At 39.9% G+C, this 144179-nt stretch overlaps 3 protein-coding genes across 6 annotated transcripts; 2 read left to right on the top strand and 1 right to left on the bottom strand.

The window, feature by feature from the left end:
- Window positions 1-48120: 48120 nt before the first annotated feature.
- On the top strand, window positions 48121-67001 carry PDIA6 (protein disulfide isomerase family A member 6). Its single transcript, XM_053937233.1, has 13 exons — window positions 48121-48190; window positions 51108-51249; window positions 52065-52122; window positions 52758-52884; window positions 53382-53488; window positions 54846-54979; window positions 55393-55507; window positions 56423-56563; window positions 57751-57835; window positions 57929-58001; window positions 59015-59173; window positions 64595-64691; window positions 65421-67001. Exons 1-13 carry the CDS (start codon window positions 48157-48159, stop codon window positions 65487-65489), a joined length of 1341 nt encoding a protein of 446 aa, XP_053793208.1. The 5' UTR covers window positions 48121-48156; the 3' UTR covers window positions 65490-67001.
- Window positions 66921-85623, bottom strand: ATP6V1C2 (ATPase H+ transporting V1 subunit C2). 3 transcript variants are annotated; one of them, XM_053937236.1, is made up of 13 exons: window positions 85554-85623; window positions 84534-84751; window positions 83358-83425; window positions 78012-78097; window positions 73833-73927; window positions 73041-73132; window positions 71305-71403; window positions 70234-70302; window positions 69564-69656; window positions 69055-69148; window positions 68648-68745; window positions 68105-68234; window positions 66921-67299 (listed from the first exon to the last, which is right to left on the bottom strand). In XM_053937236.1, the coding sequence occupies exons 2-13, from the start codon at window positions 84660-84662 to the stop codon at window positions 67204-67206; spliced, it is 1149 nt and encodes a 382-aa protein (XP_053793211.1). In that variant the 5' UTR covers window positions 84663-84751; window positions 85554-85623; the 3' UTR covers window positions 66921-67203. The 3 variants fall into 3 exon arrangements, with proteins under 3 accessions (XP_053793211.1, XP_053793209.1, XP_053793212.1); XM_053937234.1 differs by lacking the exon at window positions 85554-85623 and having other exon boundaries at window positions 84534-85497; XM_053937237.1 differs by lacking the exons at window positions 68648-68745; window positions 85554-85623 and having other exon boundaries at window positions 67211-67299; window positions 84534-85501.
- Window positions 85624-88869: 3246 nt separating this feature from the next.
- On the top strand, window positions 88870-139646 carry NOL10 (nucleolar protein 10). Of its 2 annotated transcripts, none has more exons than XM_053938787.1 (21): window positions 88870-89697; window positions 90131-90176; window positions 90933-91031; window positions 91808-91885; window positions 93758-93795; window positions 96611-96732; window positions 97472-97537; window positions 99211-99271; window positions 99775-99860; window positions 100231-100309; window positions 101485-101634; window positions 103999-104065; window positions 108804-108856; window positions 125034-125160; window positions 126133-126212; window positions 126391-126489; window positions 127075-127164; window positions 128844-129017; window positions 129392-129639; window positions 134835-134937; window positions 138425-139646. In XM_053938787.1, exons 1-21 carry the CDS (start codon window positions 89209-89211, stop codon window positions 138542-138544), a joined length of 2475 nt encoding a protein of 824 aa, XP_053794762.1. In that variant the 5' UTR covers window positions 88870-89208; the 3' UTR covers window positions 138545-139646. The 2 variants fall into 2 exon arrangements, with proteins under 2 accessions (XP_053794762.1, XP_053794761.1); XM_053938786.1 differs by having other exon boundaries at window positions 96596-96732.
- Window positions 139647-144179: the final 4533 nt, after the last annotated feature.

Raw genomic sequence — 144179 nt, 5'->3', positions numbered from 1 at the left:
GGTGCTAGGGAAGCCCTTGGCAGGAGAATTTCTGCTGCTCTTTGCAAGAGACATCTCCCCGCTGCCCCCATGCTTGCATGCTGTGAATGCCCCTTCTTGTCCCCAAGCCCCCCCACAAGATGTCACCACTGAAGTTTTTCAATGGGATCAAGCTGTAGCTTTCACTACAATTACCACAGAGAGGAAATGAACAGATTCCTAACCTGATTAAAAAGAAATCACCAGGAAAAAATAAGAAACTAATTGTTACTATAGCCTTGAGTCCGGCTGACTGCTTTGGGATGAGTAATTTTGATGTCTTAGCACAGATAAGGTGCTCCAGGGTGATCCAGGAAACAGGACCTTGGGGTCCCCCAATGAAGGAGCTCAGAAGGAGTCAAATAAACTGCTGCCAAGCTGACAGCAAAGAGGGAGCCAGGGGTGAGCAAACCAGGCCCAGGACGTGAATTCCTGACTGGTCCTAAAGATTCAGAGCTGGCCCTTTTATGTCTCCCCATGCCCATGTGTGAAGGCATTCAGCAATGACTGCCTCAGTGTAACCCCACAGACAGCACTCCCATGGGAAGTTAATAAGTTCAGCTGAATCTTCCCCTGAAGTCCCTGTTGCCTCCAGGAGGGTTAGACCCGAGGACCGAGACAATTCGCACTGGCAGAGGTGATGGGACAAGAAGCACAAAAGGCACCAAATAGGCAAAGCCCTGCTGAGCATTCTGCTGCTGCTGTGAATTACACCTGAAGTGCCCCGAGCTTTGGCAATTCGCCTCTTCACTCCTGCATAAAAAATGAAAGCAAAGACCCAGACACAGGCAGCCTTTGCTCCTCTTTTCTGGACTCTTCAGGATTTCTAGCAAACCAACATCAGCCCAGCGTGATTCTCCACTATCTGTCTGTCTTGGTCTTGGAGTAACAGTGCTTTGAGTTGAGAACTCAAACACCCAGTAAGTCCAAACTCCTATGAAGAAGAAATTAGTGCATGATATAGCAAATGCTCCTCAGATTGTCTCACCCATCTATTCAGATTATAAAAAATAGCGTTAATTTTAGCTCTACCATTATGCTGCATTTATTGAGGATCTGGGACTTGTGGAACACTTTTTGTTCCGTTTATTCCCATTTTCTCATTAAAAATTGAAACCAGGCAGCACACTAGAATTAAGTGTGTTGCTCTGAAAGGCCAAATACTGCTCTTTCTTCTGGCAGTGATAAAATTCCCATTACTTTTATTGGCATACCACTGAGCCCTAAAGCTAAAAGTAGCTCAGGGAGTGACAGAATCATTGCATTCAAAATGAAATGCTGTTCCTGATGCAGAGCTGAATTTCTTACTTTGCTGTCATTTCTGAAAATAATAATGATCTTTGCAGATGCCATCTGTGTAGGGTCTGCCTTCTTTCCAAAACCTTTTGTGACTTGGATTGCTTGGTCACCACCACATAAATGCCAGTAAGCCAAAAGTGCCACATTCAAGCCATAGGAGGGTTGGCACAAGGTCAGCTCCAAGTTTGGGTTCCAAGGGGATGAAATGTAAAGGACTCCTCTTACCAGCAGTCCTGGGATAGGAACTTCTTTCAAATTGCAAGATGGGAAGATGTTTTTTCTGGTTATTTCATGCTCCTTTTCCTAGGAAATCAGCTTCACCTGTGCAGCTAAATCTTGAGAGAAAAAAAAAAAAAAAAAAAACCATGATATTTTCTTTCCAGATAAGCTGTTAGGTCAGTTCAGAAATAAAAAAGTCATCATTCTGTGACAACTCTTATGAGTCTGTCATGTACCTGTAATTTAGTGTCTCTTTGGAAGGACCCAGATGATGAAATACAGAGATAACAGAAGAGTCTCTGCCTGCACTTCCACAGAAAAGTCTGGGAAAAAACCTTTAAAATACAAATAAAATCTAAATTTAAAAAGTAGCAACAAACTATCTGAAAATAATCTTAATGCCTTTTTAAAATAAAATCTCTGAAATTTGGAGGTGTAGGTGTGATTTTCGAAGTTTGTAAATCATTGTTATGTAAACATAATAGTCCTAGCATTCTTGTCAGTAACACCAGCTCTTTGTTAACCACTCCTATCTTCATGTGCCTCCCTAGAAAATGCGCTAAAAGTAGCAATCCAAAGGTTTCTGTCAAGTGCTGGACTTGGTTGTGACAGAACAGCTGACTGGACAGAAAGTCCTGGACAACAAAGCCTACTCCCTTTGAAACTGACACCTTGGTACAGCCATTTTTATCTCCTTCCTGCTAAGCTTTTCCATGCCATAGCTCTTCAACCAGATGAAGGAGTGAGTTGTCAAACCCTCTCCAGCACACCCCACGACACTGTGAAATTCCTCCAGAGTCCTCCTGCAAAGCTACACCCAGAGAAAAAACTCTGCCTTTCTTTCCTCACTGGGGGCATTGGTTGGGCCCCAGACTAACCTGCAGACTAACACCAGGCAGTCAAAACTTAGAGGCAGCACCTCAGCCCTGTTTGCAGGCTTGTTTATGCCACAAGCCTGTGCAAAGCACTGCTTGAAATCTACTGGTAAGGTGGAGCGCCAGAGAATGTTTTCAAATGTCTAATTATCTCATTTAAACCTCCCTCTGAAATACTTTATTTCTAAATTATGAAGAGGTTTAATAACAGGTTTCAGCTTCATTAACTCATATATATATACCTGGAGTTAGAAAACTCACAAAAATCTTAATTAATTGCCCAGCAATGTTGTCTGACATAGGGTAAGGTTTACACCGATGTTAAAACCTTTCTGAGAAAGTTAATTTTTACATGACATCAACATCTAGTTCGTGAAAATATAGAAAATTGCTCCCATGTCATATTCTTCTTTTTCTGAAAAATTTCACGGAGCAGCAATTTGGCTGAAGAGTGCAGCAATGCATTCAGCTAGAACAGAAACTTTGAAAACTGTGTGAAAATGGCACCTTGACAGTATTTCTCAAGTATCTATCCAAGGTCAGAATTTAGAATAATAGGCATATTTTGTTAACTGACATCTCTTTTCTCATGTGGAAACAGCATGAGTTTTAAAACACAGCAGCATAAGTGATGGCTGCTATGCACATGGCTTCTAAATATCTTTCTTGCTGCCCAACACCCCTGAATTTTGATATGTTCAGCACAATTTGGGTTCCTTCTTAAATGGTTTGTTTTACATGTAAAGCTCTGAACTTTTCATATTCAAAAGCCGTGCTTCAGTCAACATGCACTTGGGGTGTGTGAGGAATGGAAAATAAGCATATAATATACTGCCAGTTGTCCTTTAGTTAATCTGACCAATCCATTTAAGAACAGGGGTGACTTCCAAGGACACCCAGCACAGTGTTAATGTTGAAATTTTGAGACATTCACTTTGAAAAGAAAATTAAGATAAAAGTAACAAGATGTCAAAATGTGTGAATTGTGAATTACCCTTTAATATTCCAGTGAAGAGACATATTAATAAAGACAAGGGTGCCTCGCTGCTAAAAATAACTTCTTGTTTCTAATGCTGATCTGCAGCTGTAATGAGAGTGTTCAGCATTTTTCAAATTTATAAATTTTAAATCTAGCAGATTGTGTCAGTGTGAAAGAAGAAAAACTCACTCTGACTTTTAGACAAAATGTAATTATTTTTCTATTTCTGATTTTGGAAACAAAGTATATCCTCCAAACAAAGGCAAACCAAAGGCAAGCTATCACCTTGGTATTAAGCAAAGCATGAAATCACAGAGCAGTGAAGAGAAGCCCTGGGAGACAAGAAATACTAAGTGTCAGGACCACTTCAAAGAGTGTAGGATCATTATCCTGCTCTATTGTACAAGTGGCTTTTCACACACAAATCTGCCACGATTAAATTAATATTTGTGAGCTTAACTGTGATCCTTTCTCCTTTGCTTAATGAAGGATTCCAAAGCTGAAGGAATTACTCACATGTGACTGACCCCAGAATAAGGCTTCATACATGGTTTGGATGACTTTGATTTTTGGTGGGGGACGGGGGTCTGTCAAGCCTGCTCTCCCAAAGCTTTCTCTTCTTCCATGGAAGCCCCTGCAGCATTCGAAGGGGGCTTAAAGTAAATTTTTAAATGGATATCAACGGGAAAAATCATTTACACTTGGATTCTGTGGGAGAAATATCTTCACTCTGGAGCAAAGAATATAGCAATGTCATATTTCTAACAGGCCAGTACCATTTCAGCAATGTTTTCAGTGCAACTTGACACAGTTTCCAAATATATTTGTCACTGATAAGTAACCTGTTCCAAAAGTTTTGGGAAAAAAACATGTTAGACAATGGAAAACAAGAGAAGAATACAACAATATAAGGGAAAAGGGAACTGTGATACCTTGTTTGAGTGACAAGCAAACTTTCCACGTCTTCGCTGTAAGTGAAAAAAGGGTTTTGTGACTGAGAGGCATTTCAAAGGAGCTGCCACAGCTCAAAATCCTAGCAAAGGCAAGGCATAGGTCTCTGGTACAACAGTCAAAGCAACCTTTTTGTCTTTATCTCACTAGTTACAGTGAGATAAAAAAACCCACAGTGCCTTGTATCTGCAAATGTTGCATGTTAACATAACTATCTTAATGTCAAAGAACATCTTGGTTTTCCATAAGAATAACTGTGAGACTAAGCACTTTTCAGTATTCTATCAGATTATCCAGCAACATTATTTTTATAGGCTGAGAATATACCAAGCAGATACTTCAGAACATAAATTTTGGCTGCAGGTTAGGGATGAAGTGGGGGTTCTGTGGCAAGTTCATATTTGTACAGTTCTTGTCCTATCTTTTCCAGCAAGCAGCAACACTTAACAGCCCTAAAAAGATGCAAAAAATTACTGTCTTGCCAGATAACTCTCTTTTATTTTTTCTGTTCCTTTTTCTTCACAACCCACCACTTTTCCAGCACCCATGCTATAGTTCTGTAAATAAACACCATGGCAAAATGGCTTTTGTACACAGGCCTGAAGAATTTCTATTAATAAATATAATTATATACAAATATACATAATATTGACTAGATTTAATTCCAGAGCATAGTGATCTTAGAAAAATAAGTCCTCTTGTTATCCATATGACCAGTTCAAGATGAGCACAGTCCCACAGAATCACTGCATGGCTGAAGTTGGAAGGGATGTCTGGAGGTCACCATGTCCAACCCCTCTGCTCAAGCAGGACCACACAGAGGCAGTTGTCCAGGACCATGCCCAGATGGTTTTTGATTATCACCAAGGATGGAGACCCCAGGACTTTCTTGTGCAGCTTGTGGCAGGGCTGGGTCACCCTTGCAGTCGTGTTGGGTAGCTCATTCTGGAGAAGAAAATGTTGGCCCTGTGGTCAAAGGACAACTTCTGCTTCCAAAAGGATATTCAGACCCCCAGGAACCAAAAGAGTTGTAATGGATTTTTTATGATGAATAGGACATATTCCTAGTGTCCACTGGGAATTATGGATCTGCAGGGGACAAACTGATCATTAAGATACCTTTATCTATGGAAATGAGTGAAACTTTTATCCTATATTGTAAGTCCATGGCTGTTACAGTGTAGAACTCATTGTTGTCCTATGGAGTTTCAAATTCCCATAGGTTCAGACAACTGAACTCATTCTAGGACTATTTTGACTACAAAGGCTGCTTAGACACTTCAGACTCCTGTAGCTACCAATACACAGGCACATAAATGTGTTCACCTCAGTCTTGAACTGAATCCAATCCCATCTCTGTTTACTTCTAAGTAAATTATTATTATTATCATTATCATTACTATTGACTACTCTGCATCTGAGTGACTTACATTTCTAGCAGTGACATAAAAATAAAAAGCTACTGTTGACAGTTTTTAAAGGAAAGACAAATCTAGGATTTCAGCTCTTTTACCTTTGTTTATGATTGAACGAGGAACTTCAGTAAAGTTCAGAAACATACCATTTGTGATGGTATGTTTTCTATATGCAAGACTGGAGTAGACTGGTCTGTAAGCAAGGTAGTTGTTAGCTTAGGTCATCATGGCACATGTTACTAATTACAGTAGGTGAAACTGGCTGAAGTCCCCATTGCTACACAGACCCATTCTGGCTTCTATAGAGCATTCCCTGGGCCAGACAATTCAACATTAAATGCTCCTGCATCTAGTTTGTTATTGGATCTAGACAGTAATGGGAAAACCATTGTGGATGACTGTGTTATTCCCTGTCATGCCACATTACAGGGAATTACATGGACCTGTTGGAGCAATTCCAGAGGACAGTCACCAAGTTGATTAGGGAGATGGAGCACTTTCCCTACAAGAAAAGGCTGAGTGAATTGAGTTTGCTCAGCCTGGAAAAGAAAAGGCTTCAAGGTGACCTAATTGCAGTCTCCCAGTTCCTGAAGGGAGCCTACAAGAAAGATGGAGAGAGACTATATACAAGAGTTTGTAGTGACAGGACAAGGGAGGGAACAGCTTCAGACTGAAAGAGTGTAGTCTTAGATTGGATATTAGGAAAAGAAATCATTATTGGGAGGCACTGGAACAGATTGCCCAGGGAAATTGTGGATGCCCTATTCCTGGAAGTGTTCAAGGCTAGTTGGTATGGGGCTTTGAGCAACCTGGTCTAATGGAAGGTGTCCCTGTCTATGGCAGGGAAGTTGGAACTGAATAATCTTTTAAGGTTCATTCTAACACAGGTCATTCTATGATTTGATGATTACAGGATACTGAGCCTACTGTCTGCTGGAAAGTACATGGCATGGGCCACAGTTGATTGAAGAACTAAAGTGCTTCAAAGTAAAGTACGGGGTACAGTACTTTACACAAAGTAAAGTGACATGTCCTGCCTGAGAGACATAAGGAACTCTGCAGCCACTGCTATGGTGACAATTGCTGAGCAGAAATAGAGGTACTATTTGTGTGCATTTTTTTGAGAAATGCAAGTATGAGATCTCAGCTTTCATTGCAGAAGAGCTAAGAAGGAGAGCCTGGTAATAATGTTTTATAGGTAGCTTGGGTCTATGAAAACTTTGGTTCCCTGGGAATTCCTGATGCTGCTTAGCACATAATGCTGAGGCCAGCAGCCAGTTTGTCCCCCCAACACGTGACTTTGTCACACTAACAGTGTTAGGCAAGGTCAGGCATGTCCCCATAGCACAAATGAGCTACTGCTCAAATCTAGTCTACCCCACTTCTCCTCAATCCAATGGATGTGTGCATGCACAGGAAAAGCCAGGCCTTGGCACAGGCTCTGCCTGGTACACAGGGGCAGAGGAGGTTCACTCTGGACTGATACTTCACCCCTCATCTCTCCCCCTCAAAAATTTTTGAACAAAGTTTTGTCTTACTATAATGTGATGTCTTCAGTGTTTACTTCTTGTCACTGCCAAATGTTTTTAATACCATATTTTTGTTACTTAAGTAAGTTAAAGAGCTTAGTTAGCCCTAATCAAATAACTGCAGATTTTCCAGGCAAAGAAAACTAAAATTCAGTGATTTCAGACCATCTATGAAAACATCCGTAAAATCTGAGTTTCTTATTATTTAAATTATTAATTTTATCTGAATATCACTTCCATTTATGTTAATTTTGGGATGTAGTTGGGAAAGTGATGTAGTTGGGAAAGTGAGCAGCTAGTGAGGCTATTAATCAAACTTTCCCTGAATCAAAACAATTGGCCAATTACTTCTAGATGCATATGGGTTTTATTATGCATTAATTAGTTACTAATTCACCCATCTTATATTTTAATATTCAGCTAGTAAGCTCAGATTAGTTTTACAGGAACTTTTGTGTTTTCCCAGATTGAGACCTTTGTTACTTACTGAAGATCTCCAAACAGTAAATAAATATTTCACAGGATCTTGGGAAAAACATCCTCTTTTAACTTGTTTAAAGAAAATAGTTTATTGAAGAGCAGAATAAAATCAAGAGCTGAGATATATTCTCCTCAAACTCAGCCTGGAGCCTAGGGAAAAAAAAAGATGTTGCTAATAGTTTTAATATGTATATAATAATAAAATAATAATTTGCTGGTGTCAGAAATGGAAGGGCTGCCAGAGCCTCAAGCCAGCTAACTCCAATTGCTTCCCGCTGCGAAGAGCATCTGATCATTGGTGACTCAGAGGGTGCATGCAAAAGAAATGAGCCATGCCATGCCTTAACCCCAGCCAGCAGCCACTCACTAACTCACTCCCCCAGCAGCAGGGTCAGGGACAGAATCAGAAGGGTAAAAGCTGGAGAACTCATGGGCTGAGATAAGGGCATTTTAATAAGGAAGGCAAAAGCCACACATACAAGCAAAGGAAAAACAAAGAATTGAAACACTGTTTCCCAAGCTCTGGCAGGTGTTCAGCTGTCTCTTGGAGAGCAGGGTCCCATCACACATAACAGTGACTTGGGAAGACAAACTCCATCACTCCAAACATCCCCCCCTCATCCTTCTTCCCCCTTCTTTATATACTGAGCATGATGTTACATGGTATGGACTCTCCCTTCAGTCAGTTTGGGTCACCTGTCCTGGCTGTATCTCCTCCCAACCACCCATGCATCTCCAACTTCCTCACCAGTGTGCCAGTAAGAAAAGCAGAAAAGGCCTTGGCTCTGTGCAAGCCCTGCTCAGCAAAACCAAAAACATCTCTATAGTATCAATCCTGTGTTCAGCACAATCCAAAACACAGCTCCATACCAGCCACTGCAAAGAAAATTAATTCTATCCCAGCAGAAACCAGCATAGCCATGCCTGTAACCAGGAGGAAGAGTAGGAGGACAGAGACAGCAGATCCTGTCTCTCTACATCTAGGAGAGGAAACCAGAGGTAGGGGCTACAAAAATCAAGGGAGAAGCTAGGTCTGGTGCAGCAGAGAAGTGGATGGCTAGGAGAGATAAATCCCATTTGCTTTTACTATGAAGATACTCTGTTTATTGTTAGAGAAGGCAGAAATTTTCTTGCCACTGTCATATAGAAGCATGACAGCAGTGGTAAGATTGGAAACAATCAATAAACCCTGGATTTTTGTAGGGAGTCAAACTCCCCAAAACCTCCTGCTGTAGCTTCTTTACTAGAAGCAGTTAAATCCAGAGGCAGTTTAGCATCCATAGGATAAAATGCAGCTCACGTCTCCAGGTACTTCTGGAAACTCTCCCCAGCAATTAAAGGCAGGAGATGACACCCAGGGTCAGAGAAGAGCTGTGTCAAACAATTGCCCTGAGCTGCCTCCACTGCACCATGGCACAAGCCCAGTGTGGGGCTGGCAGCAGTGCTGGTGTAGGGCATGCCATTCTCCTCCAGCATGGGGACATGGGGCATGGCTTTGTTCCAAAGCAGCCTTGTACATGTGACCTGCTCCACCTGCGAGACTGACCACCAACACTTGGAGCACCCTTCCCATTCTCCCCAGGGCCGCTGTCTCTCCAGGGCTGTGCTTGCTGCCGTCACGAGGCACTAGGGAACTGCCTTGGACATCTATTACAAGGGAAGAATAACGAGATCTAATGAACCAAAATACAAAATTTAGGATACACCAGCTAACAACTTACAAACATGACAATGACATTTTGTTCCTCTTATGGAGTCTTGAGGATCATCTATTTCTTTTTTTTTTAATGTGTGTGTTTTGTACTTTGTGTTCCTCTCTCAGAAGTCATTTAAATCTCAGCAGATATTTCCCTTTAATAAAGTGGTATTGAAATCTCCTCAAATCACTTTGCAAAGTTTCTGGCTACAGATCTTTAGGGACTGTGATCTTTATGTTCCTGTGTCATCCCCTCAGAACAAGATGTTTGATCAGCCACAATTGTAGCTTTTTGTCTTCCTAATTTTTCCTCAAACCTGATGGGAGGTTGCAGGAGTCCCTGAAAGAACACATGCAGCAGGGAGAAGTGAAGTGCTTTGTTGGCTGATCAGGCAGAGAACACTCAACTGCAACTCCATCCATGGTGGTCTCCCACAGGGCACAACACACCAGTGTAATTTATGTGCCAGACCACTGCCAGTACTACTGACTGGCACCAGCCAGACTTGATGCAAAGAAGTGTTACACATTTGAATTATATGCCTAAAGTTGCACAGATGCTTAAAGATTTTCTGTATCAGAACCTCTCCCTTGAAGACACAGTGGGATATGATGAGCCAGTTCAGGAAAGTCCTGTTCAAACCCCTGCCATGGAGTCGTGCCCACCCCTTTCATCAGAGGCTGCCTCTTTGCTTACAGTGACCCAATATCCATGTGATCATGGCGTAACTCAGATTTCTGAAACCTTCTAATTCTTCACAAGTGCTTTTGGGGGTAACATCAATTCACAGATGTGGGCTGTGCAAAAACCGGACATCCCTTAAGGCAGTCACCCAAATCCCAGGGATTTTGTCTGTGCTGAAACTTCAGCTCATCATCTTTAGTCGGGGGCAAGAAACAGCAGTTGTGAGGAGAGATCCAGCCCAGTGCCTTTGGATGATCCATCTCTGGAGATGCTTGCTTCTTTGCACCAACATATCCAGAATGACTGTTGCACACTGATATTGGAACAAGGCTGGGTGAGATAAAGTCCACTCAGATGTTTTTGGACAAGGCACAGAGCATGGAGCTGTATCCAGTAACAGACATGAGAATTCAGACTGATGTGGGTTTAAGTCACTCCTCAGGTGTTGTCATGCCATGCTCAGCTTTGATGGCACAAGTCTCAGCTGGAGCTCTACAGCCACAGAAGATGCTGACAGCAGCAGACGGGGTCCTGTGCCTGGGAAAGGGGTCTCTGGCACTAATGAAGTGCAGCAGGTGTGTGGCTGTCTGCTGTCTCTGGGTGTCTCTCCTTCAGATGAAGGGACAAAACAACAGCAGTGTCTTTTCAGCAGAGAATGCCCCAAATTGTTCTATGTCATAACAAGGGACAATATTTTAAAATTTCCCAAGGAAAAAAAAAAAAGCAAAACAAAAATATCTGGGATCAGTGGGAAAAAAATCTATTCTAAATATATCCCTTTGAATTTTACATCGCAGGAAAAATGTTACATATTTAACAGGAAATATATTTCTGTTATTACAATGAACATTTCACTTTAGTAGTTGAGATTGCAGTCTAGTATCCTAATGCAATCGATTTGTGCCCATAAAACACTGTTTCAATTAAACAGCATTTTTCATTGCAAGGTTGTCCTTTGAGAATTTTGAGGTAGCTTTAGTTATGACAAGAAAAATGCATAGACTACAGATGCTGCTGGTTTGAATTTGTCTCCTATATAATCACATTTCCTGTACCATGCTGGATGTGCAAATAAATCTTTTTTCCCAATATAAAATAAGGGAGAAAAAAATCAGATTAAGAGAGATTATTTTAATCTTAGAACTGTTAGAAAATAGATTGATGTGTTGTCAGAGTGAAAAAGACACCCAGAAAGTGAAAGCTAAGGCTGAAAATGTCAGACTTAAAATAAATCTAGCCAGGCAAGTTGAATTTCAAATTGTACCATAATTTTACAGTGACACTCTGAGCAATAATTAAGTTCCCTATTCTTTGCATTCTGTGAAGAATCTTTTAATATCCTGCAATTTATCATTCTAAAACTGCATAGCAATATAATCCTCTCCATTCTAAATAGAGCTGTAATTGTGAAAGAAACGGTAAAATGCATCAGAAATTCACCACAAACTACTGGCATAATTTTTCTTGGGACATGGTTTGGTGATTTGTGATGAAATATTGAGATTAGTTCATTAAGAGACAAAATCTGGAGGATTGCTAAGTGGTGAGCAAAGCAGAGATGCTCAGGCCCCTCCCTGATGAGGAGGTTTAGAGTCTCTTTGCTGCATCTCCTTTGGACACGGGCTCAAGGTCTGTTCTTGGCTAGACTGGCAGATGACTGTGTTTGTTTTAGTGGGTTATCCCCACTGCAGCACTTCCTGGTGTAGATAACAGCAGAACTGAACCCTTGCAGCAGTGCATGGACCAGCTGCATGTTGCAGCCATTCATGGTTTGTGCAATTTGAAGCTTGGTGCCCAAGCTGACTGCACAGGTGAGATAGTAACTCTCCATCATGCTGAGGTACTGGGATGGAGTTGTCCTCACCCAAGTTTGGACACTTAAAGATTTAAGTTTTAAATTCTAAGTTTGCCCCAAACCTTACCACATTCCTAGGTCTTAGGACTACTATTTAAAGCTACAGGATTCTTCAAAGAAAGTGATGCTTAAGTTAAACAGCTGCTGACAGTTCCCAATTCAGTTGTTTTGGACCAAGAGAGATTGTCATCATCTCTAAGGCAAGCCATTTTCCCACTGCTAAAATTCTTTCTCTCCTAATGCATGCCATTTTAAGGCATGTCATTTTAAGCCTCCTCAAAGAAGCAAGTCTCTTTCATCCCTCCTCCTACTGAGCTTCACCAGTCTTGGCTGCAGAGACCTCCTGGTAGCTTTTGTCATTGACAAGGTGCCCCTTCCATCAGGAGGCTCCATTCAAGCTGCTTCCCTAGGATTTGGGAAGCCTAGCTATGAAAACCTTTAAGCTGAGAACTAAGTGCAGCATCTGCAGCATGGGCTAGTGAATGAGCACAAGATGGCAAGTATCCCAGAAAAAGGCAGGGAAAAAGTGTGAGGATGTCAAAATGAGAAGCTATTAATTCCCAGATGTAAAAGATGCAGGCAATGCACTAATGCACAAGGCAGGGGCATCTCTCTCATTCCCACAGCGTTGTTTATTCCTCAGAAATAAACTGCATGCAGGCAGTTGCCCACCACCCCATTTCACACCTGGAGAGTTGAGCCAGAGGCTCTTAAACACGGCCAAAAGCTGAAGGACCCCTATCCTCAGGAGGGCCCCCCTTGTGAAGGCTGATGTCTGAACAGAGAATGCACAGTAGAAAGGGGAGCCACAATGCTGCCCTCACACAGCAACTACTCATTGGTCCTCTCCTGGGCATGAAATGGTCTGCAGGCAAACTTCCAATGAGTATCTCAAGAGACATGGCCTTCAGAAAGGATCTGTGTGTGGAGAGTGGTAGAAGAGAGATAATGAGTGATATGAATGAGTGATAAGAAACCAAAACAGGCAGCTGCCAAAACCTGAAATATCTATGAACACTATGGAGACACGGTTAAGATAAAACATATTTTAACATAGGGTTCAGTGAGTTAGAGACAATAAATTTGATTGCTTGCTTGAGAAGGAGAACATAAAAAAACAGAACTTCTCATAATGAAGTAGCAAATAATTACTTTGCCTTATTACTCAGCAATCTTCCTCTTCCCCTCAGTCCTCATGAGTCATCTCTCATCCCAGTGCCAGTGTCACAGATCTGCTAATGGAAACCACATTATGCTGGTGGTGCTAAGGACCAAGTTCTCCTCTGCAGAGGAAGAACAGGGAATGAGCAAACAGTTCCAAGCACCCTTGTCTTCCCTCCTTGACCCTCCTCTGGCATGTGGAAAGAAATGAGTTGTGTGCAGGCAGAGAAACTGAGGACAGCAGCTATCCAGGGGGTCTGCAATGCCAGCATGCAGGAAAACCAGGGAAAGGCAGTTAACATTAGAGAACCTGTATGAGAATTTGTGAGTTTTTCCTCTAAATTCCCCACATTCAGACTCTTTGGGCACTATATTTCCAAACTCACATACTCATCTATAAATAATTTTCCAAATTTCTGGATTTTTTTTCCAGAAGGATCTCTAGAACTGTAATTTTTAAAAATGCTTCTAATATTTTGGGTTCTTTCTCTTTAATTCCACAGAAGTTACCAGAGACAGTAATTAATGAGACATGGGACTCTGATAATTATTACTATACTTTCTCATTATTGTGTCTTAAAATATGAAGTTTGCTCACATTTATTATAAATCCTCAGCTGCTCCTACACAACCATTCAATTTAAGGATATAAGCACACCAGGTGGGTAAGATGCGATTTCCCCCTGCACATTTGTACTGTGACAGGTTTCTGAATCTCAGCAGTATCAGAAAACAAACTCTTTTACCCTTAACAAAAGCTGATTTATTACCATCTCAGAAAGTGAAGCAGCATCGTTTAAAATGCACAGTAATTTGCTGCTCTTAAAATCAATCAAGCACAGCCAACACTGGCTGCTGTATTGACAGGATAAAAACATGAGCTTGCCTGCTGCACCAGCTCCAGCACTGCTGGCTGCAATCTCATCAGGCTGGAGACAAGAGTGAACATTGCCAGCCGTGTCCCCACGGAGTTCACAAAGATCCAGCTAAGAGTAACTCGGAGGCAAGCAAAGAAGTATTTAACATTTCCTTAATATCCTTCAGAGGTGCTCAGATGAACTGGAGGTTGAAACCCTGCAAAAAATGGGCAGCTGAGAGCTGTTAAGATGAGATTGACTTCAGAGGGACCAAACTTTTTTGCTTTGAGTGACATACAGAAGGAGCTGGGAAAAGGAATGTTTCCTGCTGTTCTTGTTTATCCCAGGGGAAATGGGTTGAGCCAGTGCTGTGCTGCACTGTCCAGCCCCACCACTGTGAATCCCTGCTCTTCAGGGTCACAGATACCACATTTCCCAGTGCCCCTTGATTCCAACAGACACCTGAACTATGGAACCCCCTTCCTCATGGCTTGCTGCAGATGGGAATACTGAGTTCTCTTAGTGGGAACAGTCACTTGGTATCTACCATAGATCACAATGCTGGTAGCTCTCGAGCCCACATTGTAGAGTCACATCCCCTAAGTGAGATGCTCTTGGGTGACAAGCCAAAAACATTAAGCTCCTTTTAACCAGGACAGCCTGCCAACTGTGACACACTACTGAGTGCTGTTTCATGGCTATCTTCTATACTGGTGAACTAAACAATGCCAGAGACCCTCTTTTACCCATAAACATACAGTTGGCTGGTGTCCTTATTGTCAAAAACAAATGTATGCCACCACATCCCAGTTGTCTACTGGGAGAAGTCTTTGGTTCATGGCAGTTTTTAGATCAGGAATCCTTTGCAACAGTTCTAGTTGAACTGGGATTAAATCACACCATGTTTTTCTTTGCAAACCCATAAATGTTCAAACTTAAGGACCTGTGCCTACTTAACTGAATAGTCTAGAGGCAGCCTTCTGTAATGCAGATAATCAATATCTATTATGCATCTGTGAAATGTTCATGTTCAGCAGAGGTTTTGGTGCAAAATGACTAAGAACTACTTTGGTAATGGATAATTTACTGGTTTAGAAGGTTACAAAAATTCCAAAATATAGAATGTAAGACTGCCGTCGTGTTCACTCGGCAGCCGCTGGAGTGACCCGGCTAGGTGACACGGTGACAGCGGAAGGCACTCCCTTCGGTTCCCCGCAGGGTTTTCCAGGAGTGCCTCCAGAGGAGCGACCGGACGGCTAACCACTGATGGATGAGGCTGACTCTCTTTGGGGGCGAATGTCGGGCTTTATTAGAGATTCCAGCAGCTCCAACAAAACTCAACCGAAGCCAACCAACGAGATCCCGGAGAGGGACTCCGCAATAGTTTATAAAGGGGGGAGGGGAAGGGGAGAACAACCAATGGGGTAAAACTGGGGTGTGGCTTTCAAGGGGATGGATAGGGATAACAACATATCAGGGGAAAGTAGGGGAGGGCTCCCTGGTCCTGATCCAATCACTCGACACCCCTGATGGAAGTTTCTAGGTGGTGGGAATGGGCTGCTGAGTGATGGGCAGGGTACCAGGGAGGGGACACAGGAATGACTCAGCAATTTTGCTGAGTCAAGGGGCAGGCTCAGGGAGGAGTGACAAGGGTTGAACCAAAGGGATATGGGGGAGTAACAGGGACAAACCATTCTTAGAACACAGGCAACTACAACAGTATAACCGAACATAATAAAACACAATACAACAAAAGACCATCATGTTCACTTCATATTTTCAGTGTGAGCCTCATCAAATCTGTAGCAGTTACTCTATCCTTTACTCTGAAATTAGTTTACAGTGAAATAATGGTCTTGAAGTCATCCTTTGATACTGTGAGAAGGCATTCAACACAGGGATTCTGCAAAAATGATCAAAACTAGCTATTGAATTTTTTCTATTCATTCTAGGGACAAAAATTTCATATGGCAGCATTCCCCAAGGGTAGGGAAAAATGAAAAGGAAGAGTAGATTTTAAATATTTTTGTGCATTCTCAAGGAAATTTTAAAATACAGAAAATTTAAGGAAGGCATACTAATGATTTTTTTTTCTTGGTTGAGGTTTTCATTGAACTTCTAGAAGTCACTGGTTAATGCATAATATTCTCTGCATAGGTACTAAATCACTGCGGTAATGTCTGTGGCATAGAAGCTGAGATAAGGAAAAGGACTTTAAGGCTGTGGCAGATTGAAAGGTCTATTGTTCTGCTGTGATATCTTTGCTAACATAAGTATTGTAACCATGACATTCTTGCTACAGGGATAACATTATTCATCCTTCCATAAACCCATAAGATAGTTAAAAACCTTCAGGGCAGATATACTTCCCAGTACAGCTCCAGTTTTTAGAATATTTGTGTATTATAAATGATTAGGGGCAAACTCTGAACAAAATACCTAATCAGTGTCACAACTGCATCTGTGCTATCTCAGAACAATCTCCCCAAAAGCAGACATCCTCTTTTTAACTATAGAAGACATTTCTCTAAGCTGCAGCAACTTGAATGCCTCTTATTCATCTCTGTATTCCTGATGAATTGAGTCTAGACTACTAGTCAAGGGGTGGGGGAGAATCTGCCTCATGCAATTATCTGTATTTAAAAAGTGAGTGTAGACATTGGGACTAAACAGCAGAAAAAGGCTCTTACTCAGACTATGCAAGGGCAATCACATTTGTGATTTGAGTTTCTTGTCTCTTACTTCATGAGTCAGCTTTACAATTACTGTTAGCAAACAGACCAGTGGAAATATTTTGAGTATACCTCACTTCTCCTTCACTTTATGCTGCATTGGATCCCCCCCAAAATAACTATTCTTAGTATGATCAGATACTAAATGAGGTTTCAGGTTTTGTCCATGCAAATGGCATTAGAGCCAGCTGATTTTAACAAGAGTTTATAAGGGGCTTGACTCAACTCCACTACATTAGCTCCAGCTAATGATGGATGCGGTTTTGTTGGGAGTATTTAGATTTACCACAATCATTGCTTCAGATCCAGACAGGCTCCATTTACAGAGCCTATTTGTCCTTAGGAAAGCTACATTTACTTTTCTGAGCAAAAAGTCTGAATACTCAAAAGACATTTCCCTGGGGTGTGAATGAGGGGCTATTTGGCAGGAATGGAAGTAGCAGCCTGGGAGCCAAAGTCTGCAGAAATCTTGAATCAAATTGTTCTCTCAACCCTCTGATTTCCAGGACTACTTTCACATACAGCCGCAAAAGGAAAATATTTTGCAAAGGAGTATAGGGATAGAGATAAAATCCTACCACAATGTGCACACTATTTTTATTAAGTTACCCTGCAGGTATTGGATTCTGCTCTCATCCATATTTTGTATCATGAAATGCTATGACTTCTGTGATCACGGAACCACAGAATAGTTTGAGTTGGACAGGACCTGAAAGATAATCTAGTTCCAAGCCCTCTGCCATGGGCAGAGACACCTTCTACTAGACCAGCCTGCTTAAAGCTCTTTCCAACCTGGCCTTGAACAATTTCAGGGATGGGGCATCCACACCTCCTCTGGGCAACTGTTCCAGTGTTTCACCACCCTCACAGCAAATAATTTCTTCTTAATAGATAATCTAAATCTGTCAGTTTAAAGATATGCCCCCTTATCCTATCACTAGAAACCCTTGTAAAGTCCCTCTCCAGCCTTTTTTTACGCCTTCCAGGTACCTTGAAGGTGTTCCAGAACCTACTCTTCTCTAGACTGAATAACCTCAACTCTCTTAGCCTGTCTCTGTAGAAGAGGTGCTCCAGTCTTTTGATCATCTTCACGGCCTCCTTTGGACCCACTTCAACAGGTCCATGTTCTCCTTATGTTGGTGGCCCCAGAGCTGGATGCAGCACTCTAAGTGGGGTCTCACCAGAGCAGAGGGACAGAATCCTCTCCCTTGTCCTGCTGCCCACAATGCTTTTGGTGCAGCCCAGGACACAGCTGGCTTTATCAGCTGCAAGGACAATATTGCTCTTCCTGACTTCTATGACAATGCCCACAACCCATGTCCTAACTCAAGTCTCTCTGCTTTAATAGGAGTATTTCCACTATCTTGAATAGAGCCATTACAGAAAGCCATGTAGTAAGCAAAGCTGAAATTTCAAAGTCTGTATTTAATTGTGTCCCAATAACATTGCTTTTCTGTGGAAACTGAGGGCAAAGATCTCAGTCTCTTAAATGAAATCTTCCCTTAGCATTTGTGTGCCAATCAAAATAGTCTGATTAATCAATGAAATAAATGGAGCAGTTAAATACAAATTTAACTTATAGACATTCACTTTCTATGACTCAGAGAACTGGGAAAGCATATGGTGTTAAATGCTCAGTGAATTCTTTGGCAGATATTCTGGAAGAATAGTAAAGCAGGACAGGAGATAGCAAAACATAATAGAAAACAAAGAACATATCACATATAAATGTTTAGTGCTGTACTTTATTCAGAGTGGACCAACTTTTAAAATATTTGACACCAATTTCATTTGGAAGCTTTAACCACTTATGGGATTTCTTAATGCAGTTAAGTAACTACGTTGGAAGAAATTCTTTATTGTGAGGATGGTTAGACACTGGAGCAGGTTGCCCAGGTAGATTGGCAATATTCCAGCTCTGGAATTGTTCAAAGCCAGGCTGGACAAGGCCTTCAGCAATCTGTTTTAGAGGGAGTTGTTTCTGCCCATGTAAGGGGAGGCTGGGACTAGGTGATCTTTAAGGTCCATTCCAACCCCTTAACATTTTATGATTTTATTACACAAATCCCTAAGAGAACTGAACAATAACAATATCTGAGACATTAAAACCATTTTATTGCCTATGTGCTCTAATGTCTCTGTGGTGGCCTGAAACCCCAGGTATCTCAGCAGCTCAAGCACAGAAACTTTAAACAAGTTCTGTAAGCTGCTGCAGACACGCTGGCTGTCCAATAAGATGTTACCGCCAAAATAATTTGCTCCTGAGGCATACAAGAGGTTATTGCACATAAGTTTCACCAAGAGTGCTAAAGCCTACTACTAGGTTGGACAAAACACTTGCAGGCTCAGAGTAAATGGCACTGCTGATACACCGGCAGATTGCACAATGTGCATGATCCGTGCTGCAGATTGCTGTTGGAAACTGCCCACCACATGCTGGCAGCTGTCTAAAACCCTGCACAGTGGGAATTAGGTATGGAGAGCAAAGCTGGGGTGGTTCATCCCTTCTCCCACTTTCTTTGAAGGAGCAGAAGCTATCCCTGAGAGTCACCACAGCCGGAACATAATATCTTACAATATAAGAAAGCCCCTTTTCTACCTTCCTTGGGAATGACAGGTTTAATTTAATTGGCATGAGATATATATGTTCCTAGATCACTTGGGACGCAGCTGATGTTCTTACATGCATTTTGGAGACATCTCATTCATGGGAAAATCTTATAAAACTCTGTAATATGCTGTTAAAATCTTGACAGAAACCACTATCAGCTCTCAAAGGAGTATTTGCCATCAGTCCTACTTCAGCCACAGCAGCTCCCACAAGGAGTTTGGTGTAATTGAAGGGGTGGCCAGGGAAAGACCTAGCATCCTAGGAGTGCTGCCAGAGGGATTCTATGAAGTTTTCATGCAAGCATGGGGGAGAAGGACCTCTGTAGTTTCCCTACTTGCACAGCTGTGCAGGGATTGGTACATCTGCCCTCATGTCTTGGAGCAAACCTCTTGCTCTCACATTTGCCTTGAACAGAAACCATTTACTTAAATCTAAAGAAAAAAAAAAATGGCCTTCTGATTCTATGCATCTGTGAAAACAGAGGAGACCTATAAACTGTGTGGTTGACTTGCTTCATGTGTCATCCTACCACATAGCTGGCTCTAAGGCCTGCACAGAAGAAACAGAAGTGGAAAAAACCAGACAGGTATAAGACATCGCTAAATAAGACTTTCTGAGGCAGGGAACAGCAACCCATTCTAACCATTGGTTAGAAAGACACTATTTTCAGCTGCCAGCTATAATTAAACAGCTCATTTTCCTAAGGCAGAAGAAGATCACAAGCTTCCTCCACAGAAAAAGGTTTTTGGTTTTTAATTAAGTTGCCAAGGAGCTGCTCTCACAGCCAAGCCTCTGAGATCTTGAGATTGTGGGGTCGGTCTGAGGCTGTCAGATACATCCACATTTCATGAGAAAAACTACATACTTTAATGAATACTTAAATGAGCAGCCTTTTAGGCATTTAACCTCTTTTCCTGCTCTGTATCTTTGGACAAGTAAGTAGCACTTATTTGAGTAAAAATGCTTGGAATTATCATGGTCTACTGTGAGTCACTCTCTCTCAGAGGACATTTCCCCAGCAATGAGAAGCAAACTAGGACTGAAGGCAAGAGGCAGGATCCCAGGGTAGCCAGAGGGGTCTGGGAGGAAAGAGAGAGGGGATTACAGTCAGGGAGGAGCAAGAGTGGATGCGGCGGCTACCTGCCACGGCCTCAAGCAGACGAGATGTGCCGGCTGGCACTGCCTGTGTGAGGCTGGGTGGCCGCCATGTGAGTGGGCACTCCAGGGGAACGGCGTCTGCCACCTTGGTAGTGCTGAGCGCTGCGGCGTGGGTTACACAGCTTTGGTAGCTTCACACGCTGAGAGGAGATGAAGAGATGAGAGAAGGACACTTGTTTGCAAGCCCTAAGAGTCTTTATTCCCCCAGGTAGGGCAGGAACAAAGGTGCTCTCAGGGTGGGTTCAGTGACAAATGCCAAAGAAACAAGAGATGGCAGCAGATTAAATAGGGAATGGGCGGACAGGGGTGTAAACCTATTTCGCCCAATGGGGACAAACGTTAGAGAAATGACATAGATTATAACAACCAATGGTAACATAACAGAGGTGGGTACTGAGTCCTGGGACAAATAGAAAGGCTAAGGTGGGATGATTGATACAGAACTTTCTTGAAGAAGCTGGGGGTGGTTACAGGATTGACACCCGACAGGGAGTGACAAACCTTGACTGATGGGACTAAATAAGGAGAAAACGGGGAGAGAAGAGAAGATTGACAGGTAACTGGGGATCCGAGTGGCAGGAACTCTCGGGGTGAACAACTTGGAACAAACCACTGTGAGGGGAAAAAGAGGGGAGTACAAGGAACAAACCTAACTAACATTAATAAAACAACTAAGTAAAACCAAACCACAACATCTGGAGGCCCATCCATGGGAAGGGCCTCTCCACACCACCTGTCCTGCTGGGACCAGCTCTCCTCTAACATCTGCTACCTCCCAGAGCACCCACTTTGCACATCCCTGCCACCTCCTCTCTCCAGGGACTGGGAGCCCATGGACAACCCTGGACAAGCTACAACAAAGAATGGCCAGAATGGCCATACCCCACAATGTTACAGGGAGAGCAAAGGTAGAGACAGAGACAAACACCACTGCACAACATCAGTGTCATGAGTGTCTGGTGATATAATGCTATTTTTCCCCTCTCTTCCCAGTCCTACTCTTCATTATTAACTGATTTTGTTGTTCAGATCTCTAATTGCACTATTTTATAAAGCATTTGTCTACTAGTCAGTGAGCTAAACAAAGATGTGTTACATGGCATAGTACTGCTGCCTTGAGCAGAACTTTAAAGAGATGGGCTCTCTTATGCCCCAACAATTCTTCCTTTTCCGGTAATGTTTAATGTGTAATTATGTGCCAGATAACAACTTACCTTATTCGACATTTGAGAAATGCCAGGGTTCTGTTTCCTTGAGTGCTCCCACAAGAAAGGCAGCATTTCTATGAGACCAACATGCTGAAATGCAACTCGGCACTGCTCTGGAGAAGGGGGGCTTCTGAGATCACCCCCAAATGCTGCTCAAAACCCTCATGCATGGCATGGAGGGCTGAGGGAAGATTAGAAGCCTGTTTTAGAGTTGTGTAGGCTGTGCTTGGCAAGGGTCAGAGAGGAGAGGCTTATCTACCTAGAGACTAGGTTTGCACAAGGTATGGAGAATTAAATGAAACTGTGACATTTCTGTCTGTAACTACTAATTTTTTCCCCCCTAAGAAAAGACAATATACTGCAGTTCCAGTAGGGGCATAAATACCTCCCCTTATTATTTTCAAGAATCCCTTTATTTTTCTAAGAAAACATTATTTCATTAAATACATGCAGCTTTCCAACACCCAAATCAATATTTACCCTTTACTGACATTGCAATCAGACCCTCTGCTTCACTTGATATCCATTTTTCTTCCTAACTTCTCCCATGTGCCTTCCAGCCCCTACCATTGCAGAGCTGCTATAGCCCCAATAGCAATGGCAACTAAGGCTGCCAAAAGTGGTGACAGCAGTCAGTGCATCCAACAAACCCTCAAAGTAGTATGGGAAAAGAAGGGCTCCTTACCTTAGTAACCCTGATGCATCCACTGGGTCTGCCCAAGGGAACCTTGTGACTGGGAAAATTCAAAACTTGAACTTTGCAGGTAAGACATAATTATGAGGCTTTGTGGTTTTGTGGTGTTGTTTGGTTTTTTGGGTTTGTTTGTTTGTTTGTTTGGGGGGTTTTTTGGTTGTTGTTTTTTGGTTTTTTGGTTTTTTTTTTTGATGGTTTTTTGTTTGTTTTTTGTTTTTTGGGGTTTTTTTTTTAGGATGCTGATATTTGAGAGAAAACACTTGCATCTCTCCATTTGTCTTGATTTATATCTTATCCCCATAAATAAAGGTTTCTTTCTATGGCAGCAACATTAAAAATACTGAAGAAAGAAAAGGCATTTATTTTCCTATAAACCTTTTACACTCAACTGTCTCCCCCTTGTCACTCTACTGTGAAGTGGGACAGCTTGCTTCATTTAATAACTCCTGTGTAGTCTGTGCATTCCTTTGAAGTTTTGTATTTCTAATACTTTCTAAATAAAACACCAAACAAGCTCATCATATAAAGTGCATCCAGTCATCACCTGAATTTTAATGCTCCCTTTCTGAAGTCTGTTTTCTGCCCCACAGATTCTTAAATATATGTTCTTATTGTGTGCCTGGAAAAAGACAGGACTCAGTGACAACTAAACCCATTTAAGTAGCCATTTGTCTCCAGATACAGAAGGCTTTTGCAAAACTTGCAAAGCATTGCTCTGTGCCCACAAATCATATAAAGCCAGGGAATTAAATGGAATTCCCTGACCTAAAGCTTATTTAGAAAGAAGGAAAGCTAATCACATTTAAATAATCAAAAATGAGAGAACTGCCTGGGTCAGATGTCCTTGTCGTCCAGGAACACGTCTCAGGAAAGGAGAGAGTGGAGAGGATTTAGGTGTGTATACATTTGCTATTCTGATAGAATCTGTCAGGCAGGTGTTTATGGACTTCCTGAGCCAGAGGCTACATCCAGACAACTACATTTAATATTTTCTGATGGACCTGGCTTCTCCTAATAGTTACAATGCCTTTCTGAACCCATTTTCACCTGCTGTGACCGTGATGTCCTGCAGCAATGAGTTCCACAACTCTGACTCTTTAGGAAGACATCTCTGTGCAATGCATCTGACAAAGTCACAGGAGTGACTTGCTATTTTCTGTAGCATACCTCTCACCTGCCTTCCATCACAGCTTTCTGTTCTCCCTTCTGAGATTAAGGGAATATTCCACTGGGTAGCACTGGGTACAGTTAGTATTGGAGTTGTGAAGACTGATTCCTACAGCACCTAAATGACTAAGTATTTTGTTCTCGGGGGTTTTTTTCTTAGTAATTCCTAATGTTCCCTTTCCCTTCGAATTTGAGTATCAGCTCTTCCCTGAGTGCTGGTAGGTAAATCATGTGTTTGTGTTTAGCAAGGGCCATTCCCTGCCTTGTGCATTACTTGCAGTCACTGATAGACTTTCACTTGTCATTTTCTTACCAGGTCAGCCAGCATAATGAAATTCTCACTGCAAGATGAACTCTAGACACCAATTCAAAAATTTAAACTGAAAACAAATCAACCTTGTCTGCTGAAGGGTGAAAATGAGAGAAAATAGTAGGACAAAAGCATACTGTTTTATAGCACCTCATCTCTAAAGGAGCTGCTGTTCAGCTGTCTGCTTGGTAGCACAATTTACAAATCCCTTTATCTTACCAGGGATTAAGTTTCCAACCCTGAAAAGGATCAGTATTCAAATACTTCCCAGATTCTTAACAGTGACCTTAAGAAGGACTAAGTAGTGATTAAATTTTATATTAATCTCAAGTCAGAGAGCATTCAGTAAGTTCGTATTTGCTCAAGAAACTATAGACTTCTGAAGGAAACTTCTATATCCAAGACAGAGAGCACCAGCTCCACAGAGGCTCTGACTGATACCACAAACAGTTGTTTGTGGTGGCTGTGACTTTCATACCTGTGACCTGGAAATGGCTCGTGGAGGGACATCCTGCCAATGGTAGACTGCAGGCGCCCTAGGAGATGAGCAAAACCATGTGCTTTCAAAGAAGTAAAATAAATACAAAAGAGGTTGCATTTTTGAGCCACTCTAGGAAGAAAAACAGCCAGATGAATCTTGGTTTGTGTGTTTTTTAAAATTGACACCAGAAAATATAATGCCATACACAGTAGAAGCAGAAAAGAAAAATAGAAAATGTTTCTGTGAGCAACCATAAATCCCAGGAACTACAAGGTCTGGCAGCTGTAGTACCACTAAATTTTTTAAGATGGCTTTAGAAAGTAGAGGCTCTACATGCAGAAGTCAGGTTCTATTTAATTATTAAAGCCTCTGTGGAATAATAAGAAAACAGATTGATCAACCAGATATTTAACAGTGCACAGGCACTGGGACAAAAAACATGCTCAATAAAATATATTTATCCCTCTGTAAGCATGTGTACACTTTATATGTATGCTCACATGCGGTAGCAAGCCCATAAGAGTGCACCTTCCCAGCCTATTTAAAAAAAGCATTTAATTTTCCATCTTGTGCTGGCAATGGACTTTCTTGCCATTAGTGTTCAGTGCTTGGGCACTTCTGGGCAAGGAAATTAATAGTCAACAGGTCATAGCTCATACCCAGGCATGTAAATAAACTTTATACTTTTCGTGTGTGTTTCTTACAGAAAAATGTACTTAATTTGACCCATAGGAATTTAAATTTAACTACATTTGTATCTTGATGATCACAATAATTTCTTTTCCTATCTCATATGCAAAAGTATTAGGAATATTCATAAGATCACAGAATGTTTGTTAATTGATCTATGTTACAGCTTTAGAAAGCAATTTTGTGCACATAGTTAAATATAAAGAGACTAAAACTAGGATTTGCTTAATATACAGGATTCCATTTGCAGAAGTGTTCAGCTGAACTATATGAGTCTGTGTTTTATTTTCTGAGGTTGACAATGAAGAAGCAGGTTACATTTTGGTCAGAGGTGGAGTGCTGCAATATACATCTTTCTCCTTTTCCATAATACTACTTGATTCCTCTGATCTTGAGCATTCTAAATTTTTTTTTCTCATCTCATTATGATTAATTATATAACTGTAATTCCAAATAACATTACACAAATATTTATATGGAAAAGCAAAATGGCTGCTTTTGTTCAGAATTCAATCTGGCTCCTTTCCAGCAAACAAATTGAGAATTTTCAGTTTTCATTAAATTATCCCCTTTTTTAGCTATTACTCATTTCAGCCTTTTTAATAAAAAACCTTCAGTTTCAGAATATTTTAGCTAATTTATTAAATCTTTTAATGTACATCTCATTTGACTAGATCTAAATAAATTGCTGAACTAACAAAAAGACCAGATACCTAAGGAAATTGTTTCCCTAAATTTAATTAGACATACAGGCTTCCTCTAGACATCTTCCTCTCCACAAAGTACTTTCTGGAGTGACTTCACTTCCATGTTTTAAATGACCAGATTTTACAGGATATTCAAAGCACACAATAATAGAGTCACAGTCTTAATGATGGACAGTAATTGGGCAATTATTATTCCAGATGCTTGTATAGAAATACATATTAAAAGAAATTCAGATAAGTAATACTTAGCAATATTTCCTCTTATTTGTACCTGGAATTTGTTGCATCAGCTCAATAGCAATAACCCATTGCTTATTACCTATGGCTCCTCCATGCTGCTGTAACAGAGGATCACTGCAGTCTCTGAATAAGTGGGTTTCAGCTATACCTTAGACTATGGAGTGTATACGCAGGACATGATTTAATTATCCTGCAGTACAAAAGTTAGTTTTAATACTTTTAAGAGTGTGGATTGTGTAAAGGCATTTAGGTGTTCATTGGGACTTCCAAAAGCATCTAAGCATATGAAATTGTCAGGAGTTCAGTCCTCCTACACAACCTGCAGAGCACCCGTCTGCCTTGTTAGGCACTGAAATGCTTATTAAAGTCTTGCCCCTTGCTAAGGAAAACTATGGCTCAGAACTGATTTTTCAGCCATTCAATGTAAGGTAATTATTGTGCCAGTACTGTAGCTGACCCACCTTCCAAAGTACTGCTAGAGGTGAGAACTCCTTCCTGTGATGATCTTCCAGCCTGAACACTGAAAGTGATCGTGAAGCATTAACATAACTTTAAATACCAGGCAGAAGTAGCCCAAGCCCACTGGTGTTAGGCTGATCCCAAACTTTCTAACTACTGATAAAACAGACTCTTCCTCTCTAAAAGACACTGGGAGATATTTAACTAGGATGTCTTGGGTTTTCTTCTACTGCGTAGGAGTTTTGCCCCAGTGAGAGCACTGAGAGCTCTCTCAGCAGTAAGGCCTGAGCAAAGCTTGAGACTGACTGGTATGTGCAGGTGGATTGAGCCAGGATGGATGAAAGAGCCCCTGACCTGCTGCTCCCAGGGGCTGCTGCCCACAGAGCAGAGCAGCAAGGTAGCACTTGTGTTCTCTCTTGTGCAGAGCAGCACGGAGCATCACTCTGTGTATCAGCACGGCATGAAGTGCACACAGCTGGCACTGGTACATCAGGCTGTGGCTCCTGCCCTTTGGAGGGGAACAAGCATCCTGTTCAGCTTCTCCTTCTCCAGGGACACCAGGCATTGCAAGAGGAGTGGTGCAAACAGTGGGAATGCCTGCAGCTACACCCACAGCTCTGCCTGATAACACAGGCAGCAAATGCAGCGGGAGCACAGGGAGGCAGGGATGCAACAGTGACCAGAGTTCAGAGATATGGCTAAGAAGAGGTTTTTTAAAGCAGCATTTCTCAGAATAAGCAAAAAGCCCAGAATGGGAATGAGTCTTAAAAGAGATATGGACAAGCTCTTTCTCCCACTGTCCACTGAGATGAAGAGCTGGTAAGGAACAGCTATCCTCTGCAACCCTGAACTGAGGATGAGGGACTTTGTGGCTAAATTAAATAATGCTGGAGACCAATCCCTGGCAGCTTAAACAACTGGAATGGCACTGCAATGTCCCCAGTATCAAACTGGATCAGGAGACTTGTTAACAATTTAACTGAACAGATGACTGGGCTACAGTGCTTGTATCTGTGCCATAGCATTTTTTTATCTACTAGAAGGAAGAGTCCTCACAAAATCCTCCACTGATATTCCTCAGTGGGCACTAGTTCACAGGAGTTTTGCAGCTCCAAAATCCATTCTGTTCGTGATTTGGGAACTGTCTCTGGTGTTTGCTGTAGTCATACCTTCCTGGTTCCACACAAATTTCTGCAGACTTTCAAACCTAAGGTGCAGGCACACTTGCTCATTCTCTTGAAAAAGAACCCCACAACAAACTACAGTCCCCTCCACACAGCAGGGCCTGTTATTACCTTGCTAATCAAAGCAAGTATTATCAAAGGACCTGCAGAAAGGAAACTTGCATATATATGTCAAGCTTCTTCCAATTTAAAAAATCACTCCTTGCCTAATTCATTAAACAGTAGGAAGTAGAAATGAAATGCTACATTTAGCAGAGATGCTACTGCTAATTATTAACCACAGTCTCTCATTAAACACTTGCCTATCATTCATTAGAATACAGTATGAACAAAAGAGGATAAAATATAACCGATAATCAAATTGGAACCTAATGATATCCAACTGAACAAACATGTGGTCATTTTCTCAGAAGATCAACTGGTGGCTTTATCTTGCCATTGTTAATTAATGGGGGCCTCATTGCCTGGAAATAGCGTGCATTATTTCCATATCACATTCATTACTGTCACAAATAAGGACAGAAGTGTACTTCACATCTGAACAAGAAGCACTGCCACAGGATGTAGCTTAAATTGCTATCTTTGTACTGCTTTATTTGACAAGGGGCAATTATCTTTACAAGACAAAATCTCCCCATGTGACTCAGGTTTGACTCTTCTCATGGTCAAAGGAGTTGCTTTGTGTAGACATTACATGATTTACTGCTCTTTTTGCTGGGTTCCAAAGCAAAACTGTGCAACTCTTAACTGCCATACTCATCAACTCTGAAAGGCAGATCAATATCCAGTTGCTTTGTCCTGGTAGCAAGTTAGTAATTTAGAAACCACCTATTCACGCTTGTGCTGAGGCCAGTGTTTCTAACTGCAAATGATGAAATTGCTAAGGTAAATGCTGCCTGTGTGGAATTCGGGGTAGCTCAAAGCAATATTTGCGGTTGTCACTCTTCCCAAGAAAATGCAGATTATAATGACCTTTTTTTTTTTTTTTTTCTGTGAGGCTTGAATCAAGCTGAATCCAATGGATAAGATCTTTTATGTGGCTTTCTCAGTTTTGCCATCTAAATTTGCAAATCTGAAGTGTGTACTGGGGAAAAGAGAAACTTTGTGATCTGTGTGAGATTCTGCCTTGGCCTAACTCAAAGGATTCCTAGGAAAGCATATTCAAATTTGAGCTTGCTTCTAAAAATACACAAATGGCAACCACCTTCCTCTCAAATCCATTCTCATCTCCTACCATTTAGGAAATCAATTACAGATGATCCCAACTGTGACAAACCACATGAAAGTAAAAGCAGTAGGATTTAAACGATGTAATTCTAGATGTCAAAGTTAGTTGCCTAGGTGTCAACTGCTCAGCTGTGGTCAATCCATAATCAAAAGGCAACTGCAAAGAGCAATTCATTTGACCAATCTCAGCATGAGAGAAACTGCCTTCTGGAAAAGCCTGGTTTTATCCACTGACTACAAGAGTGTCTCTGGTAATTACCTTTGACATAGCCACCTTTTAGACAGATAGTTAAGTAGAGATGTATGTCACCTTATGTGCCACCTTACATCTACCATTCATGACAAAGATAGTACATATTGATGCAGTTTTCAATATGTAAGAATTCTGGGTTTCCAGGCTGCACAACTATTTTCTAGGTTGCTCCTTTATTATTTTCCAGTCTTCCTCCAGTATTTCTGCCCTTTGACAGGAGCAAGTGTCCCTAGATTTTGCTTTACTTTTCAGCTCCACCGAAATGCACCAGTATTTGAATATGCACAGTATTTGGGGGATTTAACAGGTAGTTTTAAGAAACCCCTATCCTGCATTGCTTTGTTTTGCAGTTGTGAGCACACAGCAATTCAACACTCCCTACAGCTAAGGGTTATCATTTTTCTTTGCTCCATAAGTTCATTTTAAGACAGATCCAAAATGGCTGACTTGAAGATGGTCTTTTCTGAAAGAGATTATTAATTAACCTGATTTCCCATGTTTGCTAAAATTTTGCATTGCTCTTTTTGCTAATTCCTCATCTCTTAACATGCCATTTAAGTCTGTGCCCTGGGCCTTCAGAACCAAACCTTCCTATTTCTTGATCTTGCAAATAGGTCAAGGGGCTGGCTCTTTAGTGCTTTCTATCACTCTTAGACTTCACTACAAGGAAGATTTTTGAAAACTCTGAACTGTCAGCATTTTGCCTGGTTATTGCCCCTCTCCTTTATTATCAGAAAATTTCCAAATTTATTACCATTGCAACACCTAAATTTCTGTTAGATTTTGTGACTGTCTAATCAGCATTAGCGGTTTAGTATAAGCTTGTCCAAAAGGTAACATTTATCTTGTCAGGACAGTTAAAGGATTAAAAATGAAAGAATTTGTCAATTACCTATTACATAAAGATTTGCTGTGACTGCTGCATTCCCAAATTAAGCTATTCCTACTCCTTTCCTCTAACAAGAAAGGGTGTCATAATCTCCCAGTCTGTTTCAATATTTTAATATTTTCTTGCAACACACTGCAACCCAGTGCCCATCAGAATCTTAACTGCAGCTTTTGTCCCCTATCTCCCTCTGCCAAGCACTCAAATTTGCACCCCCTGTTGCCTGCTGCCTTCATCTGGCATACTGTAACCACTTTCATCACAGATTGATCATGTTACTTTGCAATTGAATTTACCATGCCACCCAATGCCTTGGAAAGTAACTTATTGTCTCCAAAGTCCAAGACAGTGGGATATTTAAGTTTTTCACAAAATACTATCAGTTTTTCAGCTATAACTACTTTGGAATAACACTGTTCAGTTCCAGTCTGACTACATCTGTGAATAGCAGTGTTCATGCATTAGGTCTGGAAAAAAGCATTAATAAAAGATGTCAAGATGATAAGAAAATTGAATAGTAGGATTATGTTACAGCATAAACCACAGCATATATCACAGTCCACAGGGCCATGATATACAGAGTAACATCATATAGCTTCAGAAAGCCTCAATCCACACAGAGCAACACCAGACCACATCAGAAGACTTCAGGTGTCTGCCCATACAGAACAACATCACTTCTTCAGGCTGCAAGTGTCTGCCCTTCTTGTTCTTTAGCCCAACCTTTTATACCCTCATGTTCACGCATTGCACCTGTGTGCCCTCTGTTCCCTTTGGTGATTGGTCAGTGCACCTGGGCACTCCATGGCTCATTGCTTTCAATGCAGTTCACCTGCTTTTCACAGCTGTAGCCCATTAGGAATGAGGCTCATCCGCAGCCCCATTCCCACTTACCACAAACTGTGTACTTACAAGATTATACAAGCAAATTTAGGTATTAAATTGTAGGACATTTACCTTTTGAAGTGAGCAGGAATGTTTTCATGGCTGTCAGTGCCTCTCTGCAGTAGGGGCAAGATTCCAGCTCCACTCACACCATGGTCCTGTCTCTCTTGGCCTCAGAGGCCCTGCTTGCAGTTGAACACTATGGCCATTGGGTATGTGCACACACAGGAAGGAATTTGTCTGTTCTTATGCAGGTGATCCTCCATCTGAATCAGTCAGCTGTGCTATCATCATCAATGGCATGTAGAAGTTTTAGAGTGTGATTCATCTGATTTATTTAGATATCTGCTTTAAGATGACATGAATCACATCTTAAAACTGCCTGTCTCTCACCACAGAGCTGGGAGTGACAGCGATTTAAATGTATATAGATACAAATAGGTAGAAGTAACATCCATACTAATATTGTAAACAGTATCAGGGCCAGAGCGCAGGAGCAGGCCAGACAAACGCTCTGTCCACCTTCAAGAAAGGATGGTGATGTGTGACCTGCCTATGGGAAAAAGCCCTAGATTTGGATCCCTTCTCAGTTCTCATGAGCTTTTCCAGGAAGTGCTAGTTGAATGAGACCAAAACTCTGTCAATGACTTTTCTAGCAAGTTTACAGCATGGGCAATCAAGTTTGCAGTCCTTGGTCCATGGCATGGCACTCTTGACTTAATGTATGTTCCCAGAGTGCCATAGCTACTTTTTAACAGAATCCTGATACCAAGTTTCTCTCTCAGCTTTAGGTGCTAAAACAGACTTAGGACCAGGAAATTTTGGTACTGTATTATTTCTCTCTTTTCTCAGGACACCTAGGAATTTTCAGGATCAACGCCTTCTCACATACAGTATTACTTTGTTGAACTGCTTTACTGTTAGACGAATCACAGTTTAGTATCACATGCCATCATCTGGTAACTTCAACAACTGCACACATCTCCATCTGTTATTAAATGTTTACTTAAGCCTGGAGGGAATGAGGTGCCAAAAGACACACAGGCCCAGAGACAAAAGGCATTACTTTGTGAAGCTGTTTCCATACAAGACTAAAAAATTTACTGAGACCCCCATCCACAGCAGTTCTATGACCTGCTCTACAGGATGGGAACCAGAGCATCCCTGCCCACACTAACCTGCTGTCTGCTTATCCTGCCCACCTACACATGAACCTTCCAGCCCCTTGTACGAGGAACAGCTTCAACAGGAGGGGTTCAGCACCCCCTCTTTTTCATCCAGAACAATGTGGCTCAATGCTTACTTCCCGTACATGCAACATAAATCTGAAGCTACTCAGTCAAAGAAGACAACATAATAAATAAGCTCCCATATCCTGTTTTATTGCTTTGGTTAGACTAAGCTCTATTGGGCATCTATTAAATCTGCAGAATTACTGAGTCTTGTCAGGATATGGTATGAGATAAATAACTCTGCACAGCCCTGTAGAAAACAAGGTTGTTCTGGCATGCACAGAAGGAGTCCCAGCTTTTGCTGGAGCTGTTACAGAAAAATTAGCTGCCTGTGAAGCTCAAGCATCTCTGGCAACAACTCCATGGAAGTTTCGAAGATTTAAGTCTTTGACACCCAAGATACAGATTAAGTTGGGTTTATGCTCAAAGGTCTCTCAGTCATTTGCCCAGTAGAGAAAGTGTCATTTCCTCATGGTGGTGTAAAAGGCTGACAGGGATACCCTGAATATTGATGATACAGTCCTTGCTGTGGGTTCTCTGTCTTCCAGCAAGTTATTTGGCTATGCTTTGAGGGTGGAGGTTATCTTGGGCCACTGGTTACAGAATCCCTAAAACAGGCTTTATAATGACTTTTCAATTTGTATAATTTGATGTTTTCAAGAAAGGTAATTTGAACATACCGAATATCTTGACCAACCTGGTAGCAACATCATAGCAGGTGTTTCACTGAAATTTGTAATTTATGCAGAGATAAAACACCTTTAGTTCATACTTTATTATTAAATTTTCTCTCCATAACCCCTGCAGTAACTCTTCAGGGAACTGTAATATCATCTGTATCATATTTTAGAAAAATATTCCCCCAACTATTGCTACAGAACAATTTAAATTTCTCTATCCTGGATTTTAGTCTCAACTTTAAGGATTTCTTATCATCATCTGCAGCACAAGCTGCATGCATTTTTATACCACTTCTTCAAATATAAATAATCTTAAAATTCATCCATAAGAATATGACCTCTGTATGTTTACCTGGCACAAACTCTAGAAAAAATGTTCCCTGTTGGGAAAAGCTCAGACTGGGGAATCATTCCCTTTCTGACAGACAAGAGCATCAAGTTCATAGACTTTGTTATTTTGAGACCTCTCTATCCACAAGAAGTTCTCTTGTGCTGCCTTCCTGCTTGGCCTCAGGGAATTTAGCAGTCAAGAGTCAGGATTTAGCCTCTGCCCCACTAGAAACTAATCATTCTCCCATCTTTGTGGCTTGTTTCAGGTGTAGCCTCAGCCTATAGCAGCTTACAAGACTCACACTGAACTGTCTTAGGAGGAACAGAAAGTAAGACAGGGGCATGGGGATGGAAACAGTGATTGCAGGCAGGCTGCCATGCAGACTCCCAAACCCATAGGGTGAGCATGATTCAAGCAGCTTTGACTCCTGGGAAATAATATGGTAATAGTTCTGTTCATATAAGGTTGTGGTTCTAGAAGGTTCCCCAGTTTTTCCCCCAATTGGTCATTTGGTGTAGAGTTTTCCATATTCCTAATCATTGTTTCAGATTGGACCCTTACCCTCAGATTCACCCCTCAACTGACCCTATATATGTATCCTGCCTATCCTATTCTGGGTCTTTGGAATTAGTCCTGTACCGTTTCTGGGCTTCTCCTGTTTGTTGTTTTCATCATTAAACCCTTTTACTTTTTGGACAATTCCATTGCATCCGTCCTTTTATTTATCACCACCTCAGTCCCGACCAATAGGTCCCGGGGTTGCGGAGCCAAAGCCATGCCAAGCTGCCTTTGCTCAGCTGGAGAGGTCCCTTCCTTGGTTCCTCACAGCATGAACAGGAAGAAGATGTTTTGAATGACATCTCTTTATTTCCTTGTCTTCAGAGTCTGCTTTAATGAGATATACAGATTAGCAAACCAAAGTTAATTATTTTCTGACACAAATTAGGGGAGATGAATCACTGATTACTAAAGCAACTTTGAGATGTCTCTTTGCATGGCTTATGTAAAACAAAGGGAAAAGTGACAGCCACACAAAGCTCTGGTGGTGTCAGTAACACCCTTGAGGAAGTAAGTACGGGTAGATATTTCCACAAGTATATTTCACAGCCTCCAAAATCATAGAATCATTTGGGTTGGAAGGGACCTTAAAGATCATCTAGTTTCAATGCCCCTGCCATGGGCAGGGAAACTTTCACTAGACCAGGTTGCTCAAAGCCCCATCCAACCTGGCCTTGAACACTTCCAGGGATGGGGCATCCAAAAATACTCTGGGCGACCTGTTAGGGTGTCTTATGAAAAAAAAAAAAAGGAAAAAAAGAAAGAAAAAAAAAAAAAAAAAAAAAAAAAAAGGTGAATTTCCCAAATGCCCAAACGTGCCAAGGCATCTGGAGGAGCTGTTATTAGCCATAATGGGCAGGATCCCACTTGCTCACATTTCATCTTCCTGAAGGCTCAATATGGTATTCAACCAGGTTCTTCATACAGCTTCTGATAGAAAAGACATAAGTGAGATTAGCTTAACTCTTAACTACAAAGGCAGCCTAAGATCCCATCATGGTTTAAATAACTGTTTGACATAGAAGTCAATCAGACAGCTCCCAGTCTAGATGCTTCCTTTTGCACATTTGTCGCCTGGGCTTTTCTAATCACCCTGAGAAATGGCTTTAAAAATACGGATTAAGTGTTCTTACAAAGAAGCTATTGGTTTTGTGGAAGGAAAGAAGTCACATGGAAATTTAGCCTTTCATCTTGTCTCCTGGCTCTAGAAGTCATGGATGAACTATACCCCCTGCAAAAAACAACTATGCTTAAACATGTAGGACTCTATTTGTATTAATAAATTAAGCTAGAGGCATAGGCCTGACCACTGGATTTTCTAGAGTGGCTACATCATTAGAATAATCCATGGCATAATTTTGTCTCAGGTCAACTAGCTCTTTCCTACACAAGCCTCAGGTACAGTTTTAAAGTTAATGTAAACCAGGGATTTTTTGAGTTAATACAAGACAGAGATCAATCACTAAACACACAACATCTTTCAGAAGCTAAAGAGCTCCATAGTGTGGTAATGGCCAGATAAGGCCAGCTGGCTTCAAGGCGAAAAAGAGCTCCAAGTTTTGCTGAGTTTACCACTGGCGGTATAACTGCAGTGTATCAATAGCCCAAAGCAATGAAACCAAAAGATCCATATCTGGATATGGCACTTGGTGCCATGGTTTAGTTAAGGTGTTTAGGGCATGGGTTGGACTTGATGATCTTGAAGGTCTCTTCCAACCTAGTCATTCTGTGATTCTGTGATATTGTCCCCTTAACCATTCTACTGAAATTGCAATGAACTTAATCAATTTGGTGGTAAAAGGAGGAAAACTGGCATTACGTGCTTAAGACTAAAAATATAACATAAAACTAACCATAATATAATCTAATCCCCTTGGTGAAATCTAGACTCTGGATTTTGTGCTCACTGTCGGTGTCACTATTTTCACATGCAGCAGTGTAAGGAAAGTCCTTGGGGGTTTTGAGGGGTTTAACTGAAATAATCTGGGCAGGTTACTGTGACAGCAAAGAGTTGGGGTGTAACACCAGAGCTGCACAGGCTCAGAGGTTCAATCACAGGTTCTAACAATAGTGATACTTGTCCAAATTATACCTTGCTTCCTGATAATGTATATTTGCACACTGCCTTGTGTGCTATGATCATACTGTTTACTTCTCATGAGGCACCTCCAGAGGCTAAAGACATTAATTTGAAATGTAGATGGTATAAGACAAGCCTTTAAATCCATCAGATCTCTCTACTGTATTGTTGCCCTCTCAGTGTGATTTCAGAAGCTTTAGCAATGCAAGAGCTGTGAAAAACAGGCTTTTGCTCAGTGTACTGGAGCTTTGACATCTGAGCCACCCCAATCTAAGTACAGTAGATTTTGTGACATGAAACATCAGAGTCAGCCTTTTCTCCTCTGCCCTGCTGAAAGACAGTATATTGGTGGCTGATCACCTGAGAGCCCAATGTAGTAACTGCAAAATTCAGTGAAGCCCAAAGGTGAATATGTGCCAATAAACACAAAACCAGCATTTTGTGAGCAACTGTGGCATGCAGGTCTCAAGTAGTGAAATGTTCTGTAAGTCTCCTTCAAGACCATGCTTCTACCAGTATCGAAAAAAGTCAGCAAAGTTTTTACATCTCAACCAAGTAACTCTCGTAAGCAACAAAGAATGTTGTGGTCCTAAAATGTCACATTTCACAATAGGAATACAAACCAATTTTGATTGTTCCATGTACATGAACTTTCAGCTACTCAGTGTCGAGCCTCCTTCTGAACCCCTTAGCATCCATTCAGGACCCTGCTCATTAAACAAATGTCCTTCCACATTTAAGAAGCTGCTTGTTCTAATTTTAGCAATGTATCAAGGACATATTCTTGCATTTCTCTTCATTGCCATATTGTCAGCCTTCCAAATTAACACTCAAGATCCTATTTCCATGTCACAGACAGTGGTGACAGGAGAATTTATGGGGTTTAATTTGAAATATTGCCCTATTCCCTGCAATTAAGTTTATTTCTCTAAGTTCGATGAGAAGGAAAATGTCTTACTCTGCTACATCCATTCTGTTATACCTGCTAATTCTGCAGTAGCATTTGCCTCATTAAATTGAATGTCCCTATATGACACTGATGATGTTAAGATTTGGAACAGAGACTTTAAATGTCGGGATGCAGATGCACCATAATGCAAGGAAGAAGCAGGGTATAAGAATGGCATGTTTTGGCACCTAGATTAGCTCATCATCAAGTTCATAGCATATCTACCAACACTTTCTCTATGTCTCACACCCAGGCTGGGTTTAAAAAGGTGAGTCTAAAATAAAGAATATCCTACATCAAAACTAAAACAAAGATTCAAGACATTACAAGATGATGGTAAGAAGATGAGGAACAGGGAAATCTATTTAAACATTAAAAAACCTTTTTACCTGAAGGGGTGCTTAAAAATGGTAGTTGTGGAGTCTTCACTCTTGGAAATATTCGAAACCACACCTTGCATGGTCCAAAGCAAACTGCTTTGGTTGACTCTGCTTTAAGTAGGCGTACTGGAACAGCTAATCTTCAGAGGTCCTTCCAACCTCCACCATTCTTTGATTCTAATAGGGCTGGATCCTTAAAACATCTTCTTAAGGAGACAAATAATCATGAGCAAATTCTCTGAATGAGATTCAATGGGATAGTGAGATGAGATCAAGGTCATTATCAGCTTCTGTGGGTCCAAAAATGCTTATCCAAAAATATCAACTTGTCATCAAACTATGGAGAACCCAAGAAATTTGATGAGTACTCAGTAATAAGAGTCCTTTGTAATTTTTTCCTCCACAATGCATATGGACCAGACCACCTTGTCTACCTGATCAGCTTGATCATCTCAGATGCCTGAATGGTGGGTATGTGACTTGGATACACGTGTCTTAGTGCTTGAGATCATTCAGGTATGCGGGTGGGAGAAAATGAGATAACCTTTCCTTCCATATAACATCTGCCTTTGAGCTTTATAATAGTGTTTCTACAATGTTGTAGCATTATTTCCTACAATGATGTGATGCAATATGTGGCAGGGTGAGTGAATTTTTCGTCCACAGAAGCACTGTAAAATTCAGTGCACAAAATTTAATGTAACATTTCCTCATATGGGATAAATTAATACTGACCTAACTCTTGACCTTTGTTCATTTTTAAACTGCAGTTGTCTGCTTGTCTAAAAGATATGGGCTAGTTTAGCTAGGGGAAGCCTAAGGACCTTTGTTACAATCCAGCTCAGCCCACACTATCAGAATGAACCCTTCTTGACCCAGAGATGACAGCTACATTAACTTATGAGTACTCAGTTTAAAAATACAACACATTATGTCTAATTTTGCCCATATGATTTTCCATTTTAATGCTAGCAAACAGTGCAAATCTTCTTGTCAATGCAGTAGCTCAAGCTAATCTTATATCTGTTAGTTTCCATCAAAATCTTAAGGACTGTAAGACTTACTCCTCTTCAACTCTTTTTACTCTTCTCCTTCCTTGATCTCCAATCTCAAGCACACAACACTTTTATGAACAGACTGTTTTGACAGTACCCACAATACAATGATGAAATATGCTGCATGTCAAAGGCAAGCAGCACCATCTGCCAGTTCTTTCAGAGCACTGCAAGGAGCAGCAGGCTTGCACCAAACTTGGGCAATCCTGCAGTAGAAATGGGTGAGAAAAGGAAAGATGGTATTTCTCACACACTCGCCAATTCTCTATAAAATTCTAGAGTAAAGATAACTGTTATGTGCCATTGAATCTGTTCATGACTCCAACTAATCAAGATTTTTTTAAATGCACCAAACTACAACATATTTTTCTGAACACTTTGATTTGTTGCAATAAAAAAGCATTCAAAGTAATATGCTACTTTAATTTAAAGGCTTTGGGGAAAAAGTTTCCTAAGGTCCAAGATGGATATCTGGCAAAAGAGACCTGACCACAGGCATTCACATATAACCAATATTCTCTTGTCTCAGATGATCCTCTGATTTTTCTAAAATAGAGTGTAGGGGCTGTCTCTAGTCCACCCATTTATATTCTTTCACTCCATTTACTCTCCATCCCCTTTCCAGATGTGTGAATATCTGAATGAATATGTCTCCCCGCACAGGGACAATTGGCTAGAGACTTTCCAAATATTCTTTTTTAAGAAACTTTTGGGAAACAATGCTTTTTCTGGTAGCATACAAGCAGGTTAGTTATGAAAACAGCCTCCTCCTCTGAGGAGGAGTTGATCCAAACCATTCTCCCTGATAAAAGATAAAAAAAGATAAAAAAAGTAAAAACAAGATAGCTCTCCAGACCTCTAGCTTCCAAAGAATAAACACATGCCACAGCTCTGATCTCCTAGAAATACCCTTTCCTCAGACTGCTCTTCTGTAGAGAAGTGGGAATTAGCTTTCTGATGGATGATATGTTTTAATTAGTGACAATAGCAGACTGAGTGAGGGGAAAGGAAGATAAGTCAGTCTGTAGATTTGCAAGTTCTGGCACAGAAAACATGTAGCACAGCAAGATCTAAAATCCAAAAGGATCCAAATACTAACACAAGGCAAACACATGCCTTTTCAGATGCTTAATACAGACTTCACATACTTCTAAAAGCCATCAGTTGAGTCCAGACAGAGTACCAGCTGGTGTCTGGAGATAAGGTGTTTTGACTTCTAGCTTGTCACTCATTTGTCACTCAAGTGAAAAACTGCAGAACTCACAAGATGACTAAGAAAATATTTGAAAAATAAAGGGCATCACTCCAGAGAAAGATAGTATTCTACATGTTAAACCAACAAGTGTAGGCAGAGAATCAGCACTGAGTTGGTAGCTGGTTCTATTCATATAGTATAAATCAAGCTTGTGAAATACTAAATAAAACAGAATAGCATAAAATATGCATCTGGTATGACCAGCTTCTGGCTCATCACACAACCTGCCTGGCTGCCTAGTGGCAAGACAAAAGGGACCCCCTGTGGCTTTCAATTGTAGTTCCATATTCCTTTGCAACCTCCCTCATGCTCAACCTCTCTTTCCATGGCAATTCTGCAAATTGTAATGTTACTAACACACAATTTACTATATTTAAATGTTTTTGTACTAGAAGGACTCAAGTGAAACTGGCTGTTGTTACATTTTATCATTTCCTGATAAGTTATGTATCTTCCACATCTTTGTCACATGCACAGGGCTGCCATATAGACATGTGCCTGCACTGTAACCCTCACCATCTGTACACTTATAAAGATGAGCATGTAGCAAATAAGGCTAAATGCAAAATGGTATGTGCATAGCAGAAAGTCACAAGACTCTTTACATAAGAAAAGCAATTTTTTTCTGTTTTCCAATTTAAAACATGTACATAGTCTCAACTTCTTGATACTCACTAGCTTGATAATGAGTAACCCATATTATCTGCTTCTGGGGTTGTTTTATTTATTTTGCAAGTTCACCAAGTTTTGCAAGTTCTCTAGAACTCAACACACATGCACACACTCACACAAGTCTGTTACAAATTCTTCTTGTCAGAGATCCACCAACTAAAGTGGATTAGAGATGCTAATTTGATCCCCATATCTAAGTGGTCTCTGGCTAGTGGCTCAGCCTAGTATTGGGTGCTGAGATACCAAGACATCCCAGAGATGCAGCTGGGGTGGAGTTTGAAAGGGGCTGCCAAAGAAAGCCTGGAGCTGCAGAAACATCTATCCCATGGGGACTGTGTAGCTGGAGGAAAGGCTCAGGCACTTTTTCTAAGGCCCAGCCAAGGACTGCAGTTCAGTACAGAGACAAAAGACAATCTCCAAGCTACATCTCTTAAAAGGCTGGAAGGTGTCTTTCCAAGTAAACTAAAGACTGATGCCAGAAGCCACTTTGGAAGAGTGCCATCAGGCCTGCTCCTGGAGCTCTGGGCTTTCTCTCAACCCAACACTGAAGTAAAGCAGTGGTATTACCAGAACTCATATCCAAACAATTCTCATTGGGAAGGATCGCTGGCCTATGGCATAGCTTATTGCTTGGGACAGGACTAGATCTAAGAGCCACAGACAACAGTAGGAGCAGGGGTGGAAGATGACAAAAAGGACTGCAAAAGGCATCTTCTTTGGACATGGTGGAACTGGGATAAGGTTTGGGCAACCCTGTCCAAGGGACACTCTAGCATTAGGTTTAGGGTCAGGGTAAGAGAAAAAGCCAGCACAAAACTACAGCTGTAGGGACCCAGAAAAGTATGTTCCAAAGCAAACTAAGGGCTAATGCCCTAAATCTTCTCTAAGGAATATTCAGCCCAGAGGAAGCTCTTAGCTTAGGAGCAGTGTGGTTTATTCTCACCCGAACTTTCTAAACCTCACTAACACTTTTTGATTTAATAGTGACTAAAGAGGTTGCATAAACAGCACTGGTAACATCACTAGGAGATACGCAAAGGAAGCAACATGAAGCGCTGTTGATTAGGTGACAATTTGTTACAACAGAGTAGAAGGTGTCATCTATAGGGCTTTTTGTTTTAATAATGTTTACGTGCATTACAAAGCTCTTGCGTGTTTGTGTCCCTAGTCAGTAGCCCTGAATGCAGGTTTTACTGACTGTCTCCACGCTCACAGTCACAGGCAAGTGGCAACCCAGGCTCAGTACTGATCAAGAGGCACTTATAGAAAAATATTGCAAACTTCTTACAGACTAATGGCCACTGATGCTTTCTTTTGTATAAGAACTAGACCTGCTAGCATAATCTCAGTGATTAACCTTCCCTGCTGCCTTCTCTGTCAATGCTGTCATAAGTCTCTGTTGGATTATATGCACACATCTCCAAGTGTTCTGCTGAGATCTGAGCTAAAGGCATCAGAGCTGCCACTGAAAGGAACATACTGTGCTCGGGTCTGCAAAGGGCACGTAGCCTTACACAGAGAAATGGCACAGTGGCACCTAGTGGTTATCACTGTCTTAGCTGATACCAAGCAGCAATAATCCTTGATTCATTAGGGCCGTGCCCTGCACCAGTGCTCAGACAGGAAAATATAAAAACTGTAGGGCTATAAAAGCTAAACTATAAAATACAAAATCTAAAGGGCAGGGGAAATCTGGAGGTCTGTCTTTCTGCCTCCCTTTCCCCTGCAGAAAAACTCCCAGGCACGAGGGGCCAACCCCAGGCTCAGTTATTCTCAATAGCTCTTCCAACAAACAGCTTTCATGAACTCATCCTTAACTTCTTCTCAACACTCCTTCATCTGCTTCCAGATATTCCACAACAAAACTTCTTGATCATATGGATATTTGTACTATACAGGTATTTGTCATCTATTTTCATTGTTTACTCATTACTAGGAAACAGGTCAGTCCAGTTCTTTCTAAACCCCTGTCACCTTGATGCCCTTCTCTAAAATAATATCAATTTATTGTTGGGGTTTTGTTTAGCAAAGCCATTCCATTTTTTTTTTTGTCATGGTGCAAATAAAGGCAAGCTTATATATTATTCAGCTAATGGGGGAATTTATGTTGTCCATTAGCAACTCAGGCTAAGAAACTCCAGAAAAGCAAACAAGGTTGGTGGTAACTGCCCTACACAAGCTTTTTTCCAACCCCATCCCCAAAATAATCAATTTCTTAATGAAAGCTGGCTAAGTATTTGAAAAAAATAAAACAGCAATATGAAATCAAGCCAAAGAATCAACCAGACTGTACCTTGGAAGAAAAAATACTGCCTGCCATTGTGTACAAACACTCTGGTGCATTGCACTGCCATCCTAGACTAACCAAGCTGAAAGGAGAGGAATATGACAGGGCTGCAGAATCCTGTCCCATCAGCCAGTACCCCCAGGGATGCAGGTACCACTAGAGCTGCCTGGATGTGCAGGATCCCCCTTCCAGTCAGACTTGCTTCCACCAACCTGAAACAATCAAACAAACTAGTAGAGATCTACATCTGTAACACTTAATAAATATACCCCTTCACTGCCACTCATGGTATTTTTGCGTTCTTTTTACAGTTTCCGTTGGTGTACATACACTGCTGTACTTTTTAACTCCCTCAATATCTGCTCTTAGTCTTGTTCCATTGTTTCTCAGATATCCTTTAAAATCAACACATCTGAAAGCTTCACTAAAACACAGGCAAAGCCAGGCTGGCCTTATGCAATGTGTTTATTGGAGCTTAAGGCAAACTCTCCTGTTCAGGGGTAGAAGGGAACCAGTACAGCCCAAAGCAGCTAAATGAGGAAGGTTTCTATATTTAATGACTTAGTAAAGCAAGATACCAAGAGGGGAAGCTGAGGTGGACTCACGAGCTATACATGAAATGTCTGAAAACACTGATTTCTGCTGAAACACATATTTGTAACAAGATCATACAGCTTCAGCGTTTCAGGAACAACTAGAAAATATTTGACTGGTTTAAAACTTATTTACAGTCCCTCTAACACAATCTGACAGGAAGGTCTGTGGTGCTGGCTCTTAGATTTTCAATAGGCTGACACTTTGACTTTCTTGAGCAGAGATGTTAAGTGGCCATACAGATGCTGTAAACACATGCAGTGCTTGTCTAGCAGACTTACATTGATTTTATGTGTAGAACTACACAGAGCTATTAAGCTTGTGTGACAAAAGCTTACCTCAGCAGAAAGCCTTGCACAGAATAGTTTGTCATGCAAAAGAAAGCATTAACTATGCTAGCAATGCTGTGTTCACTGTACAGGTAGGTGGCAGAGATAGGCCTTCACAGAGTCAGGAACACTGCAGGTGATCTTCAGAGCCACAGTTAAGTCTGGGTGCTCAGGGTCATATTCAGAGTTTTAATATCTCTAGGGATGAAGGTTGAAAAATCTTTGTGTGCCAATGCTCAGTCACTCTCAAAGTAAAAACTGTTTTCCCATCACGTAATCATTTCCTCTGTTGGAATTTTCCCTGGTTGAAACATTTTCCCTTGTCCTTTCTCAAGATATAGTGGGAACTCAGGCTGAGGAGGCTCTGAGGAGACTCTCCTCACCAAGGAGAACAGTCTGTGCTGATGGGCATTCAGAGTGATTTCCAAGGCTTTTCTATACAAGAGGTCAGGCTGTATGTTGTACATTTAAGTCAAAGCTATTTTTCTTAATGAAAGACAGCTATTCTTATTTTAATACATCAGATCTTTCTCCCTGGCACAAATGGTCAAATAAAACAAGGCAGTCATCACTCTGAAAAATGTCAAGACACTTACTGGACTTCTGTAACATTAGGTATCCACTATACTTGTCTTTTCTTAACAATCCCAGGGTGACTTCCAAAGTGACAGATAGTGTGGCCTGCCATACAACTACACATGACCTAGTCAGCCCTGAGATTCATGAAGAGACTGTAATTCTATTTTTAGCACAGAAGTGAGGCTCAACTGGAGATGCTTCTAAAGGATCTTCTGAACTGCAACACAGTTCTCTGCACCAAGCATCATGTTACTTCCTGAAAATCTTATTGGTTTAATTGAAATCGTTTTGTGTAATTTTTTCTTTTAATGCAGAATATTCTGGTAGATCTGCCAGAAGACGCAAAGGAATTTATTTAGCTGCTGAAAATGTTGTTTCTGTGCTGTCAAGCCTTGTTAGATACTTCAAGCTAGAAAATTTGAGACTTGCTGTGCTTGCAAGGACCTTGATCAAATTGAAGAAAACAGGGAAATGGACCCAGAAGCAACTCCTTCTCTTTTTTCAGCAAAACAAGAATTTATTTTTCCATTCTGTTCCTATTCCCACTTTGGAAATGTAGGCACAGGAAGAATTGTCATTATATACTCTTTGGGACAAATTTTGGCAAGTCCTCTCTCATGTAACTAACTGAATTTGAAAGGTTTTCCTGCTTCTAAACTGGATGCTCACGCTTGCACCCTCTCTGATATTCTGATATCTGAGACATCTCCCCCTACATCATGCATTCTCTTGCTTCACACAAGTTCAGCAGCATCCTCAGCACAGAGGCATCCTCAATAAACAAAATCCGTATTGACTATTTTCCTTTTGCCACTCAAATGTGAGGGTTCAGTCTATGCTAACTTAAGCTACTAGAAGTCAGAACTATTGGGGGTCTGCCAGACTCTTGCTTCTAAACCTGCCACTTCCCTTGTGCAGATGTTTCAGGGAATTTAGATAGATTAAATTTAACTGCTGAATACAAAGCCTTGATCTGTCAGCTGGGTCTCCCCACATTCCTACTGTCACTGCTTCCAGCAGCACCAGAATGAAATGGGGTCACACTAGTAACACCTTCATCAAAATGGCCATTCCTCCCAAACTTCTTCTTGGGTAACAGTTAAATTGGTCTGGCAGCTATTAATGTTAGAAGTACTAAAAAAATAGTATTTGCTGCTATTTTGAAGGAGTGGGTGCATCCTCAGATCCCAGGAGAACAGAGGCTTCACAGCTCAAGGGAGGGACCTCTGTCAGGTATCCTGCATCAAACAATATTCTAGAAAATGCCACTAGAAATCCTTCTGATTCATCTTGCAATCTCACTGTCTCACATGGCCCAGATGAATGACAGGTGACTTTCCACGTTAGGGTGTGTCACTGTTACCTATCTCACTTGCTATCAGGATATAACCTAAGGGAGAGGCATCTGGGAAATGTGACACCTTCTATTGTCATGCATAAAGAATAAACCTCATACTGCAGCAGTCTGAGCTGTGGCTTTGTGATCAGGTCAGACTGGGTGCCTTTCAATGCCATTTTGAGAGTCCAGAAGTGATGACAGAACGGCTGTGAAAGAGGCTAATCCCAGATAAATTATGATAAGAAGTGGAATGACAGGTCCCCCTGGGAACCTGAATGACCACGATAGTAAAGAATTCGGAGAGAAAGGCCTGGATTTGAATAGGTGAATGCTCCATTTAAGCAACAGAAGAGAACAGATGGCTGATTCTAGTCTGTTCCTTCAGGCAAAGCATGTTTTATTGTGAACTGCACTACAGAAATACTCAGCCCCATCTCAGTTTGGAAGTCAGAAAGCAACCAGAACTTGTAAAGTCAGAATGCCTCTCTGTGTTACACCCCTTATGCTCATCTGCCAAGGCAGGAACCAGGCAAGACCCCTGGAATACAAGATTATTTATTTCATTTATAATATTGATTATCTCGGTGTCCTATGTTCTTCAAACACAGTATTTCCTTTGTCTACTAACCAATTTCAGGTATGGTATCAGCTGGCTCCCCTGCACACATCCACGAGGTGTCCCAGGCCCATACATGGAACGATGTATTGTCTCGTCAGCCTGCTGACCTCAGAAATCTGCCAAGTCCCTTCTGATCCCATCCCTGCAAATATCTAGGTATCTTTAAATGTAGACCCAATAACTTGTCTCATTAACCTCTGCAGACAAAGTATCTTTCCTCTATTCCCCTCTGTATGTACCATGAGTCACATGAGACTTTTGGGCACTAATACATCGAAGTTCGTGCTGCAATGGAGAAACAGCATCTAAATCTATGTCGAGACTCCATTCAAGCACTGTCTTCACTGAGATAGAAAGCCCCACGCGAGCTCATTACCACCCTTAATGAGTTCTGCCTGAAGGCAACTCATTTCTAACATAGCTTCTATCATTTCCCTGTTTCCATCGTTATTTATCACTCGACTAATATTTGTCATGGCGCAGGTTTTATTGGCACTACCTTATGCGTATTTCCAGAACACAAAGAAAAAAAAAAAAAAAAAAAAAAAAAAAAAAAAAAAAAAAAGTCCAACTGTTTCTGTAGAACGGTTTCCTGCAGAAACTCTCCAGGAATTTGACAAGGCAGTAAAAATCTCTGTTAAATTATCTTATTCGGCAATAGCTACTTTAACATGTGCTTCTAGGTGCTATGGAAATGTTAAATACAACCATTCAACTTACTATAGCAGACACCCATGGAAAAGAAATCACTCTTATCCTTATGCAGACCCTTCTATTAGCCATTCTCTCCCCTCGCCCCAAATTCTCAATTTTCTCTGCTAATTTACACACCATGAAACGATTCTTTTATGATTTCTGGGTTTGAGAATTTTACCTGCAGCTAACGTCATGCTAATTGCTCAATAGTGCCATAACATCTCATGTTTAGTTTTTTCACCATACCACTGGAACGTACCAGACACTCGAGAAATACTCATTGATGGTCTGCAAAGCAGCTCCTGTTTGCTTTAGGAATCAGTAAAATAACAGACATGTTTTAAGATCTACAAAAGTGTCACAAACCTGAACCTGCCTGCTCAGCAGCCTGCCCCTTTTATGGATGGAAATGCCAAGACGTCAGTATTTTGTAGCCATTCTGATTAAAATGTTTATTCCATGTATTTCTTTGTCCTAATTTCTGGAAAAACTTGAGGGTGAAAACGGCTACCTGTTCTTACCGTGCTAAGAATTTCATTCTCTCAAAAAACAGGGCTGAACCCTACTGAAAAGGGCTATTTGTGAGCATGAAGCAGTGGGGGTGTGAATGGGGATAAAACTTAGACCGCTTCAGAACCAACTGCTGAAAAAATCTATTTCAATGGTACGTTAAATTCAGCTGCTATTACTACAATTCACAGCTCACTTAATTGTGTAATCCTAGTCCTGCAAGCATTTGTCTGGACCTGTGCCCAATATATAGCCCCAAACCCTAGGGTCCACCTGCAATGTGCAGTCTTTGGGAGAGGAGGGGGCGGAATAGCAGCTTTTCGAATCAGTTGTTTCCAATGTTTTTGAACTGGAATGCTGATATTTCACACTGAAGAACCACCTACATGCTGTGCTCCTGGACTCAAAACTTTCCAAGCATTCTGTCGGATGCAGGCAGCTTACCTGGGGTTTAACAGCCCTTTTATCAGCATGCACCAGTCCCCTCCCTCTGCTTGTATTTCCCCAGACTGCAGGAGACTCAGCCAGGCTAATTTCTACAGGCGACCTTGCGACTTCAAAATCTTTTTTTTCAGATCTAGATCCCTGCCTTGGTTTTCACAGAGGCTGTAGCAAAGCAGCTCGGCCACCTAACAGGATAAATCCCTGGCCTGTCTTTCTTTTCCCTGAAGGCCTACGCGAGTTCTGGCCCAGGCCCGGGCACCCGCCAGCGCTGAGGCGGGAGCGGCTGGGGGCGCTCTGAACAGGGTAATACTCGCGGAAATCGGAAGCAGACTGAGCGAGATTTCCCAGAGCACCAGAACTGACCACGGTCATGCCCCCAGCAGCTCCGAGACTCCAAGCCCTGCCCAGCTGCTGCTGCTGCTGCTGCCGCCACCCTCCTCCTCCTCCACCTCCGCCCCTCAGCGCCTCCCCAGCCCCCCGCGCGCCGCAGCAGCTGGCGCGGCCGTTCCCCATTGGCTGCGGCGCCGCCCGGGCGCCGGCGCGGCCAATGCGCGGCGGCCACGGCGGGGCGCGTGGCGCGAGCGGGGCGGGGCGGGGCGGGGCACGTAGGCCGTGGCGGCGGCGGCGGCGGCGGCGGCCGAGGGCGCGGGGCAGCCATGGGGGTGCGCGGCGCGGGCCGGCTGTGGTGGGGTAGGAGCCGTGAGGGCCTGGGGGGCGGTCTGAGGGGGCGGTGGGACGCGGCTTCCCTTTCCCCAGCTTCGCGGACCCCGTCTCGGCGGGAGGGAGCGGGGCCCGAGGCCGTGCGGCCGCTCCGCGGGCCTCCTGAAAGGGGATTGCAGCCAGGTGGGGATCGGCCTCTTCTCCCAGGCAGCTTGCAGCAGGACTAGAGGATATAGTCTTAAGCTGCGCCAGGGAAGGGTTAGATTGGACATTAGGACGAATTTCCTTATACATAGGGTGATTAGCTATTAGAACGGGCTGTCCGGGGCGGTGGTGGAGTCACCGTCCTTAAAAGTGTTTAAGGAAAGACTGATCGGTGCCATGGTCTGTTTGGGGTGATCGGTCATGGGCTGGACGTGATCTCAGGGTGCTTTCCCAACCCCATTGATTCTGTGGGGGCAGCGCTCGCAGTCGCGGGCCGGCTGGGGCCGGTCTGTGCCGCGGGGGCGGGGGATTGCTCGGTGGGTCAGCGAAGCACACGTAGAGAGATCCTAAAGATCCCAGCAGAAAGAAAAAGCGAAAGAAAAGAAAACGATGGTTATCTCTCACCCTAACCAAAGACTTTATTTGATTTGAGTAAGCAGCGGTGTTGTGCGTGCTTGGCTGCCCTGCCTTCCGATCTGGTGCTTTGAGGGCAGCAAGAGAGCAATGACCGAGGTCAGACGGAGAAGTCCGAGGGGGGCTGGTGTTCCCCATTGCCTGCCCCTGCCTCTTGTGTGCCGGAGGAATCGGTAAAGGATTCCCATTCGGGCTCTTCCGATGGAAACGCCGAAGGTGCTGGGAGCTCTGCCCCAGGCTATGGCTCGCCCAGCGCACGTGTGCGGGGATGTGTGGGCCTCGGCACACCGAGCACTGCTGCAGGAGGGGGTAATTGTAGGAGGAAGTTCATAGAATCGTTATCATCATCCCGGGACAGAAGCTTTTTGTTTTATAATAGATCTCATATTTGTTTTTCAGTTAGGACTAGTAATAGCAGCATGGAGCTGCTTTAGCTGGTTTATTGATGCTTCTGATTGTGTGATTTGCTTACATTAGAAAACAGCTTTTGAAGTCAGATTATCTGTTTCTTTTTTCCATAATAACAAGAACAGATTTACATTTATCTGGCTTGATGCTTGTAGGAAAATTATCTTTTTATTTGCTGAAGTTGAATTAAACCTTGAATGTTTCACTATAGAAAGGAAAGTTATGCCACCAGTTTATGACTCATAGTTTAAAAAATGATGCAGTGATGGGGGACTAGGTGAATTTCACCATGTACTTTCTTTTGTGAGTTTTCTGTAGCAGGTGTATTTACATAAGCTAGAACTTCTCTCTTTCAAGAGACAGAAGTGGCTGAGTGAATTCTGTCTTCTGAAAGTATTCTGCTAGGGATCACCTAAAAGGTGAAGCAAGAATATGCTGATTTCAGTTTAATGGTCACATTCTGTCTATAGGAGGTTTTTTCTCTTGAGAGTGACTAACAAAAAGAAGCTTTTTCCATCCTTTTTTTGTTGCTCTACGCCAGCAGCAGCTCCTACTGTAGGCCATCATAACATGCTGTGACAGCTCCACAGATCGCCTTGGAAGTCAGTTTTCCAATGCTCACGAAGTGCTGCTTATGTATGGTGTACTGAAGAGACAGAGCCAATCTAACACATACATCTGGTGGTGGAAACCCATTTTGATCACCCCAGAAGAAAAGGGTTGGGTCATTGTGCTAGAAGAAACCATTAGGATGGGGTAGTGGTGCAGTGGAGAGGGGACTGGTTGATAGTGTGGCAATTCAGTCCTGATCTCTGCTTGAGTAACCTGGAAGATGTTACTTCTGCCAGCTTCACTCTCCTGCAGAATGGGGGTAATGAAACTGACTTTTGTTGCTTGGGACTGATAAAGTATAGGTGATGCTGTGCAGTCTGTATACCATTGTGCTGTAGAGTTTCTGCATCACTGACCTGTTTTTCTCTCATGTTGAGTCTTGAGAGAGAATCTGCAGCTTCCCATTCAAGTTGTTAGCCACTTGCAGCAAAGCTTTTTTATGTCTGGTTCTAACTTGAGTGTCTGAGCTCCTACTCTTTCCAGTCTTTAGTGGATTAAGAAAAAGTCTTTCGCTGGGTGGATTTTGTTACAGAAATGCTTGTCATCTCTCAATCTCCCTGACTAGGTAGAAGGAAGGATTATGAGGTTTTATGTACAAAGTATCAAGCAATAATAAGTTCCAGAAATAATCAGAAGTACAAAGCCATAAGAGAATGCAATTTCCTTCTATCTTTTAGTGTTATTTTTTTAGCGTTCTCAGGGTGCTTGAATTGTTAACCAGAGAGATTTAGCTGTTGTTGTCCAGGTCTGTTCCTAAAAACATAAATCAATGGTAGACTAAGATCCTCACAAGCAAGAACGATGCACTACCAGTGCATCAAGTGCTGGTCCTAAAATCACTGTAACAGTGCCGAGCCTAGTTGGGCCAATCCTGCATGATGTGATCCTATAAAAGATGTATTTGAGTGCTTGCTGTGCAAGAGGTTTGAACAATTGGCTTAGGAGTGTATAAGAACTGAAAGAAAACATAGCTGATGGTGGGGATCCCTGCAGAAGTTCTGGTGGTCTGGTGCCAACAGGAGTTAGGGTAGGAGCTGTGACACAAGTCTCTCTGGAGAGCCATAGCAGGAGTGGTGTAACTCCAGCTAGCTTTAGGCACAAGACCCTATTTTACGTGATCCTATGGAATCATGTTTTAAGTGAGGAGGGGAAGCATCTATCTTGCCTTAACTTCCTTTTTTATCTGGTCTAACTGGAATCCCTTCCCACCACTGCTGATTTGCAAAGAGTGGGGAGATGATTTAGCTATGGCAACAGGAGAGTCTTAAATGTTCACCAGGACTGCTGATGTCTTTGCTTGTCCTTGTAGGCACGGTGAGCTGCACTTTGTTCCTGGCAGTTAACGGTTTATATTCGGCCAGTGATGATGTGATAGAGCTCACACCAACTAACTTCAACAAGGAGGTCATTCAGAGCGAGAACCTGTGGCTCGTGGAGTTCTATGCCCCATGGTAAGAACTGCAGCTGTGTACTTGCTTGCTCATATGACAGAGAAGCAGCACAGGAATCTGCTGCTGATAGCCCAAGGTTTCATTCAATTGTTGGCAGCACAGTTTGATGGCCTCATGACTAGCAAAATAACTGTACTTGGGATTTCTGCTTTAAATTATTTTCATGAGGGGGAAAAAGCAGGAATTGGCATTTCAAGTTTGCAAATAGACCCTGGTAGCAAAACCTATGCCATTTTTCTTCTTGATTTATTCTGGTTAAATTAGTATTAAAAATGACTGATTAAAGTGCAGTAGGTAAGTGACCAAGTCTCTCACTTCTGTGTTTCTGAGCCTAATTCTGATGTGAAAGCACAGATCTGAATTCACACTTAAAACTTCCAATTTCCATTTAAAATTTTGTGCATCTTAATTTAGCATCCCTCTTTGTCTTCTTTCTGCTCAGGTCCAGAGTATGGAGTCTCTATTCCATTTAAATTCTGGTGATATATATATATATTCCATTTTTGTACAAATCCTCTGTTATATTGCCATCCAAAGCTCCACATTCTGGAGAAAATGGCCTGTTGTTGCGATAGCTTGACTCTGGACTGAGAGGTTTAGGGGAAGCCTTGCTGTGTCTCTTGTTGCTGCAGTCTGTATAATGTGGAGGTTTTTCTTCAGAAGCCTGAGTGATGGTATGATCTTGTGGCACAGGCTCTTTTCCTCTTCATGAGTAAATCCTCAGTCTCCTACAGTTTGCTGTGACTGCTAAATAGTTGAGGCATGTGAATGGCATTTACAGTTTTTTGTTTGTTTTTTTTTTTTTTTTCTAAAAGGTGTGGTCATTGTCAAAGGCTAACTCCTGAGTGGAAGAAAGCAGCAACAGCTTTAAAAGTAAGTTTAGCCTTTCAAATGTGCTTGTGGAAGTGTATTGAAGAGAGTTTGGCTGTTTGACATCTGGATTGGGAATGTGGAGAGGTTTGGTCCTTACAACCATTATTACTTTAGTCATACTTGTCTAGCCAGAAAAGTGTTATTCAGGCACCTGAAAACTCAGAATTTTTGTTTGATTTGGTTTGTTGTATCCTTTTTAAAAGAAGCCATTGAATTGTAGAGGAAGAAAGTAAATTCTCCCCCTGTGAATTCCCATTACTATTCTCTAGGACTGAAAACAGCTTTGTAAGCCATTGGTGTTGACTGTTTTTTTAATTACAGAAAAATTAGTGATGTTGTGATTAGCTGAACTCTTGCCAATGTGAAATATATATTCTCCTTCTTAGAAAACTAAACAAAAAACCCCAACTAAATAATAGCCCAAACAATTTAAAATTTATTTTGTCATGCTGAAGAAAGAAGTGGACATTTATAGTGTTCTGTAGTTTAGTGCTTGTGGGGTAAAATACCTCTCTTCTGTTGCAGTCCTAGTAACTGCCCCTCTCTCTTCCCCCCTTCCCATGTGCCCCCAGCAGGGAAAAGGTATTAAATTGCTGTAGAAGTCTTGGGTGTCATTTTTTGTTTTGTTTCTGCAGGGTGTAGTGAAAGTGGGTGCAGTAGATGCAGATAAACATCAGTCCTTGGGTGGACAGTATGGAGTCAGAGGGTTTCCAACTATCAAGATATTTGGAGCCAACAAAAACAAAGCAGAGGATTATCAGGGTAAATGTGATGAATTTTTAGATGTTGCATGCCTAAAACCTTCCCTGAATGCAGTAATCATGGTAGCTATTAATGCTGTGTTGAGTGGATTTTCCTCCCTGTCTAGAGCTTGTAGTAATGGAGAGACAGATGGGTGGGAGTGGTTTGACCAAATTCTGTATATCTTAGCATTGTCTAATAGCCTCACCTGCAGTTCATAGTTGTTGGAAGTTGATAGGGAGTTTCAAGGAATTATTCCTTTCTTCCTGTTTATTTGGAGCTTGCCATAAGAGTCACTCCTCATCAGAAAAGCCAGGTAATGAAAAGGTGTAGTGAAGTCTGTCTTGCTGCTTGTGTTTAAGTCAGATGTCCCACCACTAGTACCTTATCACTCATAGCCCAGTCCTGCTTTTCCTGAAAGATCATTAGGGTAAGGGAGGATTAAGTTTGTAATTAAGTTAGGAGCATACTTTAAACTGGCCTTTTGATGGTTTGATCATTATTTTGCTGCACTGCAGGTGGCAGGACAAGCGACGCTATAGTTGATGCTGCTCTAAGTGCTCTTCGGTCCCTGGTGAAAGAACGTCTTCATGGCAGAAGTGGAGGATACAGCTCTGGAAAACAGGTATTTGAGGGAATGTGTGTTTGCTTTTCAGCTGGAGACTGTCTTGTACAGGAGATCAAAGCTCCCAACTCAGTCACAGAATTGGAAGAGATGTCTGGAGTTTTATCTAGTCCAGGTGCCCTGCCCAGTGCAGGGCCATCTAGGCTGTGTCCCCTAAAGTTGTATCTCCAAGAACTGAGACTCCAAATGGACTGCGTTCTTTGGGCTACCTGTTCCAATGTTTGACCGCGTTCACATAGAAATCTTTCCTCTTATGTTTTAGGTTATAGAATCATAGAATGGTATTTCCTATATTTCAACTTAGTCCCTTTTGTCTCTTGTTGCAGCAAGAGCCTGCCTTTGTTTTCTCTTGTCTCCTGCACACTCTCATCACATGTCAGATGCTCAAAGCCCTTAATCAGCTCTGACTGTTGGCTGGACTTGCTCCAGTGTGTGCATGCCTGTTCTGTGGGGGAGCCTAGAACTAGACCCAGCACTCCAGGTGTTTCACGTTGTATTGAGCAGAAGATTGCCTTCTCAGACCTTGTGGCAACTCTGCATGGTGCAGCTCAGGAGGCTGTTGACCACCTTTGCCACAGGATTGCAGTGCTGGCTCATATTCAGCTTGTCCACCAGGACACTCATGTTCCTCTTTGAAAAGTTGCTTTCCAGCTAGTCAGTTCTCAGTGCGTGCTGGTATATGGGGCTGTCACTCTCCAGGTGCATCTCCCTTTGAACAGGGGCTCCTGTTAGCCCCATTCTCCAGGTGGTTCAGGTACCGTTTTGCCTAATCCTAATCTAAATTAGACAGATTAAGTTTTTTTTTAACTCAGTAGGGTTTTCCTGAAGTTGGCTTGCTGGATTTCTTCCTGAAGGTAAATTGAAAAGCTTCCGGCTCCTACTACTATTTCTAGGTCACGGTGCAAGTACATTCTGACATCCTCAGGGAGGCCACATAGAAGACCTGGGTGGACTGTACCCTGTAGCGTATATCACACTCCCATACGTTTGTTTTGCCTGGAAACCAGGACTTGGTTCCAGATGGAGGTGGGGGTTGGAGACCACTTTATTCATGGACAGGTCAGTGCATGAAGAATTGAAAAAATGTTCCCACATCTTCTTGGTAGTCAGTTTGACCCTATTTCTCTTTTTTCATGAGAAGGTTCATTTGCTGTGTCTTGAAAGTGCTGTGGGGAGTAGGCTGTGTGTATTGTCAGTTCTAAAAAGGGAAAGTTAAAGTTGTATGACCTAACACTGCCTGTTTTGTATCTTGCTCAAATAAAGATGGTTTGGTTCAATGTGACACACATAGGAGTTGGCCTGTGTGGGAGACGAGTTTTGGTTACTTCTTATGTGAGGGTCTGTTTGTTTCTTACAGAGCCGGGAGAGCGGAGGTGGAGATAAGAAGGATGTGATTGAGCTGACTGATGACAGCTTTGATAAGAATGTCATAAATAGCGATGATGTGTGGATGGTGGAGTTTTATGCCCCATGGTGTGGGCACTGCAAAAAGTAAATGAGGTTTTACTTTAACAATTCAGTTCCTGTTAGTGCCTGTTTTGTGTAATACCCTTAATCCCCTAAAAGAGACCTTGCATCTCTGGTATACCAGAAGTGATTTTTTTTTTTGTAAGGTGATCTAACAAAATTTTGTGGGCTTCTGCAAAGGGCCCCTTGGTGCTGCTCTGGCTGCACTCCTCCTTAGCAGTAAAATTCCCAGTTACCAGTAGAAATAAGAACTGGAAGTTATATTAAACTTTACATTCCTTCAGATGCAGGACATCAGTCTTGTTTAGCTAACCCTCTTACCTGTTATTCTTAGCAAGAGACTATTTTTCTTGAGTAAAACATGCTACATAATCTTTAAGTGTGGTATACTTTTGTAGATCTGAGACAGCTTAGGGCACTTGTACTCTGGTTTTCAGCCTGGAGCCAGAATGGGCAGCTGCTGCCACTGAGGTGAAGGAGCAAACAAAAGGAAAAGTAAAGCTGGCTGCAGTAGATGCAACAGTCAACCAGATGCTGGCAAGCCGATATGGGGTGAGTGTGCTCTGCAGTGGTTACAATTTCCTTCTCATCTCTACCAAATCAGATTTCTCTTCAATCCTTACTGAGCTATTCCTTAATCTGGTACTACTTAAATGTTTTTTTGCCAAAAAATAAGTGACACATTCAATTTGTTTCCCACAAATAATTAATGAATGTCAGTAACAACATAAATAAATGGAGAAAGAGGAAAATAATTATTCTGGTTGTTGCTGAGGAGAAAGGCTATCTATTTCCATAACATCTTGTATACCTTTACCATCTGGAGTGAGAGGTCTCTTTCTTGAGACTGTAGGCTGGTTGGGCATCTGTGGAACCCATGGAGCCAGTTATCAGGGATCACTCAGTATCAGTTGCCCAGATCAAGTGTATTGCTCGCCAAAAAAGAATGGATACTCTTGAATTTTTAGTACAGTCCACAGAGCTTACAGTGTGCTGCGTAGTTTCCCTCTAAGTGCACATGGCTGACAACGTAGAGGGAACAGTGAGCAAGATTTACTGGAAGTGTAGCAGAAGGAGTTTTTAAGGTCCAGTTACTGCCATGTAGGCCCAGTGTTGTCCATCCCCAGACAAATCAGGAAATTACTGTTTAATAAATATCAAGGGTAAACATAGTCCTCACAGTGCTTAAACCTGCTGTGCTTGGTGCATCTAAACTGAGATAAAACCATTGCTGGTTCATCACGCCAAAACCCCGAACAGCATTTTAGTGTACGTTCACCTTGGTTTGAATTGTTGCAAAGGTAGGAATCTACAAAATTCAAGTCTAGTCAGAACATGTGAGACTTGATACATGAAGATGTTGAATCTCCTCCCTTGCTCTTAGTTTAGAGGACATCAGACAAGCAGATAATTTCCACCATAAATATTCAAGTTTATTTGAGCTGATGGTTTAAACTTGTCTTGCAGATTCGTGGATTTCCCACCATTAAAATCTTCCAGAAAGGAGAAGACCCTGTTGATTATGACGGTGGGAGAACTAGATCTGATATCATTGCTCGTGCTCTGGACCTGTTTTCTGATAATGCACCGCCACCTGAGCTCCTGGAGGTACCTATACATAATTTTCTCAAATTTCTTTTCTATCATACTCTTGGCAGCAGTTTTTACTGGTCTGTATGAACTCTACATAAAACTGCCTAAGTGTGATGCTTCTGCACAGTTTTGCCCCAGAAAGTAAAGGATGACAAGCTTTGAGTAACAAAAAGCTTAATGTTTATTTCTACAATCAATTTGTTGTTGTCTGGAAGATGATCAGAATTGTGAAGGCGTTAACAGGATGGTGCCAGGGTGTCTGAATCTGCTCTTGAGGAATGAGTGAAAAAGTTGAGTTCTGTTCCCCATCTCTTTTTGTACAGTAAGAGGGCAGGGCCTTGTCATTTGCAAGCTGTCCATTAGGAGATGTGTGATGAGTAGTTTTGCTTGTTGTCCAAAAAACTCCACCCTTTGTCAGGCAACTTCTTTTTTCAGCTTGCTGTTGGTAGATTTGAAATGGTGATCAGTTGTCTCCAAAGTGAGGTGCACACAAGACAGTCCATTGGGATGCAGGAAGAAAAAAACCAAAAAATACCTGTACTATTAATAACAATATTTTTATATGGTGCTTATTTCATCTCTCTTATCCTTCTAATTTTTTTATTTTGTATACTTTCTAATATTAATACATCAATTCATGTTGATGTATGTGTGTATGCATATAATCGATTTATATATATCAGAGGCTCATGCTTAGAAATTTATTTACTGGTAGGATGCACAATCAAAGGTTGGAGACCATTGTTGTAGGTCACCGGATCAATTCCTTTTTGAGACAGATATCACAAACCCAGTGTTGCTGTTACTGTTGCTTGAACATCCTCATCCACAGCAAAGGCTGCCTCTGCTGGCTCTCCTTGTGCTCGCAGGCATTCGCATGGGCCTGGGGGTGCTCTTTCCAGCCTTGGGCAGGAACAGTGATGTTGAGCAAGAAGTGACACCTGACTGTGCCTTCTATAAGCCTTTTTTGGTACTGCAGTTTCTTGTTGCTGCAAGTCTCAGCAGAAGACTTCGTGAATTCCTTGTAAATTACTCTTGTACTGGAGGACCAGTGAAGTAGAAGAGACTTGTAAGCTTTTTTGTCAAATTGTTTCAATGCTTACTGCCTTGCAGGATGGAGTTATTAGGCTGTTGGAGTGAAGTACAGTCACAACTGAAGAACCAGATCTTACTGTCATTGACTTTGTGCTGCTTTCTTCTAGATAATTAGTGAGGATGTTCTGAAAAGTACCTGTGATGCTCATCAGCTCTGCATCATTTCTGTCCTGCCTCATATTCTTGACACAGGTACACATAGAAACAAGCAGACTTCTGTATGAATTTGTCACTTAAAGCATGTAGTTGTGGTTTTTTACTTGTCCAATTCTGTTTAAAAAACAGGAGCTTCAGGGAGAAATTCTTACCTGGATGTCATGTTAAAAATGGCTGAAAAATACAAAAAGAAAATGTGGGGGTAAGTGTTATTGTCCACTGGTCATCTTGGAAAAGATGTGAGCATTTCTGGGGGTAAATGGGATAAAATTTGCATGATACTTGTTTAAGCTGCAGAAAGAGTTGTTCCTTGTTCAGGGAAGCATATCTTGGTATTTCACTAATTATTGGAGAAGGGAATGCTGTGACTTTAAAATAGCCCCTTTTTTTTAAATTTCATCCACCTCTCAAATTCTGCATTTACAAGTGATATCTAACCATTAATGAGATTAAGCATCTTTTACTCTTGTCCTGAATACTCAGGTATTTTAGGGAAGTTTTTTTTACCATCTTTTGCTGGTTAGTGAGTGTGCCGGTGTGACTTTTCAATTCTAAAAGAAACATGTAAATTGCAGTTTATTAACATGTTTCATGCTCTCAAAGAAACAGGCCAGCAAGCTATGCCCTTACTCCTCTTTTTCTTAGGTGCAGGTTAGGATATCTGGGACTCCTCAGCAAAGTGAGAGGTGTTCTGTCACACTAACTGCTGTGAACAGGAGCAAAATGGCATGAAAGCCTGGGGAAAATGCTGAGATTGGCTTGTTCCAGAGGTTCCTCAGGGGTCTTGCTAAGATGAGAGGAACTGAGACTGAGTGTCCTTAGCTAGAAATCCTCCATAGTGATATTTGAACAGGACTTTGTAATCTTTAGATCTGTGACTTCAGTACTTTTAAACCTTCCCCTTAATACCAGTTAAAGTGTAGCTGTGTGTTCACCTTGCTAACATAGTTCTTCCCCTGCACTGTGTTTAGTGGCTGTTCTTATCCAGGTTTTGGTGGTTGTGTGGGTGGGGCAGGCCTAGAGGTGCTGCTGAGAGGGGGCTTTCTTCTTTGCAAGGTTCAGGATCAGGACTTTCCTTTATCCTGCTGACTTTGAAAGTGTCAAAGGCAATACAAGAGCCCTGCTTGAACTCTGCAGCATTGCTGGATATGTGATTTGAAAATTATTGTGGTGTCTCTCCTCATTATTAATTTTCTATTTCATCTTTTCCTCAAGGTGGCTGTGGACAGAAGCAGGTGCTCAATCAGATCTTGAGAGCTCTCTGGGGATTGGAGGCTTTGGGTATCCAGCAATGGCCGCTGTTAATGCTCGGAAGATGAAATTTGCCCTTCTGAAAGGATCATTCAGTGAGCAAGGGATTAATGAGTTTCTCAGGTATGAAATCTTTAAGTGACTTAAATCTTTCTGTATCTAGGGCTATGATTCTTTAGACTACAAGACGACTTTCCTGCATCACACAAGACTTGCATGGTTAAGGAGCATTAAGATGAGAATTCTGTGGAGTCAGGGAATGGTTTCCATGGCAATTGCAATAAAGCAGTCGTTACCTTTTTGTGCAGCATTAAGTTGGCCATTTAGACTTAGGTAGTTTTAGTACAGTATTTGAAAATAGAAGTAGACTTTGATGTTGAAAATTTCTGTTTCTCTTGTAACTTAAGAAATAACTTACTAATGAATTCCATTTAATTCAGATGGTGCATTCTGACCAGTCATTAGTAATGTGAAAGTCCCCAGTTTGGGACTCATAATGGGAATCATAATGGGTGCGGTTGAAGTTCTTGAAGTTGTATATATTGCTGTTCATCTTTCTGATTCAGTTTGGTCCTGTCTTCCCCCTCCCACCTTTCCATTCTCCTGGAACTTGATAAATAGATTGGGAGAGTTGAAACAATCCATCCAAAAGGTCAATAACTCACTGCTCAGCACAAGTCCTGTGCAACTGTCTCTTGTGTAGCTGAGCAAGAGCCAGTACTGAGAAGAATGGAATAGGGAAATGAAGTGGAGAAGATGACAAGGTAGCAGCAGCACTGAAACAGAGCAACTAAACTTAAACTGTTACTTTAGTGTGGTCAAAGTAAAGTGGGAACTCTGCTTCTACATTGTCCTGGTTTAGGACACATTTTGGAAAAAAATCCTAAAGGGGTTCTTTTAGAAAGTAAATTTAAGCAGCCCCTCCCCCAGCTCATTTGGGAAAAGATTTCCTTGGAGAAAAGTGGGAAAAAAAACTGTTTATTTAACAGAAAAAGCATTTGCTAGCACAAAAAAAATGAACAATATTAAACAATAAAACCTCTTGCTCCGAAGAGATGACTAACTTAGACAGTCACTTTTGTGGGTTGCAGTTGGGCTTACTCAGTCTCTCATTAGTCCCTCTTGCTGGAAATGCCAGACTAGACTAACAGACTATTAAAAACCACCTTGAAAGCATTGGGTGTGGGGGATCTTTCAAAAATTGAGAGCAACATCTAACGAAGTGCATCTAGTTAGTTAACACCCATTAACTAACTAGTTAACTAGTGACATCAGAAGTCACTATTAAGTCCTTTTCCCTGAAGGACTTCTATGGCCTAAGAAAGTATTACACCCAACGACCTGATGAACCTGTAATTAGTTGGTTAGTCCGTCTTTGGGATGCTGCAGGTGAGGCTACAATTCTAGATAGTACTAAAATGAGGCATTTAAGATCCCTATCACATGATCCAGGTATCAACCAAAGAATGATAAGGGGGCGAACCCTCACAGTATCTGGGCACGGGTCCTAGGAAGTGTGACACAAATCTTTGTGTGTATAGATGATCTCTATATGCAGCAAACCCAGTGAAAGACCATAAAACAAGGGATTCAACAATTAAAAAAACAACAGTAGCAGAAATTGTCTTCTCAAATGACCTAAACACTAAATCCAGACTTAGAACCTTATACATACATGATATGGCGAAAACTTATGCGACTTGGCCCATAAAAATGCACTTCTGCTTTAGCAATCATGAAGTAAGATGACAGACAGGAGACCGTGCTTAGTATGGCAAAGAAGCTCTGAGCACCTGCAGATGCTGTGCATGGCCCAACACATGTAAGAATCACAGCTGTAGAGACATGTCTGCAGAAATTACCTAAGAGGAGAATCACAAGAAACTCAAAGAAGAAATTAGAGAAGAAATTAAAGAGGGCTTTCTCCAAATCTCAGCAGTACAGATCAAAAGCTCTGGTACCAAATGCAAACATCCCCCAGATAGGGAAAGCAGGTACACCCCACAAGCTGAGCTGTGGTTCTTCCTGCGTGATTATAGAGAAAACTTGAAGAGATAGGATAGAAAATCTACTGATGCTCTGGCTCTGGTGCTTAAATTAAAAGACAGCAAGGCTCAGAGAGGAAGTTCCACCAAAAAAAGCAGCTCCAGTAGCCCGTAGCCAATCTGCCAGGTATGATGATGATGACAACATGTTCAATCCCCTTAAAAGAACCTCCAGAACATATGCCCAGGGAAAGAAGAATTACCAGGCTTAGAAGGACCCTGCCTTTAGCCAGGTAGAGACTAAGGAAAACCATATTTTTTAGACTGTGTAGATTCATTAGCCTGGCACATCAGAAGCTCAAAAATATAAAGTCTTAGTCAAGACTAGTGCACAGTGCACATTAATCCCATCAAGACATGTGGGGTCAGAATCTGTTTCTATTGCTAGCATGACAGAGGGATCACAAGATTTTACTCTAATGAAAGCTGATGCAAACCTGACTAAAAATAAGTGAAAGAAATACTCTACTGTGACTAGCCCAGAAGCTCCATACATTTTAAGCATAGACTTCCTCTGAAAAGGGTATTTCAAAGACCCAAAGAGACTCAGGTGGGTGTTTAAGATAGCTATAGAGACAGAAGGTGTTAAGCAATTAATCACCTTGCTTAGACTATCAGAGAACCCATCTGCAGTAGGACTTCTGAAGGGGGAAGAGCAATGAGTACCAATTCCCACTTTGACAGTGTATTGCCAACAGTACAGAACAACTCAAGATGCTGTGATTCCCATCCAGAAGATAATCCATGAGCTAGAGAGCTAAGGGGTGGTCAGCAAAACCCACTCACCCTTCAACACTCCCATTTAGCCTGTACACAAATCTGAAAGAAAATAAAGATTGACAGTAGATTGTCATGCCTTGAATAAAGTGACTCCACCATTAAGCACTGCTGTGCCAGACATGCTCAGAAAATTCCTTCAGAGTTTGGCCCATATCCTCTCATTCTCTACACCACTCAGGATTTTCCATGCCTGGGTCTACTTCTGGGCTAGGGGTCTCATCAGCTCCTCTGGACATCTCAGCCCTCATTCTAGACAAGCTACAGACCATATAAAGGAAGCTTACTAGATTAAATACTAGGACACTGGTATCTTTAACATTTAGCGGAAACTGAACATTCTCAAAAAGTGACTTAACAGATTCAAAGGAGAAGAAGGAAAGGAAAGGCTGAAAAGCCTCATCCCCTGCTCCTCCTCTAACAAGCTGGATGCAATTACCAATAAACCCCCAAAACTTGCTACTGGAACTAGGACGCAGGGTAGGATGAAGAAACCATAAACCATACGTATGTTGAACAGACTCCAGTACCTTTGTAAACTCCCTATAACTCATAATCACAGAGCCCAGCACAATAGCTATTCTAATCTATGCCCCTCTACTGTAAAAGTTACATGTTAGGGATAATACTGGAGCTATTTCCAGATAAGAAAAAAAGCATAGGGACTGGAAAGGTATTAAAACCTCAAAAAAGCCTAACAACCAGAACCACATGAAGGCCTCCACCCCAAGAGACATGGTGAATTCATTATGAACATGGCTACTGACTGCTTTATCCCAATACAGGGAAAGTACAACTAAAATGTAGTTCGTATGGGTTTTTTCCACTTTCTCAAGCCCCATGGTCAGCACCAGAATAATGTATTTGTCTTGGTTTAGGGCAAATTTGGGAGAAAACTTCTAAAGGGGTTCTTCTAGAAAGCAAATTCAAGCAGCCCCTCCCCCAACTGATTTGGGAAGATTTCCTTGGCAAAAAATAGAAAAAAAACCTGTTTACTTAACAGGCAAAGCATTTACCAGCACAAAAAAAAAAAAAAAAAAAAAAAAAAAGAAAAACCAAAAATAACCCCAACAGTATTTAACAATAAAACCTCTTGCTGCTCTGAAGAGATGACTAACTCAGAAAGTCCCCTTTGTGGGTTGCAGTTCGGCTCACTCAGTCTGTTATCAGTCCCTCTCTCTTCCAGGTTTTCAGTCCAGAGCAGGTTTAAACAGTTCCAAGAAAAAGAAAAACCACAGTCCAGGGAACTTCTTTGCCTTAGATAGCTAAAACCTAACTAAAAGCAAAGGAAAGCTCTGTCCCACTGTCTGTTCTGCAGACAACACTGTTCAGGAGAAGGATGTGGGGGAGTAAGTGCAGTTTCTGATAATAAACTGTGCTTCTTCTCTCTCTTCCTTTGCTCTTGGAACCAGTTTTAAAGGTGCAAAACTTATTTCTGGGCTAAACAGACAAATGGGGATACAGGCATTATAAAGTCACCTCAGGACACACATAAAGTACCAGCTGCTGTAAATTATGCAAGAGCCCTTGACACCTTACATTAGAAGTGTTATTTCCATGTCTGTCCTTGGAGAATGGCAGAGAACAGCCAGAATTGCAAAAGTAAATGCAACAGCCTCTCCCCACCTTGCCATAAGAAGCACATTAATTGAATGCAGTTCCTACTGGATTAATGAAATCAGTGCTGTGTTCTTATCTGTGAAAGTGATCAGACTTCCTTCTTAATGCCAAAAAAAAAAGAACATTCTTAGGGCATCAAGTTAAATTCAGGATATAGATGCAAGAAGAGAAATACCAGACGGTTTGCACTAATGCATGTGAAAGTGTCTGCCCTTGTCAGACATGCAAATTTTCTTAGTCTATAATGTCCACCTTAGTGAAACCTCTCCTGGGTGAGGCTGGATGGTGCTTCCAGGACACAACAGCCAATTTAACAGCTTATATTGCATTAGGTAATTGGTTTGGTTATTGTCTTATCATGCAGCACTACTTGCTAGAATAGTTTCTTCCTGTGCTCAGCTCTGCTGCCTAGAGAAAGCAGTATAATCACAGCTGGTGTGGCTGGCCATTCACTCAGCTGCTGTAGGCAGCTTCTGCAATCTAATAGGCAGTGTCAGTACTGTTAACTACAAGTAAGGAAATTGGCACTGTGAAGGGCAGAAAAATTGTGAACTCCATTTGGGGAGGAATGCTAATTCAGTCTTATTTGCCTCTGAAAGATGCAAAGGGATTAGCTCCTCAGGATTTTAATGCTGGTCTTTTTGAGCAAGCCTAACTAACAAGCTCAGGATGGAGTGTCTCAAACGAAGCTGGTTACCTTGTACCCTTTGGAACCCATGGAGGCTGTCTCCACTAAAGATCACTGGTGATTTCCACTAACACCTGCAGGTGACTTCAGAACTAGAATTACAAGCTCCCCTTGGAGTTGCCTTAAGTGATAAACTGTGAAAGAGGCTGCACTTATCTGTGATTTTTACACTGCTTAAATATGAAATAGTGTATCTAACAGATGTCTTCGAATCCAGTTGTAAATTTTCAATGCTGCTTTAAGGGCTCTGTCATTTTCTAAAGCTTCTTGAAGTTCTTGCATCCAGACAGTTTAGATCTACTTAAAGAAATGAAATCTTGAACTTGTATTCCTCTGTTCTGAAGCAGGCTCTGTTCCAGGTGAATAGAGGTTGGAGGAATTTCTTAAATTTAACTTCTACTTGTTTTTTCTCAGGGAGCTCTCTGTTGGTCGTGGTTCTACAGCACCAGTGGGTGGTGGAGCTTTCCCCAAAATTCATTCAGTTGAACCTTGGGATGGCAAAGATGGTGAGGTAAGAGATACTCCATTTCTGAAAGTGCTCAGCAATTGTGTTCAGAAGTGACAGGATAGAGTAACTAACATTTGTCAGTGTGAAAGTTCCTGTTCTCACAAGATTGTGGCAAGTTGCGTTGATTGTTTCCCATTATCTTAATCCTGCCGGCAGACCAAATGGTACATTGATTATCTGACATTGCAGACCAGATGTTCCTGCCTGTTAGGATGTATGATCTGAAAGCTGGATCACTTGAGGCAGAAATATTACCAGTGCTGACTAAGGGAGGTGGTAGTGCATGCATTCGTGACCCCAGTGCTGTAGAGTTCTGAATATGTTGACCTTGCCATCAAGTTCTTAATGCCAGAAAGCTTCTTAGGTAAAGCCTGTGTAATAAATAATATGATGACCAAATCTGCCTTCTTAAGGTTCAACATTGTTGTAAAAACCAAAGTTACTGCAGTCCTTTGATCTACTTCAGATAGATAAAAACACTGAATACGGTAGTGGTTTTGTTACATAGTTTATTTGTATAGCCTTCATCTGGAGTATTTTGATTAGTAAAAAACAACCTCCTAGTTGTTCATTTGTCCTGTGCTTAGTGCACTTTGAGTGCACTCTGAATGAAAGAGATGACAGGAGAGAGCTTTATTCTCAAGCAGGATGAAGTAAGAATCTTTTCAACTCAGGGATCTCCCGGCATTAAGCACTTCTAAACATGTACTCAAAACCTTCCCTTTTTAACAGCTTCCAGTTGAAGATGACATTGATCTCAGTGATGTGGATCTGGATGACTTGGGTAAAGATGAGCTGTGAGATCTTCGGGAAACTTCTTTTCTTGGGAGAGCCTGCGCAGCAGTTTGCAGCCTGGATCACAGTCAGACAGATATTTCAGTGGCCTTTTTATGGAGAAGTAGCACATGACACACTGTGCTATTGGATGCACTGCAGCAGTGGACTGTACGCATCTCAAGAAAACATTGCAGAAATTCTATGAATTGTCATAACCAGTAAACTTGATTGTATTCTGTGTAACAAATATTTTGAGGACAACATGGATATTTCTTTGGAACATCTTGGGTTTTATTTTGTTGATAATGTGCTGTTTGAGTGTTACTGGAGGCTGATAGTATAACCAATTTTAACTGTATTTTTTTTCATGGAGGTGGAACCTGCTCAGCTTCTGTTTCAATTAAAGAATAAAATATTTTTTGACACACAGTGTTAGTCTTGTATAGAGTAAGAAAGGTGCACATAGTACAAGCAGTCCCATTTTGGATGACTCTTGAAAGTGAACTGTATAATAGAGAGGCTTGTGCAGAGAGGAGTCCTAAACCACTTCCTTGCTGTGAGATCTTGACAGTTTGGCTAAAGCTTGATAAGATGGACAATCTCAGTTTAAATGGTCTTCAGTCTTCCTTTTCCTATTCCTTCTCAGGGGCTTTCTCTTTCTTTGTGCCAGGCTTCATAAGATCATTAAAACAATGGAAGTGGGTTGCTGTTGCAGTGAGTGATGCTGGGAGCTGTTGGTCTTTCCCCTGGATTAGTGATGAAGCTAATCTGTTTTAGGGCATAAGGATTTCCAGGTGCTAATAGAAAACCACTCTGGTGCTGTCTCCAGCAAATAGAGTAATATTTCTTCACTTCCCATCTGGCATTGTTTTGATCTGAAATTGCTATTTCCTTTGGAAGGGGAATCAGGACTGTGAGTAGGGATGTTTACTGCTGCTTTTTTAATAAAAATACTATTATTTTATTGCTCTCCATGTCTTGTATATTGGTGTCTAGTGAAGTGACCCTGATGTGATCAGCTTGTTTATAAATAAGGAGTGAAAGAGCTGAAAGATTCCCCTTCTTTCAAGGAAATAACATAGTTTGTCATCTGTAAGAGATTGCCCATAGCTCATCCCTATGAGAGGCAGTGTCAGAACCATGGGCAGCCAGCAGTAACTGCTGATTCTGTGCAGGAGATGTGCTCCAACCCTTAAATCATCCCAGCAGATGAGCTGTAATGGAACTGTTCTAACTGAAATATCTTTGCAAAAACTAAACTCATGAGTACTGGGGACTGTAAGTCATATTATGATAAGTCCCACAGCACTTTTGAGGATCTTTCCTCTTAAGCTTTTGGGGTTTTTTGTTAAATTAATTGAACTTTGGGCTTTGCTCTGATGCTTTCTACTTTTTCTGTTTGGATTTTTTTAAGTTTGCTTTGTTAGAAACACCTAGTAGATCCATTAGCCACCATACTTTTTAAATTGTTTTATTTCAAGTCCAGTAGATATTCCATCTTTGTAATTTACCAAAAAAATAAATACTACCATAGTACCTCTGCCTCTGAAATATGTTTTTGTAAAACTATGAATAAGAGATAACTTTTATTGTAGTCACTGTAAAAATTACTAGAAGTGGTAGGAAGATCATCCTGATACAGTATCTGCATTTTAATTTGAGTTTCAGCAGCTAAAGATTGTTTTAAAGTAACATGATCGTCTTGAAAATTAATAGATGAAGCTTGAGCAATTCTTCTTTAACTGCAGTCAAGAAGACTGAGGTCAATCTTGAAATAAACATAAGGGTAGTATTCTTGATTACTCAGTTGTAACCCAGGGATGTCCATGCCAGGCTGCAAAAGGAAGTAACGGCTTTAGTACCAGTAAACCTGCACAGTTCCAAGCTCCAGGGGATTGCTTTTGTGCTCCTTTCCCACAGGTGCAATGGAGCTTTGTATGTGCCATGCTTAAGGTGGGAATTCACCACTCAGCTGATTCTGCTGAGAATCTGCTCTGCTTCTTGTTTCAGGTTGCCTAATGTAATTAGCATTGAGAATGCCTGTGCTGTTTGAACTTGTAGCATTTTTGCGTGCTTCAGCTCTACAGCAACTCATCTCTGTCTTCCCTTTATGCAGTGGAACCTGTGCTTGCCAATTTTAGGCTGTTCTGAAGGCCTGCTAGCTCATTTACTGCTTTAGCCTAAATTGTTTAGAATTGCAATTCAAGATACGGGGAAGGAGAAAGCAAGTACTGCTGCTTGTTGAAGGCATAGATTATTTATAAATTACAGCCTTTTACAGAGGACAGAGGTGTGACAGTCCTAGGATTTAGTTCCAAATTAATTTTTCTTGTTTGTGTTGATCTGAATGTTTATAGTAGATTTTAAGCTTTTTATGTAAAGGAACAGATCTATTTTGTTCTGGTAGCTGTAAATATCAGATGCTTCAAAAGAAAATATAAACAATCTCTCTGCATATGCATCGTAATCTGAGCCTACCCTAATCCAGTCTGTAATCAGCTGGGATTAGAGCTGCATCCAGGGCTCCTATAATTGCAAGATGTGAGCAGATACATGTTCTAACCCCAGGACAGTGGAAGTGTTCATTCAGCTAAGCTGAGAGAAGCTACAGCATGTGCACCTGCAGTCCAAATACATACATCCATTATACTTGCTGCTGCAACTTCATCCAGGTGTTTGAAGACCATGTTCAGGACATCTCTCAGGCGCTTCACAGACTTCCTGTTTGGCTGCAGCAGCATTGCTTGGAAATTCACAGGGAGGCCATACCTCGGAACACAACATACATGAACATCTGCTGGGAAGGGCCTCAGCTGTCTGCTCATGCCCTCCCTCCTCAGCCTCCAGGCATGCCCACTGGTGGTGTGTTGCAGAAACAACACTGCCTCCTTATTGGAAAGCATTTTCTTTTTGAAGCCAAAAGTCAGCTAAACAGTGTCTTTCTGTTTTCCCCTTCCCTGTAAGTGCCCCCAAAAAATCGTTTTTCATCAGGTTCGTATGTCACTCTTTTTGTGGACATCTGTATTGTCTCCTGCGAGCTCCTGGAATTGAGTAAGGCACACACCTCGAGCAAGACAAAACAAGGTGTGTAAGGGTTCCTCCCACAAACGAACTGCACCAGGAAGAGAGCTGTACATTTTGACTTCCCCAGGAATCTCTGCCTGCACTCTGTGTTTACTCACCTCAGGACGGATTCAACAAAAACTCTCAAGGCTTTCACATGAATCCAAGCCACAAATGCTTCACTGAAGTTCACCTTCAGCCAGCGCAGTAAGGGGCCCTGTGAGACCAGAACAGTGCTTTGATCCCCTCGCTGAATGAAGCAGGTCCATAGCCAACACTGCCACTGAGGCCATCATGGGCTGCTAGGATAGTTCCCAGGCAGCCTGATAGTGGCTCCCAGTCTATCAGAAACTCAAGTGACCTTGGCCATATCATTGCTATTTTTCCCATGCCTCAGTTTTATGGGCTAAATGGAGCTCACCAGAGACATCTGGAACCGTAAGGCCATTTCTGAGAGAGGTGCTTAGGCATGCTGGTAGCAAAGGCTGCCACTATGTGGGCCACCAGCTCACAAGGTGCTACTTACATATTGCTGTTTCTTGTCGGAAGCTAATTTCATCAGCTCTTCCTTTTCACACTTCAGTTCCTTCTCATCATAATAAAATTCTCGAACCATGAACCTACAATTGAATGGCATTTTCTCTCACAAGCCTTAGTCTAGGCAATATGCACACTCATTTCTTTTTCCCCAGGAGAAGCAGGTATGGGAAGTTGCTAGCCATTTAACAAGTTAAAGTATGTGGAGTGTAGGAGTTGAAGTCACTCCCAGAAAGCCAGCTTCCTGCTCTCAGCAGAATGACAGCAGAAAGGGCAATTCCAGGATCTGTAACTTGGAGTTTAAAGAACAGGATCACTGATTCTGCTACCACAGCTCCTTCCCACCCTGCCTTCTCAGTGGCTTTAGGACCAACAGAAACCCAAGCAGTCAAGAAGTCCTAAAACCAGTGATGGATTCAGCATGCTGCACACCCAACAAGCCTCACCTGATCCTCATCTCTTGCTAGCCTGCCCTGCCCAGCAGTCAGGGCTTCTTACCTGTTCTCCCTGGCTTTAGCCTTAAAGTCATCCATCACTTTTCTAAATAGGGTCACAGTGAAGAGTCCTCCCTCTGCATCCTCAGCAATCATTCTGTGGGAGGGAAATCCACTGCTGTGATTTGACATGGCAAATCCCTCATGCCTTTTTTAACCTACCTTATCTTGATCTTTTGCAATTCTTTTTATTTTCATAGGAATGATTTTTTTACCCAAGGTGAAAGGATGAGTTATTATGGCTTTTGCTAGTGGAAATGACAGTATGCTGAATTATTCTATGCAACAAGAAGAAGCAATTAGTAATGCAGATTTAGTGTTTCATCTTTTTATAAAGTACTTTCCATAAAGCTCCATGTGATTACATATGTCTGAACTACACCTCAATTAATGTAATAAATTGTCTGTTTTACACAAAAAGAAGCAATGGCCTGTTTGAAAATAAATAGAAATAAATTACTGGAAAAGGGAAGCTAATTGTAAAAAAAACTTACCTTTTTTTCTTTCATCTGTACTTTCCTCCAACAAACTACTTTGTATTTGAATTGCAAATACATTAATGTGGAGCGTATGCATTTAGACTAGTGATTTCCTCTAGGATCCACCAATTTGAGGGGCTGAAACATGACAGGGATCTCTGAAACAAACACAGCTTAATTTGGAATTTCACTTACTTGGTGGAGCGAGGTACTACCATATCTGAAAGCGATTCATAGGTCTTCTGCCACTGTAGGTAGCTTGACCTTTGAGCAACACAAAACAAAGCACAGTAAATAAATACTATATACTGGAAAGCAAATGTTGATACATATAGTTAATTAAGCTAATAACTTAGGGGTAGAAGGGTTGAGCTCCTTATGCGTGGTTATGTCATTAAGACACATTAAGCCTCTCCTATCCTTTCTGCTCCTAGTCACCAGCTGAGGAGGTGCTTCCCTCAATGCTACACCCTCTGTCTTCACCTTGGATCTTGGCTTGAGGAAGGGTCAATATCAGGAAACTGATGGTGAGAAGAATGTGGCATATACTTCTAGGCTGCCACACAGTGTCCCATGCTCCAGGACCCCTGCACAAGCTGCTCTGGTCCATGGGTGCTACATCTGCTATGTGCAATCCCAGAGCTGATCTGGTGCTAGACTGCACTCATGGTGAATGTCAGCCCTGTGAGAAAGGGAACAAGGGTATGGTAAGAGATTGCAAAGAGAGAAATCTCTTTTTAGTGTGAATAAACTCACATAATGAAGTCAACAAACACCTCAGACAGCTTTTTGCAATCTGTTTTTCAGAGACAGAAGAGTGATGGTGCTGTACGTGTGTGTTGGGACAGGGCTATATGGAGAGGAAAAGTTTTGTGTAGGGCTCTGAGGAGAACATGGTGTAACTTCGCCATTGGTAGCAGTCATCCTACATATAGCCACTTACAAAGGCACAGCCAGCAGAGAGAGATTGTGAGTTGAAAAAGTCTAATTCCTTTTAGAAACTGGCTATGCTGCAGTAAAAATCTGGTTTTCTTTTAGCTCATACTATTCCTATCAGGAGACTGAGAACCCACTCATAACCATGAAGAACCTACATGCCAATTGTCGTGCTCCAGCTTTGATGGAGTCTTTGTCTCCCTCTTTTGTGCTAGCAGACTTCACCTGTGTCTCATGAGCTGCCCCAACCTGACCCAGTATCACCTGGTTCTGGTGCTTAGGCCTGGGACTCAATGCCACACAGGGTGTGTGCACACACTGTTGCCTTACTTTGGCACCACGACGAGCAGCGTGATAAGATACTCGGAATTCAGAACAAAGTCTTCTTTGTGCACAATGTCTGCCAGGGTCCGGGTCAGCAGATTTCCCCTAGAAAAGAAGACAAAGTAAAAATAACAGTAGCAGGAACTCAGCAGTGGAACATTGGAGGCATTGTGCTGTGCGTGGAGATGCTAATAGCATATACTGGGGTAGAAGAAGGCCTAGAAGAAGGTAGCTAAAGGACAGGGCTACACTTCTTAAATGGCTGTTTCATTATTTTTACTGCAACTAAAAGAATCAAAAAGTAACTAATACTAAAGGACACAATATTGGTGACTAGCAGGAGGCCAGTTTATGCCCTTTAAACTTTGAGGTTTAGGGTTTAGCACCATTCTGCTGCTATTGTTTTTACAGTAAGGGTGTAAATACTTGGGAAGTGCACATCTGCTCCCAGTCATCGCCACATCTTGTGGGAAGCACCTGCTCTCTCAGGAAGCCTGTTGAGCTGCTTGTGTGACCGTGCTGCAGGCAGAGTACTTACAGACCTAAGCCATCACAGCAACCTGGCATTCCTGGACTGTTGTGGACACTGAGACACCTCCTGCTGAACAGCAGCAAGAGCAGCAGTCTCATGCACAGGTGGGACCTTCAGGACGTCTCCAGGATGTCTCCACACACTAAACCCCCCTGATCACATTAATTCCTAGGACATGTAGATAGCCAAGGCTGGCTGTATATGGCTGGAAAGCACTAGGTGTGAAGAGGAGTTGCCCTCCCTGCCACTCGGCAGGAATGAAGAAGGACCTAAACTATTAGTTTTGGGTTTGAGGTTCACTGGGCCAGTGTAAATATTAACTAAGTGGCTGGTAACTTATTAGATGTTTGTTCAACCCAAGCTATCTGGCCCTGGTGGACACCAGAATTGACAGCATTTAAAGATAGATGGAATGATGACAAGGAAGATTGTCCCTGGCCATGAGGTCTCCATTCTTCTCCCTCCTCACATTGCTGGAGCCCTGGCCAGCAGGCTGCCAGCCTGGCTGGCTGCAGTGTCAGGCAGCCACCTGTGTCCTGTCCCCAATCGTGAGTAGAAACAGTAGCATATATGAGCATGTGTTGGGTGAGGGCTTGTACAATGTCATCTAAGTTGTTTTAAATTTGCTACTTACTGGATTTTATCATTCTCCCCAGTGATATCCTAGAAAAAACCCCAGGTATCAGCACTGACATAGGCAAAGACCATAAGCAGATGAAGACAGGAGAGAGAACATTTAGGAAGCCTGAACAGTGCATTACCTGAACCAACAGAAGGAAAAAAGAAAACAAAAATATAACTGGGATGCTAGTGAGGTGCAGGATCAAGCAAGACAGAGCTGTTTCCTATGGAAGCTTTGCAAATGCTGTTCAGAACATATGGCACAGATCCATATGGCACAGCCATGTGGCAGTTGGCACAGCTCATCTAATTTCTGACTCCCTGAAGTCCCATCAGAGCAAAATAGTTGACTTCTTCCAAGACTGCCTGCTCACACTGTCAATAAAATCCTATTAGGAACTTCAGTCTCCCTGAGCTGATTTGGAGATATGCTGACCACACCAGCTGCCACCTGTTCTCACTGGGTCTCTAAATGCTCAGCATGTCCCAAAGCTGGAAAAGTTGTTCCCAGAAGAACACAACAATGGGTGTGAGCACACACTGCCCACATTTCAGCCACACAACAGCATCCCCAGTGCAAAATACCTACATAGTTTTCTTCTCCAGGCTTTGCAAATTTCCTTTAATGTTGTTGTATGCAGCTGATCTGGTCTTCAGGTCTGTTTCTATTTGAGTCACTTGCTAAAACAAAGAGTGAAAAAAGGGAGTCAATGCAGTGCTTGAGGCCTTGTTCTTGCCTCTGTCCCACAACTACCACCTTAACACAGAGAAACAGCTGCCAGCTCCCCTAAAACCACCAGCCTGTGGCCAAAAGAGAGCCGGGGTCAGTGCTTCCCTGGGGCAAAGGCCTCTGCAGGAAGTAGGGTTCAGTCAGCTGTTGCTGTTGCTGTTGGAGTGCTAGAGCTGTACCTAAGGGGCAAGTTCATGGTTTTATTTGTTACCTACACTGAACAAAAACACATCATCCCTTTCTGAACGAACTGACAGTGTAAATAATTTATTCAGCCTGAAGGCTTTTGATTTAATGTCAGACTAACAATTTCATGAAAAACACCTCTGAAGTGGAGAATAATATGGCAATAAATGAAAAAAAAAATACAATGAAGGAGATTAAAGTGCATAAAACATATCAGTGTACTCTAGTGAATCTGATGAAGTGCCATATACTTACAGACTGGATAGGTTTCAATAGATGTATCATTATTATTGCAGTAGAAATTAAAATAATATCAACTGCTGCAGTACAAAGTGTGTGCTTCTGAGTTTGTTCCTGCCCAAACCAAAGGCAAAGGCTCCTCTCCCGCCATGAGAGGAGGGATCACAACCAGCCAAAAGACATGCTTCCCCATGATGACATCTTAAAATCTGGAGTACAGTTTACCTTTGCTAATGCTTCTGATATATTCTTCAGTGGCTGCTTTATGGGGTATTTGGCCATGTCCCACTCAAACCGTGTCAAGTAGCTAATTAGGTCAACTGAAAATACAAAGAGATGCATGAAAGCAGATAATGTACCAGATGGCAGGTCAAGCTTTGGGGAGTACTCCCCAGCTATAGCTTAGGCATAGCTTTGATTAACTTTAGATCATTAACCAGAAGCCCACTTCTCAATTTTTACAGAGATTTGATCTTGATCAAATATGCACAGATCCTATGCCAAATCTAATCAACTTCCTAAACATCCCCAAAAGTTAAAAGTTAAACCAAAAATCTTTTCTGCTTTACACCTAACAGTACAGAAAAAGTGTAAAATTATCTGTATCAGTGGGACACAGCAGTGTACAGCTACTCTTCTTCATAGTAAAAACAGTTTTGTGTAATCTCAATCTTGATTTCTGCAATATGCCTGAATTTAATCTCAGCAACAGCTATTAGAAAAATACTTTGTGCCCAGGACCAGCAGTAATATTCAGGGCTGCTGAGAGCTTGATCAAAGGTACTAAGACCATAGCAGATGTCACTTCTCTGTGATTCAGTCAAGTGCTCACTAGAAATCAAACAAATGCAGGTGCGATGAGGAATTCCTCATTGACTTTGCACACAGAGGTCCTCATTTCACACAGAGACTATTTATATAATAGATAAATCCAGTCACAGCATCCAAGAAGAGAAATTCACAGCAAGGACCTGTGCATGCAACCCCCACAACAAAGCACTCTCAGACCACAGGGACCAATAGCTTCTTCCCAGAATGAAGGGGAAATGAACACATACAACACCCAGCTCCTAGAACAAGATTTTCCTGTTTCACTGTTGAAGATCAAGGGCTCTTAATGTTAGGAAACATTAAGGCTTAGTACATTATGGTACCAAATAAAGAATTCTCCTCCAGCAGCTAATGAAATCAAACAGCTCTTTGTCTGAGTCCTGAGAGCCTTTGGATGCTGAACTTACCACTACATAGCGTTCTTGCAGACCTTTCTAGGATGGGGTAAAGTCATGCATCCTGCCACAATGAGAAGGGCTGGGACTGCCCCCCAGAAATTTAGGGAGACAAGGGGAAGGCAGCAGACAGAGTCTTAAGGTCTAGACAAAGAGGCCAGAAGCACTGTCACATAAAGGGTGGGCTTCCTTCCAGACCAGGAGGGTAAATATGGAGAATGTCTGGGAAGTTGCTCTAGGGTGATAGGGAGCAAAACAAGCTCAAGGTGCCAAGGAAAAGGACCATGCATGCTGGGGTCCTTCAGTGTTCTTTGCTGCCTTGTTCAGGGAGTGAGTTCAGTCCCACAGCAAGGTTTGAGCACAATTTCTTGGGCTGGACTTTGAGGTTTAGGGGAAAACTTCTTGAACCAAGATGCACGAGAAGGAATGTGAAAAACTGTGTAATTGCCATACTACCAGGCTGAGGGTACTCTGCACTCTCATGTGATACTGAATACCCTTGGCAAGAGAGCACTATCCTTTCCATGGGCTTCTCTCACCCCACAACAGAGTCAGTTTACCCTATTAGATTTCCAAAGCATGGAAAATCTTATGTTAGGAGAAATAGGCTTCTTAGCAAGAGATAAACTGCCTGGAAGGCAGAGAGCACTTGCCATGGCAGTGTTTTCCCCCTGTTCCAAAACCACAGCTGTGTCAATCTCCCCCACATTCAATGGACATAGGGCAAAGATCCAATCCTTCCTGCTAATATCTCATCAGGAATGAGCAAATTATCCTGCACAGGGAGGGTGCAGAAAAGGGGCAAAACTGCAGAAGACTGGGAGAGCTATGACATAGCTGCTGTGTGCACAGTTCTCCATTGATGCTTGCTTGTGATCTCTGTGGGGAAGGCAGAGAGGTCAAAAATACTTCAGCAACAAAGTTCACATAGCATTTTCAGCACGGGGTACACAACACAAGGATTCCACCCTGCTGCCTCTCTTCTAAGCTCATGTGCTTAGGCTTTGCAGACACAGGCTCTTTAAAGACAGACACTAACCAATTTATAGCTGATGAGATATAAAAGTTCCCTGAAGAACTTCATATGTCCTTTCTATCCTCACATTCCCTGAATCTCAGTAGCATCCAAATGTTGGGCAGTTGAGCACAGCATGAGTTCTCAGCCCGGTTTTCCAAGCTCACTCCGGAGTGAGCTTGCCAGTGCTAGCTGGCACTGGTGCAGGTTAGTTAAGTAGCCTGATCTTGGGGATGACACAAACTACTGTGAACACACTAGCAGAGCTGTGTTTAAAATGGCAAGCAGCCCCAGCCCACTGATGCTCCTGGAATGGCATCCCTCATTTATGGAATCTGTCGAGTCATGTCTAAATGGCTTCACAGAGCTGCCCACCTAGGAGAGATGATTCCTACCAGCTCACAGCTGCCCAGGGAACCCATAGCCTGCATGTCTCATAATCTAACTTACACACCAGCTCTAAAACACAGTGTTAAATACCTCCCCTCCAAAACACTCAATTCTTCAAAATCGTTATGCTTCCCATTTTGCTTTGTTTTGGGCTCACTATAAAGAATGGAGTTATTCCACCACTTACCAAATTTTATAATTCATTTAGGATTAACATTTCCATAAAAGGAAGAGAATTTAGTACGAATCTTTGAAGAAAAGCTTTACTTAGATTTCAAGAAAGGTTATTTATGCTGTTATGATATATGAAAAGTTTCTATATTACACAAGCATACATTTCCCTATATAAGAGAGAAATTTGCACATGGCTGCTTTCAGCTGTTGTACACTGGAAAGTTGAGTATCTGTGTGTGTGTGTGTGTGCAAGTTCATGTAACTAAAAGTGCTTTATTTTTTACTATTTTGCATTTTTTTTTTCCTAAAAAGCTAGCAAAAAGACTTTTTAGATACACAGCTACTACCAAACTGCTATTGGGGTTATATACAAGTGAGCCAAAGTCAGTGTTACTTAAAACCATCTTGGGATGGTCAAATAGTATGAAACAGGACCACACAACAAGAAATCATGTCTTATAATTTTGTTTCTGATTTCACAGCCTCAAGAAAGTCTTCAACTTTATAGTTCTTTTACTAATCAGAAAGGGAAGGAGGAAGAATTGGTCCAGTAAAGTTGCTGATGCTTATAAAGACTGACACTGGAATATATTAGGGGAATCCTCATATACTAAAGCTGACTTCATTTTTTTAAGATGCAGTCAGTAATCTTAAAAAGGTTAATGTCCTAATCCAATATGATTTGCTTGGATGACCAAACCCAGAGAGAGGAAATTAGTAACACATGCAAGTAATTTCCATATCTTTCTAATAAAACACATGCAGAGATAATAGGGGGAAAAAATGGTGTAAAAAGGGGAAACAAAGGAAATTAATGAAACCTGTTGTTTCTCAAGTCATAGGGATATCGTGATCAAGCTACGAGGTTGTTACTTGAGAAATCCATCGTAACCTGATCACTGTATCTCTACAACCAGAACAAGACTTGTGTCTAGCACTAATATACACAAATGCATGCATGTAACAACACCACAACCATCAGTCCTCAACATACTTTGGAGACATTTCATTTTATCCTTTAGCCCTGAAACACAGTAAATGGGATTATTGTATTTCTCGAACAGTTGCACCCATCAAACATCAGTTTTATATTATTTAACGACATTTCTAAAAGAACTTCCTCCCCATCCTTTATTAATACAAGTCTGAAGTACAACATTGCAGACAAAGGGAGATGGACTGTACACTCTTAGTTTATCCAAAAGCATCATGCTGTAAGTCTGTAATCAGCATGCATATCACATCCAATTTTGTTGTATTTTTCCAGAATAGCTGGGCAATGTAAATTACTGTCAGATCACTGACAGTTGTCATACAACCATACAGAATGAGATTTAGGTGCCCTTAAGAAATCAAGCCCAGGCAGGGCACAGGTGTGCTAAATCATGTTAGGAATGAACAAGGATGTCTCTTACTTTCATCTTCACTCCAAAGTTAGCTTCTGCTGAGAAAAATGGGAGCAGGCTAGACACATTCTTATAAAATGTTGCTGATGGTTGTCCTTTCTGAAGTGTGAGGGTTTCAATTCCACATACTCAAATTCTGAAGCAAGCAAAAGCACCATCAATGCATTTAAACCCCCACATTCACAGCACCTACCTCCATTGGCCAGAAGATTTTCCTGGACTTTATCTTTTGAGTCCTCCATAACTTCTCCTATGTACTGGGCTATTTTCTTTATGACGCTTAAGTGTAACAAAAGAAACTTTGTTAGTGAAGAAACAAAATTATTACAAAACAGTTTCACAGTGATCTGATAAACACAGAAATGACCAAACAAAACACTTCTGAAGCAAAGCAGGTTAATTTGCAATTCAAATGATAACAAAAAATCTAGGACAATGCAGAACTAAATGTCTTACCTCTAAATACACTGATCTCTGCAAAAACATAGGTAATGTCATTTTGCCTGTGCTCTGGACTTACAGAATATCAAGATTCAGTCTTCTGTACACTCATTATATGCATAGCCGAAACCAGAAGGCAAGAAAGGCAAGAAATTAATGTTTAAAACCCCCAAGGTGATGAAGGCAAAGAAGGCTACATACAGACACTGACTGAAGATCTGTTCCATAGGATGCTAAAGAAATTCTTAGGGCTCGCTGAGAAAAGGTTCTCATAAAATACTCAGGGCAAAATAGCAGTGTTATCTTGCTTGATGGGGAATTTCTTTCTTATTTCTTTTCTTCACAGGATTCGTTTTCTCTTCTTTTTTTGCATGGTGGACAAGACATTCCTTTAAGGTGTAGGAGAGCTAGATTCAAATCCTTCTGCCCAGTTCAGAGTAGCGATTTGTACAGAGACCCTCCTAGAGAACACAATCTCCACTGTGCCACTTATTCTTTGCCCATTTTAAGAAATGGATTAATCAAGTCACTCTAGAAGTAGTTCCCCCTGTCTCCAGGCAAAGTACCTGTTTCATACAGGCTGCAAGACTTTCTGGTTGTTTAAGTATCCCTCTGCACTCAAAAATATTCACAGAATTTGGCCTGCAGTTTGCTAACTGTCCTAGGTTGACTACACCTTGTATAAAACCCAGCAGCTACAAGGTTACTGCCTGATCATTAAATTGGCAGAGACACGAAGTGGACATAATCCTTGGCATTGTGACAGGGAGTGAAACAGCAGGCTTTATTTCTGCTTCATTTCTCTTTCTTTCCTTACTGAGAGGGAGACTACAGCTGCAGATGAGCTGGAGACTGAAAGGGCATCTACAGTGTTTGGACATTGTGTTACATGACTGAACAAGGTGTTGCTGTGATCAATCCTATGGTTTTCAAGAGCAGAAAAGGGACTTTGGGCCAGGTATACATACCTGGAAAACATCAGAGAAGAGGATTTTTCTTTCATGTGCTGCAAAGCAGTTGCATCTATCTTTGTTACTGTGAAGAAACTTAAGAGTCTTGGGAAAGGTTTTCCAGTCCTATGACAGGTAGGAAAAGTCTGAGATTGCTGATGCTGCCAAGAATACAGTACGCAAAATTTGTGCTGTTTGGGGTCAGTTCAGTCTGAAGAAGAGAAGATCTTGTCATTTCAATATATAAAGGGCTCCTATAAGAAAGTTGGACAGAGGCTTTTTACTAGTGCCTATAGTGACAGGACAAGAGGCAACAGTTTTAAACAAAGAGAAGATTTAGACTAGACATAAAGAAATTCTTTACTGTGAGAGTGATGAGGCACTGGCACAGGTTGCCCAGGGAAGTTGTGGATGCCCAGTCCCTGGAAGCAGTCAAGGCCAGGTTGGATAGGGGTTTGAGCAACCTGGTTTAATGAAAGGCTTTCCTGCCCATGGCAGGGAGCTGGAACTAGAGGATCTTTAAAGTACCCTTTTAACCCAAATCATTCTTCTCATGACCCTGGATAAATGCAGTTCAGAGTGCCTGCAGGAGGAATCTATATCACTCCAGTTCTCATCCCTTTCTCAGAGCTGCTGCAGTTTTTCACCACCTGGCTTCAGCCCCATAGGGACCCACCAGCAGCTGAGGGTTGTTAGAGCACAGCACATTTTGCCCATACTCAGGCTGTAGGGGGGTTGAGGGATCCAGCCAGAGGTTCCCTGACAATTGCAACCTTGCCAAGCACTTCTGCAAATATCAGCTTGTAGATAGAGCTGTTCTTTGTCTCCTTCATGATGCTCAGAGTGCCCAAAGAACTTGTAACAGGACAGAAGTTGGTAAAACCAGCATAGCAGGAGGCTAAAGACATTATGGAGAAAGCAGTTCACAGGGACATGTATAAACCAGGAGTTTCTCCAAAGGACCTGAGCTGCTTTCATTACTCTTGAGTGCATCTGGTGGCTGACCTGACAGGTGGGAGACAGCTCTGGCCTCTCTCCATGGATACAGAGGGTGGGACAGGTGTGTGCACGTGACAGTCCTACCTGCCCAGGCAAGGTACCTGCCCTTCCCACCCACACATCCTGTGGTCCCTGCAACAGGATACAGCCACACTGTGTGGATACACTGTGCCAGAGATATGTTCTCCAGTCCTGCCTTAGCCTCTGTGCCTTACATTGCATTATGTGAAATGCAAGTGGGATTGACTCACCTAATATATTTCCCATGCAAAGACAGAACCTATCCCCTCCACGCCACTGATATCTGGGGTAAATGACAGGAATCAGACCCCTGGAGGAGCCCCACTAACTACACTGACATCCAACAATGGGCAGTTTTCACAACCAAGTATCAGATCCCTGCCTTTAGATAAAATGAATCCCATCTTGAGCAAATATCATTATCAAATTATGCATTATAAAAAGAGAGAGTTTCAGCAAAACTGCTTCAAGAAGTAGTAATTAAAATCTGTAAAGGGAGTAACTCAATTTAATCTATTATTATGTCTTAAGACTCTGATATTTTGCTTCTGCAATGGCTGCAATGTCATTAGCTTCCAAAAAAAAAAAAAAGTCTAACACTTTAAATGATGCTGGAAAGAAAGGGTGCTACCCACCAGGCCTCCAAAACACTGCAGGGAGCAGAAGTCCTGCAATCTGAGGCCACTCCCAGGTATGCCACTGACCAAGGACCAGAGAGAACCCCCGGGTAAGAGTGACCCAGGAGACCGTCAGCTTTTGAGAGAGCTCCATGCTACCACAGGATGACATGGAAAAACACTCCTCCTCCCTGTGTAAATAAATAATAAAAGTATGTGGAAACAATAGCTCCTGCAAACTCTTGCCCCTTCTCTGCTGTCCTGGCAGGAGGCAGCGCTGACAGGTTTGCACTGCCTGGCTTTACTGGCAGCTGTGTTTATCCAGCAACAGTTCAGCAGGCAGCTCTTTCACAGGACTGGAACATAAATGCTCAGGTCATCTGAACAGGCTTGAAATCCTCTGGATGCCATTTACTTCAACCAAGTGCGAGTGCTTGGCATTTTAACCCTTGAATCACAATTTAGACATAAAACCTGAGGCATTTATTTAATGCAAAATGCTTTTCTATGTCCTTGTGGGATTCAGTCAGCTAATACCTTTGATTATTGTTATTCTCTGTTACTACTCGAATGCATTTTTCTTATTTTTCAAAACATTGTTCTTATTTTTAAATCTTGTTGCTCCTTCCTGGTTACCTATCTTGACAGGTAAATGAGACAAACAGGAAGAGTCCTTGCCTCAGCAGATTACAGTGGAAGGGCCTCACTGACCCCTTTGCTCCGTGCCTAGAGCCCATCAGAGGGTAAGAGTCATTACTGGCATTAAAGGGACAATTAGTGGAGTAAAGTGGTGTTCAGCTTGAACAAGCAGCTGTATCATGCTGCCAAGTAAAGACAAAGATAACAGGAGTCAGTGAGCCTAAGGAGCTCCTACTGACATTTCACTTCTAACTGCCCTCCATGATCTTACATGGATTCTGCACTTTTCAGAATTCCTAATTCTTCACAAAGCTGGGAATTTATTATGCCTTTCTGAAAAATCAGCTCCGATGATTTCTGGCAGCCCTCAAACCCAGATCACACAGCTGCTTCCTATCTCCTACCCTGACTAGAGACACAGAATCTCAGAATATTCAGAGTTTGAAGAGATCCACAAGGATCATCGAACACTTTCCATTAGAACACATAGCAGGTATGGGCACTGTCTCCCCCCAAATTTGCTCCCATTTCCACTTCCTCAAGAATCTCTGCAATTGAAGAAGAAGCTGGAACATGTTACAAAGAATATGGGGCAGTATTTTTGGCAGGGTCATGATGGAGTTGGCTTTGTTCATAAATTAAGTTGCTCTGTCTTGCTTAAAAGTCCTGAAAAAGCTGTATGGTTTAGTTTTAGGTAGTCCTGTGAGGAGCAGGGTGTTGGACTCAATGATGATGATGGGTCCGTTTCAACTCAAGATATGAATCATATCTATGATTCTAAAAGATCAGTCTTGTGTGCTACCCAGAGTTATCATATGCAATCATTCTAATACAACCCTTGTGTAGCACTAGTAAAATCAGAAAACAAAAATGCTATGGAGAAATGTATTCTAGCAGACCAACTTTTACCTAAACTGCCTAGCATAAATGCAAAGAGTTTATATCAGGGTTTCTGTATTTCTTTGCAACTGCCACACAAAGATCTGTGAAAGGATTGAGCATATTTAGACAAGAAAATGCTTATCAGTCCAGACTGGGAGAAAAAAAGGCAAAAAGACCCAGAGCTAATTCATATGTGTGACCAAAACTAGGTAAGCTGCCAAAGCAAAAAGTAGAACAAAGCAGAAAAACCCAGAAGCTTATACCTTCACTGCCTCAAAGTCTACCTTGTTCCATAAAGTATCTTAAAACCTGGCATTTTCTTAGATTGCTGTACTACATTATTCTTTTGTATGCCCAGGTCAGTTTGTCCCAAAAGGCGAACTTGGTAATTATCAGCAAGGAGATCATGTGAGCCTTTGCTGAAGTAGGTTTGATGCAATATGAGTCAATACTCTGGTTTTTAAGGAGTTTAAAAGTCTGAGAGGGAGCAGTCTGGACTTCATTCAAAATAATATAATCCTTAGAAGTCCTCTACCTGGTTGAAAAGGGACAGAAGGTTCAATAGAAATATTCTGTCAAAACAAGATCAGGGAGGGCTTCACATTCTCTAAGTGTTGTTTTATCAAGTTTCTCGATGAGGTGGGAGGATGTTCTTTAAAACAAAAACAAAAGCACAAAACAAAATAACCCCACAACCCACCATTTAAAGCAGTTTTCTTATGAGAAACAGCTTCCCTAGCACTGCCACTTGAATGGATTGCTGTGCTGCCAAAGCTACTGTGGATATAATTCAGCTAAATTTTAAAGAATGATCCTTTCTTTGTGATAACTCCATGACAATCAACACAAGGGTTAAACAAAGCCTATCCACTTTAGTCCAGTTATAGTCCAGGCTGAACTGAGTCAGACTGAGGTGAACACAAGGACATACCATCCCATAAAAACAATGTCTGTTTCTCATTTGTAGGTGGTAAATAAGATCTATTTTACCTTTCAGCAAAGCTATCAAGTTTTCCCAACTCATCTGACAGACCAACAAGAGCATCCAGTGTCCCCACCTGTGCAAAAGATGAGAAATAGGTGAAAGATGCACAACTTGTCTAAGGCTTTTGTTGTCAGAGCCTTAAGGAGACTGACTTGTCCTTAGTACATGTGAATTTAACAGTTTGGCAGAACCTTATTTACTTGGTGGAAAATAGTAGCAATTCCTTTACCAAAAACTAGGGCATAAAAAGCCTGTTCCAATAAAGGGAAAAAAGTATGTGTAGTCTCAAGATTACACGTCAGTGTCTTTCTTCCTGTTTTCAGTTCGTCCTGTATCATCAAGCTGCATAGAATAGTCTTTAACCAAACAAAATCATGACTGGAAATGCACACAAATAATGCACACATACAAACAAGTCAGATGTACTGAGAGAACAAAGGGAAGCAGCACTTATTCAAAAGGGGGTGTCAGTCTGTGTTCTCTGTTATTACCAAAGCAAGTTTCTCACAAAGCCATTTCTGACCAATATCTGCTTTTTGAATCACTGTTAGTCATAACCCCATATTTATGGTATTGCAGCATAATGCCAAACCTTTTCTTGTAATGTTGCCAGCACAACATTATGTAGGGTCAATCTAAGGGAGAAGAAACAAATTTTATGTAGAACAAATAGAATGCAAATGGGCATCTTCAGATACTCCAAATGCTTTACTTCCTTCAATACAGCAGACTCTCACCACCACCAGTGGGGTAAGGTCCACAGATGATAAAAATAAGGTCAGTGGATGATAAAAATCTTATAAATCTCAGGTGTGCATACAAAAAAGCAACACTCTTCTCTCTGTCAGTAGTCTTGCTGCCATGGCTGTGGATAGTCAGCTACTCCCTTTGCATTAGCACTCCATGATATACCATGCTGTATGACTTTGATCACTAGGAGCAAATTGTACATGGAACGCAATGCAGTTATTTAAAATCTCACTCATGTTCACTTCTCATACATCTACCCTTCCAATGTGAAGCTCAGCTTCAAGCACAATGATTTATTTCTCTCTGATCAATTTTCAGTTAACTGAACACAACTCATCCCCCAACCAGTCTCTTTCTACTCTCTGCATATTATCCCAAATGATAAATCCCTGCTGCTGTTTTGCCCATACACAAACCCCTTCCTCACTTACCTTTAAGTCTGGAATATGGAATTTACTGTTTCTGGACAGGTTGGATTTAGATGTCACAGTGTTCATTCTCTCCCACGCCTGTAGATTTGTTTTGTCTCCTGGGGCAGAAATTAGCCAGAACTCTGACATGATCTAATATTTTCCCTTCACTGCTGGTCACTGTAGAAACTCAAAGCAGGTAAGTGGCTAAAAGAGCACCACACAAAATGTGTTCTTCCCTAAGAACAGAAAGAGTTAGAACAGATCACTGATTTCTTTTCTTCAGAAACACCAGGAGAGTGAGTCAGTTGTGTGTCTCAGGCTGAAATGGAACATGACCTTCTCCAGAATGTCACGGAAAGAGTGTGGCTGTTCCTTCCTTCTCAGGATTGTTCCATCCAGTTTCTGCATGAAGAAATGAAGCTTCCTCCTCCCCTTTTCCCTCCCAGTCTGTTCCATTTGCCTTGCACTTTAAGTTCAGTGCCTATTGGGGAGCTTGGGGGCTTCACCAAACCACCCAAAAGTAATAAAGAATTTCTGCTTGATAAATATTCTCTCTCAAATTGTTGGACATTTGCAAGGAAAAATAAAAGCAAGACCTCTGCAGAACATAGAGGCTGAAAAAGATGCCACTGGCAAGACAGAATATTGCTCTCCTCCGTGTTTTTTCTTCCCAGGCTCGATAGGAAGGAGCTGGAGGAAGGCAAGCCCTGGTGTACAGGGACGGTATCGGCAGAGCCACACAGCTGGAACAGTGGCAAGAATAGAGGGACAACGACTGTGGTGCGAAGCAAAGAGAAGAGGGTAGGAGAGCGAGCAGCTGGCAACACACCGCAATCCTCCGTTCCTTCCCGAGAGCTCCCGCGGAGCATCCCCGCCACACGCTCTCGCTCTCAGGTGCGCGGGACAGGGCAGGTGCGGCACTCGCCCCTCGGCACCCGCGCCGGGCCCCGCCGTGCCCGAGCGCTGCCAGCACGGCTGTGAGGGGCTGCCGGGGCCCCGCGGGACACTGCCCGCTGCTTTACCTGCCCGCTGCTTTACCTGCCCGCTGCCTCTCCTGCCCCTGCCGTGCCTGCGGGCGCCGCTCCCCGTTCCCGCGCCGCTCCCGGCGGCTGCCGGCGCTGACGTGCCCGGAGCGGCGGCCGGGCAGGGTCGGGGCGGAGCGCTGCGAGGCGCGGGGCGGCCGCCGCATCCACGGGTGGGTGCAAGGGGGCCGGGGCTCCCTCCCGGAGTACAGGGCGCTGCTGCGCCTGGTGCCCTAAAAGCTCTGTCCCACCTCTGACTAGGGCAGCTTTGCATCTCCTGGCTGTCTTTTAAACTGGCGCAAATAATGCAGAAGCCATTTGTTTTTATTAAACACTGACTACCTTCAGCAAGTCTGAAGCTTTTGGAATAATTAAAGAGACTTCTAGGAAACTATTGTTTCCGGGACTTCCCTAAGTTCTTCATTTAATAAATACGCGGTGCAGGACTCTGCAAAACAGTGATGCTTACGTTCCTGGTGATGCTTCTTCCTTCACGTGTAGCTGTGGCTTTTAGTCCTTAGCAAATCTTGAGCTTGTCTTACATTGACTTAAGCTTGGTTAAGACGCTGGGAGTATTTCACAGATTGTGTGAAATTATGTTCTCCAGGGACTTCTAATCCAGGCATGCTCTGAAGGTAACAAGTGTCTATACACTCGGTACCTGCCTCTGAGAGGCATCTCTGCAAGAGGGAGTTGAGCCCCCTCACTGGGGGTTATCCAGTTCTCATCTTCCAGTTGAGTTGTCTAATACTTAGGAATACTTGTCATACTTAGGCAGTCTCTGCTATTACTGGGGGCTTATTTTCTTCCAAAAATTGTGTATTTTTAACTCATGTTTCTCTGTAACAAAGGTAAATGAAGCCTCTACAAGAAATTAAACAGAAGGATGCTCTTGGTTTTCCACATGACCTGTTGTAAACTGAGAGGGTTTGAGATGCTGGGGGCAGGCAGGTCTGGTCATGCACAGAAGCAGAGCTCTTGATACTTCCAAGAACCTTGAATGAAGACCCCTAAAAGATTTAAGTGTCTTCAGCACTAGGAAGAAGCAGTTGATGCAAGGCACGCTGAATGATGCCATGTAAATCATGCTTTAGGTAGCTAATGTGTAGGTCAAAGTCTTAGACCCTAAATGTAAAGATCCTTTAGGTTAGCGAAGGATTCATCTTCCTTTGCTTCTCTTTAACATTTTTAGTGATATATAAAAAAGCAATACATGTGTGGAGGAGGCGAGTCTGTACTGAAAGCACTCCAAAAAAGACACTGAGAAGATTTGTAGCTGAAATAACCAATTCATAGGGATTTTTTGTTTGCTTGGGTTTTTTTCCTTTCTAGACTAATTAAACATTCAGTTCATAACTGCTATGATTCTAATTATTTTCAATCATAGTGTCCCCTAGGGCATGACAAAGGGTTTTCCAGAAGTTATGGGAAAAAATGAACATATTGCTCTGCGAGATGGCATTCACAGAATAAGTGATTATTGTCTAATCCTTCTTTTTTGTTTGTTTCTTTAGACTATACATTTTAATAATGAAAACATACTTAACTGATGTTTAAGTATCTACATCATATATATCTTTACCCACAGCTTACAGGTCTGAGAGGTACTGTAGACCTGATCACCTATATAAGGCAATTCTTTCCCATCCCAAACCAAGAACACTATTAACTGGATCCTTGCTGCAGTCTCAAGCTGTGCAAATGCTTTGCATAATTAATTTTAGAAATATTACATTCTCATAATCTCCTTAAATTTAGAATCATGTAAGTTGAAACTAGTGCTAACAGATGAGAAAAATTTCTTGCTGCAGAGGTGCTAGATTTTAGGACTGTTTTTCTGTACGCATGCTTGTTCTAATAAATAAGGTAAAATCCAAGCCATAGCGTTGTTGGATTTCTGGATTCTGCAATATACACTACTTAATTCCTGAACATTTTTATATCAGGAATGCCATTTTCCCCCTTCATATAGCTTTTTTACTATTATAAAAGCGAAATATTTTATGCTATTTATTGTTTTAAAAGAAAATTACAAAAAGAAACAAGAACGATGTTAATGTCTAAACAATGTCCTGTTGAATGTTTTCCATTATCAAATTTTCTTGGTTTACTGTGACTTTTCAAACTTTCTTCTTTTTACCCCATTACATATTTTTAGGCTGGATGAGGCAGCAGTGAAGGGGAAGGGGAAGGAGCAGGCAGCATATGCTGAGGGACAAGGATCATGCTGCAGTCTGGTGGTAACACAGCTCTGCCAGCTCACTTCCCTGGCTGGCCCTGCATGTGGTGCCATGTGATCTCAGAGCTGTCTAATTCCCTCATGATCATCACGTGTCTTTCTGCTCCCTTTGATCCACCAAAGCAATGAACTTTTCTGTGACTTTGTCTCTCTCAGTACTTGTGAGTACTTCTTCAGGTGCCACATTGAGGGAGAAAAACTCTGCCTCTAAACAATCATTAAGGGTATTGAAATACCCTACTTGAAGTATCTCCCAAGACAACTTTCTCAAACAGATAACCAGAATTAATTACCTAGACAATTATGACACTGACACTAGAAGGAAAGCTGCTATCTCCCGTGTTCTACACCTCTAGGAATTCTTTGTAGGTTCAGACATCAGATGCTGCTGAATGCTTTTTGAGTGCTCTGGAATATGCCGCTGGGCCTTCAAGCTGCTGTTCTAGGATAACACAGGTCTTCTGCATATCCCAAGCCATAACAACCAACCCCCCATGAATGTCTGGGATTCCTTACAATATCCAGAATTGTGGACTCAGCAATTCAGTGAATTCAGCAATTCAGCTTTAAATGTCTATTAATAGCTCATGGTGCTCTAATCAGACTGTGGAACCTGATCAAACTCACCCCAATAGAAGACATGCAGTGGCTGCTGCACCACACTCCTTCACGCTTAATTAACTGCATTTACCAGGGATGATATTCAGCTGCTTGAGCTTCTAGTGCCACCAGAGATGTCCCTGCACATCCTGCCTGCCTCCAGATTACACAGCAGAAGGGTTTGGATTTTCCATAGGTCTTGTGTCAGCCCCGTCCAGGAGCCCTGGATACCACATGGCATCTCAAATGTCACTAGACAACCTACATATAAGCAAGTAAAACCTTAGCTCTCTGAAATGGGAGCTAAACATCTAGTTTAAACTTATAGGTACCTATATTTAGGTGTGCTCATCTCCCAAGAATCTCAGCTCTAACACCCCCTAATACAACCCTGAATAGAGCTCTTTTTAGTCATGATATTGGTATCATCATTGTGATACACCATTCAGGGAACACCATGCATAAGACTTATTTGAAACTGCTTCAGATCGCTTCAGTGCCAGAGTTATGCACTGTTAAAAATTTAGTTGCGATTTTCATTGTTTCTTCAACGTGTGTATGGACTGGATATACATTATTTCAGTCCTTGTTTTTGGTACTGTAAATTGGAACAAGAATCGTTGGAATTCTGGATACTGGTTTTCTTTTTTTTTTCAACAGCGATGCTACAAAGAAATAAGAATGTGTCTTTCTGTGGTTGCTAGCAAGGTTCTGATCAGCAAATCTGGGACTCAGTGTTTTCCATGGCTAACGGACACGGCTTGCCACAGGGTGAGAAAATTAACCGCCTCCCCCAAGGCTGCAGGAACAACTCCTGCCTTCCTGAGTTCACATGAAGACCATCGAGAATGACGCCGCAGCCTGCCTGATGGACACTCCAGACAGGGCTCTTTGTGTCCGGACACAGGCCGGGCCCTGCGGAGAGGGCACACGGCTGCCCGGCTCCTGCCCTCTGCCCCCATCCCGACTCCTGGCAGCGCCGCGCTCCGGGGCGCTGGGACCGTGGGCAGCGCCCAGGGACGAGGCAGCAGAGGAGCTGCTTTGCTGCGGAGCCAGCGGACCTCGCTGTCCTGCGGGTTTGCTGTGCTTCCCCGCTCTCCCCGGTGTGAGGCAGAGACGGAGGCAGGGGCAGAGCCGCGGTCGCGGGCCGTCCTCCCCGCCGGGCCCCGCACGCCGCCGGCTGAGGCCGAACTGGCGGAAGCGCCTCGCCTTCCGCTTCCTCTCTGCCCGGGAAGAGGCGGGCGCAGCTGCGGCCATGCAGGTCTCCAGCCTCAACGAGGTGAAGATCTACAGCCTGAGCGCCGGCAGGAGCCTCCCGGAGGTGAGGGCGGCGGGGGGAACGCGCTCGGCCCGGCCCGGGTCCCGCGGCGGGAGCCGGACCCGCGCGGTGCCGGCGCGGGGGCCGAGCCGCGGCCCGGCCCGGCCTGGCTGAGCTGCCCCGGTCCATGTGCTCTTGTACTGGGATCGTTACCGAGGAAGAGCTCTGAGTGGTTCTTACATTAGAAATGCGGTTTACATGAGTGAACCTCTGGCTGTAGCGCTGCTGGTCCACAGACCCGTAAGCAACACGACCTCGTACGTTGTCTTGGTGTGGAATGGTTAAACTTATCAGTGGAAGGGAAATTGGAAGATAATCAAAGAATAAAAGAATTAGCGGCCTAAATGTCTTATGTTTCAAATGGTTGGATAAATTTTGATTCTCGGGTTCCTGTAAGAATAATGAGCTCAAGACTGATGTATACCTTTGCTTGCAGTGGCTCTCTGACAGGAAGAAAAGAGCTTTACAGAAGAAAGATGTGGGTGAGTTTTCCCCTCGAAGGGTGCTCAGCAATACTTGGCTACTCCACATACATAACATGCAGACCCAGAGGAGACTCCTCACTGACTGATACACAGTGAGTGACTCCACACTGACTGATACACGCTTATCCTTAAGTCATAATATAAAAACTACAGAATTAAACTACAGATAGTTATTTCAAATTCTCGTATAGCTTCAGGTGAACACTGTATAACCAGTGGTGTTTTAAATTTTAGACATTAAATATTTGGATTGTGGATTGTAACAGAAACATGATGGATGAATTCCATGTTGTCCCTTATGTTAAAATCAGACCATAAACTCCTCTGTGATCCTGTGCTAATCTTAGAGACCACATCATTATAGCCTAAGCTTCTTACAGAAAATAAAAAAGGCTATTTGGAATCACTGGAAGTGTTATACAAGAAACTTAACCAAGAAAAAAATGCATAGAGATAACGGGGTGTAAAATATCTTATACAAGGCTTTAACTGTGAAAGTGTGCAATGAGTATTTGCTACTATGTTGTATAATAACTTGTTACACAGTTATCTTGGAGTACTAATTTATTTGCACAGGGGTAGTCTGCTTCTTAGGGTTAGCAGATTGTGTTAAACTGCTTATAATGTGGTAATTGTAATATCTGTAAAGGATATTCCCTATACTCAATTAGCTCAACATGCTTCCTTAGGAAACTGTTACAGTTTTTTTGACTGATGGAATTGTGCTAATTCTGCACTTTTGTTTCTTTATAGATATCCGTAGAAGAATTGAACTTATTCAAGACTTTGAAATGCCCACGGTTAGCACAAAGATTAAGGTATCAAGAGATGGACAGTATATTATGGCAGTTGGTGAGTTAACAGTCTCTCTAACAGAGGCCAAAAGTCCTAGGTAATCTTGGGTGCAGAGTGACTTAGTGTTTCAGGCAGAATTGTTAAGAGTTAATTTTAAAGTGTGGAACTGAACATTCTGCTGGAAGCTTACTTTTAACATGTGATAGAATGGCTGTCTTGGGAGTGGTGCTGTGCAACACTTCTGTTTAGAATACATGCATTCTTAGAATCATAGAATGGTTTGGGTTGGAAGGAATTTTTGAAGATTATCTAATCCAACCCCCCTGCTGCCAGGGTTTATAATACAAATAAAAAACTAATAAAACAAATCGGTCTATAATACAGTTAAATGCTAAATTCTGAATTACTCTTAGTGTGTGTATGTTAAATAACTTCTGAACATGATTGTTTGAGTATTGCTTTATAGGAGGGGGATAATCTGCATTTTGTGACTGTCAAAATGGGATCCAGACATGAATCCTTTAGTAGGTGTTAGTAACATGAGGAGCCTTGGTCTTTCAGATTTACTGGAAGGTGTTACTAGATTCTGTATGACAAATCTGGTTGTTAGAAGAACCTGCATGCTAATGGGGTGCTTACAGAAACTAGGCTGTAAAGTTGTGTTACTAAGAGGTATGTTTTTCCAGTCACAGAGGCTTTGGGAAGATCAGAAGACTTATAGTAGCAACACAGTAAAGCCTGTATATATAAGACACTATACTTAAAAAAAATGCTTTTGTGTTATCTTTTTGTTTAACTTTTTTATTTAATTAAACATCAAATTACTCTTTCAGGAACTTACAAGCCCAGGGTCCGCTGTTTTGATACCTATCAGTTATCCCAGAAATTTGAAAGATGCTTAGATTCCGAAGGTTAGTATAAGCCATGGCTGTTAGTACATAATAGTACCTGTTAGTACTTGTCTGTCATACATAATTTAGGTTGGATTCAAACAGAAATTCTGCTCCCTGTGCTGAGGGACACAATGTACTTCAGGGGACCACAAGAATCTAGAGTAAAACCATCTACGTTTCATCTCTGAATTTTCCCCTTTTATTCTGATTTCAAAATTCTTTCCTTGCCTGGAAAAGAGGGTGTGAGTGATGTAAGACTTACCTTGAGCCAGAAAGTGTAGGGCTCAGAGGGTGAATGTGGCTGAGATCTGTGTTCTGTTTGGTGGATGTGATAAGGACAAAGGCTGGGTGGTGGCAAGATCTCCCTTCCTAACCTGTTCTGTGAAGCAGTAAGGTAGGAGAATGCACTGTGAGTTGCTGTTTTCTCTCTGGAGCCCAAGCTGAGTAGGTGAGTTACAGGGTAAAGAGAATTTCCTGGGGGAGTGTTGGTTTGTTTGTTTGCTGGTTTGGTTTTCTGTTTGTTTTCTGGAAACAAGGTACTTAGGGGTAGATGGTAGCATGACCAAGGCCCTAATTACACCTTATTTGATACTAATTTGGTGGGAGAGCAACTGTGGTGAGGAAAATAAGGATCCGTCTAGACAATGGGAAAGGGAGAATCAGCTGGCAGTTAGAGCAGGGCAGGAGCTGCCACAGCTCTGAGCTTTTAGGATGCTTAAATTTCAGGAATTATGAGGTTATTTTGTTTGTTTAGTTTGTTTTTTTTTTTTATTTTTTTTGTGGGGGTTGGGGGGAGGGGTGGGAGGGTTGTTATTTCAGGTTTTTTTGTTTGATGATGACTGATGACTGAAAGCTGGGATGTAGGGGTGACCAAAACAATGAGAAAATGAGCACATTCATTATAGAAGAATTGAACTGGTCTGACTTTGATGGGTGTGAAAGTGATGCAAGAAATAAAAATTGTAATAAGAGGATGGGGGTATTTCTGTGGTCTCTGCCTTAGGACTACAAGGAGTCATGTAAGGTGAAGGAGCACTGTTAGGCAGGGTTTCAGAGAGGCTGGGGAGTGGAAGGTATGGCAAGAGTGAAACCCTCTTTAAAAGAATGGAAGTCATTGTAATCATAAATGCTTGCTGCTAATTAAATTTTTTGAACTGGCATCTTAGTAGACTGCAGAAGTATGTTTAATTTTAAATCTAGCATAGAGTCACTTCAGGTAACTTTAAATTAGTTAACTTTAAATTAATTATCTCATTTAAATAGAACCAATTTAGCTCAGTCAGCTACTCCCTAATGTTCCCAACTCAGCTCAATTACAACTAGGCAAAGTTCAATATGGTAGTGTTCAGCATGAGTAGTAGCTTTCACATTTGTGATTTTTTTTTTTTTTTTTTTTTTTTTTTTTTTGCGCCTTAACTTTTTTTTGTGGAAGCGCTGACCCCTTGGAAGGACTGCATGTGCAAGTTTATGCATATATGTCCAAACACATGTAATTCTTTATCATCTTTGATGGATTACCAAAGCTTCATGGGCCACACAGTCACTGAAAACCATTTGATTAGACATTCCCACACCCATAAAATACACACCCATAAAATACATGGTTGAGTATTGTGTTGAGGAACGTGTCAAGTATACAAGAACAATAAAAAGATTACAGGATGCTTCATATGTTTCTGAAGTTTTAGAAAACTACTTATGGTTTTGCAAATCAAGTTACATAATTAGAGATCTTACTAAAGATTAATGCCTGCATTATGCATTGGCACCTGTGGGGAATACTTACATGACTAAAGATTAGCATGAGTGTAAATGTTTTCAGGATTATGCCAATGTCTGCAAATAAGTTTGCCTGCTTTGTTGATTCAATTCTCTTGCTCTCTCCTCTAGTGGTTACGTTTGAGATTTTATCAGATGATTACTCAAAGGTATGTTTAGTAGTTTTCAGTGTATAAATGAAAAAATTGTTTAGTATGTATATTAAAAATGCATTTTCATATATAGTAAAGGCAGTCAATCAACACGGCTTTTGGAACAAAAATGTTTTTTAAAAAACTGCAAACAGGATAAACATTTTTTGCACCTTTAAAATTTTGTTTGTTTTCTTTGTGTCTTTGTACTATAATTTACTTTACAACTTTTAAAGTTTTTTGTCTGTTGGAGAGAAAAACTTCAAATAGTGATCTATCCTACAAGCAAAATAATATGAAAAATGGAATTAACTTTTCTTTCTGGGCTAACATTTAGTCACAATCCCTTGTGACAAGTGATGCACACGTACACTGTTTTTGAAAGGTGGGATAGCTACGGGTAAGTTAACAACCTGATTTGTCAGTGTTGTTATAGACATGATGGTAATGAGCATTTGAATGAGGCAAAAATTGTGGAGAGAAGTAATATCTTTTTTCTTTAGTTTTATTTTTAAATTAAGTGCTGTACTGGAAGAAATCACCTAAGTGTTTATTTTATGGTTTTTTTTTTTTTCTGTGAAAAGACCTTGCCATTTCAGGTATAGGTTTGTTTTAATAAATACTGCTATTTGATCAGATACATGATCATCTAGCCTTGTAGCTTTTTTTTTTTCATTTTTCCCGTGAGATTTCCAAGGAAGCGCATGAATTCAAGTAGCAGAAGGTAATGGCTGATATTTCATAGTAGCTTCCCACTTGTCTGTCTGGTGGAAAATGTTTCTGGCTCTACATACCAAATAGTCATTTGGGAGACCGATTAACATGTTTTCTTCCCAGATGTTTCTGACTGGTTGTGAACAGAAAGGTGTGTGTGTTTTCAGCTGAAATGGGTGCTGTATTTCAGGCTGAAGCCATACTTTTTCAGCTTCATCTTTATATTTTCAATTTTATTTTACTAAAACTTAAGAAATAATCAGAAAGAAATATAAACATCAAATTGCTGTCATAATTTGTGGACATGTTAGAAAGAGGGAACAATATTTAAGAAATTACACTTGAAATTTTTAGAATCATAGAAGTATTGATTGGAATGGGACCTTAAAATATCATTTTAATGCTTGAACAGTTCTGTCAAAATCTGTAGGCATGGTGGTTCCTGTGGTTCCACAGATTTACTGAATAGTTGCAGTTCTGCTCTACCTTGTCATAAAGAATTTTTAGTTCCTGTTAAACCTGCCCAGGAAAATCTTAAGTTTTTACTGTTGCTACTGAAAAGAGTTTTTTTTTTTGTGCTGTATTCTGTCCCTTGCCAATCTTGGTAGCTCTCTTGGTGCTCTCAGCATCCTTTCATAGCCGGGGAAAATAGTGTTTCTCCAGATCTGTTCCTGCCATCCCTGTAAGGTTGCTTTGAAGCTTATTTGCATTTTCACAGTGAGAGCACCTTTTTTCTTTCATACAGATTAATACCCATAAGGCCAGTTACATTTCTGTGCTTTTCTAAGTTTTAAGCCTAAAAGTCTTAGACTTGGACTAAGTTTTAGACTTGGGAGAGAGCGTAGTATATTTTTTCCCACAGCCTTTTGCCAGGAGACCTGTATTTCCACATAGTATTTTTGCCACACAGCAGTGCCAATGCTTTTGCTACCCTTAGGTTATAGTTTTCTAGTGGTGACCAAAAGTAATTTAGTAAGAAGAAAAAACAAACACGATTTACAGTGAGCCATATCCACTACTAATGAAAGAGAACACAAATATATTCAAGTCCAGTATTGTAGAAATTTGTGTTTAAATGGAAAATTTTTAGTGGTAAGACAATTATACAAATTTTTAAATAAAGATGACAGATTTAAAGTAACTTGCGTCCCTCACCTTCCCTGAGTTTCTCATCCTTATTTGCATTGCTAGCAATGTAATTCAGCAGTAGAAAATTTCAGATATTTGCTATGTGCTGTTTTTAGAAGATGCATGTACTACACAAGCCAAACTAAAGTGTCACTTTTCTAATCCAAGCTAAATAGGGATGAGGCTCAGAGACAAAGGTTTCGCTGTGATTATCATGCATGGCACGAGTTTGGGCCAGGTCAGCTGTTCCTCCATTGCTCAGGGCCTGGTCATGGTTTGAGGTGCAGCATGAGTGCAATGGGTGATGAGGGTGATGCCATTGCTGGAGTGGGAAGAATCTCTTCCTGTGGGTATGTGCCATCTTAACCTGCCATAAGGAGTGTAACAGCAGGACCTGGCCTATTTTATTTACTGGGGTAGATTGAAATCTCTAGTAATGCCTCCCTTTAGGTTTTTCCAGGACTGAGCTGTTTGTCTACGTTTCAGAAAGAAGCAATCTACTTATTCAGTTGGCAAAGAAGAAAAATGCAGAAAGATCATTGGTGCCATTTATTGGAATGCTGTTGTGCATGAGGATGTGTAGCTCATGTGCCTAGCCATGTGAACATACTGGTGTCTGCACAGCTTTGTACCTGGAAGAAATCACTAACTGTAGTGTCTTGAAGGAAGTAGAAATGTTAATTTTGGTGCAGTAGAGCATGAGATAACTGTGTTGTTCCTGACTGCAGAGTCACTTTCAGGGTGTCTCATTTACTCTTGTGAATATTCATATAATTTATATTAATAAAACTGCTGTGGCTAGTGAGAATGATGAAGGAGTAGTTGATTCTATCATTTTAGTAGAAATTGTTTGAATAAGTTGTGATAAGGCTATATGAGTTTGAAAAAAAACCTCCCTGGAGTTTGTGCTGTAAGACAAGTTGGGGAGATACTTGTCTGTTTCTGTATGTTTCAGTGCTTTTAATTTTATTTTCAGATTGTCTTCTTGCAGTGTGGCAGATTTGTGGAGTTTCATTCGCAACATGGCCATTACTACAAGACAAGAATACCAAAATTTGGTAGAGATTTCTCTTACCACTACCCATCGTGTGACCTGTATTTCGTAGGAGCAAGGTATTAAGTGGAATATTTTGTTTTAGTTTTGTTAGCAGTGTTTTCCAATAATAAAATGAATATTAAAATATTAGAAAAGCTGAGAAGTGGAGGAAGTGGCGATTCCTTCCAAATTAATAAGGAAAATGGTGAAGAGTGGAAAATGTAGGAAGATTAAAATTAATTCAGTTCTCCATGCTATTTTTAAGCTGGTTTTTTTTTTTTTTGATTCTTAAACCACGTATATCATGTATTTGCAAATTTGTATTTAAAACTGCATGTCAGTGTATTCTTTAAAAGTGTTTAGCATTTAAGTAAAGTAAATAACTTTTCATATCCTGGTTGGTGTTTTATTGCTGTGAAGTGTGAGTTAAATCACTTAATTTGGTTTCTGAAAACACACAGTAAAAATAAACTTAGATCCTTAGGGTTTCAAACTAAGTTAGTAGAAATTCAAGATGTAACTTAAATCACAGGAAATTAAAAGATCTTGAGAAATGAGTTAATGTATCTTTTGGCTGGAAAAATAATAATTGGTAGGATATTGAAGTATAATAAATAAATGGTGAACATGCACATTTTTCTCTGTATTTTGAACACTGAAGTATATATTTGTCTTGTTGTAAATTGTAAATTCTGAAAATTGTATATTTGGCAAAATTAGGCTGTGAATAAGAATCCTTACAATACCTCCAAATTTACAGCAGTGTTTTTCAGTATTTGTAAGGCACAAGAGTAATTTTGGGTTTTACTTTTGTAGTTCTGAAGTGTACAGGCTAAATCTGGAACAAGGAAGATTTCTGAACTCCCTGCAAACCGAAGCTTCGTAAGTTCTGTGTAATGCATGACCTCTGTCTTCTTTCCACCAGGTGGAAGCAGACTTCTAGCATGCTCACCCCCAGTCCTCTCTGAACACTGCCCAAATACTTTGCAGCGTCGAAAAAGAACATATGCTGAGTCTGAGTCTCATTTCATTTTATGTTCTGTAATTTTTTTGTTCTAGTTTTTATGTTTAATTGAATTTTCTTTTGTGGATATTTTAAAATTGCTTAATATGGACTAAATAGGTATTATATAACTTGATCTTAAGAGCATTTCATTAAAACTTTGCCATTATTACTCAATTTAGCCATCATATATAGAGATCTACCCACAGGGTATGTACTTTCCCAGACATGTCTTTGTCCTTCTGCTCTTGAAGTAGCCCAAAGAGAATTTTACATCTCCAGCATGTGTCTTATTCTTTTGAAAACCCTACCGGAGTAGGAACTGAGCTTTTTTCATGTGGAGAGAGGCAGATGAGAAGAACAGACTTCACTAGATAGAATGGCTTGTTGGTGAGCAGCAGCTGGTGTTTGGTGGGCAGGATAGCTTAATGGAGCTCAAAAACTGAGCAACAGGAGTTAAAAAAAAGGGGAAATCCTGGAATGGGAGAGGTAAGGGTGTAAAGTAAAATCTGGATTAGAGAGATGTGACTGAAGTTGTGAGAAGGTTTTGAGATGAGGGAGTTGGATGAGTTACAGAATTAGAAGTAGAGTGTTTTGAATGGAAGAAGTTGGAAAGTGCTGGGATAAGTGGTGTAGAAAGAAATATTTGTACTTTGGAAGAATTGCTGTTGAAATACAGGGCTCTTGAGTGCCCTGCTGAGAAACAGAATACTTGGGTGAAATAAAGGAGATCATTGGTCAGACAACATGTTGGAGATGTAAGCTATAGAACATAAGTAATCATAAAGATCTTTTGACATAATTAGAATCAGAGATTCATTTAGGTTGGAAAAGACCTCTGAGATCATCAAGCACAACCATTAACCCAACACTGCCAAGTCCACCACTAGACCATGTCCCCAAATGCCTCATCTAATGTCTTTTAATTATCTCCAGGGATGGTGATTGAACCACTTCCCTGGGCAGCCTGTTCCAGTGCTTGGCAACACCTTCAGTCAAGAAATTTTTCCTAGTATCCAATCTGAGCCTGGCACACCTTGAGGCAATTTCTTCAAGTCCTATTGAGTTGTTTAAGAATACAGTGAAGCAGAGTGATGTGGCAGGGCTTGGTGGTAGGTGGTGGATATGGGCAGAGGAACGCAGAGAACCTCAGAACCCAGGCTCCTGTTCAGAGCACAGTCACATGAATTCAGATGAATTTTCTCAGGGGGGTCTTGAAAATTTCAAAGATGGAAATTTCCCAGCCTCTGTGATTAACACATTCCAGTGCTTAATTATCCTCACAGCATAAAAATATTATCCTTACATCCAGTTGGAACCTTACCTGTTTGAAGTAATCAGCATTGTCTCTGCTTCCCGGTTTTTAGTAAGCTCCCCTTAAGTATGGGAAGCTGTTGCCATCTGTCCTTCCCTTCCTCCCTCCCTCTCTCCCTCCCTCCAACTTTTGCTTTTCCAGGCTGAACAGTAGTGTACATGATTATAGAAATCTTATTAGTTGTTCATGTGTTAAATTGTACTGAGGTCATTAAACTTGCTCTTTTTTCTGTTGTAGAGAGAGTAATGTCTGTGACATAAATCCTGTACACTTCTTGTTTGCTATGGGGACGGCTGAGGTAAATGTTTGCATTCCTTTTTTGAAAAGGGCAGTAGTGTTTGTTTCATTTTTATATTAATTTGCAGGAGGATAAGAAGAAATCATGAACCCAATTAATTTAATTGGTCTCATTTGCTATAGTAGATATAGATAATATTAAAGATGACTTTTCAGAGCATAGTGCAGAAAAAATACTGGAGTTATTTGGTTGCTGAGCACTTGAGATTTTGCAGACGGGAGTGAAAATAATGTTCTCTCATTTTGCAGTGTAGCCATCTGTAGAAACTAGCTGGCATGTGTACCCCATTAATCTTAAGAAAATTAGTGTTAGTGATTTTGATTTAGATTGCATTGAAAAAACTACAAATGAAATGTGTGTACCCTGTATGTCATTATTAGGACAACTCTTGTTAACCTAGGAAATTCTGTTAATTATTCCTTAGATTAGATAATTCATAATTTTATTTAAATGTTTTCAGACTCGACTGCATAAGCTTGAACCATATTTTCTAAACTGTTTAGGGTAAAGTGGAATGCTGGGATCCTAGAACTAGAAATCGAGTTGGGCTGTTGGACTGTGCGTTAAGCAGTGTGACAGCAGACACAGAGTGAGTAAAGGCTACCTTTTCAAATTGTGTTGTTCTGGATTTTTCAGAAGTTTTGGTTGTTTTAGAAATAAATCCCACTTAACTTTAAAATGACCTGCTTGTTCTCTTGTCATTGCTAGTGTGAATAAAGGATTTTCTTAGTCACAAAGTTGTTCTCTTAGACACTGATCTAAGTAGTAGTGGCTATTTCTGTATACAAATACACATTGTGAATGTAAACAGTGCAGCTTTTTGAAGTAGTATTTCTGAGTGATACCTGTGAATTATGTTACTATTAGGTAAGAATTAGCTTAGCTATTTTTTAACATTAAAAAAATTATTTGCAGGCTTTATTGAAAGAATGCCTAACTATAAGCATTGTGCTTTGCAGGATAGAAGGTTTGCCATCCATTTCAGCACTGAAATTTGATGGGGCTTTGAATATGGCTGTTGGAACATCTACTGGGCAGGTAGATTTGACTTCATGTACCACAGTTCTTAGGAGATCCTGCTCTTGAAATTCCCAATCCAAGTCTATCAATACATTGGGTGCAGTATATATCTATTACTTCTTAGACCATAAATTACATGTATAGAGTAGTAATAGTCAAACTGCAATTTAATTTTATCAAATGCTTGTACTCTTCAGAATTTTGTAAGTACCACTTTAAATCATCATAACCTACGTACTATACAACTGCAAATTTGCAGTTTTCTTATGACTTGAGTCAAGCGTGTGGGGAAGTTGCTGCTTTTTGGGACTATGAGTACCATCTCAATGCAACATACGTGCTCTCCCTCATCTTGATGTTGGCTAGAAAACCAGAAGTTATTGTCTTTCAACTGTTATTTTTATGAAGAATCATTTCAATTCACTTATTGTTACCATCATATTTGTAAAGGGAAGTGTGGGGATTGTTTCCTGCCTTCATCAGTATTTTCATGGGTTTAGAAAATGGTAGCTTCTTCAAGAACAGATATGTGTGTGAGAATTGTATTTGCTATGTTAGTGTACAAGTCAGACAAATTTTGTTGTAGATGGTGTTTTTGAATAAATAAACTGATAATATTATTTTTTCCCAAAGATTATTGTTATTCACACTTTACACATGAAAGATTTAACTTTCTCAAGTTCCATAGGAAATTTTGGAGATAAAATACAAGTTTCTGGAAGACAGGGCCTGTACTTTCTACTTTCCTTGACATAAAAAATTGTGTTCTATGGTGTTTCACTGAGGGAAAGTTATATTCACTGAATCTGGAAGGGAGTCTGAAAATTTAAATCATGTAACAACAACACAAGAATCTGAAAGTGAAATATTACTAATTATGAAATACTAAGAGTATTGAAACAAAGAAAAAGGTTCATTTTTTTTTCAATAGAAATTAAGAAGTCTTTAGAAAGACTATTAGGTCTTAATTAATTTTTCTAAATGGAAACATGCTGATGTTAATATACCTGGTTAGAATAAACTGGGCTCACTTACTAAGTGGTTTTCAGAATTCACAATTATTTATTTTATGTAAATCCTGCCTATGTAAGTAAAATCTCAAATTTAGTTAAATGTTTAGGAAAGATCTGATAGGCATGAGTTCCTGATGATCTTACAATGCTATAAATTTAATTTGTCTCTTATTCTTCAAGGTCCTATTATATGATCTCCGGTCTAGTAATCCATTAATAGTCAAAGATCACCACTATGGCCTGCCTATTAAATCAATTCAGTTCCAGCATCAGTTGGATTTAATTATCTCTGCGGATTCTCGAATCATAAAAATGTGGAACAAAGATACAGTAAGTAGTTCTTTGTTACTGCATTCAGATTTTTTAATTTTTACTTTATTTGGGTTGGGAGTTTTTGGGGGTTTTATTTTGGTTTGTTGTTTTTGAGTGTTTTTTTGCAGGTTGATTAATTAAACTGAAATTCAGTGTAAAAACTTGAGGTTTTAATGTCTCTTAATTTACATAGCATTTTGTCCTGTCTGACTAAATCAGCATCTGGGAAGTTATTCAATAGCCTGTCAGGTATAAAGATGTAGTCTTAGGGGGTTTTTAGCTGTTTGTACATGTCTGGCCAAGAGGCTTCTTTCAGGAGAATGATTTAAATATAAAAAGTAGTGTCTTAGCCATTGCCTTGGTTTGTATATTTCTCACAGTGTTCTTGAATACATGCAGTTATGGTTTTTTCTCACCAAAGAAAACGTGTTTATTCCAATTCCCTGCTCAAAATAGGGTTAATTTCAAAGGTAGATCAGTTAAAGACCTATTAAAACCAGGTGCTGCTTATTTTCAGAGGATCCTATTTGGATACTGAAGCAGATACTATGCATGGAGCCAAATAACAGTGTGTCTTAACACTGTATTAGGGTATTATGTTGCAATGAGCAATGTCTTTATCCTTGCCCTTTGCGCCTCTAAGTGAAATTGAAATCTCTAATTTTCATAGCGCTCCTTTCATTGTCATGCCATCCTCTTTCTTATCTCTGTCAATGAACCTTACTATGAATCTGTGGGGCAACATATTTTGTTACCCCATAGATTCATAGTAACACTATTGTAACTTGTTTTGGTTTGAGGGGATGTGTGTAGTCATTGTGTTACTTCTAAAAAACATGCTTCATCTATGCTTTTCTAACTTTATAGTGAAACATAAAGAGAGTTGTAGTAGAGACTTTTTTCCCTAATTATTTCAGGCAGTCACTTCAGTATTGTTGTGCTGCTTCATGAACTTTCAACGGCCTCTTTTATTTTTTCTGTGATTGCAAGTAGTTTTTTGTAAGCTCCTCTGCAGTTAATTGTTACTGTTTGAAAGAGCAAATAAATTATTGGTTATTATTTAAAACATCTGCAGTGGCCTCTCTCCATTTTTCCTAGGTATGTATATTTCCCTCCTTGAGAAGGAAGCACTGTAAGGCTTGTCAGGTGGCCTCTGGTGGGAAAAGGGAGTGTTTCTCACTGCTTGAAGGCAAAGATAGCTTTGGACTCTTTCCTAGAGTATGTTCCAGCTGGCTCCATCTGTCCCAGATGCTGGTTCCTGACTATCTCTGGCCAGGAACCAGGTGCAGAGGCAGACTGCGGGTGGAGAGCATATGGCTTTGATACCAGAATAGCCCCATGCTGAGACGTGCCTTGGGGTGGGGAGCACCAGGCTTTTGTCTGCTGAGGCCAGGGTGGAGGAGGACTCCTCTTAATCATCAGGGAGAGACCAGAGGTGGGTGGGGTAACAGCATGTAACTAAGAGGGAAAGGAAGGGCCCAGAAAGGTAGGTGGGATTGCTGCAGGGAAAGAAAAAAAAAGAGGAACAGGATCAAAATTTACCTTGTTCCTGTCCCTCATTTAGAATTGTGTAGGCATGTAGTCTCATGCTTCAGATTATGTGGTCCAGTTGTTAGAGACTCTTCCTTTACTGGCTGTTTTGTGTGTTGGCTTATAAGAGCACCTGTATTTTGTCTGGGTTTTCCAGACTGTGTTCCAATTATTGAGAATGCTGTTTCCTGCTTTTACCTCTTTCTTAAGTAACTTTTATAACTTCAGTTCTGAAGTCTAAGCTAGATACCACTGTATGCTCTTACTACTTTTATTTTATATCAAGACCACTTTAAAAATGAGTTTATAAATCATAAATAAAGTACTGAGCTATATTTCATTTCATGTAGACATTAGTACAAGTGGAAGAACCAAGCTCCAGATTCAAATTCCACTCCTAATCCATTTTTTCAGCTAATCATACTTAGCAAAGTAAAATTATTTAAAGCTGCCGCATTCAGAGGTGAACAATGTGAGGGTTACACTGACAATGTACTCAGAACTTGTGGACCTCAGCCCCACTTTTGCGTAAAATAAAGGAAATCTGACATATATATTCAATACAGAAGTGTAAACTGAGAAATTAGAGGTGCCACTGTACATTGCTGTGTCTTCAATTACCAGTAGGCTGCTCTTCCTTGTAAGAGATTGAATCGGAGATAAAAGACAATACTGTCTTCCTTGTGTTATGTTCAGATATTAATAACATTTTATTGTTCTGCAAAGTCTGTTCCATCTTTATTCCATCATGTTTCTTAGCTTCTATAGTAGCTATTATTAATGTTTAGATTTACTGAATTTAATTAGATTGTTTGGAGTTTTTTATTATTTATTTTCTTCCTACAATTTCAGGGAAAGATATTTACTTCAATGGAGCCAGAACATGATATAAATGATGTCTGCCTTTATCCAAATTCAGGTATGTTAAGTATAGTAATGTCTTGTTAAATTCAAAAGGAAAAGAAGCTTGTTAACCCAAGGTGTGGTCTTTGTTTAGGTGACACAATTTAGGTCTACTTTCCTCCTTATGGCATAGCTTGGAATAAAGGGTTATGTGTCAGTTAGTGTCCTTGTTTCCTCTGCATCTGTATTATATAGGAGCCTCTTTGCAGTTAGAAGCTGCTGTGCTGTTAATTGAGTGATTGACCTCTTTTACGCCTTCACATATCTGAAGTGACTCATCTCATAAGAATAGGAATTTTGACCTATTCTCTTGACGAAGTCCCAGATGAGTTAGAGCTTGCTTTCTAGAGGTGTAGAAAAAATCTCTTTACAGCAAATTTACACTTTTTTTTTCAAGTGTTTCAAGAATTTGATCTTTCCGTTATTTAAATACAGCACGTAAATTGTGCCGTCCCTTAGGTTTAATACTTTGGTTTTAAGTGTAGATTCCTAAGTGCACAAATTTGCATGGTTTTTGTGATTGTTTTCAGATTTGTGGCATCTCATAATGTTATCTTTAGAGATCAAAGCTGAGGATCACTTTTAACCAAGGTTTCCAGGACTTAATTTATGAGTAAAAATATTTTACAAAGTGATGGTTGAATGTGCATATATGCTTTGGTTGTACTTCAGATTGCAACTGGACTTAATTTTCTTGCTTGAAATGAGTTGCTTTAGTTCTTAAGTATGATGTGACACCTACTTCCTTTTTAGAAGGCAGTACTGGAAAAGATGAAGTAAGGTGGGCCTACTAGGATGGCACAGAGCAAAAGTCTGGAAGCAGACAATGCCTGAGTTGCAAACTGCTATTATCCTAATTTTAGAGAGAGGTAGCAGTAAAGACAGATCAACTTGGACTTTGATTCATACTAGCAGCTCAAATGTGAGATTGTAGATAAGTGAGTGTGAGATTTCTAGCAAGTTAAAACTTATCTGTCTTTTCTGCCAACTTCAGTTAAGAATGGTTTGGAGGTTTCTTTTTTTTTTTTTTTTTTTTTTTTTTTTTTTTTTTTTTTTTTTTTTTTTTTTTGTGTTAAGATGAGTAAGTAAATACTCTTCCCTGATAAGATGGTGGGCATTTTTGACCCTATTAGCAGAGTACATGCCATGTGCCCTGGTTGAATGTAGGAGTTCATGTGGGTGTATTTGAGAATTGCTGTGTGGTGACAGGGTGAACTGTGCACCTTGGAGACGGATAAACCCTCATCCATGGTGGCTGCAGAGAAAGATTGTTGGAGTGAATTATTTTCAGCATTTCACCCAGGTTTCACCTGTAAGCTTATTGGTTTCATCTAAAAGAGAACCCGGCAGCAAATTAATGTCCACACAGCATCAATGAAGAGCTCACCACAGGGACTGGAACAGAAAAAAGTTATTTGTCAATGTAGAATCATAGTGTAATTTAGGTTGGTGGGTACCCCTGAGAGTTGTATATTTCCTACTCAAAGTAGGGCCAACTTGAAGTTAGGTCCAGCTTTGAAGTCTGATCAGGTTGCTCAGGTCAAGTTTGAATATGTCAAGGATGGGCCTTACTCAGCTGTGGATCCTCTGTAGCCTTTGTGGTATGTGGACATGACTTGTGTGCTTTTACAGAAATGATTTTCATGAGACTCTGCAGGACAAATCTTGTAGCACAAAGAATTGAAAGCACATGTCTCTCTGATGTTGCTATTGGGCATTGCTTTTCACATGTCTCAGTCTCATGTTCACATGTTCACAGTCTCAGTCTGTGACTGAGATCCAGATTGTGCAGGCCAGTTCTGTGTCCCACATCTGCTTAAATCAGTGCTGCTTTTCTTATTGTCTGCATGGGGACAGGTTGATTGTTTTGGTAAGAACTGTTGTGGGAAGAAAACTGTGTTGTATTTTATAGTCACATGGAGACAGTGGGGCAAAAACTAGAGCATGTTGCAGTGGAAACTGAGAGATTGAGGGTAAGAGGTGGTGCATCACGTGGTCATCATTAATACTGTTGGACCAGCATTTAAGATGCCTTAGAACCACCTCATGCTTCTTCAGAATTTAAGGAGTAATCATGACTGAAAATTTGAATATAAGGAAATGCTTTGAGTAAGATGGACTTGCAGTTATGGAAAGTTGGAAATACAACAGGATTTCAGTATCAGTATGAGTTGGGCTCAGTGCTCTTACTGGTGCCCCAGCATTTTCAGAGCTCCTTTAGATGCTTGGCACAGGAAACCCAGGAGATCTTTGCCTAGCTTGTGTTTTAACACTTCATGTGTCCCTGCTGCTCAGAAAGGCAAAACACCGTTTTCACCGTTGTTGTAGAGATAAGGATTTGATGGGTAGATTATTCAGGGGATGAGGAATTGGTTGGATAGTCTCATCCAGAAAGTGTAGTGGTCAACAGCTCAATGTCCAAATGGAAATGAGTGACAGGTGGTGTCCCCTAGGGCTCTATATTGGGACAAGCTTTATTTAGTATCTTCATTAATGGCATAGACAGGGGGATTGAACTGTCTCAGCAAACTGGCAGATGACACCAAGCTGAAGGATACGATGCCATCCAGGCATACTTGGACAAGCTTGAGAATTGAGCCCATGGGAATCTCATCCAAACCAAACTGTTCTATGGTTCTATAATTCTATTAGTTATTGTACACTCAAGATCAATATACTGTGAACTGTTTTTTTTGGTGGTAGTTTGTCATACTTAGGCATTTTTAATTGAACTATTTTACCAACCAGCTTCAGTATTAGTACCTTTCCTGGGAAGCAAACCCTTGTGTATCTTTGACCAAACTACATGATGACAAACTTCAGTGGATCTCTTAATAGTTGAATATCTTCCTCGAATATCTTCCTCTGATCACACATGAACAGAATGGGGCTAGGGGAAAAAGGTTTACCACTTATTGAGTCAATTTAACCTTTAGTCAGTTCAAGTTGTTGAATATAAATGAAACTCAACAGTATCTTCAGTGTATAGAAATCTGTGTCCAAGTACTGTAAGAAAAACTAAAAAGGTAAAAATCTGCATTTTCTAAAACTGCTGCTCCTACGTATTATCACTTCATACTCCCATTTTCATTCTTGTACATTCATGATACTGTATTGAAGACCATTTTCTAGAGAGGGTCTTATTAAAACTTCTGAAAACAGGCTCTCCTTTATTTCCCTCCTACAGTAATCAGACTAGGCTGTTATGTAGTTTGTTAGGGTGTAGTCTCTTCCCATAAAAATTTATTAAAACTAACAAGCTGAAGCAATAAAAATGCATGGAATAGACTTCTCATTTAAGAGTTGTTAATTTTCCTTCTTCTATTTCCCTTGTAGCATACACTCATATACTGTTTAGAAGTCTGTTTTTGTCCTTTAATTATTGGTGGAAGACTCTCAAAGAGGAGGTTTTACTTCACCATCATCTTTGAAGCATTTGCAGAATTAATTTCTGTCCTTATTTCTAATGATTCCTATTCAGTCAATGGAAAGATGCTTTGTCTTATGAAGTATTAGTGAGTGTGCTGTTAGGGGAGCATGTAGCTTGTATACTATACTGGCGTACTCTGTGTGTGTGTATTCAAGCATATGCTATAAATTCTTGCTTTTTCCTTAAATTGCCTGCAAACCTTTCCAGGCACAGTTTTTTAGTCTGTTTGCTGACTAAGCTTTCACAAATATCTTGCTTTGCTGGGAAAGCAAGCCCCCTTTTTTCTGACATTGTAAGTCCAGCTGCATTGTGTAGTTATAATAAAAAGATTAGGTAGGAAGGATTACTCCACCCATGGTAATTGCATTCCTCTAGTTGGGTGTAAATTAAATTTCTGCCCTCTGGGTGTGTAGTAATTGACCCAATTATTCATAGTCTCAGTGGCATATGTTACAGTTCTTTCAGATCAGAATGTTATCTAATTTGATGGCACTTTTCTTCTTCATAATCAGTCTTTTGTATTACCTGTTGATCAGCTACATTGGAAAGATAAAGTTGAGATAAACATAAAAGTATGTGGCAAATGTTCTTATTACTCTTTTATGTAGAAGGAAATTGAGAGTGTTCTTCATTTTGAACTTAAAAAAGTCGATTAGCAGTAGGAGATTTTCTGCAGATTTTAGTATTCCTACAGTATTTTTTTTATATTCAGTGGTGTTTCTTGGGTATATTCATTGGTACTTCAAATTCTACATTTGCCCTGCTTGGTTACAGCACTAGGATTGCTCCTTTTGAAGCCACAGTATCCTATATCTCATTTTGGGTCAAGAACCTGCTGTCGTATTTATTTCCCAAGATGAAATATGAATGAAGGTGTAAATCATGCTATGATTTATGGCTCTGTTGAGGTGTGTGTTTAGGAAAAAAAAAAACAAATAACCACATGTACTAATACCAATGTATTAATACTGCAATTTTATGTCCAATGTAGTTTTTAACTGCAATGCTAACTGGATTTGTTCTAAGCAGTATTAAGGGATGAGCTGCTCACATTTGTTATGAAAGTTGGCAGCCTGCACTTGTCAGAGCTTAATGTTGCTTAAAGTTGTGCTGAACAATTAAGATAGAGGACAAAAGTGAATGAGTATATAGAAAACTAAGCTTTGTTAATTATGCTGATACCTGTGTTATTTGATGCAACAATTTATTACAGGTCTTGATTAATGTCCATTGCAATCCAAGAATATGTACTTTATGAGCTTTTTTTAAAAATGGTATTATCCTCTTCTGATCAATATTTTTAAATGTGGAAATCTCTTTTTAGGAATGCTGATGACTGCCAATGAAGCCCCTAAAATGAATATCTATTATATACCAGTAAGTAATACAAGTTGTCGCTGATATTGCTCCTAAAGACAAAATTGTTTGGTACCATTCAGGTATTTTCAGTTGAAACTAATATCTACATTGTCTGAGTTGTCACAATAAAGTAAATTTAGGTTAACCATAATTTATTAATGTAACATGTTGAATTACTTAAAAAACAACCTGTAATTTGCCTTTTGCTACTGGTTTCAAAACTGGTTAGTGGCTGCAGAAAATTCAGGTGGAGTTTTTTTTGGTAGCTGATGAAAAAGAATTCCTAAATAAGGACTATGTTTTTTAAGATAATAACTTTGCTTTGTTGTGAAATATTTCATTAGTGTCTTTAATATGTGGTGTTCAGTGACATAGCAGTAAATATTCTTCTCTGTTCTGACAAAGAAATGACATTATGTGACTTCAGGTATGGCTCTTGATTGTAACTTCTGCTCAATGCCCTTCAAATGCAGCTTTTCATGGGATAAGCTTTCCACTTGAAGGGCTTAACTGTAGGTTTAACTATATGTTTTATCTCTGCAGATTTGTTTTAGGGAGACTTAGCAGCAAGCCTTCTGGTGTCAGGGAATTGTAGAGAAAATTAAACCTGCATTTCGTTCTTGGTTTAGTTTCTACAGTGTGTTCTCCAGAGGTTTGCTTGTTCTGATAGAAGATAAATAGTAGGACACCTATGTAAATTTTACATGCAGAATAGCTGACCAGACTATAAAAATACATACACTTCTTAATTAATTTTATTCACGTTTTGGACAAATTATAAAATTTATTAATATTGAAATATATATTTTAACTATTTTTAAATGAGCCAAAAAGTCTTCATTTAGCTAAATGATTTTAAATTAATTTAAATTTAATTTTTTTCAATTAATTTCTGGTCATCCCCCACTGCCATATCCACTGTGTACAATCTTGATTACATTCAGGATGGAGATTTATGAGTTTACATTTCTCTTTGTGGAATAGAATATATATACATGTTGTATTTGCATGTCTAAACACAATAGTATACCCCTCTAAACAATTCTGTAGTCTGATATATTTACTTATATTATTAGATCTTTGCATTTAAAGAGATGTGGCATTTTATACATGAGTTATGTCAGGTTGTTCTTTGGATGTGAATTGCCTGTTTCGGTAATTCAGCCGTACCCAGCTCACATTTTCTTAACTGTGCTGTTCCATGCTTTGAATAACAAAGGGAGACAACAAATATTTTTTTATTTATGACAAAATATTAGCTGTAATTAGAAGAGGAACACTTTCTTTCCATTTACCTTGTCCTTTGTAAGGCTGAGAGAGTAGCTCTCCAAGCATTTTTTTCTCTATCGTATTTTTTAATTAATGGATTAGGGAACACCAACTCACATATTTTCGAAATGTGATGAGTTTTAAAACTGGAATTGACTAGTTAGTCAATTTAAATAATCCAGGTGCAAAAAGCATTCCTTCTGTCACTAAAGGTAAAGTTCAGCTTCTCTCTGAAAATTGTGCAGTGAGATTTTGTTTTATGCAGCTGTGCATGATGCATGAACCTGACAGCTATGGCACATGAGAAGTTCACATCCAACTTAACCAAAAAGTTATTTCATTGTCTTGATTGTCACCAGTGATGAATGGTTGTTAGAACTTGTTCAAGCTAGCATTATTTTGCGTATTCTTGCACATATTGTAAATCAAAATGAAACATACTTAGTTTTTACTCTCTCAAAAATCTCTCATAGAATCCTCTGTGAGTACTGAATTCATGTTTCTGAAGTCAGACAAGTAATTTTTAGTTAAGAAATATAAGCACTCTGTATTAGATCTCAGATAATACCTAAAGACAATATTGCAAACTTAAATACTGACTAATACTATCTAATATTTTTGCAGCATGTAGGCTATTCCAGTGAAGATTAACATAAATCTTGCCCTAAACCATCTTCCTGTGTGACCATCCCTTGATTTTTGTTACCTGAGTCTGCCTAAACTCATTTGGATGGTACCTTTTCATGGGTTTTACAGTGACATGAGTATGCAGGTGGACCCAAATGATGAATAAAAAGCATAAATCCACATAAGTTCTATATCTGAAGTATTGTTGTATACAAGAAAATTTAAAATTTATTTCAAAGGCTACTGCCCAGTTTAAATTTGCTTTTCAAATAAGCTGAACCTCTCCAGTTTGTGTCAATGGCTTTGAGTTTGAAGACTGTTGAACATACCTGAAATACTGTTGTTACTTTTTTAGTTGACAATCTGTAGTTCATTTCAAAATATGAAATACTTACTTTAGACAATAGAAAAGTTAGACAGTAGTGAGAAGAAGTTACTTTGAAATAGAGACAGAAATCTCGCACTCTGGTCTGATTTTTTTACCCTTTTTGCAGGCAAGACAGAAGGGGCTGGCACAGCCAGTGTTGCTTAATTGAAGGGTGTTTTACTACATTTCCTAAAAATCAAGTATGTAGCTCACTAAATCTGTTTGTGTTGACTGTTTTTTTAATCTACCTTTTAAATGAAGAAAATATTAAATGGAGGACTTGTGTCAGCCTTCAACTGCTCCAGGGCTTTTTTTATTAAGGAAAACTTAATGTTATTAACACGTTCATGTTACAGTTTTATTCCTTGATCTTCCAGACTAGTTATTTGAGCTCAGAGTAGCACACCTGTCCTTTGGTTTCTCTGTCAGTAGATGATTAATACATGTGTTTTTTCCACCCTTGGAAGACTTACTAATTTCCTTGCACAGGCAAAGTTTAGTTATGTGGGTCTTTGGAGCAAAACTTTGAAGAACTATATTACTTGATCTCTTTTCATGGTGTCATTTTCTGTCTTTTTCTAAGAACTAGGATTCACAATTTTTTTAATGAGGAACTTAATTTTCTCTTTGTTTCTTTAAGGTAGACTTGAATACTACTAAAAATGTGTCCTTTGTTTTTAAGATGTTGACAGGAACTGAGTTATAAGTCTTGTTGAATTTCACAACAGAGTAAGTGCCTGGGAGAAATGCTACTAACTGCAAAGGACAGTTACGTAAATAAAATCCATTCAATTGCCGGTGCCTGTCATTGGCCTGTAGTGCTAATAATTATTCTCTTGTTTTCAATGCTCACTGGAACAGCTATAAGGAATTGCCATGGCTATGATTAAAGAGGATACTTCAAATCCCAAATGTATGGTGCTGTGCTCTACGTAGGGAGAAAAAAATTCACAGCAGTGGGAGTCTTGCAGAGCAGTATGTGCATAGATGGCTGCAGACAGACCCAGCATCCGCTGTCCGTGATTGGAGTTGGCCAGACAGAGCAGGGCTGTGCCCAGCCCAGCATACCCAGTCTCTCAGCAGGTTTTATTAGTATGGGCACAGTGCTGTGCTAGCGCAGCTCATGACTGGTGAACTGGAGCTGGCTCGTGTCCGGCCAGCTTGGAATGTGCTCTGGCTGAGCTCATGTCTGACTGAATTATCTGTGTACGTGTGCCCGTTCTCTGCATTGTTAATGCCAAAGCTGAATTTCCATTTCAAACCCAAAAAATTGCTGTCTCTTAACTCCAGGATTATAAAAGATTTGACAGTGAGTATCATATTATTGCTTGTAAAAGAAATGGCAAGCATCAGCTTTTCATGCAGAAGTTTCATCAGGGTAGGTATGACAGTTGAGATAAGGAATGTCTGAGAACACTGCATTTCTTATAAAAAAAGTAAAAAATCACTGCAGTTTTTTCTTTTGTGTGCAAAGCTGTAAGTAGAGGAAGTACAAGGCGATTTTTTGGTTTTCTAGAAAGGACAGGCAGGTTTGCTTTTCAGTGGCAAGATACCTCATAGAGGTACACAGTGCTGAGTGACCAAAAAGCAAATTGAATCTGTTGAAATGAAAAGTTTGTGTTACATAGGTAACATCTTGAGTGGCTTAGAGACTTTGTTTTTGTTTTATTTTGCTGGGATTTAATGAGGGCAAGTGCCTCTGAATTCCTGACTGGAATCGGGCTGTTTGCCATTAGTTTAATAGCTAACTTGCTGTTTATGCAAACATTTGGAACCTGCTTATTGCCAGCTGGCTTCCAGGTACATCACTTTGATGTGTGCCTCGGGAAGGTTGAAATGAAAGTTGTGTGTGCCTTGGGATAGTTTTTAGACTACTGACTCAGAAACGTAAGTTGATTCAATAGTGCAAGCAGGTCCTGGCCAAAGAAGTGAAGAGAGCAGACGTTTCTGCACATGACACATGGTGGTCCACTGACCTGGGATCTAAGATGAGTCAGATTCTCTTTAATTGAGGCTGTCATGCTCCATAACATACAAGGTTCTCTTTGCAGGTTGTACAGAAAACCCCCTATGTGTCAGCTCCTGAGTGCTCTGGGTGGAGAGCAAGGGGCATAGGTGTTACTCTTGAGTGTTTACTTCTGGTTACACAAAACTTGTCTGACCTTAACACAAATGTTGCAAATCAGTCCTGTCTCATTTATTGGACTTGAAACTTTCAGCTGCATGAACATACTGAAACTGAAACTTGCTCTATTCATTAGGCTGTTAAAAGAAGAGAGCAATTAAGCATGTAATTAATTGAGTGTAATATTCTGTGTTCTGGATTTTTTTATTTTCCTGCAGTCTTGGCAGAGCACTCCCTGTTGAGGCTAGAAGCAATGTACTTTTGGAATAGTGAAGATATTAAGCTCTTTAAGGAAAAATAAATCCTGGAGCGTCTCTGGCTTCTTTTCAGGTGGTTTTGGAAAATAATTTGATATCCTAGCACTCCCCTAGTTCAGGGCTGTTGGATTTATAAACTGGAAATGCTTCAAGATCAAGTATTTCTTGCCTACTCAACTATTCAGTTTCTCCAAGAGTATAAGGGTTCTGGTTTCTAATACAATACCTACTTTGGACATGTGGCCGTCCCTATTGTTAGAAATAGCATTAATTTTGTCGTCTTAAAATTGTGTGGCTTTTCAGCTAAACCAGCCATTGCTGGTACTTCTTGCCTTTCACACATTCTTTAACTGATTTTGTTTTCCCTTTTTCTTTTTTTGATACTCCTCCAATCTGGTTTGATTACTGTTTATCAGCATCTTTCTGTTTTGAATATGCATCAAAAATATGCTTATCCTTAAAACAAATTTTTCCTTGGATTTAGAAAAAATAAGGTTTTACAAGACCTAAGAAAAACTAGTTTTTCCTGAGTGGTTATCCCTGAAATAACATAATCACTCATTAAGGCAACAAATCCTATTAGTTTACATGTTTTCATTTAATGCTTGGGTTATTTGGTGAAACAAATCTGTAGAGGGAGCTTGTACTGAAGGAAATACAAGTGAAAGCAGTTTTTAATACCTTAGTTCATTCCCTTTATTTCTTTCTGGATATTTGTTTCGAGTTCTAGAATGTAAATTAGGGATGAACATGCTTTGATCATGGGTGCCCAAGTGAGCTGCTTCTAAGTGGCTGAACTGATCAAAGTTGTGTTCAGTTCACTCACAGACAGAAAAAGCATTTATTAGAAAAAGGTATTTTCTGTCAGTCTGTGACAGGGTGCTCTCAGTAGTTCTATACAAGATTATGACCATCAGATACCTGTGTTTACAGTCTGTCTTTTTTCAGTGTAAAAGACATGGGAGGTTTCCCCTGTGTTATACTCTCCACACTTAGCTCTATGATCACAGCCTTTCAGAAGCCTTTCAGAACAATTCTATCACTCTGAGACTTACATTCTTCTCCATTTGGAATCTGCTGATTGTCTTTTTTTCTGTTTTGGGTCTTTATATTATAGGAATACAAACCTACCTGTCCACATCTTGTACTTTATGCCTTTAGGGCCAGTGTTCTATATAGTCAGCTGTCATTCAAATAGTTTGTGGGTGCTGTTAGAGTTACAGTGGGACCTTCTGTACAGATTTTTGGCTAGTGTGGTAAAAGCTGTGAATCAAATGATGCAATTCTTATTATATTTGTGTTAGGCATTTTGACACTAATAGAAAAGATTTGCAGTAGAGTGCAAGATTTTTATTTATTTTAGAATGTTTTCATGTCTTCTAATTGGGAGTATTAGGTCATTCTGCATAGGTGCTGCCTCAAGTGTTGTCTTGAAGATCATACGATGAGGCTGTGTTTTTTAGAAGACAGTTGTTCATCCTGTTCAATACAGCCCTTCCCTAACATGTTTTTGGTAAAGTGGAAAGCATCCATGAAACTGACTTGTGCTAAGAGATTTTTTTTCTATCCTGAAACAATAGATAATGTAGAAAAACATTTCATAGTCTGTGAAAAAAAATATGGTAAAATAAAATGGTAGTTGTGACGTAAAATGGAAAATGTTGGTCTTAATCTTAGTTTGTTCATTTTGAAAACTGTGAAATGACTGGAAAGAAGGGTTGTTATGAAGTAATGTATTACGGTTGAACTCTAGGGCTGCCAAGTGTCAAAAGAAGAAAGTTTCCATTAATAAAATGATACTTGAATGCATCTTTGGCTTTTAAACTAATTCTGAGTTTTGATATATCAATCATGCAAAATTGTGTTTTCCATCTAAAACAGTATAATCCTTTACACACACAAAAAAAAAAAAAGTCTGGTGAATGATACATTACCTATCTCACAGTATTTACAAGCATAGGAAAAAAGTTGTTTATCTTCACAAGCAGAAATGTGAGCTTCCTAGTTTTAACCTAAACACTTCCAAACTGAAAAATAACACCCTGGGCTTATTCCCAACAAAGGATATCCTCCATTTCCCATGTGCTGGCTGAGAGACACAGTACCACTTACCACATATATATAGAAGGAAAACACCAATGTGTGATGATCAGGAAACCATTTCTGATCTTCCTGTAAAACTTGTTTTAGATGTTTTCAGGTGCTGATGATGTACTAGTCTAGATTATGATCATGTATGAACCCTGCTAAGTGCTGTTGTGGCTGTTAGTATACCAGGCAGCACTTCTTCAGTATTTTTTAACCAGGCAGCAGCACGCTGACAGTAAACTCATACGTATAGTTTACATCAAACCCTTCATAGAGCACAGGAGAAGACTCTTAAAAGCAGAAGTTGTATGGAATTATACCAGGTGATTGCTCTGACCATTGATAAAAGAATCATGTGCTTCTTAGTGTTGTGACTGTTTCTCAAGCAATTAGTGGTAATGAACCTTCTGTTCTTGAGTTCTTATTTTAAGAAATGTGTTTTGAGGGGGGAGTGTGCTCCCCTTGTTTTAAGCCTTGAGTATCGGAAAGATATTTTTTATTTGTGAACTTGCACTTGTTCTTTTCTTTTGGTCATCTGTTCTTCACTTGATTTCTGAAAATCTAGAGATGCAGTTTCCTAGCTTCAGTCAGTGAAGAGAGAGACAGTCATAGATAATGAAAATGTATAATTGCTGAAAGGAAATTTTGTGCTGTGCTACATGTCTATCAGCATGTAATAAGAACTAGAGTGTTTTAGCTTTTGAATCAGAAAAGACAAAGCGTGTGAGAATTTTCTCCATGTAATAATTTCTACTCGGTCTTTATTCCATTACTTTTGAAAGTAAGGGTAACTGTATTGTCATCTTCTGTGTTGCACTCAGAATTGAAACGTCTTGTGACTTATGACTGTTTATGCAGAAATAATAAAAGTTACAAAGATCTAAGATTTTCATCACAGAAGACCTTAGAAGTAAATAAAACTATCACATATGTGAAAGCTTTTGAATATTTATTTGAAAGCTGCTTTCTACTTAAAATTATTTCCTGAGTTATGCAAAATTTCTTTAGCATTATTTTCTGCAATGAAGTTGGTTTATGCTGAGCTTATCTTCATTATCTGTCTGGAGGAACTGTACATTCCCAACAGGTAGTTGCTTTTCCTTCCCTTTGTGTTGTCTGGCAGTACTTGCATAAACTTAGGGAGAAGTCTTCCTCCGAGTTTTGCAAAAAGCAATTAAGCTGCAATGGTAGGGAGTTATTAGAAACTCACACATTCCTAGATTTCCGGTAGTTTGTCAGTCATATAAGGTAGACAAAGAGCTGGATTTGCCATTACCTTTACATCTCTAGCATTCCTCAAATTTCCCTAAAATACAGGTCATCCTCCAGTATGTTTTGTTTTAATGACTGTAAAGATATTTATGCTGTAACATTCCTTGGCATCTGGTGTGTACTGTAAGAACTCTGTTATTCCCAGCACTTAAAAGCATGAGAGACAAGATCCTACACAGTATGACAGTTGAGGAATTTTCCTGTCCCAACAAGAGAGATTGATAAGGGGACATGCTGGGCATTTCTAGCTTATTTGTGGTGATTCTTACTTGTTAATTTAGATTGCAGTCAGGGGCTGTTACATAGTTAATAAAATCAATGCGTGTGTTACTTTCATCTTTGTTAGTAGTGGAAGTTTTGTCTGTTGATGGCCTATGCCCTTCGTATTGCAAGAAGAATGGCATATATGCCATTATGTTGTGAGAAACAGATTTCTGAACATTTTAGAACAGTTGGAAGCTGTGTAGAAGTTCTTTCCTTGTTCAAAAGGAAGGCCCAGACATTATGAAGTTTCCCACTTACCACTGCCTTGTCTGCCTCTCCTGTTGTCCCAGTTGCAAATGCAAGGAAAGAGCTTCCCAAGGAATTTATCCTTTCTAATGTATCATGATGGAGTGGAGGTTTTTGTTAGACTGTGTGAACCGTGAAGGTGGTATTGTTTGTGAGGGAGATTGTGCTGGTTCAGTGGCACAGTCACTGAACAGTAAATTAACTTCATGAATGTTCTGATGGATACCTGAATCTATGCAAAGGAATTGGTAAAAGCACTTAGTGCAATGTGGTAGGGAATGGAAGGTGTGGATGGCCAAAGTAAAGTGTGGTTCCTAACTTACTGTCAGCAAGGCATTAGATCAGCTGATCATACCTGATCTGCACTTTTTTATTTATTTTTTTTTTTTTTATGGATCAAGAAAGACAATCAGGACGTGTCCATAGGTAAATAAAACTGGTGAAGTGAGTCCCAGCTGAACTTATAGCACAGCATTAAGGCAATTTACCTAGTTGCCTCTCTTTTTACAGCTGGTATGCCATAGAACCTACTGTGTTAGAATAAGGACAGACTTTTGGTAACTCTTGGATTATTTCCAACTGGTATTTTTGGGAAGGTGCTTGAAGCAGGTCACGGTTGTAACACATACTTTGAGAAGCCACTCTCCCCTTACCTTTTGAGCTTCATTTGATTAGTTGACTTTATGTAAAAGTAGTGTGTTCTTGTACTTTAAGTTTCAATGTATCTTTCTTCACATTGTGTATAGGGAGTCTGATAAATAACAGATCTATAGCAATACTGATGAACGAAGTGTTTGTTTTATGTATGTCAGAACATGATAGGGACATTGGTGGAGGCATCAGACTCTGCTCTTAATGCCATGGCTGGTAAGTCACAGATTACTTGAGAAGTGTCCCTTTTTAGCTCTGTCTTGTGAGGAAAAAATCTATTCTGATAATCTTATTTACAATTTTAAGGAGTAAGTTTGTTTGCTTGAGGGTGTTTTTTCCCAACATTATGAGCACCTGGACCATTGTCTCCTTCAAAAGATAGTGGCTTCACCAAGAGCACTCACAGTGAGAGCAGACCTGTGACTGGTTAACTGACTGTAGTACTTGTCAGACCAGAGGGTATGAGATTAAAAAAAAAAAAAAAAAAAAAAAAACCACCATTATAAAGCCAAACTGCTTAGAATTAGAAAAAGAAGTACTTACTATCTGATAACTACTGGGGTAAAAAGATTTAGTATCTCATTCCTAGAAGATGCATGCAAGTTCCTGCAGCAGTTTTTGTTTAACACTGGGAAGATCTTAAAAGCAACATTTCCTTTAACACGCTCTCTAAGGAGTAAAACCTCCAAATAGTTGATTTGGCAGCTTCTATAGCATAGTGAAAGGTAGGGAAACCAACTATTCAACCTCTCTGATTAATGAATGTGCCAAGAATGTCTGGATGTGCTGGAGTTAGGATGAGAGAAACAGCCAATTCATTGTATAGTTCAGTGAAATTTATGAGTGTGTGGGCTTAAAACCAACTGCAGTGCTCTTGTCAGTAGTATGCCAAAAGTGGAGAGTGTGCTATTTAGTCTCTCTTGGTCATGTCTGTACTCCACTGAGTACTTGATGTCTTTAAAAGCACCAAATTTACACCATGTGATGCAGGGTGAACGAAAGCATGAAATTATGAAGAATATACGGGAAATTTGTTTGGAGTTTATTCCCCAAACCAATTTAATTTAGAGAATCAAAGAATTTTCTTCAGTCCATAAATAGAATTACGAGATTAACAGGGCATAATTGGAGTTGATTGTAGAGCATTCATCGGAAGACTGAAGATTACAAAAGAATGGTAGAATTCAAAATTACAAATTGTTTGGAGCACATTGGTTGCTATGGGAAATGCTGTGTATGGAAATGTAGTAGACAGAAACATGACAAGATAATGTGATCCCAAGGCTCCTTCCTAACACGAGCTGATGTCTTGGCCTAGCTATGGTTGAAGGCCAAAAGCATAGTAACAAGAACAGAGAGCTGCAGCTTTTCACATCTACAAAAGATAAATCTGGGTTTTTTGAGTTACCAGTTGCAATTTATTTAATTTAACTGTTAACAAGGTGCAGCAAGGTCTTCTTTCTTTTCTTGACTTCTCAATGCATCTAGATGGAAACTTTTCAAAGTTACTACATATTGAGATCTGTCTAATTCTTAAAATTAGGGAACAAAACATTGAAAAAATACTCTTAAAATGAATAGTAATTAATATTTCATGTAATTGCATTAATTAAACTTGGCTATGCAATTAGGAAGCTAATTATGTTTAAAATGCAATTGCACATTTCTATCACTGCCCACACCCTGGGGATCATAATTTTTTTTACCTCCCTCATTAGACGTTCTGTAATATTTTCCTGTTAAATGGTGTGATTGAAACTGAGAATATGCATGCATAGATGTGCATTTGCTTTCTCCAGCAATTATATCCTGTTAAAGGCTTTAAATGCTTTATATTGTGCCATTTCATTAAAAAACAAACAAAATTAAGATTTTATTGTTACTATTTGTCTTCTCCAAAGAATTTTCTTTTGCCCTATAGGTAAATGTGTATGTGAAATCTTTGATTTCACATATAGATATAGAAAATATATTTAGTTTCAGGAAATGATAGTCTAGAAAATAATCTCTCCCTGTTGAAGTGCTTTAGGTTTTATTTTTGGTTTTGTTTTTTAATGGGAATGGAGGAATGGATGAGCCACCTTGGATTGTCAAGTCCTATCTTATCACAAGCATTCAGATTGTATTATGTTTTTCTTGAATATTTCATACTTCATCTGTTAGTTGTTCCCCATTATCTCCACTTTAAAAAGCTGTTAAGAGTCACACTCCTCTTATGATTAGCTCTGCTCTAGTTTATAGTGTCTCTGTGATATATTTATTCTTGTGCAAGCATTACTGTTTCAGAAATCCTCCTTGTGCCATTCACAATCCTTGCTACAGTTTGCATTCACATGTACTGGACTTGTACAAAATGTCTCCACCAACTCATTAATAATTTTACACAATCCACTGTACCTAGAGATCTGTAGAAGACCTTAAATATGTGCTATTTTTGTTGTAATCACCATTATTCAAATAATACAGCAGTGAATTATTTAATTAGTACATTTTTGCTACTCAGTAATGGTCTTAAAATGTGTAGAAGGTACCACAACACATAGATTTTTGACAGAAGGTTTTACTTCTAAAATGCAAAAGAACACTGATAGGATGTATTTTCATGCTTTTTTGTTACTAACTCTGTCATTATGGTGTGACATGATACGGCCTTACAGAGTTAATTTTTGTGAAACTGAAATTTTTCTGAATCTGCTCTGCATGCTCCTGTCTCGTGCAACCACAACAAATAATGCCTCATTTTTCCAAAGCCTCTGGAACTGTGTGGTTAAATGATGTCCACATACCTTAAGTTAGTCTTCTAGAGGAAATTTGGACAGTTTAAACTTTCCAAATTCTACTGAATAATTTTGAAATCCAATTAATGCTGTCTGTGAGCATTTTGCATGTTTTTGATTGCTAAAATAAACCAGTGAAGATTGGGAGGGTTGAGTCTTACTGTATTTTGACATCTTGTTTATAGCTGAAGAGTTTATCACTGCCTTGTTTGAAATCTTCCAGGAACTTACTGTTTAACATCCAGAAAAACAGATTTTGGAACCTGTTTTTACTTCCTGAGAAGAAAAGAGCAATTGTTCAGTCACTCCTGTAGAATTGGTCTCAGAAACCTTCAAACAGATACTTAACAATACTTGTCTGGATGTGCATTCATAGTAGTTTAATTTAAATCTCTTGACATCTGACTGTGGAAGCTTCTACACATCCTGAGCTTCTTTTAAGTTGTTGAACATGTTTAATACTAGTTACGATTAGGGCAGGTTTTTGTGGCTGTAAGAGCTCTGCTGTCAAACTGTTGAGTAGTATTTAAAAGTGTACAAGTGCTGTCTGATGTTTCAAATTAAAGATAAGGAACATTTGTTGTGGGCTGGAAATAATACCTGTGCCGTCCTAGGGTTCATTAATTTTAGGAGAATTACAAACCAATGACAGGATGATATTTTCTACAGAAGTGCTCAGGAATTAGACATGGCCAGAGAACATTCTGTACCATGTAAGACTTGTGGTGCCACAAGATTACGAAGTCAAACATCTTGTAGAATAGAATACAAAGAACTGTGATTTTGGAAGTTAGTTTACAATATTTAAAAAAATATTTTTCTATGAACATTTTTATCCTCTATTTCTTGGACAGTTTGGTCTCAGAGTTGTTTTTTCTGCTCAGTTGCATGCTAGACCACTCATCATATTTCATGTTTTCTATGTGTAGAGAAATATTCTAATGTGTATAAGAAAAATTTTATATTAGGTGGCACAATACTAATAATTATTAAGTACGCATTTTTACTTCCTGTGGCTTGGAATAAGATGAAAGGCAGTGGTGAGGTGTCTGCATTACCATTGTAGTGGTAAGCTTTGTTGTGGGGAGGAGGGCACTGGTGTGACCCATCTGTCACTCTGCCTTGCAGTGTGGTGGTGGGACATTGAGGGACAGCTGTGCTTTGTCACCTCCTGGGTGCTGTCTCCAGCTGGTGAAGGAGGAAGGTGCTGGGAGGAGAGCAGAGCACGGAGCACCCCCTCACTCGCTGCCAGCTGGGCCCTGCTGGTGGCTGAAGCTCCTCTCTTGATGGGCACAAACATTTTCAAAGCAATCTTACTGACTTTCAGGAGCAATTGGCAGAAATTGTCTCTAGAAATGGTTATCCTACAGAAAGCAGAATAATAATGAAAACAGCAAATAAAATCATTCCATCACTGTTGGTGCTCATGTCTGGTTTTCCCGTGCTAAAAAGTATTTGGATAAAAGCTGAACATAGATGTGCACTCATTTAATAATGATTTTTCCATTGACTGAGTGCAACTTTTCTAAAACTTGTAGAGAAACCTATTTGGTATATCATGAATATTGTAAAAATTATGTCTGTCACTTAAGTTGCATGCAATTACCTACTTCATAACATTTTCTTATTCATGTTGTGAATTTTCAGTGCATTTTTCTCTGTGAGGTGTGGTAGATTTGTACCCTTCCACTCCAAATTGGCAAGTATATTGCTTGACCTACACAAACTCCACAGCTTTGTTTTGTTCTGGTGGCTTTAACAGGGACTGCAGGCCAGGCTGAGGTGGTGCTAGTGCTGGATGACAGCAGCTCCAGGGGGTCCCAAGGGGTCCCACTTGTGTTGCAATGTGGCCACTGTATGGAAAGTCATGAACTGGGGAAGACAGGCCAGTTTCACTTCTCCCACCTTGTCCCTGGAGGCCCAGTGCAGACCAACCCTGACAATTGTTGCTTTTGTACCTGGGCACAGGAATGGTGAGCCCTGGGGCCTGGCATTCTGGAGTACTTTTAGCATCATCCTGGGATGGCTGTTGATTGACAGTAGAGCCTTAAATTCTGCAGTTAATGCAGTAGCAGTTAAATTTTGTGAAGGATTACTATTGCAAAAGAAGGGCATTTCTTATTTATGTTCTTGTCATTGTGGCTGATATTGTTTGCTGTTTCTATTTTTGAATTTCTTCCTAAGCTTTAAAAAATGTTTCATTTTAATGGACAAAGCCGAACTCCTAAGTAGGTGTCCTAGAATAGGTAGACAAGTGGTTTCAGTGGGGTGGGAGAAAGGGAAATAAGGTAATACACATACACAGACATCTCTGTAGGGTTTTTCTTTCTGTCAGTTAACATGTGAAATTTTAATAATTATTGGATTTTCTATTTTTTCCTAGTATTCTGCTACTGCTTTTTTCCATTATTTATCTTATTTCCCCACTTTGTTTTCTATGATAAGATCATCCAATTCACTCCACAGATTATTGTGAATAATCAGGTTTTTTGCTTCATGTGTTTCACGGCACAGATTACGCCCCATGAAAGGTTTTACTCTCAGTATCAGGTTTTGCGTATAGTAGCAAATGTTGTCCTTAAATTTTATTACAAGAGACGTTTTGTTTAGTTAGTAAGCAGCTTGGGAGTTTTTTTAATAAGAAGGACAAACTACTTCATCTAAAACAAAATTACAGGTAAACTTAAGGTTCTTGCACACCAGTCATGCTTTAATGGTCTGGTAATGAGGCACAGATCACTGATTTCTTAAGTGCATGAAGACATTTAGTAGATCTAGACTGCTTTCTTTTTAATATAAAAGCTTGGCATTTAAATAAGGGGGTTTGGGGGAAATAAAAAATCAAAATCTGGATGGAGACAAAAGCTACTGGAATGTTGGAAGAAGTCAATCTGAATGTTATATATGTCATTTATTCCTGGAGCAGATGTGGGGATTTTGGTTAATTAAGTAGGTAAAATGTTTCTTGTTAGTGACATCTTGAGTATTTCCTTGGAAGCTCTTGGTAATTGGAATGGAATATGCAGCATGGTAAAAAAAGTGCACTTTTTCATTTGGTATGTAATGGTTCTCAGCTAGGCCTGAGATCTTAGGAAGATAAATCATATTTAATACAGAGACAATAGTGGGCTAGAATAAAATACTATTCTCTGGAGAGTTACAGGCAAGAATATGCTAGATAGAATGTCATGGTCTAGAATGCAATTTTACAGGGTTTTTGTGTGTAGTTTTCTTCAAAAAAAGACTTTATTGGAAGAAACACACTTTGTAAATGAACAGCATTATCTCATACTGTTAATCACCAATCACATTAAAACAAACTATGTATATGTTAAATAAATAAAATCACTTCTAGTTGTTTGCATAATTGAATAGGATCTTAAAATGTTGATGTATCACAAGAATTCCTATGGTTGACTGGAGTTTTTAATATTAATTTTTAGCAAACAAATCAGAAACCTCATTAAAAGTCCCACTATGGGATTTAACCGGTCACTTAGCATTCTAAAATGTCAGCTGATTTACACTAGAGAAAGAAATGCAGTGTTAGATTTTTCCATGTAGCTAACTCACCTACTAAAATAAGACTGCTGGAACAGCTGAGTGTGGCTGCATGAGTCAAGATGGAAAAGAATCTCCATCAGAACAGCGGGAGGGAAAAGTAAAGGGAGCTGATTTTTAACTTGAGGAATTGGAGGAAACATAAATGGAAAAATACATTGATAGTGCTACCTAATATTGTGCAAACAAATCCTTTGCTTCATCATGGAAATACGCAAATATTTTTAATATTTTCTATTATTTGTTCATACAGTCTGGGTTTATCCCTGAATAAAATACATGAAATATATCTGTGGTGTTACAATTAAGATAAATAGGGCAGAGTAGGATTCAACATGATTGCATAGTGAACCAAACGAGTTCAAGATCCAGCAGCACTTTACAAATTAGTTGCTATCTAGTGCCATTAGTTTGTAATTTCTTCTATAATGTTTGCCTCTAAGCTTTTAATAAATTAATCAGACTGGGACCACTTGAAACAGTTAAATTTGAAACCCCCCAGACTGGCTGGTCTCAAATGACCTAAATTAAAATAACACATAATCTATAGCACTCTTTCTTGGTTTAATAGGTTTAATTGTGTTCTCTAAGTGCTGTGGGATTAATTTGTTGTTCCATTACAGCCAAGAGCCTAACTGTAGGCCTTTTCTGTAAGAAAATGCAATGTTATAAATTTTCATAATATCCACAGGTTTTAGGACCTGCCCCAAAATGGTGCTCCTTCTTGGACAACTTGACTGAAGAACTGGAAGAGAATCCAGAAAGCACGGTTTATGACGATTACAAATTTGTTACCAGAAAAGACCTTGAAAATTTAGGTAAAACAGTTGTATACACCCTTTGGCTGACTTCTTTGTTCAGTTTTTGAACATTTACACATCTGATTTTTGTAATTTAAGTGTGATGTATGAGGACTGCTAGAAATTCACTGACAGTAGTTTTCTCTTGTTTTCTTGCTTATTAATATTCAGACTGATGGCTCTAAGTTCTTTGATTCCCAACCAATATAACACAAGACACTTTTATTTCTCAGATTTTTATCTCAAGAAGGTGATTAATATTTGCTGATATAATTTATCTGGGCATCTGTTGTGCTTTCATATGCCATATGAAAGGCATAGGAAGAGAAGTTGGTTTAGTTTAGAAGTATTTCTGAGGTGCTGAAATAGAATTTGGAGCTTGCAGCCAAAGGCTGCCCTATTTGAATGTAGTAATTTTCAGAAAATACAAATCATTCTAGGGCTAATAGTTTCAAGAAATTGAAATATTGACAGTTATATAGCAGAGAAGGTAAACAACCTTGTCCTGAGGCAGTTAGTCCTTTTTCTGTCCATTACATGGTTTGATTGCAATGTTTTGCTCTAGTTTACTTTATTTACCTCTGACTGTGAGTGTTGGGTGTGACAGGCCGAACTCTTTAATTAAAAAATCTCTCTATCACACTAAAAAAGGGATTATCAAACACCTATGAACTTTCAAAAAATCCTCTGGAATTCTTTGTGAAGTTCTGTAGAGCATAGTGCATGTGGGCATTTTTTAAAAGTGCTCAGTAATGTGTTTTATGACAAGAAAAATGGATCTGGTTGCTCTGAAGAAGATTAAATTTTTTTGCTGGCCAAAACAATTCTTATACCCTGTTTTACTTAGTCTTGATGTCATGATTGTGACTGTTAGATTGATATTTTGCATTGGCAGTGTTTGTTTGTCTTAAGGAAGTAAAGTGACTGGTTTGGAATACAAGTTCTTTATATATGAAAACTCTTTAAAATTCTCTGGAATGTTTTTCCTAGGCCTTGCTCATCTCATTGGATCATCATTGCTCAGAGCATATATGCATGGCTTCTTCATGGACATAAGACTTTATCATAAGGTAACTAAGGCTGAGTCTTGTCAGTTTTTATTCTTAACAATAAAATATATGTGTTGTGGATTTTCTTCGTCTTTTTATGGCTTTTTTGTTTTGGCTGGGTTTTTTTTTTCCATCCAGATAATGGACTGTGTCCTGTATTATTGGTATTTTCTTTTTACTTCCTCCTGTTTGTTTAAAGGCGAAAATGATGGCCAACCCCTTTGCCTATGAAGAGTATAGGAGAGAGAAAATAAGGCAGAAGATAGAAGAAACTCGTGCACAGAGAGTTCAACTGAAGGTAAGTCCTAGAAATAAATAGTGTACTTGGGGGAAAACTATTCATAAAGAGTAATATATTCCTAAGTGTATCTTATAGTGACTTAGCATTTGAATCTGTTTGTCATTGGACACACAAAGTAATTTATAGAACTTCTTGAATGGAAACAAAATTCCTATGTGTGTGATTTTGAAAGGCTGATACTGAACTAAAAAAGCAGGTCTCATCTCATTTGCCACTTGAGCAGATAATCCACTGGTAAAACTTTGCATTTTCTATTCTGTCATTATATTACTTAAGCCATTGAAACATGATACTCTGGAAAGAGATACATGAAAATTGTATTGTGTTTATAACTAGTAACTTTCTAGATTGGATCTGTTCAACATAAAATGAGAAGGAGTTGCTTTTAAAGCTCTAAAGCTGATGCATTGGAAGTTAAAAATAATATACAAGTTCTTAAGTTGTCTCTAAGTGCAGTTGCTTCACTAGGACCTAGAGATACTTGAAACCAGTCAAGGAGCTTTTCTGCAATATTTGTAAGAATTAAAGCATGTAGGTTGCATGTGTAAAAGGCTGATTTATTAATTGCTTTCCTCTTTTTAGAAACTCCCAAAAGTTAATAAAGAACTTGCCCTCAAACTGATTGAGGAAGAAGGAGAAGAGCAACAGTTTAGTAAAAAAAGAAAACAAAAGGTGAGCTCTTGTTTTGGTGAATTCTCTAGCTGGGAGCACAGAACTAGCAATGCTTACAGGATTCATTTTTTTTTGTTGTTGCTGTTTGGCCAAAGAGATTCAAAATACCATTGGTTTTGTTTCTTACAAATAACTTATTCTGGTAGGTGGCTTTAAGATGGATTTGACTGTAGCTGCAGCACAAAAAAGACCATATAGTAACTTGAAGCTAAAAATTATTAAATACTCACTGTGAAGATAATATGGGTTTCACAGGACTCCAAAAGCTGATTAATGCAGTCTCAATACCACAGCTGTTCAAACAAGACCTGTTATTTGCATTTGTTTTTGGTATTTTGGTGGTGACCATGATAGGATAGATGTTAGCTATAAAAGTTAAGATAAAATTGCCCTTTTTGTGTATGCAGTTAAATATATTTTATGGAATAGCCAAAATGGTTTGATTTTATGCACCAGGAGTTCTTCTGGATGTTAAAAGTAATCCATTTCTCTGCTAAGAGAAGTTTTAATTGAAGAAATGGGTAAATGTTTAATATCTAATGGGAAAGCACTTCATAGGTGCTCATTCTCACAGGAATATAGCATTCATGATAGGCAGACACTAGCTGCATATGATAAATAATGAAATCTTATGTGTTGAGGTTAGTAGGAAGGACAAACTATTAAGAAGATCCATGGTGGTGAAACTTAAGTGAGAGTTCAGTAGATGGGGACTGATTTGTCTTGGAGTACATAAAGATTGTGTTATTAAGTGGACTAAATAGAGTGTATATAAAAATGTACATTCAGGTTATTTTTATGAAACAGTATTAGAGTCCTATGACAAGCAATTTATCTTAGGCTTTGGGCTTTAATTTTTGGCTGTAGTTGAAAGTTACACATTTGCACTGGTTTTGTGTTTGAAATTTACTCTTCTTGTTTTCTGTATCCTTAGTTCCACCCTCCTTTTCTTCAGTAACAATGAAAACCTAGCACAGTGGTGGGATTAATATGCGGGTATAAGTTGAGCAATGTTAAAAAATAAGCATTTTCTATTAAAAAGCTATGTATGCAATAATTTTTAAATGAAAATAACTGGTCTTCTCATAAGATGAATTAGTAGCTTGAACTGTTCTGAATTCACCAGTAGCATAATTTACACTGAGTTCATTTTACTTTGGCATGAATTAAACTGCCTTTTCCATTCTGTGTGTGAAAGTAGTGAAAAAAAAGTGTTATAATATGTATAACAACATTTCCTCTTAAGTATATACAGTAAAATAATAGTAGCATTGCATAAAGACATGTACCCTTATAATTTGTTTTACATGTTCTAGACTCATCCCCATCAGGCAGTATATTTGCCTTGCAGGTACTGCTGATTAGTCAGCAGATATCAACATGTCTCCACACTAGCTGGCTGAATGTATGAGAAACATTTATTTGAAAATATTAGTAATTGTGTATTTAAAGTGTTTGTATTGTACATTAAAAAAACTCTTGCTTACAAGTAGCTTAAAACAATCTTTATAAAAGTACAATAACCATAAATCTTGATTTTTATTTCACCTGGAAGGATAAAGTAACTGGCATTTCATATGCTGGTTATTAATTTTGTTTAATTAAGAAAAAGTGTTACTTATTTTGTTAATGTCTGTTTCAGAATTGTCTAACTTGCTCGTGCTTTGCTTCTGTTCCAGAATCTACCCAGCCTTCTCAAAGATGATCGTTTTAAGGTCATGTTTGAGAATCCAGATTTCCAGGTGGATGAGCAGAGTGAAGAATTTAGGCTACTTAACCCACTTGTTTCTAAAATAAGTGAGAAAAGAAAGAGGAAGCTAAAGATCTTAGAAGAACTGGAAGCACAAGGACAGGTAAAATATTTTCCATTTGGATTAAGAAAACTCCATAGGCTTTTTTTTCCTCTGTTTCAAGCTTTCAGACTTACCACCTCAGAATGCAAGAATGTCTTATCAGCTACAATAATTAAGTGTAATTTATAATTTTAATCTAGTTTTTAGGTGCAATACTGTTTTTGCACAAATACAGATTTGAAAAACATAAAATATATAGATGGTAACAACTTTATAATATATTTTCAGCTTATTTGCTGCTACTGCTTTTGTTCAAAAATTGTAGTTCTCTTCAGCTGTATCTGTGTAAAAGCTGTCACATACTCTAATTGCAGGAATGATTTGGAAAGAAAATTAGTTGATGATTTCTTATTTTATACTATTTTTGTCTGCAGGAAGAGGAGGAAGAGCCAGAAGGAAAAGCAAGTGATGCAGAAAGTTCTGAGAGTTCAGATGATGAAAAAGGCTGGGTTGAAGAGGTCAGGAAACAGCGCAAGCTTTTACGCCAAGAGGAAAAACTAAAGCGGCAGGAAAGGTTCAAGGAGGATCAGCAAACATTACTAAAACCTCAGTTTTTTGAGATTAAAGAAGGAGAGGAATTCAGAAGCTTCAAAGACTCTGCCAAAAAACAAAAATTAATGAAGTAAGACGAATGTTCCTTTTTTAATAGGTGGGGGTGGATGATTCTCAAGTATTTCCCTACAGTGCGGGCCTGCAATGTTTTGGCTTGGAAGCACTTGCTGGTAAAGCTACATTTGGTGATCCAGGGGTATAACTTAAAGTGACATGGTCGTTGAATGCTTTGTTTTATAGATAAACAAATACATATTTAAAGTAGGACAGAGACACAACACAAATGAAATGAGTAAGATACTACTGAGTCAGATTAGGGGATCCATTACTCAGTGTTAGTGAAGTGCTGTTCTCACAGGTGACAGTGATGGCTTGTGAGACTGGTTATATTTCTTCACCAGTGTCAGTATGAGGTTAACAGACTGGATGTTTTTAATCTGACTATCTAAAAGGGTTTAGAATGCTACATGAGTAGTCACTGTTTTGGGAGTAGGATCAAGATGGATTGACACGGTAAAAGAAAAATTATTTTGTTTGGATATTTTTATGGCATCTAGAAATTTTCAAAATCTTCACTGTCCTTATAATGTCAGGACTTACTATTTCTGTTTTTCATTTTGCAACATAAAATATCAGGCTAGGAGGGTGTTTGAGTGTAGATTTTTTGGTTTGGTTTTTTCATTTCCTTAAATTGATGATCATCTGAAAAAATGGGTACATTGATAAGCATGTCAAACTAAAGAAAGAGTATGTTAAATTAAAGGATTTGGCTTTGAAGTGCTCAGTGGCTGCAAATCTCATTGATTTAGTTTTTTTCAGTGGTGAGTTGAGCCCTTCAGAAGATGTGATTTGATAGCATTTTATTGTTTGGAGCACAGACACTCATTAAACCTTTCAAGACAGTAGCTTCAAAGTTCTTGCAGCACAGCTGGTGCAGAGCAGAATTTTGACTAATGTTGGAAATGGGTTTTTGGGCTAGATGGATCTCATAATAAGCATTTTGGTTTTATTTAGAATGAAATTATACAGTTGAAGAAAACAAAGTGAATATAATGGGGCTGTTTATGTCACGAATGACTACAATCTAGTTGTTTTATGATGGGAATTTTTAGGAGACATATAAAGAAATACTTGATAAAAATTCAACCTTTTAACTAGAATGATCATGTAAAGAGGATTTTTAAGTATTAGCAGGATAGCATTCCTATGGTAGTCAGATGGTCAATGATTTCCATGTTGTACCTGTAAGATCTCTTTTAAGTAGAAATAGTGGTATTTTATAAAAAGGGATTTATAGCAGTTCAGCAGAACTGATGGCCATGTTTTCCTTGGCAATTTTTTATCAGCAAGTAATTTCACACAGGGAATTTTCTTTGTTCTTTTTATTGAATATACCCACTTATTCTGAACTTTTAATTTCCTTAGATGTTTCCATTAATTTTCTTATGATTATTTTTCTTTTTTTCTTCATTTCAGAAGATGAAGCAACTTTTAAATTTTGTCAGTTTTTCTTCTTTGTCAGGAAAAAATCTGCTCTGGATACTCTCACAAAGTATTATAGGTTAAAAATAATTTTTTTACATTGTGATTAGGTTTATAGTCATATTAGCTGTAACTTGGAAGGGGCCTGAAACACTGGTCAAATTACACTGTATTCTCAGTGCAAGTGAAATATTTCATTAAAAGGCTATATGGCTGCAGACTACTCATATATTGTTCTTTTGAACAAATTCAGCTGCTGAGTTCTAAAGAAAATTCTCAAGGACACTCAATTTGAAGCACAAAGATTTAATTTTGTTCAAAATATGGAAGGCTTAAATGTGAAAAACAGTGTGGAAATTCAAGTAAATAAGCCAAGACAGTTATAAGGAAGAGAAACATTTAGAAAAAAAATAATGCAGTGTGACACAGGACAAAGTAATTTTTTTCATCTGGGTTTAAGGGAAAAAAATAATTTCTTCACCCCAGGAAGAGCAAAAGCAAATACCACAGACCTGTCCTATCAATGAAGGAATAACTGTGATGATGTAAACCATCAAAAGACTTTTAACAGACTGCTTGTAAAGAAAGGAGAATGTCTTAAGATTTGCTGCCAATAGATACTCTCTGGTAGATGCACAGATAGGCTATAATGTAAAATGTAAAAAAAAAAAAAAAAAAAGGAGAGGAATTTGAGGAGAGAACAGGATGACCAAAAAAATGAATGTGGTAGCATCACTTCCTTTGTTTTCTGAGTTGCTGTCACTGAATTGACTTACATGGGGTTTTTTTATCTTTGTCTAAGCAATTAGTTCTATACTCACTGATCCCCTTTGTGTTCATCCAAGTATTGTTCTCAGTATGGAGTTTGGTGTTTGTCAAATTCTTAGAAGAAATTTAAAAACCAGCAACTGATATCTGTTTCATATAATGCATATCTGATATGATTTTTGTAGTCATAATGATTTAGCCTGTGTTGTGAGCTAGCTTGTTTGGTTAGTAAGCATTAGAATTTTATAGAGAAAATAAATATGTTTTGTGCTGGCCTTATTCAATGATAAGTAGTCAGCATTAAAGTAATTAATTGAAGTAGCATACTGGAAAGACTGTAGTGGCATGTACAATCTGTTGAGGCTGGCATGTTTGTCTTTGATTTGATATATCCAAGTTACAGGATGATGGTCTGTGACCAATATAATTAAGTACCTTAATACCTTCACTATGCATTTAATGGCTAGATGTTCTTTTTTTCTCTAATCATATAATGTTCTACCTGAGGAAACAGTTTATGACTTATATAAAACTGGGTGTTTCTTTTGACATGTTCCTGACTCAGCACGGCTCCAAGCCCAACTTTTAAAGCAGTGATGCGTACTATAAATTTCTTTCTAGACCAATAGTCTACACATTTTTCTGTGCAGGAAAGCTGCAAAATTTACTTACGGTTCTATAAAACACCTTGTTTCAAATCCATCTACATTTAATTTTCCCCTTTTGTACTCTTAAGCTTGCACAACAAACCTGCAAACCCTGGCTTTCTTTCCCTGCAACATAAGTTTCCTACCTAGTAACTTGAAAGGAGACCATAAAAGGAGAGGATTTTTATCTGTGTGCATAGAGTTCTTTTGATTTACTTGATGTCCCTTTAAAGAGTATGTTACTGAAGTTAAAACATGTCAAAATCAAAAACTATACTAGTAATATTTTATAAAAAGTATGACAGTTAATGTATGTGTCTTCAGAGGCGGCCAAGAAAGCCAACAAAAGCATAGTTGATATTTCCTAGTATTGCTAAAGAGACATTCCTGTTCTACAGCAAGAAAAGTCCTGAAAAACTGTCTTCTTATGATGAGGAAAAAATTTACATGGGTAATTTTTTGTTTGGTTTACTTTAGGGCAGGGGAATTTGCTTCCCACAATGTTGTGAATGGATCCCTTGAATTAATTTGTTGAGGAAGATGTAAAAAAAACCAACCAAAATAAAAAACCCAGCTGTTGCTTGTGAATCAGTATGTACAATTCACTAACACTTGAGGTCTGCACATTTTCCGATAAATAGGGCCAAACCCCATAGCATGTTGCTAGTATCTACTAAATTTAATTTTTCTCCTGACTGAAGCAGTGTCTAGGCAGTCATGCTAAATAATTGCTGGGTAGTAGCCATATTTCTCCAGTTCACTTTCAAAGGGGAGAAAAATGGGACTTCACTTGAATGTAGAAATCCCACCACAATGTTAGTGACTGATCTTCTGCCACAGTTAGCTCTAAGGCTTAGCTTGTCTTTCCGATTCGCACAGATGGAACAAGTTTTTACATGTACTCAATGAAAAATATACTACAGAAAAAAATACAAAGTACCTAGTCATGAGAAATAAAGTGGTTCTTGACAGTGATTTTTCATTGTTAATCTGAAAAGTCTTTGTTACATGAAATGGCTCATTAACCAAAATTCAGTGGACTTCAGAGACTTCATGCATAGGCCACCGCCATGAATTCTTCATACACAGTAAATGCCGTTGACTTTGGTGACTGCTATTTTTTTGATATATAAACTCTATTTTTATGATGATTTATTTTCCATTTTAAAAATTGTACAGAAAAGGTCTCTTGGCCCTTTTCAGAGAGAGCTAATGAGGCACTCAAATTGAGCTAATGAGGTTTCTCAAATTACAGAAACTAATTTTGTTTACAGCTAGGAGACTGTTCTCTAAGCACATGTAGAGAGTTCGATTGTACAAGCCGTGTCATATTCTCAGAGGGTGCTGCTTAACTCATAGGACCTACATTATAGGAGAAGGATGAGCCATGTTAGAGCTCACAGGTGCCTTCAGGGAGGCTGGCTGAAGGCAGCACTGCCTGCCTGCCTCCCCCTGAGCTGGAGGCTGTGTGGGAACAAGGTGTTTTTTTACTCCTCAGCTGTTCCAGTTTAGAGCCCCCCTTAACTGAAGTTGGCAACCATGATACTAAATACCAACTCACAACCTGGAGCAAGTGGGGCAAGTCCATGTGTCTTGCTTTTGCAGGGCATTAACTTCAGTGGAGGAGAGCTGAAAACAGTGTCAGTTTTGTCCACAGCACCTACCCCTTGTTCACAGAAATGCTGGAGTTTGGTGCCTGAGGGAGAGGCTCTACACCAATTTGCTTACAGAAACCCAGTGATAAGCACTGGGCTTGAAGGCATATGCTTCTGTGGAGCTCCAGTCTGGGCCCAGGGTCTGTCTTTATCACATTCTCTTCTTTGTATTTTCTTTTATTCAGTAAACTACTTAGACTGTTGTGGGCACAGTGTCCAAACAGGCATTTGGGCTTGGATTAAATAGTGAAGTGATTCGTTCGGAGATTAATTAATTCTGGTGTTTAGTCAAGCTTACTTCCTTCCCTCAAAAGTGTTTCCAATTCAGAAATTATAAGATTTCAAGAAAACGGAATATATCTCGTATTACTTTTTTTTATTTGTGCAGTTTAATATCACCAACTTTTTTTGATACTTCAGAGAAAACTATATTAATAGATGGGTGTGGTTTCTTTTTCAACTAGAATCATGTTAATTTTTAGCAGCAAAACCAATGAACTTTACATACATTTTAAAAGTGTTTCTACTGAAAGCAGTGTCTGGAGGGAATGATTTGAATTTATCTTTCTTTCTGTTTCCTGAATGTTTATTAATTTAGTTATGATATTTCAGGGTTTCAGAGAAATTGAGATTAGTTTTGACTGCATTATCAACTTTTATTATAGTAAAAAAAAATGGCAAAAATAGGGACTAATGTTAGTTTTTCTCTGCAGGAAAACTCTTGAAGATCGTTTAAAGCTTGAAGAAAAACTTGGCACACTCAATGTGTCTGATACCACAGTAGGCAGCAAACAGGCAACATTCAAATTAAAGAAGGTGAGCTATATATATATATATGTATATATATATAATTTTTAAGATAATGCGCAAGTAACTTTGGTTTTTGCATGAAAGAACAGGAACTTGAAACTGTCAAGCAAATGTCCCTCTTCATTTCTTTGTAAGCTGCCAATTCTTCAGGTTCTTGCCAAGAAAATGAAAGGCTCCGGTAGTACTCTGTGTTTATCCTGTATAACTCAGGCATCACTCATAAAATCTTATGTTCTGGTGGAAAATAATGGCTTCCATCTTTTAATAGTTTATTTGCAGAGGTACCACCAGAAGTTTGTGGCCTTGCCTGACTTTAGTGCCAGCACTGATCAGATCTCCATATGCAGATCCAAATGCAATTTAGGGTGCTGCAATTTAGGCTTTCTCTTGGTTTAGCATGTTGAGAGGTCTCAGCATGATGAAAGCAGAGCTCCAAACCACCTTTATTATTGACCTTTTGTAACACAGGTGACAGGAATGAGCTCTGGTCCTTTACTGATTGTCAACTTCCATATGGAATGTGTAGTTGACAACTGCCTATTTACCTTTCCCAAGGGTTTTGATTTTCCATTCTAAAGAATTTTGTAGATTGCATACAGGTGATTGCTTTATAGTGTGGGGACACTTAAATAAATGCCTATGTGCATTTGCCACTGCTGCAATACACTTAGGGATTTTTTTACTATAAAACTGCTTAAGAACTGAAGAGAGGATCCAATTTAAAACCTGAAGACCCAGATGAATTGATACTTGATATGACAAAATTTACTTTGGTTAAAATTAGTTTTCCTCAGGTAAACATCTTTGCTATAACACATTTCTCCTTACCACTGGTCAAATACTGTTCTCACTGGTAAAACACTGTCATGAAAATGGCTAAGTAATTATTTTATTGACATGTTGGGTATGCCTGAAGGAAAAAAAAAAAAAAACACCTCAGAATTGTTGACTGTTTCTACCTTACTTAGTTTACTGATTATTATCTGTTTGCAGATGTCCTTTTTCATCAGTTTTTGATTCCTATATTGCTGGAATTTAAAATGTGGTGACTGTGGAATAAGTTGCAAATTCCTCTGCAATGGGTAGGGTAACCTTTCTGACAGTTTTACCAACTCTGTAACTGATGGTGTCTTGTAACATATTAAGTGGGCTTTGCAGGGCTTCAAAGCACAGTCTTTTTTACAGTAGCTTTAACTTAAGAAGTGCAAAGCCACAAAGTTTTTTGCAGTTGGTGATGCACACTGAACTGTCACCTTTTACTGACAAAGATTTGGGAGCAAGATAGACAGACCTTGCAGGAAGAAGACAGACACAGCAGTGGTTCAGAATGCCAAATTTACTTGATTTACCAGATAAGATACAGCTTTGAGGATTTTCTTCAATTACGATGCTTCTAACATTTATGGATTTTCTTTTCCTGACTTTTTACTGATACTGCTTTATTGAAATATGTACACGGTAGTCATGTGCATTAAAACAATTTTTTAAAATCTAATTTAAAGAAAAATAATGCATCTGCAGTGGAGATATTTTCTCCTATCAAGAGAAAAACAAAGTAAGACTTAACAAGTCTTCTCTTAAATAAACAGACTTTGTATATATCTTCTGAAGTCCCAAGGAATGAACCAGGGAGAGCTAGGAGGAAGTCACACTATGCAGTCTCGGCACTCCTTTTCAGAGGATGAAGAGTTAGAGTTAATAAGCCAAAAAAGGGATTTTAGCGTCACTTGAAATGTCAGCTTCCACTTTGTGATGCCCTTTCCTCAAAGGGCAGGTGTATTAAGGAGTAGGTGGAAAGATTTAGTAGGGGAGAGAATTGTACTTCCATAGTTGGAAGTTGGTGTCACTTCAACTCCTAAGTCAGTGGAACTGAGGCTGAACTTGGCTTCTGCAGGTGTGGTATGTTGGCAGCCTCCTGATGCCCAGCTACCACTGACAGATCCAGTGATGAAACTGTTTGTCATTGATATTTCATAGTTTAGTTTTCAGGGAATTTGAATATGGTTCCTACAGTGTGGCAGCTTATTTTTCAATTTCAATATGCTTTATCACAGTAAATACATTAACAAAATACCAGGATTTCTAAAATACCAAAGTACTTATATTGCTGGGACAGTATGGAAGATGTTTAAAAACCCCAAACCTTAAAGTTTCTGATGAGATCAAGGTCATTCAGTTTCAGTACACTATAAGTAGCTGTCAATATCAACTTAAGTAAGATTCATCAAGATTCTTTTAGAAGAGGTCTGGAGACTGAGAGAAACTACCTGCATTTTCAAATACTAGGTTTCTTGTTGGTCTACTTGCAGTGAAAATGGGAATTGATAAATTTCATCAAAGTCTAAAAACCAGTAGCTTTTTCTGCCTTGATACCAGTATGGGCTGATTGCTATATTTGGTAAACTGGTTTGTATCTCACCTCAGCCAAAATGCTGTCCATGCAAGCAAACCTCTAGGTCAGTTTAAATGGTGTGTGAATGGGAGACTGAGGGAGATGAACTCACGTGAATGCTGTTGGTTACAGAATGAGATGCAGTGGGGATGCAGCTGCATCCACAGTGGTAATTCTGTCACACTGTCAGTGCAGTTATCCTGGGCTGCTTGAAATTGCTTTAATTGCTGGAGTACTTTTTGACATGGACAGTTGCCTGAGCTTGGCTATTTCAAGTCTGCTAGTTACAGTTTATGCATAGTTTAAAGAGAAGCTTTAGTCTTCCAAAGAAAATAATAGTTTGTGGCTGTAAGAACCATTTCATCTACATGGTACATCAAAACATCTTCCAGCATGTTTTTGATTAAGGGAAGAAACATTAATAGATCATGTGCCACAGGAGCAGAGATTTAGAATTACTTTCATGTTTTAGAATTGCATACAGTATATCAAACACTTTCAAGAACTCCTAAGAACATGTTTTAGGAAACATGTATGCTTCAGCAATTTTAACTAATTGTTCTGTCTTTTTAAAATTAAATGGTGTAATATTAAGCCTGACAGATTTCAAGAAGCATTTGGACAATACTCTTGGGCACATAGTGTGGCTCTGGCCAGGGAGACTCCTGTAGGCCAGGGGCTGGATTCAGTGATACTTGTGGGTCCCTTCCAACTCAGCTTATTCTATTCTGTGATTCAGTGATTAAACTTGAAAACACTAGTTAACCAAAGTACATACTAAATAACCACAAATTTGGTTTGATGTTCTTAAGGGTATTTAAAGATAAATTATGGAGTGTATTGTTAAGCATTGTTTTTTATCTGAAATATGTTATTCGCTGTTTTTTGATATCTTTATGTTAAATGTTTGCTTTGAAAAGCTTGGAAAGATAGTGCCTAAGAATTAACAGTTACAGTCTGACACAAGATAGCATGAGGCAACTAATGGTAACGTTTCCAGATCTGCTTAATGGAATTCTGATTTGATATATTGATACTGGGACAATGAGATGATGTGTAAATTTACAAGAACCTGAATCTATTTTTGTTTTAATATTCCAGTCAGAGCAGCAAAGGAAACAGCAGGAAGCTGAGAAACGACATCGTCAGGAGAGGAAAGCCCTTCGGCGCTCTGCCAGTCACCTCAAGAGCAGAGGTGGAAGAGGACGACTATTTCATTGATTTATGTTGGGTTTTTTTAAGAAACTTTTAACCTCATTTTTCATTTGAAAAAGGGGCTTTTTCGAATTGGGACACAGTACTAGTGGATTTGATTCATTGGTGAACACAAAACCAGAACTTCCTAAACCTTGTGTTAATTATTTAAAAGTTTATGAAAGCTGAAGTACTGACCAAAGGACACTATGAATATGGTCCATTGTGAACTGTATTTGTTCAGAAATCACCAGCAACTGGTTATTGTGTAACCCTGTATGTTTTCTATATAAGAATTTATGTATACAACAAGGCTGCCTGCCTTTTATTTAACTTAAGAGCTGTGAGTTTCAGTTTCTGAAATATTTGTGACTGCTTAGATAAAAGATCAAAGGTAAGTTGTTTTGTCTAAAAGCGTATCTTTACAAGGACACAACAAATTTTTCTGATTCTTGAAGAATGACACACAGTTGTATTTTTCAAAAACTGACTTTGGTTTTATATTCTTGGGTTTCCTTTAGTAGCAAATGGTATAAATGGTTGTCGGGACAATTGAGAATGCCTGATTTGGGTTCCTCTGAGTCATTCTGTAAGGAAACCTCTCTTGCCACACCAGTGTACAGAGGGGAAGCTCAGAAGGGTAGTCCTATTAACTTAGATTTTGTAAATACAAAACCTGATCCTGATGTTTCTGTTTTGGAAAGCCAGCCATGGTTCAACATAGATCGAGTGGTGTATGTTCATATAACAAGCACTTTAAGGCCATGCCAGTAGTCACCTATGCTTCAAAAAAAGAGTTTAGTTAAATAACTTAAAAAAACCCCTTGAACATAAGTAGGTCATTATTTAGCAAATAAATTAGGTTTTACCTTTGATCCTAAAGGAATGTTTTTATTGCTTTTTAAAAGCCTTTATAAATTGCCTTTTTGCTAGATAAAGAAACCTGAACTTTGGATCCGACTAGAATCAGTGAATCTCCCTGTCACTGGAAATCTTTCTGAGACTCGTAGTTTCTTAAGTGTTTTGCTTTATAAGCCAGAGAGTTATTAATCTGGTCAGGTTTCTTGGACAGTATTTATAGAATGTTTGCAATAACTTCAGTAAAAAGCCTTGGTTTCTCATAGCCTGATTTTTTTGTTTGTTTGTTTTGTTGTTAGATGATAGAAAAGTTAGACACATGGGTAATTTTTTTCTCGCTGACTTAATTTTACCTGCTTTAATTCGTGGTTTTAATTTTGTTGCTGCCTTTAATTTAAAAAGGCCCTTTTCACCTGATATTTTCATCTTTAAAAACTTACATTGTAGTCATCACTTCTGCCCTTGCATTCAACTAAATGATGAGTCTCTCAATACGTAGTTTTCTACCTCTAGCTGTCAAATTTCTGTATTGTCCCTAAGCTTCTCATGCTTTTTATTTTTTTTATCTTCCCCCTGGAGCATTATGTTATCTCTTAGAAACTATCTGTGTGCAATTCGGGTGTTCTTATATCATACACAGGGCTATAGGAATGTGGAAGGGTTAACAGTGGAAACTGGCCTCCATCATTGACACAGGGAGAGCTGGGGACTGAGTGGACGGAGCTGGCATTTTAAGAGCAGGATTTTGGCAGAGTTTGCTCCTTCTCATGGTGGGCCTAAATCCCATTATATTTGATCTAGAGCTGCATTTATGGTTTGAAGGCATCTGTATTTTACAATCATTTTGTGGGCTGTCAAGAGCAGTAAAAAATTAAATGTGGTTGATCTGCAGGGTGGTAACGCATTGAGTTTGAAATGGTTACATTTCAGCTTAAAATGAGTGTATTTCTTGTGTTTTGAGATTTTTCTGACTGACTGGTTTAAGTCAGTGTTTTGCTTTTCATGCACTTACATTCATAATGCAAGTATTGTGATAGTATTGATCATGCATTTAGGTTGAAGCCTATATAAAGGAGTATGCTTTGTACTCTTAGATAGAAGGCACATGACAACTGCCCTTAGCATGCTGTTTATTTCACCTCAAAGGAAATTGGGATACATTTTAAACACCTCCTTTGACCTGCTGGCAATGATCTTCCTAATGCACTCCAGGACATCATTGGCCTTCTTGGCCACAAGCTTCATGGACAGCTTGTTATCCACCAGGACCCCCAGGTTCTTCTCCACAGAGCTGCTTCCCAGCAGGTTGGACCCCAGCCTGTGCTGGTACCCGGGGTTATTCCTGCTCCGGTGCAGGGCCCTGCATTTGCCTTTGTTAAATTTGAAGCTGCTCCTCTCTGCCCTTCTCTCAAACCCACTGAGGTCCTTCTGAAAGGCTGCACAGATCTCTGGGGCATTGGCCGCTCCTCCCAGCTTTGTGTCATCAGGGAACTTGCTAAGGAGGCTTCTGCCCCTTCATCCAAGTCATTGATTAATAAGTTAAACAATATTGAACCTTGGGGGCACCACTAGTGACAGTCTCCAACTAGACTCCATGCTACTGATTATGACCCTCTGGGATCTGCCATTCAGCCAGTTCTCAATCCATATCACTGTTCACATAGGCACCTGGCATGAAACATGTTTAGATTGCTGAGATTGATTACACAGATTAACAGCAGATTAAAGTTGTTCTTGAACAGCTCTCTGGGGAAGATTGGAAGTTTCAGTAGAATCTGATGCATCAATGCAACATCATTGCAAATGAATTAACTTCATCATGCAACCAAAGCAGCATTTTTTAGGTGTCAGCCTGGGTTTCATCAATGTTTTTCAGTCTGCAGTTACTTCATTTTCCATACTGCAGGAATCAGTCTTTATCCAGAATTGCAGTTCCTAGAAGCTGAGTAGCTGCTGGGATCCTTTGTGACATTTAAGGTTCATACTCTTAAGGTAAAATGTGATCAGATGCTGTAGCCTCATGGAAACCCACATATGATTGTTTCATATGTGTGAGAACTTAGTGGTGAGAATCAGTTTTAATAACTTATAAATAAATGTGAGTGAAATGCTGGTGAGATAAAGGAATGACCTAAATCTGATGTGTCACCTGTACTTCAGTACTTTTTTACTCCACAGGTAATATGAGTTATTTCAGTTAAGCTATTAGTCATTCAACAAACATTGAACCAAAACTAAGTATCTAATGTTCTTTCCAAAATTCTGTTACCAAGCCAAGAATCATGCTGTGTTCCTGTGGCTGGTATATTGTCTGAAATTAAGAGCATCTACCAATTTAAACAATGAAAAAATTTACTGTACCCCACACTGCTTGTTTTTAATATCTCAACAAAAGAAACATGATTTTAAAATATTACCCTGTATACATAGCAAGTGTGTGTAAAATGCATATGCACATTTTTATACTTGTGGGGTTTATGTATGGAGTTTAAAGCAGGTTAGATATTGTCAAGCTTCAGGGGGAGTTGTGAGACAGGATGGAACAGTTTTCAGATTACTCCATCTTGCTTTGCAGCAGCCTTTTATATTTGTATTCTGCATGTTTCTGGGTTTGAAAATGGGGAATATAATTTAATTTCAGGAAGAAAGGACCATATTGCAGATGCAGAATACAGTGAAGCAGTGCATCTCCTTGCCTGGGGAGGTTGTGCAATGTCCATGAAAAGATTTGTGATGTTGGATTAAACATCTGCAGGTAGAGATGTCTGTGTACCTTCAGGTGTAGTGGAGCCTTCTCTGAGGAAGAGGAATGGTTTAATGAACTTTAGAGGACCTCTCCAGCCTGATTACTCAATGAATGTTGTAGGGCATAAGGAGGAAACGTATATCATTAATTGACTGGAGTAATTTTCCCCCTTTGTCTCATCCTTCCACTGAATCACTCACTAGTTTTATCTTTTTATCTCTTTCTTAAAGATTAAGTACTTCTTTTGGCATGTGTCCATAGCTAATATATTTTGTCTGATCTTGAGAAATATGGGGATTTTAAACTGAATGAAAGCACATAAATATATTAATAATTTTTAACTCTTGATCATTATCTCTGTATTTCAAAGCCCATTTTACTCAACAACTGACTCTTTGTGTTGAACATTAAATAGTCCTGTCACCAAAATGAACAATTTATAGTAAAACCTGCAGAAAATAGTAACATTTAGCACCACTTATAGTTTATGCAACTGGAAGAAAAGGAATTCCTGAATTTTAAAGGATATCTAGGTCATAGAATCATTGATTCATTTGAGGTGGAAAGGACCTTAAAAACGATCTAATTCCAAGCCCCCTGTCATGGACGGGGACTCTTTCCACTAAACCAGGTTGCTCAGAGCCCCATCCAGCCTGGCCCTGAACACTGCCAGGGATGGGGAGTCCACATATGCTCTTGGTGACCTGTGCCAGTGCCTCACCACCCTCACAGTAAAGAATTTCTTCCTAATATCTAAACGAAACCCACCCCCTTTCAGTTTAAGATAGGACAAGGGCTGTTCTCCCTTGTCCTATCTCTGCACTCAGTACATGCCCATGTGCAAAGTACCTCTGCAGCTCTCTTGAAGGCTTCCTTTAGCTGTTGAAAGGTGATCTAAAGTCACTCCAACCCTTCTGTCTCCAGGCTGAACCACCCCCATTCTCAGCCTGTCTTCATAAGAGATGTTCCACCCCTGTGATCAAATTAATGGCTCTCCTTTGTTTTTTAATTTGACCCAGATCCTTAATCCACATGGGGTCTAGTTGCAAATTTCTGTTGATAAAGTGACATGTTACTTTGTGTTTGTCCTGTAAGTAGCATTTGCATACAAAGTACTTGTGAGTATCCCCTGGTACAGACTGGTTTGCATTCATGTATCGGCAGAGTTAAAATAAGTAGGTTTTTAAACAAGTGAATGAAAACCACAACAACCAAACCATCCATATTCATGTAAATTCAGAAGTGTGTCTGCCTGTTGCTGACTGTTTTTCAGATCTCCATCTTCTGTTCTTTGCTTAGTGCTTTAGACTATGGAACATATCCAAGAAGAGAAAATCCACCTTGACCATATTCAGAAAGGAGTTCTTTTTATCTTACTCTTTGAAAAGAATTGATTGATTGCTGTACTTCCTGTGACAACTATATTTAATTAGAGTTGAAGGACAATAATTTTGCAGTAAGATCAGGTATAAATTGAAATGCTCTCATTCAGTGGGGTTATGATTACTTATAGAGATTTGGGTCAGCTTATCTATGAAGGCAAGTCATTGTTCCCAGTTAATTCTTCATTGAGTAGGGGCAAAAGTAAAAATTTCATTTCCTCATTAAAGAGAAAACTAGGCAGTTGAAGTGGGAAATACCAGCCCAGCCCTAATCAGAATTTATACTCCCAATTCCTGGAACCACCCTTCCCTTCCCTACAGCAGTTTCTGCCAAAGCTGCTTTCTTTCTCTCCTACTTATTATCTCGTTTGAACATCTGGCTTTTTCTTCTAGAGTGCCTCTCTCACCACTCCACTTTTTTTCTGTTAATATCAGGATCTCTGGTACAAATTTGTACAGATACAGCACAGATTTGAGAATGAGAACTAAAATGGTAATAGTAGACTGGCTGTGTATGGGTACATCTTGAGCAGAAAGGATTTGTGTGAGCTTGGAGATACAGAGAGCTGTGGCACCAGAGGGGTTTCAGAGAGCTGGTGCAGTCTTGTACGTGTTACTGGCAACAGGCAGCACAGTTGCTTTAAACTTCTCAAAATCCACTTCTGCTCTGTCTGTA

Source organism: Vidua chalybeata, chromosome 3 (assembly GCF_026979565.1).
Source record: "Vidua chalybeata isolate OUT-0048 chromosome 3, bVidCha1 merged haplotype, whole genome shotgun sequence".
Taxonomy (NCBI): domain Eukaryota; kingdom Metazoa; phylum Chordata; class Aves; order Passeriformes; family Viduidae; genus Vidua; species Vidua chalybeata.
This window is presented reverse-complemented; position numbering and strand designations above follow the sequence as displayed.

Coding starts and splice junctions, on each gene's coding strand:
- PDIA6 (XM_053937233.1), top strand. CDS start 48,157: ATGGGGGTGCGCGGCGCGGGCCGGCTGTGGTGGG. Junction 52,885..53,381: donor CAAAGCAGAGGATTATCAGG/GTAAATGTGATG, acceptor GCTGCACTGCAG/GTGGCAGGACAAGCGACGCT. Junction 56,564..57,750: donor CGCCACCTGAGCTCCTGGAG/GTACCTATACAT, acceptor GCTTTCTTCTAG/ATAATTAGTGAGGATGTTCT.
- ATP6V1C2 (XM_053937236.1), bottom strand. CDS start 84,662: ATGTCAGAGTTCTGGCTAATTTCTGCCCCAGGAGACAAAACAAATCTA. Junction 68,746..69,054: donor CCGACAAGAAACAGCAATAT/GTAAGTAGCACC, acceptor CTGGTCTCACAG/GGCCCCTTACTGCGCTGGCT. Junction 67,300..68,104: donor CAGCAGCAAGTATAATGGAT/GTATGTATTTGG, acceptor TTCCTTTTGCAG/CCTGGCATGGACATCCCTGG.
- NOL10 (XM_053938786.1), top strand. CDS start 89,209: ATGAAGACCATCGAGAATGACGCCGCAGCCTGCCTGATGGACACTCCA. Junction 97,538..99,210: donor TCCCTGCAAACCGAAGCTTC/GTAAGTTCTGTG, acceptor TTTCTGTTGTAG/AGAGAGTAATGTCTGTGACA. Junction 104,066..108,803: donor CTGCCTTTATCCAAATTCAG/GTATGTTAAGTA, acceptor ATCTCTTTTTAG/GAATGCTGATGACTGCCAAT.